This window comes from Ciconia boyciana, chromosome 3 (genome assembly GCF_034638445.1).
Source record: "Ciconia boyciana chromosome 3, ASM3463844v1, whole genome shotgun sequence".
NCBI classification, from domain to species: Eukaryota; Metazoa; Chordata; class Aves; order Ciconiiformes; family Ciconiidae; genus Ciconia; species Ciconia boyciana.
The window spans coordinates 114,560,033-114,685,485 of NC_132936.1; the positions used below are offsets into that span (position 1 = coordinate 114,560,033).

General features: G+C 46.7%; 3 protein-coding genes across 6 annotated transcripts; 1 reads left to right on the top strand and 2 right to left on the bottom strand.

Moving 5' to 3' along the window:
- Positions 1–46,045: 46,045 nt before the first annotated feature.
- Positions 46,046–52,178, top strand: CST7 (cystatin F). 2 transcript variants are annotated; one of them, XM_072858493.1, is made up of 4 exons: positions 46,046–46,184; positions 50,487–50,659; positions 50,974–51,090; positions 51,575–52,178. In XM_072858493.1, exons 1-4 carry the CDS (start codon positions 46,109–46,111, stop codon positions 51,650–51,652), a joined length of 444 nt encoding a protein of 147 aa, XP_072714594.1. In that variant the 5' UTR covers positions 46,046–46,108; the 3' UTR covers positions 51,653–52,178. The 2 variants fall into 2 exon arrangements, with proteins under 2 accessions (XP_072714594.1, XP_072714595.1); XM_072858494.1 differs by having other exon boundaries at positions 46,046–46,181.
- A 7,619-nt stretch (positions 52,179–59,797) lies between these two features.
- Positions 59,798–75,722, bottom strand: APMAP (adipocyte plasma membrane associated protein). 3 transcript variants are annotated; one of them, XR_012041704.1, is made up of 10 exons: positions 75,578–75,722; positions 71,529–71,645; positions 68,376–68,491; positions 66,479–66,571; positions 64,347–64,463; positions 62,879–63,053; positions 62,288–62,422; positions 61,708–61,900; positions 61,276–61,455; positions 60,511–60,650 (listed from the first exon to the last, which is right to left on the bottom strand). XR_012041704.1 is itself a non-coding variant. In XM_072857149.1 (10 exons), the coding sequence occupies exons 1-9, from the start codon at positions 75,667–75,669 to the stop codon at positions 61,390–61,392; spliced, it is 1,104 nt and encodes a 367-aa protein (XP_072713250.1). In that variant the 5' UTR covers positions 75,670–75,722; the 3' UTR covers positions 60,511–60,650; positions 61,345–61,389. The 3 variants fall into 3 exon arrangements, 2 of the variants coding, with proteins under 2 accessions (XP_072713249.1, XP_072713250.1); XM_072857149.1 differs by having other exon boundaries at positions 61,345–61,455; XM_072857148.1 differs by lacking the exon at positions 61,276–61,455 and having other exon boundaries at positions 59,798–60,650.
- Positions 75,723–78,386: 2,664 nt separating this feature from the next.
- Positions 78,387–118,144, bottom strand: ACSS1 (acyl-CoA synthetase short chain family member 1). Its single transcript, XM_072857150.1, has 14 exons — positions 117,834–118,144; positions 114,186–114,282; positions 103,256–103,455; positions 101,589–101,764; positions 97,504–97,656; positions 95,647–95,794; positions 95,215–95,352; positions 94,583–94,675; positions 89,898–90,010; positions 88,828–88,954; positions 87,020–87,147; positions 85,415–85,478; positions 84,718–84,836; positions 78,387–82,822 (listed from the first exon to the last, which is right to left on the bottom strand). Exons 1-14 carry the CDS (start codon positions 118,126–118,128, stop codon positions 82,649–82,651), a joined length of 2,025 nt encoding a protein of 674 aa, XP_072713251.1. The 5' UTR covers positions 118,129–118,144; the 3' UTR covers positions 78,387–82,648.
- Between the last annotated feature and the right edge of the window lie 7,309 nt (positions 118,145–125,453).

The window sequence follows — 125,453 nt, forward strand, 5'->3', positions numbered from 1 at the left end:
TCCACTCACTGAGCTGTAGAGTCCCAGCTGTAATGCACTGGGTGGAGGAAGCACATAACCAAGCTGATAAGCTCTGCAGCTGCTGTGAAAGACCACTCTGACACACAACCAGTTGCACCCGGTTTGGCTTCTGCTCTTCATCACCACTGCTGGGACTGGTGATAGAAAGAAGTGTGGGGAGCGGGCAGGAGGCAACCACAGGGCACAGGAAAGAAAAACTAGATAGAAATACCAGTGTGGCAAGGAAGAAGAAAACAGTGGCAATGATGAGCAGGACAAAGAAGTTTCTCCTGGGGGCACAGCAATGCACTTCTTGAGTGGGCATCCATAAGGCACATTGACCAGCTCCCTCTCTACGGCCTCTCTCCGCTGAAGCAACAATGGGAGCCAGGCAGGAAATTATTTTCGTACTCTTCCCTCCACCAAAAAAAAAGGAAGTTTATAACAAACCAAAAGTATTCTTAGGTAAAGAGGCAGTCAACTGCCATGTGCCATTCCCACTCCTCCCCTTCCATCCTTTGCTTTCTGATTTGAGATTGTTTTGAAATCAAAATGGATTAAGTGTCTCTTTTAATTAAGGGGAAAAAAAAGATCAATGGCCAATTCCATAGCTAATTGATTTGGGGCAATTCAGACAACAGCTGCAAAAAATCCTCCACATTTCACATTTTCATCAGCATATAGATATTTCAGATATTTTCAGAAAACGCCTTCTCACCTTGTTTTATTTCCTACTTCTAAACAGAGCTTGGATTACTTAAAATCAATAGCACAGAACAAATATTAAATGCTATCACCTTTCGTCAGCTGGACTGAGCAACCCCTTGCCCTATTTCAAGGTGACGGGGAGTCCCCAAATAGCCCAGAGGGGGAGACAAGAGCACTTCACCTTCTGAAGTCCTCATGCATACACCTAACAGTGTGCATAATACACTGTTGGGTTTTATAAACATTTGCATGTTTATGCAAAAGCTGTGCTTTAACAGGAAAGGATGTTGAAGCATGCAATATTCTTTCAACTATCTTTTTATGTTCCCTGCTGCACAAAGCACAGAGTAGAGGCATGGCACCCATGCAGGGCTCATTATCTTCACTCAGAGCAGCTCTGGTATCGGTCCATTGGTGTCTCTTGCAGTGTCAATTTATGGTGTAATGACACAGTCTCTATGCAGTATCCTGCCTTACGGCCTAGGAAATTTAACCTGTCCCTCAACACTCCTGCATTTTCACTCCTCTCTGGCCCTCAAAAATGTGCACCTTCATATCTGTTTGCCTATACAAGCTGCCACCTCTCTCCTCCCTCATCTGCTTGAGAAATCATTAGCACAGTTCTTCCTTATTTCTGTTTTGGGGTTAGGGAGGGTTATTTTTGCCCTCCCCCCCCTCCCTTTTTTTCCTGTGTTTTGGTATTTGTTTGTTTGTTGCAATGTGTTTTGCACGTTGCTTGAGTGAGCCCAGATAAGCATTGTGACAAGCCATGGCAGAGCTGGAAAAGAATTGCCCATTGCACAGGTACGCTCTCATGAGCATGTATTTTACAGTGACTGCTATTTTTAATGAGCACAATTATGTCCTGGGAAAGCATAAGGCTTCCCTGGCTTCATTAGAAATTTGGAGGTGCTGAGTTTACTAACACAGGTTAATAGGAAGCTGGATTTTGATGAGACTACATCCTTCCCTGAAACAAAAACAGGGAATGATACAATACAACCCTGTTTACAGAAACCAGACAAAACCCAAGTCAAGTCATAAGCCAAGAAACAGGGTGACGTTGCTGACAAGAGTAATACCCAGTACTGCTGTTCTCAATGTGCAGCAACTTGATGCTTTTGGAGCCCAGAAAGGCAAAGGGCCTGAGACATAGCCATTTCCCAGCGCTCCCATTAAATCAGGCTGTTCTTCAGAACCTGTCAGCTACAGGAGCAAGCACAAATGAGCAAGGCAGGCGCAGTACTGTGTGGGGTTGCACAGTGCCTTCACCTTTGCAACACTCAGGGCCTTCCATTTGCAATCCTGCAGCCTGCCTTTCTCTCCCAGATCCTCACCCTCACCAAAACCCCCACAGCAGGGTTGTCCAGAGCCTCTGGGGCAGTATTTTCCACCTGATTTTTCTATGCAGTTCTTCCCATGGCTTTGCATGCTCCAATATTATGGAAGGTTCCTCCCTGGAAGCAATTGCCACTGGTGTGAGAATTATCCACTCTGCCCTCCTTTTATTTACTCCTTATTTTGTGGCTTTTAGTTTACATTAACACAAAAATCAGTCTTGGCGGATAACAGTCATTTAAATACAAAATATTTATGCTGCCAGCATTTCCTGCAGGCTTGCCCCAGTCTCCTGCTGCACATGCTACAGCTAATGGGGAGTCAATACCCAGAGGCAAGGGAGGGACACCCAGACAGCTTTGGCCCCAGGGCTGAGGGACAGGGATGGAGCAGGATGAGATCTGGGGGGGCTGCAGTGCATGGATTGGCTGTCATTGCTAAAACACTCAGTTTAGCACTTGGCCAGCAGGAAAGTGTCAGTGTCCATTTACTTTCACAGGCTAATTCCCTGCCACCAGCCAACAAGAGAATTAAAATTCAACAGCAGATCTCAGCTTTGGCTTTCTTTTTTCACTGTATGAACAGCTTCAACAGCCTGTGAAAGGAGAGACTGAGAAAGCCTCACTGCAGTCTGAGGGGCAGCATGGAGGCAGCAAAAGGAAATCAGAGAAAACAAACAAACAAAAAAAGCCAGTAATGACCAAGGAGCGCAGGGGCTGGAAAGGAACTGCTTGTGGTCCTGGGCATCGTTTTGCCTGACATCCAGGCCACGCTGTGTCAAGCCCAGAGGGGTGAGACTCAATGAGCAAAGGGAGGCTGAAGCCCAGATTAAGAGACAGATGCAGAACATTGATCTCCAGTTCACCCCAGGTCTAAGAAAGCACTCTACTTTGCTGAGACCATGGATGCCCAGAGCCCCTCCCTGAGGAAGTGAGCCCTCATCTCAAAATGCCTTAGAGACAGCAGGAAACAATACTAATAGGGAGGAGGATGGTCCAAATCCTCCTCGACCAGCAACGGATCCAAAGCACTGCGGGATGACTGGTGAAACGCAGCAGACAGGAAAGGGCAGGAGAGCCCGCCAGGCAAAAGGGAAACACTGCTGGGTTGTGCAGAGGGCTGGAAGTGTATCCTCCCTCATCTGCTGGGACCCACTGCTTGAAGAGGGTGAAGGGCTTCCATCTTGTGCTCCTTCTCCTCCCTTCCCTACCTGCAAAATCTTGCCCCGGGTAATGGCTGATTAAACACTGCATACTGCATTATTTAAGACACTGTTGCTGTGATACAAAGCTAATTTCTTTCAGAGGCAATACCTGGCAAAAACAAGCATACAGAGATACTTAGAGATCCTGGAGGAGGAATTTAAATTGGTCAGAGAGAGTCTCTGAAAAATAAAAATCAATGACAAAGTCCATTTTGAAAAGCAACCCCACAGAGAACCATGCTTTTCCTCACATGATCCTCTCCATTGGCCTAAAATACACTCAAATATATTTTTTGTTATTGATAAGAAAAGCTAACTCAACAAAGCCCCTTTGCTTATGATCTTCTGGGTTTTCTGTAACTACCTAGAAATGAGGGAGGATACCCAAAAAAGGGACATATACCACTTTTTGTTTGCTATGACGTCCACTTCATAATGCCAGTACTTTGGAAAAAAATAACATAATAATGTTTTATGAACCAAATAAATAAGCTGCAAGGATTGCACAGGATTTATGATGCAAAATCCTTGGGGTAGTTGCCAGGTGTGAAGGATGAATTCTTCCCTGATGTTAGGACAGGTCTATCTGCTTCTGGGTGACCCACCATCAAAAGGCAAAGGAAGGCTTAGAAGGGACAGGCTCTGCTCAGGACAGGATGAAGACAGGAATTCCATATGGTGAAAACGAGGGTAAGAGGGAAGATGGTCTCCCATTTTTGTTGTGGGTATATTCTGAAAATCAAGATGTCTAAAGGCTTACTACCCACCATAGACAGCATGAGAAGCTCCAGCAAATTTCAGTTCTGCTTTCTTGCAATTTCCCATCGCTAGCGGGCTAGCAGTCCTGCTGGAGGAGTAATCGCAGGAGACCAGCTCCTCAGGACCAGAGAATCCCAGCTGCACTTTTCCTTGCCACAAATTAAGAAAATACATTAGACTATTTCAATCATAAGCTTTCTTTGGGTAATGACTGTCCCATCCTGAGTATGCACAGCATTTATCACCCAGCTGCTAATTGCTAGTTTTGATTTGGGTCCAATAGAGACAGTTTGGGAAAAAAAAAAGTATTGAGGAGACAGGCACATTAAATTAGTTAGGTCAGCCTCCAAGAAGGGGCTGTAGCTCTCTCTGCATGCGTAATCTTTCCTCCCTGAGCCCTCCCCCCTCTCTCTTCTCCCTTTAACAGTTTTATTTTGTGGAGCTACAAGACTTTTTTTTCTCCTGCTGAGTGCTGGGTTAACAAATGCAGGAGGCATATATTAATGGTGTTCTTTGGAGACCACCTACAGCAGTGGGGGATGAACAATGGGCCTCGAACCATTACTAATTTATAGCCCAGAAATATGGTGTATGAATATTTTTTAAATGTAAAACCATTAGTCACACTTAATAGTTTATTTGAACTAAAACCGTATTATTATCCCCTCATTATTTTACCTGCTATATTTTAGACCACTTATCTCAGGGGTTGCCATAGCTACCTGCTGAGTGCCTTTGACTGGAGTGTTTGCAGTAATCAAAGTTAAAGACTTCTTACAAAAAGAAGTGTGCTCTGACTAAAGAGGAACCTGGGCAAAATTGCCCATAATTGTATTCTTTCACTCAGCGCTGCAGCTATTGGGTGAACGGTAGCTTGGTCCCCTCATTGGTCTCTGAGGAGATACCCTTAAGGTACAGTCCTTAGGCTACGCCGTAAAATTACATGAAAATGAAGGTTTGGAAGGGCCTCTGGAGGTCTCTAGTCCAACCTCCAGCTCAAAGTGGGTCCAGCCAGGATCATAGCCTTGTCCAGACAGGTGTTGGAGATCTCCAAGGACAGAGAGGATGTAAAGAAGCTGGAGCCAGGCACTTCTCAGTGGTGCCCAATGACAGGACAAGACACAATGGGCACAAACTGAAACACAGCAGGTTACGTTTGAACATCAGGAAACACTTCTTCACTGTGAGGGTGACCAAGCCCTGGCACAGGTTACCCTGACAGGTTGTGGAGTCTCCATCCTTGGGGATATTCAAAAGTCACCTGGACATGGTCATATGCAACCAGCTCTAGGTGACCCTACTTGAGCAAGGGGGTTGGATGGCTCCAGAGGTCCCTTCCAACCTCAGCCATTCTGAAATTCTGTGAGACTTCTCAGAAGCCAACAAGCCTATGTGAAGCTCCGCTCTGCTTTCTGAACTGAGACAAAAAAACATAGACATCTGATTTCTAGATGTCTGTCATTTCCAGATGTCAATTTCCAGAAACACTTGCAGAGCAGCCTACACTCTCCAAACCACATTCAGCCTCTCCCCACACCACCACATATGCAAGGACACAGTGCCGGGCAATTCCCAGCAAGACCCTTTCCAAACATCATGTTCCTGTCCCGCAGTGCTAGATCTGAGTGTCTGGGAACCTTTGTCTTCCTCCAGGGAGACTTTGACTGTGAAAGGACCTCCACCATCATCAGGTTAGCACTTCTCTATGCTGCACTGCCTGCTCAGCCCAATCCCTCTGAGCACCAGGACTGCCCACCCAGGATGCTCAGCTGTGGCTGACCCTGTGATGCGAAGGCACAGGCTGTTTCGTGTGATGAGGTAAGGTGCACAGATCAAAGCACTGGGAACCAGGACTCCTGGGTTCGCTCTTTGCTGCTGGATGATTTGTCCTGGTGGCTAAAGCAGGAGTGAGGAAGGCTGGGTCTCTCCCAAACCCTCCCATGTCAGGGAGCAGCAAGGGTGGCTGCTCCACAAGGAAGCGGGAGCAGGAGCTGAGCAAGATAACTACTGAGTTATCTCCGAGCAGAGGTGATGGCCTCACCAACAAGGATGCAGTCCCAAATATCCTAGTACGGCAGGTAGAACAGACCCAGTGAGACTTTCAGCTTAAAAGCCAAATGCAATCAAAGGCAGGGGGAGTCCCCACTGAGCTTCTTAGCAGCACTTCCTCCAACAGCTCTCTTCAAAGCTGAATGCCTGCACCATACCTAAGTTGACCCTGAACCAGGCAGCCAAACCCTCAGGAAGAGGGGGATGCACTCAAGCTCTGCCACTGCACCTCTGGGTGACACAAGGTAGGTCCCTTCTCTGTTCCTCCATTTCCCCATCTGGGTAGCGGAGTGGACAGGTCCCTGAGCTCTGATCAGACAGCAAGCACTTGTGGGCACAGCAAGCAATTGCTCTTTGAGGCAAGGACTCCTGCTGGTGTCCTGGCAGCTGCCAGCTGGAACCAGCACCCGTCTTCAGGTTTGGAGCAGAGGGTCAGAAGTTCCCAGCAACCCCCATCGCTTGCTGTATTCCCCTGCCTCTTGGAGTGCTGGTTCTGGGAGAGCCCAGCCCAGGGGATGTGCACCACTCACTTTGCTAAAGTGCCATCCCCTCTTCTTGCTCCCTTTGCTTTAGCTACTCCTGCCCTGAGCATTCCCTATGCAATATGAGCAGAGCCCCTTCTTCTCTTTATGCAGCACATTACCCATGCTGGGAAGTGCTGGAGCCCAATACCACAAGTCAGGGACCTGCAGATAGCACCAATTGACCCAAAGACCCCCAAGGCAGTAAGAAGTGAGGTACTTCAGCTCTTCAGTCCATCCATCCCATAGCAATGTTTCAGGAAACCTCAGCATGCATCTAAATATTTATTTATGCAAAGAAGTGAGAGGAAGAAACTTAATACTTTTGGAAAGAAACCAGTTTTAATCAGAGCTAGCAGGCACTACTGGAATCATCCAAATGAACTGCAAGCAATTAGACAATTAAAGTGAAGGTCAGTAGAAGTACACACTAAGCAGCCATCCTGACAGAGCGTTTAAGTACAGAAGAGCTGGATACTGCAATTAAAACAGTTTGCACAAACACAGCTTTGTTGGATTAGGGACTGACTTCTCTAAACTCTACAGGAACAAATCAACAAGGCAACAGGATTCACACTGGTCATACTCAGAAGACAGACTCCTTCCCCACTATGGCTAACAGCAGGTCTAGGACTTAGTGGATTTGAGTGCCATCAGCTTCGCCCCCCTCTACACCACACCCACACCCACACCCCCAATTCCTGCACAGCTGGAACATCATTTCCTATCTGAGAAACCTGCCAGAGCAAAAGAGATGTGTCCCTTCACAGTTAACCAGTCCTATTCTACCACATGGAAAAGCAGGGTTGCCTTTCAAAAAAGGGAAGATTGCGAGGTGGGATGCAGGTGTTAAAGAGACGTTTTATCTCAAGTTTCACAGCAGACACCACTCCCCTGTTTGACCACAGCACTTTTTCCCTTTTGGCATCAGGAGTGGGCAAGTCCCCAGGATAACATGTAGAAAGACATGCAGAATGAAAACTCTGTAAAATGACAGTCACTGTGTTCTGGAACTGCCCTAATGTGGGATTGCTGACACCCAGATCCAGGCATCCAAGCAGTAAAAGAGACCACCATCCTCTACAAATTCTCTTCATCCTGCCCTGCAAAGACCTGATTAAACACCCTCCTTCACCCAATCACTGTGACAAAGGGCAGTCAAAGGACACCTCAGCCACCCTGCTTGGAGCTGTGATATACTCCACGGAGACACCATAGCTCCCGAGGACAGGCAGGCCGGCCAAAGACCAAATAATGTCAACACTTTTATCATTTGCTTTTGCAAAATGGTTGCTTTACACTATAAAGGTCCAGTTTTCACCATCATACGTTCTCAGAGGAAGCATTAGTCAGGAACCAGGATGCTGTTGTGCTAAACACCACATGCAGGCACCCCAAAAGAAGACACACGACTTGCTATGATCCCCCTTGGACAAATACAACTGATATCCTCAGGAAGACTTCCACAGACAGTGCCTGGATCCATTCACCCAGCAAGATGTGGGGCTGGATTCTGCCCTTTCCCATCCAAACCAGCTTGCACTTGTCAAAACAGACGTGCTCCAAAAGCATCTCTGAAATTCTCCTGCAGAAGCTGCAGAGCACTGCTGGCTTCCACCATCTAAACCATACCACCCCCTTCTCAACTTGAAATCTCTCTGCACATCTGTCCTGGTTTTGGCTGGGCTAGAGTTAATTTTCTTCCTGGTAGCTGCTATAGTGCTGTGTTTTGGATTTAGTATGAGAATAGTGTTGATAACACCCTGATGTTTTAGTTGTTGCTAAGTAGTGCTTATACTAGTCAAGGACTTCTCAGCTTCCCATGCTCTGCCAGGTGCACAAGAAGCTGGGAGGGGGCACAGCCAGGACAGCTGACCCAAAATGGCCAAAGGGCTGTTCCATACCATATGAATGGTCATGCTCAGTATATAAACTGGGGGGAGCTGGCCGGGGGGGCAGGAATCGCTGCTCGGGGACTGTCTGGGCATTGGTCAGCGGGTGGTGAGCAGCTGCATTGTGCATCACTTGTTTTGTATATTCTTTTTTTATTATTATTATTTTCTCTTCCTTTGCTGTCCTATTAAACTGTCTTTCTCTCAACCCATGGGGTTTACTTTTTTCCTTCTGATTCTATCCTGCATCCCACCGGGGGTGGGGGGGGAGGGTGAGCAAGCAGCTGTGTGGTACTTAGTTGCCGACTGGGGCTAAACCATGACACTAACTTCCTTCACTAGCATCAAGGGAGCCAGGAGCACCTCCCCAGCTGGCAAATTCTCACTGCAAGAAAAAAAAATCTTCATTGCTGGCTGTCTCCTTTCCATTCCCTGGTAAGAGGATTTAGAGCAGTCAATGACACAGGGTTCACATTGGGTATGTAGGTGAGGCCGTGCCTGCTAGGTGTGGCTGTAGCACAGTCTGGGCAGCTGGCGTCCAGGCACAGGGAGGGGAAGGCAATCTGCATGTCCCCCCAGGAGCTGCAAGACGCATTTTGAATGGGGACCGAGCAAGAACCCAGAGGTCCCAGCTGGCCCCTCTAGAGGAAGCCTGTCTGCCAGCAGTCAGGAGATCCAATCCCAGTTAATTTTGTACGTCTAGAAACTCTGTTAATCTCAGAGGCTGAATTGTTCAGGCAAAGGTCTGCTCATCAGTGTGACCCACTCAGGGAACCTCTCCTTGTTGCTGGAAGTCCTGCTTGTTCATACATGCTAGGTGACCTATTGATTTTAGCACATCTGAATGTAACACAGAGCCCACACTCCTGGAGAAGTGCGAGAACCCTTTTGTATGCCCCCTACGTACCAGGCAGCACAGCGAAGGGAAGCCTGCATGGAGAGCTAACGTTGACAAGCGTTCCTGCATGGGGTTCACCTGAGGGAGTCCTGGTCGCTAGAGGAGAAAGCAGTCTCCAGAAACATACCCTTATCCAGAGCAGGAGACATTAAAAGTTTCCTTTATTTTACCAGATAAAAAGCTTCATGCAAACCATGACAAAGCAGCCAGCTGGCAATGTGGGCAAGCAGGAAACAGTGACTCCCTTAGGGGAGAGCAGTCCCAGCTTGAAATACTCGACAGGTCCCTTGGCAGAGAACTGGACCCAGGACTACACACCGCTGCCTCCCTCTGCCTCTTTCTGGAAGGTGTATAGAAAGGATCCATTTGTTCTTTACCTCCATTCAGCCTTTTGGAAAGTAAAAAAAAAAAAACAAATGAACACCTCTGCAGATTGTGTGGTTATGGGGCCTGACACATTAATAAGGCAGAAAAACATTTTCTGCTCTAAAAATCTGGAGCACATTTGTCTCCCACCCACGTAACTTAGCCAATGTACCAGAAGCAAACCAGCTCCTGAAAGTCATCCCCTCTGTGCAGAGTTTAGCACCCCCAGCCACCTCTCCAGAACTGCAATCCCCTGCTGTCCTGGTCTCTAGACTGCCTGAAATTCCACTTTCCTCAGGCTTCTTAGATTACTTGCTTTAAAATTAATCTGAAGAGCACTACAGTGAATTGCTCCTTGAAATGAGCTTTTTTGGAAAGTTAAATGTCAGCCTTTCCCAGTGCCCACTTCAGCACAGACTTTAGAAAGAGTTATCACCTCCCCATACCAATGTAAAAAGCTAATAAACCTCATTAGGTTAACCCCTGCCATGTTGCCAGAGAGCCTGTTTGAGGGATTGTCCCAGTGAGGAAATGCTGGCACATTGCCCAGGTCTTATAGAGATCTATGTCCAAGGTACATTTTGGTCCTAACAGCTAGACGCAGGCCGTCACCCCAGCTGCCATACAAGTGCAAGCCAAGCATGCAGCCCAAGACAGGAGCTCCAGTGCCCTCCCAAGCCTCCTTGATCTGGGTGACCAAGGCACAAGCAGCCAAAGTCCCAACCCTGCACACTTACAGATTTAGTAAAAGGACCCATTGACCTGTTTCTTTATTTTGCAGCCTTTTTGCAAAAAGCTTGAGTACCCCTTGCACAGAGGATATGAGGAATCATTTGTGCGTCTTTCTGCTTCCTATTTGTCCAAAGAGCCCAGGGCCAGACCCTCATGAATTTGTCCTCTGCAGAGACATGTCTAGACTTGCAAACCAGCTGTGCTTCACCTGTGACACACCAAGTTCAACAGTGCCCAAGCTTGCTGGAAAGCTCAACTCATGCCCTTTGAGACAAAGGAACTTGCACTTCTACCCTCCGACAGATCCCAATGAATAGATGACAGATAGAAACTCCTGCTGAGCCTCCCAACATGCAGTGCTGCACGATCAGAAACCACCCTACTCTGTACCATAATAGTAACCGTGCTTAGCAAAGAAAACTGGGGTGTAGCCTGCTACAAGACATTTCAACAACAAAAGCAAGGCACAGGAACCACAGCCAGCTGCTCCTTGTCTGGGATCCCTGAGCATCCCAGGCTCATTTCTGCATGCTTGTGCCAAACCACGCACTGCTGCACAACACAAAGAGCCAGAAAACCTTCAGCACAGAGCTGCCTGCTCTTTTCAAACAGTATCAACACACACAGCCAGTAAGCCTTCAAACGCTGCCTGCAAATCCAGCCCAGGACATAGCAATGCTAGTGATGTCTTCTCATCTCACTTCTTCATGAAAGCAAGGCACTGTCCCAAGCACAAGACTACCCCGGAAAGCTATCTCTTCTCATCTTGGTCCAAAGTGTGTTGCTTTACTTACTCACTGGGAAGAGCACAGCCCCCTTGCCTCACATAATGGGATTATGTGGAAAGACTGACATGTTGCAGGAGATGGACTTTCGGCATGTGCTCAGAGACACAATTTGTCATAATCAGAAGCTGCACTACCACATCTCTCACCCCCACCACTGAAATACTGTTGTGCACCGTGCAAAATCCAATTAGCCATGGCAGAAAGTTAACTGCAACAGACACTGAAAGGGCGTCATCCTTACAAGGGGAATGCGCAAAGCAGACTTGAGAACTCATTTGACAGCAGAAAGGTGCCTAATCAGTGTGCAGTACCAATGCAGGGAAGGGAGGTTGGACTGCATTTTCTAGCCTTGTGTATCAGGACTGCATGATAACCCTGATGGCTCATTCAGCTGCTGGCCAAAACCCACTCCATGCAGGAGCTGGTGGGTCAGTACTTCTGGTCTCCACTCTCAATGGCTGTGGGGCATAGGATATTACTTGAGAGGTAGAAAACATCCCATTGCTATCCCATGCCTTTACCTCCCTAGACTACTGGAGCCACCGCTGAAGGAGCAGGAAAGCAACATCTCAAGGACACTGCTGTCACTGTAGGATGGTAGGAAGAGTGCATTTCCACAGCTCCCACCAACTTCTGGGCCCTGCGCTGTCCACCTGAGCTACTAGAAACAAGCAATTCACTCATTTTCTCCAGCATGGAGAAATGCACTTCCAGCTTCCAGTCCCACTGGTGCCAGCCAGACCCTGAGGTACTGCAGGGGATTTCTGACTGTAAGGGCACAAGCTTGGGGCTGCTTGCAGGAGGTCCAACTTTTGTCGATTTTGTCCCAGGCCTGGGTTTCACCAGCAGAAACTAGCATCTTCTAAATCACTCTCCTACACTGGTGTTGGGAGCTTTGGGTGTCCAAAAGGAAAAGCAAGGACACTGAAAGAAAGGACATCAGGAAGACCTGGGAAGTTCTCCTTCCAGCATGACCTCCGTGTCTGAATCAGAGAGCCAGTGAGGAAGCCTCCAGGAGCCCTGGCCTGAACTTTTCAGCCTCTACATCCTGGAGAAATTGTTAATGAGCACAGGGCAGACTCAGAGGACAATCCCAGGCCACTGAAGTGGCTACAGAACTGATTGCTATCACCGAGAGTGCAAGGTTGGGTCAAAAGTAAGGCCAACAACTTCAAGACTTAAGTCTTTAGTAGCTTAAGTATTGATGCTCTTGCTTTCTCTCAAGCTCTCTTCCCCCTTCCATCCAAGCAAGCGGGACTTGAAGATTGCATTTTGTTAGGGCAGAAGGCCTGAGAGGTTGATCTATTCTGATCAAGCCTGGGACACCTAGGGAGTGTGTTTGCTCCTGCTGCTGAGAAGATGAATGCAGATGCTCATGGGTGCTCAGAGGCTAGCCCTTGCTAACAGAGGGCTCTCCAAAAGAAAGAAACAAGGCTAGTCCCTTTTGGCTTGCCCCAGGAGAGATGTGGATGGAAGTCTCTAAAGAAGGTTCCAACCCCTACAACACATGAGAGAAACAGCAACAGCAGAACCCAGTCTGACTTTTCACCTGAATATAAGGGAAAGGAGATAACGCTCAGGCCCTAAAGCAATAGAGGTGACTACAGCAAAGAGTCCTGGGAGAGAAAAGAGAGCAATGCTGGATGATTGCTGGAGGAGCAGAATCGGCAAAGCATTGAAGAAACAGCTCTCAAAGCAAGAGGTTTGAAAGGAAGAGCAGTTTAGCACCACCTAAGAGCAGTTTAGCACCACCTAAGAGCAGTTTAGCACCACCAAGCCACACTTGGCAGCAACAGGCTGGTGGAGAGTCATTTCGGGAGGTTGTGTCCATGGCTTTTCTGGAACCAGTCTACCTCATGCCCACATCTTTGCTGTAAGGTCTGCAGTTCTGCCCTTTTACACTCTCGTGTATACCCCACACCCAGATAAGGTGCAGGCAGACTCTAGCAGATGGGCTACTTGGCTTTGCTTGTGGTATCTCATATCTCACAGCCTCTGTTCTTTCCAGCACCTCTTCCTACACCAAATCTTCCCCTTCTGCTCCAGACCCAGAAAGGTGTCTCAATTGACAAATTCAGCACTGGCAGCCTGTTCTCCAGCACCCCTGTGCTGCCCTTCACCACTCTTTAAAAGGCCCATTTTACTGTACAGCTGAAGTATGAAAAAAGGAGCTCTCCAGACAGTGCAACCAGAATCTTTTCATCCAAGATTTCTTGGTGAAACACCAAGCATAGCTCATGCTACTGTGCCTGGGTACGACAACAGAACTGGGTTAGGTTTTAAGCCTTTTCACCAAAGCAGTTTTTCCAGCATACACTGTATCATGAACATTAGTATAAAAGCGGGTCTGTTAAAAAGTTGTCTTCAAAATCTATGTGTCAAAAAAAAAAATCTGTAATTTTTCCTCCTTCCCCACCCCATGTTGCATTTCAGGCACCTTCCAAATTTGCTTTTTGTTGTGTAGTCTTCTTTGCAGACTTGTGGTAACTGGAAGAGAGAGCAGTGTAAGGGGATTTCTAGATAATTACAGCTTTCATAACACAATATGTAACCAAATACTGAGCTGCAGAACAGAATAACATTAAAAATTAATGCATTCATTGAACTTCAGGTAAAATTCAGTTCTTCAGTGGTCCGTGCACAAGAAAAGAGTACTTCATAAAAATAAATGAAACAAGAGTCAGTGGGAAAAACTATAGATTTGTTCCTCTCACAAAAATATATACCTTGAATTCCCAAAGAAAAGTCCTCTTCACAGTTCAGAAATCACCCAGGCTAGCCTCAGGCGCTGAGAGCATAAATCAAGTTTTCTCCACTTCCAGGGCTTAGACTCTTGAAACGGTTGGATCTAATGGCTAATCCTAAAAGCAACCTTATAAATTTCTCTTAGGACACATCATCACAAGTACTGAAAAAATTACTTTGGAGTGAAACAGAGAGCAACTAAAATAAGCAAAAACTGACTTTGGTAAACTGCCAAGTGACATTACCATTACACTGATCTAGAGGACATTAGTTTCCAGCAGTACCATCACTGTAACCTCATCTTCATCTGTTTGTTTTGTTCCACCTCTTGGCTTTCAAGGACAGCCACACATCAAAGTAACTCACAGAAATGGTGGTGGAGGAAGAAATATTGAGCTACAAATAGGTGGTAGACAAGCACGTTTTTCTGGGATGCTTTCCTGGGAGCTAAGGCTGTTAGCTCAATGGGTTTGGGATCTGACCGCAGTAAGCCCACGATCTGCAGTCCACATACCATGCAGAGGAGTTTCACAGACTTGCTCATTCATTCCCACACTTCCAAAACTGCCCCTTGTGCTACACTGGCTCCCAGTCTCTCCTTAGCCCTTTTACCTTACACACACACAACTGTGTGTCAGGCACCATGGAAATGGGCCCTTCTTACCCCCAACACAGCAAGGCAGCCACCCCTGGGCTCCTAGGAGGACCATGGCTTCAAACACATGTGTATCCTGAGCCCCAGCTTTGAAACTCCCGCAAAAGTCTTTTACCCTTGACTTCTAGAGAACACTGGGCATGAATTGTCCCTGCAGGAATCACCAAGGAGCAGATGGCGATGGAGAAGGATGAGTCCAGGCTTTGGCATACATTTGCACCTTTGCTGTCACTCTTAGGTGTCACAAGGTAGAGTTAATGAAGCTGGTATCCCACTCTGGAGAAGATCAGAGGAGAGGAAGAGTGTGATCATATGCTCACAGAAGCATTGGTGGGAAGGACCTCTGCAGGTCTCTAGTCCATAATCTCTCTCAAAGCAGCACTAGCACCAAAACTAGATCGGATCAGTTGCAGCATTGTCTAGCAGAGTCTTGAAAACCTCCATGGAAGGAGATCCCACCCTCCTGCCCCCAGTGACCTGCCCCAGGGCTGCTCCTGAAACCAACTCAACCTCCCACACCTCAGCTTGTGGACATTGCATATTTTTATGTTGTCTGGCACTGCCTGAACAATTTAGCCCCATCATCCATGCAACTGCCCTTCAAGTAGCTGGTGGGGGAAATAAGACAGCAATCAGAAACTGATGTATATTAAGAATCCTTATTATTATGAATAAACTATTCTTCACCTGTCACACGTGAAAGTAGGACAGGTTCAGGAAAAAAATTAGTCTTTAGTGAGCAACAATTTAAAGTAGCTAAACATTGTGACTGGCTATCTGCATACACACTAAGTATTTTATATGTATTCAAGCATCAGCTGTTGGAAAACAGCGAAGTTTTATTTTCTGCACAGAAGGAAGAAACGATAAACCTGTGCAGTCTGTTAAGCACCGCCATTATAGCATGAAAACAGCACAGCAAGACAGATTGTTTATTTAAAACAGCTTAACTGTAACATAACACCCAAATCCTTTTAGCTGATAATGGAAATGGTTTGGGCATGAATATCCATTTTAAACATGTTTATGTCACACTTCACAGAAAGGTCAAAATTAATGTTATACCAAAATAATTTTTCAAAGTACAATTATCTTGACTCTTGGAGCAAAGAGCATTCCTATTAGGTTTACCACCTGAGGTTTAAATTTCACATTTTTTATGTATTTTTTTTAAAAAAACTAAGTACCTCACAGATTATATTGGGAGCAGATTATATTATATAAGAGATCTCATAGCTACTAGCTATAATGCCCACTAGCTGCTTTTCCTCCACTAACCCACCAACCGTAATTCTCTGGGGTTCATAAGTGATGTCTCCAAAGACCATGTGGAAGTTATTTTTTTGTCTGATTAGCCTGCTAGTCTCATTGCCACATTTGTCCCAGTTAAACTCAAGGACTCATGTCTCTCCTCTTGCAGACACTTCCTCAGAGACAGTGGGAAGGGAGCAGATTAAAAAAACATACTAACCAATCTCAGGAACGCAACAGTCACACAGAAAAACCATACTTTTCCTACACCCTGAAGCCTGCTATTTCCCTCCTAATTTTCACAAGCTTCTCAAGCCTATTTGTTGGCATTCTTACAGTGATCCAACGCTCTCTGTGAGCAGATGGCATCAAGCTCAGAAATCTTACACATGCCATGTTACATCAAGGCCTGGCTGACTCGAAGCTATTCCCAGTGTGGTATTATTGACTTTCTTGGAGTAAGCAGTAAACCCATCTTCAGAGTTTTCAGGCTGTTGTATTAGCAAGAGCAAGCAAACGCATAAGCCAGATTTTCTTGGACGCTGATCTGTTTACATAGAGTGTATCTCAACATCTTATTTCTTCAAAGTGTGGTTCAGAGATAAAACAGTTTATCTGCTAATTCCAAGCCTACTTTTCCATTCAGTCCTCTGCCCGAAGAGTACAGTTGGCTTTCTCCTCTCATTATTGCCAGAAGGACTCTTCCTTCCCTGTCCTCCACCTCCCTCCCCAGTCAAGTTCTCTCTTCTCTCCCTCCTCACCCCAACAGACATACAGATCATCGTGACCTGCTCAGTCCTCAGCTCCCACACTTTCATCCAGCCTAGCCTTTGGGTAGTAGCCTTCACTCTTTCAGCCGTCACTGTGCAGAAAAGAATTTCATTGCTCCTTCAGTTGCTATCTGTGAAAGATATCCACAGGACACATCAATATCAGCAAGGTCTATGTTTGCACATGGAAGAAAGCTGTTCTAGCTGGGACCCACCACAACAGAGATACCTCTAAAACAGGCTCAACAAGTAGTTGAGTTACTTCAGCACACCCCAGCCAGGAATGAGCCCGTACATAGCAGGGAAGCCCTTCCTTCTTTATCACGGCTCTGGATGCGACTGCTGCTTTCCCCATCAAATCCCAGCTCAGATTTTGCACTTGCCTGCATTTTTGCACAGGAGCCATCAAATGTAATGCTCTTAAGAGCCAGGCATGTTGGAAGAAGAAAACTCCAGTCCTCTGCTCTGCTGCAGTTAGTGCCTTACCAGTGAAGCAGTTATAACCATGCTGTGTTTGACCTGATGAGCCCCAGCCAAGGTTTTGTATGCCAGATAAGCATCTAGGTCGGGCTTTTATCAGCTGCACTGAAATGAAAGTGATGAAAAGGTGGTGAGGCTCCATATAGAGGGATCTACACAGCCAGGAGGAGGTTGGAGGAGAATGAACCTGTGCTTTTCAGGTGTGCCCTTTGACTCTTCCTCCTGCTCCTTGATTTCCATGCTCCTAAACTTGGGAATAAGAAAGGCTGTTCATCTCCACCACTTGGAGTTTGCACTGTGTCACATAGCACCAAAAATCAGTCTGTGCTGCTGTAACAGAAGGTGCAAAGAGATGCACCAGTTTGCACAGAAGAGCACACAGAAGGGAGCCAGAAATTCTGCTGAGGACAGTGTATGTGTGCTCAGCATTGGTGGTGATGCACCACAGGGCACAGTCCAACATCAAGAGCAGCAACTACTCCTGGCACACCAGCGGCCTCAGCACAGGCTGAGCTCCCAAGGAAGGATGTAGCGCTGCAGGCCTGGAGCTGCAGGACATACCTGGAGTCCCTCAATGACGCTGGGGCAGGGGAAATGGTCTTCTTGCCTGAAGAAGGTGAGCCCTTGTTGAGGAGCTGCAGGAGGAGGTGGGAAGCCTGCACAGCATCAGAGATTATGAAAAAGAGTCTGTGCCAACAGGTTGGTAACCTGGTGAGGAGAGCTTTAAACTAGGAAGGATCAGGGGAGGGGGGAATGACAACCCCCAGCTACGTAAGGAAGTGGTGTAGTGCATTGACAGCAAAGTCTGCAGGGTGATATGGAGAAGACAGACCTCATAATCAACAGTGCAGGGCTGAAGAGGACTCAGCCCCAGAGTATGGACACAGTTAAGGAAGTTCCTACAAGACAGCATCATGGAGAAAGCTCTCACACATTATTCCTTGAAATCAGCATGACTGGGTGCTTCTCTGAAGTGCTTGAACACTAATCCATGCAGCATGGGGAACAAACAGGAGGAATTAGAATTCTGTGTGCAATTACAGGGCTATGATCTCATTTAGATCATGGAGACGTGGTGCTTCACGTGGTGCCTCCAGGCTCATGTGCCTGGAGGGCTGTGATGGACGCACACAGCTCTTTAGGCAGCACTGGCCAGAACAGCAAGGATGGGGAGCTCTCTCAAGAAGAGAGAAGCAGGAAGATAGGAAGCTTTGCTTTGGATGGATGATCAGTCAGCTGAGACCTAATGGGTCAGGCCCTGAGCAACCTGCTCTAGTTGACGCTGTTTTGGGAGTTGGACTAGATAGTCTTCAGAGATGCCTTCTGTAACTCTCTGATCCATCAGCACAAATTCCTGCATATTTGTCTAGCAGAAAGGCCATACACAGACAACAAGACTTAGTTCCCCCCAAATACAGCATGTGTCAACCTTAACCTCCTTTTTTCCCCTTATTCATAGGCTTTTTCTTCTCTTTGACTCCTTTCTGCTCAGAAAGGGAGAAAATTAAAGAACATGCCATACCTGCTGAAAGTGAGGACTCCAGGGGACTCATTAACCATCCAAATTAGGTATATCATATGGAGTTCTGCCAATAAAGAAGGACAGTACATGTTCAATTAATTTGATCAGAGTCTCAGAGGGTGTTCCTACACAATACAAAGGTGAGGTCAAACACATCGTTCTTAATGACCGTGCCATGTGCAAACAATACTATCTATTAGTTACACAAATTACACACATGCCTACAACTTTACAGAGAGTTTTCAGAAGTCTTTTTTTGTGGAGTTTTCTGAGACATCTCTGTAAGTGTATCCTTTACCCACCAGATGTAATTGTCTGGCTAATGGACCATAAGAGTTATTTAAAGGTTGTTCTTTGTTACTTTGGCCTTGGCTTTTACGTGTACAGTATGTACCTATTTCCCATTGTGCACGAAGCATGTTACAGTAAAGCTAACTCTCCTTGTCAATAATGAAGCAGAGGAGTCAGCTAACAAATCCTGTTCTCCAGAGGCATTCAAGTAAATTTCTTCCACCTAATGGATTTTGGACAAAATAGACCAAAAAGAACAAAATCACCAACCCCCATTCAGATCCAGGAGCTTAGCACAGGTGGATCTTTTAAGGAGAGCTTTTAAGATTTGGGGTTCAGTGAAAAACAATGATGTGATATCTGCTGTTTAGACTGTTTAAACCGCTAGCCCAACACACACAAAATGGTAGTAATTTCACCTCACGTACATTGGCAGGGAATCTGCCCCTGAAAAAATGAACAAGATGGACAAATGACCTTTGAATTCATGAGACAGGCAGAGAAGGGGGTTTACTCAGAGTTATTTGGCACACAAAGGTCTAGAGTACTCACTAGGCTGAGAGAAGATAGGCTCGTGAATGCCTGCCTGGTACAGCTGTACCTTCAGGCTGAACAGGTCCTACCCTAACTGCCAGAAGCTGGGAAGGACCTTCAAAGAGAAACAACTGGTTTTGCACCTCATTTCTTCTGCCACTGTCAGAAAGACAAGACCTGGGCCACAAGAGCTCCCTTTTCTCAATATCCTTTTTTAACAACAAGGACAGTCCCACAGTACCTGAATGAGGAGAGCAGAGCACACCCAGTGAGAGCAACCACAGACACCAGTAATCACCAGACATGTCTGTAGGGATGAGAGAGGTTCAAGGTCAAGCAGGGAAGTGAAGTCAACACAGTGAGGTCAGGATCAGCAAGGTACAGGACCAGGCATAGGCATACCTACAGCACAGCTCAAGGAAAGGCCAAGGCTAAGAGCCTGAGCTTAAATATAATTGCTAGACCAAGGTTGTTTTCCCAACAGCATGATCCCAGGCTGCAGCTGCACCATATTGGAGCTGCTCTTGAGAACAGGCAGTCACACTTCCAGGAGGGGGTGCAGAGTTTGCAGAGCCCATTTCTGTTTGCTCAGGTCCTGACAGCACTGAAAGCAGGAGAAAGTAACTACATAGACGACATTATGCGGTGACCAGGTAGGAGTCATTCTGCAGAGGTGAAAGTGAACCCAGATCTCCTGAATCCTGATTCTGTGCCTTACCCAGGGCCTCTGCGACAGTACTATCTTAGCCAACTTGTACAGCCTAGAGAGAAAAAAAATAGTGGTTCTTAAGAGAAGGAAGTCCAGGAAAAAAATTCGCCTCGCTTGTCTTGTCCCACCTCTTCCCAGAGGGGTGAAGTTATCCTGCTTTGAATAGGGAGAATGATATTTTGAGAGTGCTTTGAGGTTCCTTTTATTATTAATGTATCAAAAAAGAAGTGTGAGAACTTCAAAGAGAGAAGACTGTGGGGCTGAAGGGACTAATTGAAGACAGATGGTCAGACATAGGCTCTTAAAAGCATGAAGATCAGCTAAGAACATCAGTCATTTATCTGAAAATAGCTTGAAATACTGAAAGAGGGAAATCACATCTTTCACTGTCAGTTCCTTGAATCCAGCTGCAGTCTCCAGTTGTAAAACCCAACACAGCCCAGTAAATACGAATTTGGTCATAACTAGCACAGGACCACAGGCTTTACACTGACCTGCCAGTACAGAGTCTCAGCAAGAAACCTGTGCAAGATTCAGCTGCTGTTGTTATTCCCTACTTCACACCACCATTGCCATTTTTGCCTGTATGCTTATAACACCCGCCTAAGACTTCTTTCACTTTTCTTTCACAGTTAGCTTTTTGTCCAGATCTGTTCAAAACTACTTTAAAATGAACAAAAGCTGTCGCCTCTTGCCTCCTCTGAGCCTAGTCACAGGGTGAGGGAAGCAGGGGACGGGGGGAGTCACCTGAAAAAGCAGCCAGCCGTGAAGTAAGCCCCAGATGCATGGCAGCAAGGTTGCCTCCAGCATGACTCACAATAGCCTTTGCACCAAATTTGGGTCTTCTCCAACTTGAAGTTAACTTAAGGGCACTGCTTCAGGCCTCACATTTTTCATTTGCTGTCACATGAGCTCGCTCTCTCCCAGGGATCCAAAAAAAATTTGCCATTTAAATAAAAGCAGGCACAGCCTAAGGACATTGGCTTTCTGGGTCTTGGAAACCAATTAGACACAACTCCGCACACTGGCTTTTCACTTAGCTATAAATTCTCCATGCAATTCTGTTCTCCTGCACCTAACCTTTCTTATTCTGGGACTCATTTAGTAGAAATACTTCAAGAGCATTTGGCATGAGCCCAGAAGCCTCATGTGAGATGTCCATGTGAAGTATTCAGCCACTGGAAATGCAGTGCTGAACCTTTCAATCCCTGATGCTCTGTGCTTTCCCAAAGAGACCAACCCTGCAGCAGGTCAGTTTTCTCTCTCTGTCTGTACCTCCTCCTCAGCAAAGCTGCACCCTGCTACCCACCACCACCACCCCCCCAAAGGCCTAATTCGAAGGGTCTGCCCAACCTTTACACATCTGCTCGTTGGAGAAGGGGTGACACCAGGCCAGTGTTGACTCACCATCCACCAGCCAAGGGAAGCACTTCCCAAGTGGATTAAGACCCAGCCTCATGGGCAATACAGTGTGTGTGGAGGTTGTGACAGCCCCCTTCAGTGACCCCATAACCTCCCTGTCCCTGTTACCCTTCTGGTCCCAACCATGAGCAGAAGGCTAGTGCTTGCATGGAGGCAACGGCGCAGTTTGGGAGAGATAATATGGACTCACTCCTCCAGAGGAAGATCTGGTCTGCCCTCTCCACTTCCAGCCCTGCTGCTGCTCCACGCAGACAACACCTGTACGGATTGCACAGGTGCCCGCACGGGATCCCAAGATGAACGATCCTCACTTGCACTCAGTCACTGAGCCAGTGGAGGAGAGGGCTGCACGTGTCCCAGCAGGCAGCATGGGAGGCGTGTGGCTGCCCATGTCCCCAACATGATGCCCAGCTACAGGAGGGCAGGCTCTGCACCAGCACTGCCACGCAGGCAACTGCCTGACACCCCCACATCAGCAGTAACCCCAGAGAGGGTAGACCTTCACTGCTGCAAATGGCACTGATCTTTCATGCTGTGAATGGGGCAATCAATCTTGGGCTAATGCATCTTGTTAAAGCAGCAGCCATCACTCTGATGAAGCAGCACAGCTTGCATCCTGAAAGACTCATGCTGATAATGTAGTTTCCTAGCTGCCGCATTTAGGGGGATGAGCCAGAGGTCCCAGATAACTAGGCTGTTATAGAAATCTTAAAAGACAGTGGACAAGCCTTACCCCAGTATCCCTGCCCACTCCCAAGGCTGTTTTTTCCTCCGCCTTATATTTCCTTGGCATGTTCTGTACACATGCTATACTCCCTCCTTCCTTCTCCTGTGTTTAGTACAAGAGGCTTGTACTCCATCCCAGAATTTCAGAAGCAGCATCTGTTAAGTTCGTAAGTCAAATCCATCCTGGTGGAAATCTAGCTCTTTGTGGTACATAAGACACACTGGAAAATCCTGTGCATTACATTACCCCAGTTACCCCATACCACACTGAACATAGGGAAGTGATGCCGATCCTTCGGAGCCAGGAGGGTGAAGACCCAAATATGAGAAAGACTACCTTCAGGGAAATACTACCACAGCACAGGCAGGGGATGAAGTCAGAGCAAAGGATATTTGGACATATAGATAGATCTGCTCTTTCTTGGCAGGGACACTGTGCCTGCCTGTTTGATGCTAATGCCTCTGCCATCCAAGATTTCTCTCCCCCCTCTCTCCTTCAATGTTTTCCTTTTGCTTGAGACTCCCTGCCATCAGACTCCCAATAGTGTGAATTTCTTCCCAAACACTGCTTGTCATGCTTCTTTTTGAAGCTCCTGTTAAGGATGTGACACAGCTCTGAACTTTTTTTCTTTTGGGGGTGGGGTTAATCATCAGATTTCAGATCTTTTCTATTAAAATCCATCAGACAACAAATGAATCTAGGTAATGAGACAAGACTGTCACTTTGCAGGAAATCAATGTCATGGTGTTTTAGAAGCAAAATCCATTTACAATTACATTATAAGAAAGAACATATCTGGGCCACTTATTTCAGTGTTGGCAATGCAAAACATTGCCTTCCTGAGACATGCGCCATCAAACACCAGGTATACAGCACACGCAGAAGATGAATATGAGCACACATTTTAGGTTTGGAAGATATGGTCCTAGACTGCACTTCCCAAGATTTTTGGTTGAAGACTTCATATTTTTTGTAGCTTACCAGCCACATTCAAAGTTTTAACTGGAAATGGTCCATGTTTAATCCAGTTCCACAGATCAGCTGGACTTGTTATCTTGTCCCGTAACTACAGCAAGTTGCTGACTCCAACTTGGAAATGCCTGTTCTGCAGAAATCTGCAGTTCTTGCAACAAATCCTCCATGAAAGCCATTATGGTACCAGGCTGAAATACATTCCCCTAGTGAGGAACAGCATTTTCCAAAGCGGATTCTAAAAAGCATCACGTTAGGAGAAGCTGAATACAGTGGGCTTGAAGACCCAAGGAGTTTCTCCTCACCAGTCTGCCACTTTTCCAATTTGTGGGTATCTCCACACAGCAAAGCGTATGTCCCAAAGATGCAGATGCACACAAAACACAAGCAACTGGCCACACAGACCAACACAGACAAAGAACAGTGCCTTTACTGGCCCCCACAAAACCATCAGCAGTACTCACAGGAACATGAACAACATGAGCAGCCGCACTTGCTCCCCACTTCCCCTCCAGCTGGTCAGGACTGAAGGTCACCAGTGGACATACACAGTTCCTCACTCTCCTCATGCACAGGCACATGTGCATCAGCAGAAATGTCCAACCCCAGACACTTACTCCATCCAGACGCCATACCAAGATCATGAGTCTCACTTACCCTGTGTCCAGCCTTGGGCTTTCACATTCTGGTCTTCTACTCACTGACTAGTCGAGCTTGAAGTTTGCCAGTGAAACATACACTTATTTACACGTACTGAGACAGAAAGAGAAATCAAAAAACTATGAATCGGGTTTAATATGAGGATAGGCCAGGCTGAAGTGCAGACACGGGGCTCAGCCAGAAAAGCACACCGATCAGCAGCCTGCTTACACACAGTTGGACCTTTTTATCCCCTCTCCTACCCATTCTCCCATGCTTGTTCCTCCCCAATTTGCTTTGATCCCTCCTTTCTCCTGCCACTGGCCCTTCCCTTAAACATCCCATAATGTCTTGTACATTCCTACAATCCCCTTTAAACATCCAGTAATAAGCTTTACACAACCCCACAAGCCTCCTGAAATGTCCCATCACAGGTTTGCTCTTTCCATGAGATCCATGGTAATCTTTTTCCCCCTTTTCTCAGTTACCAGGCTCGTGACTGAGAATTAAGCACTAGGTTGGCCTTGGTCAAAAACCATATTGGGAATGTTAAAAATGTAATATCAACAGTGATGGGAGAGTGCTTGGAAGCATTGCCTTGCACTGTTTCATTTATTACTCTGCCTACACGGTCTCTGTGCCTACAGCAGCTTGGGAGTTTCACCTCTCAGTCAAGCTGGGAGACAGCGGGTGTGGATGGCCACCAGAGAACTTCCCGGCACCACCAAGGCCAGCAGGCATGTTCCCGTGTCACTGTAAATCAGTGTAGCCCCACTGAAATCATGGAGCAAGCTCCAGAGAAAACTGGCGTCTTCAATAACCTCAACAGCATTTGGGCACCAAGCCCTCAGCGGCTCTGCAGCCCAGCTTGCCTTCCTGCCAAAGCTGCAGGGCAGAGGTACCCCAGGCGGTGATGGACACCCACAGCCACCCACCTCGCCTGTCCCTGCAGAAGGCCAAAGCATGTTTTCCTGCGTCATCAGCCACAAGGAACAGAGCTCACAATGCCACAGTCAGTGAAAGGGCATGGTACACCTCGTTATTCCTAGGACACTCCACTCTTTCCCTGCAGCACAACCTTTCTGACTAGTACCGTGATTTTGGCTGGAGTCCCCCATCCCAGGGGCTGGTGCAAGATGTTGTGCAATCTGGGATTCAAGAAGTGGTTGCAGACAGGCTGAGAAAAGGCAGAAGTGGTGGCTCTTGACCTGCTGGGCACCAGCTGCCTCTGTCACCCAAACAGACACAGTGTGCCAAGCGGAAAAAGCATTTCTCTCCTTTCTGCCCTCACTCCCAAAAGTGACAACCATCTCAGGACATCCCCAGCTTCACGGCCCCTGGGTATCCACAGGACAGCAAGCACAGTCCTCCAGCAAACCTGCCTTGACCTCAGTACAGACCACGGAGAACATGAACCCCAGAGACATGCTTGGGGCAGGCAAAAGTCCCAAATGCTGATGCTAAGTCTCTGTCCTGACAATAAACCGCAGTTCACCCACCACTCCAGCAGCCTGTCTCTTCCAACCTCACAGTACAGCCTGCTGTTTCCCACATCCATCAAATTTAACTGCTTGAAATTCAGCCACAGCTGACAGAAGGAGATGCTGTGCACATGGATCCCAGGCTTCCAGTTAATGGCATAAATCATTGCCACCTCTCCCTCTTGCTGAGCAATCACAGTCAGAAAGCTATGAAAGGGATATAACTCTCAGCAGGCATACCCTTTGCAGAGCCTGGCATTTGGGTTGTCCTGGTCTCCTAGCAATGGCAAAATAGTAGTAGATGGCTTAGTTCAATGCCATATGAGTTCCCCACTGTTTGCTTAGCTCCCTGCCACCCATTTGCAGTCTACCTTGGTAGCATGGAGTTCATTCCTGTTTTGCTACAGAAGCAACCACAAAGAACCTTTGGAAGTCCAGAACAGGGGTCAGGGTCTTTTCTTCTTTTGGATTTATTGTTGTTGCTGTTGTTGATTTGCTTGTTTTGTTTTTCCGAGCCAAATATTCACTAAGAGATGTTCTCAGTATCCTTTGTGGCAGCATGTGATTTTTGCAACTCACCTTTAAAGTTAAGTCTTTAGAGCTGGATGTCTACTCTCCACCTGCCTGCAAACCTACAGTCAGGCTCACCAGATGGCCTGTGAAACAGGCTGCAAAAAAATGCAAAAGCATGGGAGTCTAATAGCCTGGGTCAGGAACCATTTGCCACTTCAGAGAGCAAACACGAGATTATCGCAACGGGCAGTAACTGCAGCAGCACCAAGCATGAGGCTGCCCGTTCCCTGCACAACTGCCAGCAATGAGGGAAGCTGCAACTTGAGGAACTGATGCAGACAAAATCCCAGCAAATGGCAGGGTGCAGGGAAGCATCTTGTCTTTTCCCCAGCCTGATCTAGCATATGCTGCTGGGCTGAAGCCAGTAGGAGAGGATTGCCATTTCACAGAAGGGAAACTGAGGAAAGAAGAGGTGGGTCGGCCTCTCCCCCTCGAGGTATGCACACGACTCTATCTTAGGGCATATTCACCAAGCACCCAGCGTGCTCTGCCCAGCCGAGGTGACAGTGCATGGTGGGTGCAGAGCAGCTGGGGCCATCTGGGGTCTCTCCTGGGTGACAGTAGCCCTGCATGTTTGATGTTTAAAGTCATCTTCTTCCTAACAGTCCCAGTCACATGGACTAGGCTTTGCTTTTAGCAGCTTTTGGAAAAGACCTTGTTGATTTGTTGTCTGTGAGCTATAGCCATCAGCCCGAAGACCATACAACATTCAGAAGGGCTATAAGACAGTTCTTTCTTGTGCCACATAAACTGATTGATCTAGTGTAAGGACTAAGGAATATAGCTGCTCCTCTGCAGTGACATTTTGGACCCATGCTTTGGCTTAATCTCTTCGGAGAATGCACAGAATCATTAAAAAAACAGACACAAACCCCATGGCCAGTGCAAAGAGTTCAGTATCTTTGATGTAGGACAGGGTCAGGAAAAATCCTTCCCTGATAGACCTTCCAAGTGTCCTCTGCCCAGGCACAGACAATATGTAAAGGCACGTCATCAAAGTAGGTAAGTACGTTAGGATTAAACTCAGGATAGAGTCCCGATCCTGTAAGTTGCCTCATACAGGCAGGCTGCTGTCCCTGTCCAGAGCCCATTGCAGGATCGGGACCTCCTTGCTCAGCAAGATGAACCAGTTCAGGGAGAAGACCCAGATCAGTTGTCACCGTTCATGTCACTGTTTGAGGACCCAGAGGCAGTACGTCCTCCCTGTTCCAGCAAATTGCTCTCAACCCCAACAGCCCACGTCCAGCACACCCCATGCACCTTCTTAACTCTGAATTACGCTGTTTATTTTTCTAGCAAACATTCACAGCCCTCACACTTCCTTCGCCCAGGGCTTTGCACCACAGCTGAATTTAGATCAGCTGCCTGCCACGATCAATGAGTCAAACTAACCACTGCTGTCCCCCTGGATTTCCCTGCTATCAGCCTGCTAGCTGTAAGGGAGTCTCTTTGGGCCAGATGCTGATGTTTTTATTTACGGCCATTTCCTCTCCCAACAGCTTGCTGCAGGCACAGTGTAACACCCACTTCTGCTTCTGCACCCCCAATAGCACCTGACTTGCTTACAGCCCAGATGAAAGCGTGGGGTCTGCTCATGCAGGAAAGTCCCCCAGAAAGATGACTAAAGCCCCACACATGCTCATGCAAGCAAACCACCTTTCTCCTGGAAGGTAACTTGTAAAGATAACAGGATTTGCCCCTCTCTGTGAAACAACCTGTGTCCCCAGTGCTGAATCTGCCCGTATTTAACTTCCCAAAACTCTGTCAGCATGCCCTCCATCGTCAGAAGCAGCGTATTTGTCATCTGCAGACACAGAACCATTTAGTTGCTAATGGAAGCAATTTCTGCTTCCCTGATACTGATGTTCATTGAGCCACATGCAGCCCGAGGCTCTGACAAAGCAATGCTCCTTCATGACTGTCCCAACAGAGCAGCACCCACGTGCACTGAAACACCCCCAGGAGTTTCCCACCTAAATTTAATTAGTGCAGAGCAATGACCCAGAATTTCTTGCTTAGCTCAAGGTCTGAAGGGTCAGAGACCCATCCCTGTCTACACAGACTACTGTGTTTGCAGCAGTGTCTCCATGCTCAGCCCCAGTCTGAACATCTCCTGTCCATCCTCTTTCACACCCCTCTGGGGTGTTGTCTGCATGCATCCTAGCACTTGGTTTACCCCAGGAATGTCTAAATGCATAGCTCTGTGTCACCCTCACCAGCATGACTCCCAAATGCAACATGAAAGCTGGAGATGCTCAAGATGTGAGTCAGGAGGCTGGTTTCCTTTTCCATGCCCTCTCCAGGCAGATTTCTCTCCCAGGCAGGCACCTTCCAAGAACAAGGCACAGGAAAGGCATGAGTCTGGAGGCACCCCCCTCTCTCCACTAGTGATAGCAGGATGCTTGGAGCAAGGCTTTACAAATAAGTACTGGAACAGGTCTGGGTTTAGCATTTTAGCATCAGTCACATCACTGGGGTTGTGGTCCGCTTCTGTTTCAGGAATTAAGTGCTTTTTTAGACCCACCATCCTAATGAGATGGAGTTGTCTAAGAACAATCATTATAGCCAGTTTCTCAGCCAGTTTAAACAGCAGCAATTCTCTGTGTGCCCCGCTTTAGCCTTGCTAAAGGGCTCATTTATGGCCCAAATGAGTTGGAAGAGACTTCATATTCTCCTCCCCTTTATTAAGTACTCCTCTTGAAAAGCAGGGTTAAGTGTTTATGAGCAGCATAGGACTTAAACTATTTCGCACATTCTACTACACTTTATGGCTTCCTGGACACAGCCAAAGGCAGCAATAAAAGCAAGGACCCTACAGGAAGCATTCCTGCCAGCAGCAGAGACCATACATAGAATATTGTGCACAGACAGACACACACACACTCACACAGAGTCCCACTGGTAAATTGCTAGTGCTGTCCCCATGCTTTGGTGTGGCACAAGTGACAGTCCCAGACAACCCAACACATGGGGCTCGCAGGATCCTGGGTGTCCCTCTGCAAAAACCACTGCCAGGGAACAGAGAGACAGGGGGTGGGGGGACATGATTTGCAAATAAACACCTCTCCGAATTTCAGTGACCCCAATATGTACATAACCACTGACATTTTAAGAGGCACTATATAACTAGTGAGTAAAAATAACTTTTTTTAGGTCTATTACCATGAAAAACGTGAAGGGACTTTATTGACTGGTAATTAAAATCTTATCCCTTTTGCTAGCATATGGCAACCAAGGAACAGGCATTTTTGTTAAGGGTATAGAAGCCAAACTGCACTACCAATAACTGTGCTTTATCTTCCTGGGAATGCACGATAAAAGATTCAGATCTTATAGCTGAACTTTGTAAAAGGCACCAGTAATCAAAATTCAGCATGGAATCTTATCAAACATTAATTTTAAAGCTGCTAATATTTAAAGACCTGCTTTTGTGTCTGTCCTTTTTATTCTGAGATGTTTTACTTATCTCGTTTTAATGATCTGATGGTGAAATGGAGATGAAAATTACCCAGAGTTTCTCTTGAAGTTTGCTCAATCTGACTATCAAAAAGATGCTCTGTGCTGCATGTGCATGTGGGTCAGAGTGCGTTTTGGGGGTTTATTGTTCTCAATGTGGATAGAGCAAAAGATGAGAAAGAAAACTGCAGAAGGGATGGAAAAAATACAATAATAACTAGCGTTCCCAGTGCCATGCTCAGTTTGAATCAGGAAACCGTAAATCAGTAAGAGCCCACCCCAAAGGCCATCAGCAGCTATGCAAAGGCTCCCCCAGCATTGGAAGAGAAGGGGAAGGTCACAAATTGGGTTGGAGACACTGCTTGTTGGCATGGCTGAAATAGCCACTATGCTTAGCCTTTCGGGATCTGAGTCTGATTCCAGCTGTGCTTTTCAAGGAGTCATTCAGCTGATGAGATGTCCTAAACCTTCACAAACAGAAGGGTTTCATCCTGCTTTCCATCCCCTACATCCCCTCATGGCCTTGTTGGGGAATAAATTCTGCCATGTTCAGCAAAAAAGAGAGTTCTCTGCAGTCATCTAATTTAAACCTTCCCAAATGCATTTTTACTTTTATTAAGCAAGTCTTCCCTAAGACACTGCCAGAAAAAGTCCAGATCTTGCATTCATAAAGCTAAGATATTGCTACCAATAAAAATAAATAGATGGCAATTACTAAGGAATTACGTTTAGACCAAAACCAACTGAATTTATTATCCCCTAAATGTGTGCAGCATAAAATGCAGCAATACAGAAGTTTAAGGAGAAGAGGTGGGCAAAGAAACTTCTCTTTCTTTTTAATGATGTAGCCAGGAACAAGCCGAGCTCAAATAATAACTGAAATCTGAAGCCGTAAGTGAAGAGTGCCTCTAAGTACAGAGCTCATGTACAGATAACAGAGCAGTTCAGCAAGTGGTACAATGGAAATAAATCAAAGACAACTACACATTAAATGGGGACACCAGGCTGGGAAGGATCCTGTTGGAGAGCTGCCTTCTGTTAAACTTTATGTTCTACAGCCAACAGGCTTTATCCAAAATCTACCAATGCTCTTTCCACTGACGTCCCCAGGCTTTGGCTACGAAGCCTTGCCGCAGGTCAAAGCTCTTTGCTTTGCCTGTTGAGTGTAATTCATGTGGGACACCCTTGAAGGGTGGACGAGGTTATCAAGCCCAAAAGTACTTCCAGGGGTATACGGGTCCCTCCATTTCAGGAGGCAAAATCAACTGTCCTGGTGTAAAAGCACTCTTACACCTTTATCACTGCATTTCTGGCTGTAGGCACTGTACTGTAACCTGTAATGTGAACCCAGCAGTGATATGCTCCCATGCAGTACAGCCCAGACCATTTCCAGATTAATAACACCAGCTTCCGACACTGCATGGGTTCTTTTAATACAACAAAATAAAAATAATACTGTAAATACAGCTAAAATACTGTAGAAATTTAAAAAAAAAAAAAAGAGCATCTAAAAGCTGGGAAATTTTAAATTGACAGTTCCCACAAGTTATCTCTGAATTTGTACTCTCTGAAAACCTCATCTGACTACCGTGGAAATATGAGGTAAATATTTCTTTAAAATGACAATGGTTTCCTGGTTAGCAGTGGCAGTGCAATAGCTTACAAAAGACACTCTGAAAGAGCTTCCAATATGAAGATGTCCTTGAAAAATGAAGAACTGTCCAAAAACAAAGGTTGCACAGATTATCTTACATCTGCCCCTTTGACCGGCCTTGTATCCACCTACTCTATTCAATGGCCACATTAAGCCATTTGCTGGATAATGCTGACTTTCAATGAATCTAGCAAACTCTGGCTCAGGCCCCCAGCTGGGAGTGAGAGACGCCTTTATCTTCACTGCTCAGCATGTTCAAGAAATGTTTTCATTTTGTCCAGAACAAAAATTATTTTCCTGAAGTATGGAGTTCAGGTGAGGAACTGGACAACCCATTAGTCAGACTGCTCTGCTAACTCTGCTGACAGCCTCCTCTTCCCTTGCTCCCACCCAGCTCATCCAGGGATGTGGCCCTGGGGGAGCCTGGTATGCAGGTCTTCAGTTGATTAGTTAAATGCCCGCTGCTCAGCTTCCTCACCTTCTTGGTCCTGTTGGTCCTTTCTCTTCCAGATATATCCAACCCAAGATGGGCTCTGTCCTAGGAGCACCACTGAAGAGATGCAGCACTCCCCACACATACACACAGAGTGACTGCTTGGTCCCCTTGTATCTAATGCCTTTGCGTGAAGTCCCAAAATTCTCCTGCCATGGTGCCTGCAGGTTGTTAAAGACATGCCCTCTTAATTTAAAGACTCAGAGTGATGAAGAACCCAGTCCCTTGGCAATCAATCTCAATGGCTGATTACTCTCACTCTTAAAAATCTACATGGTATTTCCAGGTCGATTTTTGCTGACTTCAATTTCCAGACACTGGGTATTACATCTTTTCCTATTAAGAATCCCTCTAAAACCTCCTCTCCCTCAGCAGTCATTTCATCAGACTTCTTTCTGACATAGTAAATAGGCTTGCAGTCTTATTTAGGTACCACAACACAGCGGGGTCCCAGTCCTGGCCCTGCTCCTCCTGCTCCTGTAGCTCTCTTTTATCTCTGGGAAAATATCTAGCTCCCATTTGGCAAGGACTAGGGCAAAAAAAGGCCACATGGAATACAAATTAACCACAAAAATGTGCTTTGTAATCAGCCTGTTATTCCTCTAAAAGCGCCTGTTCTTTACTGAGTTGTATAGGAATCATCTGTAAGGGAACATCTCCCACTGTTGCAATGGGAACACAGTGGGATGGCCTGAAAGTCCCCTACTGGCCTTCTCAGGGAGATCCTGGGGTTTTGTGGGGTTTTTTGGTTTGGTTTGGTTTTTTTAAGAGGCAGAGAGACTTAGAAGCGTTGTGAACACGGGTCTGTTTAGCTGATAGAGAAGGCAGGCAAGAACTGTGGTTTCCCTGAAGGCAGCCTGTATTGCCATGTGGATGCAGCTGAAGGTGACGCAACAGTGCTTGGGTAGGCCAGTACTTTCCCTCCAATCCCCAGGGCAGAGCTGTACCTCTTGCCCTCCCACAAGCAGGACATGAAGTGTGCATCTGGGGGGAGCGTTCATGCTCCTCCGACCACACTGCCACTAAGGTCCTGTGCTGGGGGCCTTTGTTCTGATGTCTTGTACACAGCCAGAGCCTTGAAGAAAGGCTTTCTTCTAGGACTGTGGAGCTCTGGAACTGGAAAGGTATGACAACTTCTTCATGTACCTAATCAAAAGTCTATATTTGGCTTAGACTACCTACACACCAGCTTAACCTGTTCTCCCCGAAAGTGCCTCAAGCCACCTTCTTACCTTGACATCTCTATAAACCCAAATATCTCTGGCTCTTCCTGCACTGGACAGCTTGAGACCCTGTTCTCAGTACTCCCCATCATACTGTGTTGAAGTGGGGTTTGAGGCCAGTGTCTGCAGCAGCATGATCAGGATGTTCTTACAGACAAGGACCAACACACACAGCAAGTGAAAAATGCTTGCTAGGAACACCATGCCCCATTGATTCAACCTGCAATGGTACTGTAGGCTCCAGATTTCCTTCCCTATGGGCTTATCTGCACCAAGTCTATCGACATTCAGCCTCTCTGACTTTCCAAAGACTGTCAGAAAGACCTGGTGACCACATCCTGCAGGGTCAGGAGGATGGAAAGCATTATTAGAGACTTGCTTGCATGGGCTTTCATGGTGTCCTCACAGCCTGTGTCAGGGAGCAGCAAGAGTGGGGCTGTTACCTGAGGGAAGAGGAGCTGGGACCCCAGGGTGATAGCAAGACAGGGCAGTGTCCTCACCAACCAGGGTGCAGTTCCACAGTGCTTGAACAGAGTAGAGCAGGTCCAGTGACATTACCCAAGGTAATGCCACAGTCTAGTGATCCCCAGACAGGTCCGTGATGAAGAGGCAGACTGGCAGTCAAGCTGGAAAGCCCCATCAGCAAAGCAACACAAAGATCAGCAAGGTACAGGGCCAGGCACAGCTCAGGCAAGGGCCAGAGTCAAGGACCTGATTTATGCAGGTCCACAGCCAAGGAGAGGAGATGCCAATGAGGCTTCTCACCATTCTTTCTCACATGGCTCTTTCTCACATCTTACTTGCTTTCCCAGTTTGACCCCAGGTTACAGTGGCATCAGATCACGTCTGACCTTAAGCACGGCAGCCAGACCCCTCAGAGGGGTAGGGGATGAGGCTGCAGATACCCCAAGCCACAGTGAGGCCAAATGGCCAAATCCTGCTGAGACAGGCACCACAGAGCTCCACTGCTCCCCCTTCCATAGACGAGCTTGTGCACCAAACCTTTCAAGGCCCTTATTGTACGAGTGCCAGACATACACACCAGACACAGCATTTCTCTACCCCTTCCATCACTGCTCTCCAGCAATCCAGCAAGGCATTTTTAGGAGAGCTGGCCTCCTCCCAAGAACACCAAGCTCAGAAAGTGCCCAGATATGCTCCAGTTCTTCCTCCAGCAGTGACATCCTCACTTCCCTGTGGATCCAACCTCCAATTTCTTCTCTAAATCAGCATGCTCCCTCATTCCTACTCACAGCTTCATGCAGATTTTCTCGAGGTTATTTTGCAGCTGGGCTTTGTGCAATCTGACCCTCTGTATGCAAAACTCCCTGTATGCAAAACCATCCCTGCTTCCCCTGGTCTGCTGCAGCGGGACAGCTCACACCCCTGCTCCCTGAAGGATCAGAGCACTTGGAAAGAGATGGAGGGAAAGAGGGGGAGCTGGGGGGAGCCCCTCAGAGAAGGAGCAGGCAGGAGACACAGGCATGGAAAACATTCATCCTGTTTACTCAGAGCACTAGTGCAGGCATTGCTTTCAGACACAGCTGGTCCTGGCTTGGTTTCCCAGCTGAGTGTGGAGAATTGCCTTTCCTCCCATTTTTTTTCAGTAGTCAGACCACATGGGCAGCACCTGCTGCTTGTCAGGGCATGGCTCACCTGATTCCAGGGTCAGGCTGGACCCGGTGCCCACCCAGTTCCCGCTTTCTAGGGAAAGCCCACACCCACGAGGTTTATAATTCCTCTTCGCTGGAGCTAGTGTTTGCCCAGTCTCTGTATTTCTCTAGGTCCCTTTTCTTCTTGCTTGGCCCTTGCTGGTGACAGTAACCTGCTGCTCTCCCATTCCTCACTGCAGAGGGCAGGCTCATTGTCGGTCTTCCCAACCCACATGGTGATGGCTTGGCTTCACCCCTTCTAGATGAGCTGAGTCAGGGATAGGGTTTACTGCCATCCCCCAGCACACATTTACTCCAGCCCAAGAGATATCCCTGACACGCTGTCACATAGGCATTTATATACTGCCTGGATATTGCTTGGGAGAAGGTTTTCAAGCCTAATCTGGTGTCAGGGCAATCAGCAGTTGTTGTTGATGTGGTCACACTGTCTGCAACTGCTAATAACAGAGCTCAGGCCTCTGGACGGGGTTTTGTGTACAATAGGACTGACACACAAGGTATCCCAGCAGTTTGACAGCTGGCTGCTCAGTTCCCAAAAGCTCCTCATTAATAGCTGCACTTTCTGCATAACAAAATGAAACAAATCCAAAACAAAGCAAGAAGATTTCCTGTTCACATACTCATGCAAGAGCCCTTCATACACTCGCTTTCAGTACTCAGTTGCTTCTCCCATTTAAACTGATCTACAGAAGACATACAATAAAATAGAATTAAATAGGTGCTGACTTACAGGTCACAAGCCCTGTAAATCAAGAGAAAGCTCTCCTAGTTACTGACTCCGGCTTTCTTGCAGGTCTGCAGAATTTAGCAGTGTGGTCCCAGAGCTGAGGTTGGGCAGACGCACCAAGCTATTGGAGATGATTTACCATTTGACACTAATTAGATCTAAAGGAACCTCTAGGATGGAAACCACATTTGCGTCAACAGGAGGTTCACATTCGGCTTGGCACTGAGTGCTGTTGTAAACAAATGCAGTTTCCATTCCATGCCTGGGAGTCCAGAGGGAGAGAAATGAACTCCTTTGCTTCTGGCTGAATCCCAAAAGGATCTAGCCTTCTGTGCCAAGCTCTGCCTGCTCCAAGGTCAACACATGTCATCTTTTATCAACCCCAAGAGGGACCCCTGTCCACAGTGCAGCACGGGGCACACAGGGTCCTGGACCCTCAGCCCCATTCAGAGCAGGAGTGCAGCTTACAGACTCTGAGTTCAGCTCTACTCCACCTTCTACTTCTTACCTTGCTGTTTTACAAAGAAAAATATGTTCACACAAGGGAGAAAAGATAAATGTTCCCAGCTCTTCAGTGACACAACTGCTTCCCTGAGTTTTCATGCAAATTTCTTGGTTCCTTGGCTTTCTGAATGATGTCTTCCTACAAGTAAGCAGCCCTTGACAAGAGAGCATGCGTTCAAGTTAATTGACAAGGCCTCTTATTAGGCAAAGCCATACACATCCGGCAGGATGACGGTACCTATGCAAAAGACATTTATATTTCCACAGGCCAAAGCTACTCTTGCCTAAGCCTCCTTAATGCTTGTAAACCTACCCTGCAAATCTCCAAGTTTGTTTTTTTTTTCTCCAGGGTATTGCTGGACAAATTGGTAGCTGCACCTTGCTGCCCTGACAGTGGCAGATCCCTTATCATCTCTGCTGTCCCTCACCTTCACAGGGTATTAAGGATGGACAACTCCTTTGCTCTCTCAGGATCTTCATCTCAGGGGCCTTTTACCTAAATGTGTTCTCATTGCATCATGAGACAACACTCGTTCAGTGCCTCAAACCTGGCTGACGCTCCCCTCACCACTCATCTTCAGTGCCAGCAGCCACAGCCATGATGTTACCCTGACTCTGAGTTCCCTCTGGGCAGTGTAAGTCCCACTTGCTGCCTACCCATCCCCTCTGTCAGCTGAGCACTGCTGGCACAAGCATGGTGAGAAAGAGATGGGGACCAAACCACCAGCATAACGCCAAGAAACTGCTGACTGGCGGAAGCATCCCATGGCTGTTGTCCCCACCTCCTCTGGCTCTTTAGCATGCTGGGGTGGAGATGCTGGGCTGCCCAGCACCAGGGAGGAGAAGAGCAACCTCCCCAAGCATCCAGGGGATTTTTCTCACATCTGTGTTCACTTGAAATTCTCCAGCTCTTTCTGTCTCGCACAGAAACTCTGCAGGGTCTCAATCTCATTTTGCCTCATTGCATTACTCATCCTGGCGATGGTTCTTCTCAGGCAGCTTGTGACAAAGTAATTATGTTCTGCGGGGAAAAGCTGTTTTTGACAGAGAAAGCTGCTCACTGATCTCTGCTGAAACTCTCTAAGCCTGACAACCCACTGTCTCAGAAAGGTCAGCAGTCTGAAGAGAGACAAAGATATGGGAAGACCTGATCACCACAGCTGCTTAGGAGGTTGGAGAGGGTGAGCTTCAAGGAGGTCTGTTCCCCTCCTGCAGCTTTGCTCCCGTTGCCAGAGATGGCTCCTCACTTTTTAGTGTCTTTCACTCAGACACAGCCCAGCAAAGCCAATCTGAAAGACCACAGGGCAACACCCCCACCGCCGACACACAGGTCCCCACTACATTGGTCTTGTACAGAAGAGACATCCTTGAGCCAGAGAAGGGGCTCTGGTCGTGGGCCTGGGAGGAAGCAATGGAGCTTGGCTGCACCCAGGGCACATACTGCAAAATGAGGTACCACTAGGTGTGCTGGGAAACTGAGACAGCCCCAGAGGGAGATCAAAGTTCATACACAGCTTTACCCCTTCCCACATGGGCTGCTCTTTCTCCGCTAGCCTGCACACAGCATGTCTTATCACAGCTCCCTTGACGCACTGCGGCAGTCCCATTTAATGGAGCACAATCTAAAGCACTCTGGTTTTCTCTGATTTTATATTTCTGGTGGAAAACAGAAAAAAAAAAAAAAATTCAAGGTACCTGAAAGAGCTCATTTCACAGGAATATATTTTGGCATTGCAAAAAACATTTTCCACAGAAAATTCCCAACCAGTGTCTCCAGCATGGCTAAATTAATTCTGCCAGTCTACAACAGTGAGCAGCAGTTGCTCCTTCCAAGAAAAGTGCAGAAATCCCATAGGACCCAGAGATGGGGTAATCAAGCATCATGTTGTTCCCTGACCACCACTGCTCAGCTCACGCAGTGCCCTGAAGTACAGAGGCTAGTGTCATTTCTGGATTCTTTTATAAAACTTAAGCACAGCTATTCCATCCCTGTTAACTACCTGGTTTGCTTCATAGGCACTAATGAAGCAGGTGCTGTTCATAACTGTCATCCCAGGTGGAGCTGTTTTTGAGAACTCCCTTTTGCCTGCAGACAAGGGCATTGAAGCTTTAGGTTAGTGCCAATGATCAAAAACTTCCTCAAACTCTTCTCCATCTCCCTCTCCTATAGGCAATGGATGGCAGAGTCTATATCAGCAGCCCCACAGTGCTCTTTCCCAGGGAAAGATGTTAACCTTGATTCACACACACCCCCCAGTCTCTCCAAACACCACAAGTGCAGAACCAACAGTTTTGCTGTATAAGTGAGCCACACTTTTTTTTCTTTTTTTTTTTTCCTCAAGGCATATTTCTCTCCATTACAGCTCTGTTGCGTTGTAAGGACAATCATTTCTCTATTAATCTGATTATCTGCTGTTAAAGGGAAATAAGCTGAATGCAGGAAATGCATGTGCTGCCTTTCAGGGGGAGTGGAAGGGCAGGGATGTGAATTGCTGTGAAACAGCTCTTGCTGCATTCAGGAAAGATAATTAAGCCCTGACTGATTCTTCACTTTTGTTGCTATAGAATTGGCTTAACCACATTTTTCAGTGATGGATTTCAGTAGATAACACTTGCTTTATGGGCCTTGGGTGGCAGCGTGGCTTTTCTGCCTCTGCCCGAAGATGCAGAGCGGCTGGGAAGGGAGAAGGACTTCATTTGCTGCCTTGAGCCTGGGCACCCACATGTACCTCTCAGGGGAGAGGGGCAGTGCAAAGCTATCCCTCTGCCTGGGGTATTGAGGTAATGGACACTGCTCTGCTTGGTTTAAATTAGATTCAGGACACAACAATTTTCTGTTGGGAGAACACCTCCGACACCATCCTCCTAGCTCAGGGAGCATTTTGCACATGTTGCCACCTGCAAATGAAATCATAGCTCATCCCCTCCTCGAATCAGCTTATGGTTGCTCCTCATGGATCTGAAGCACCAAGTAAGAGCTGACAGTGGTGGTAAAAGGGAACATAGCACAGCAGAGGCAGACTGCGGCTGTCAGATCCAAGTCTCAGTAGTGCTGAGTACCTGGGTACCTGCCAGACGGAGAAGCTCCATTCAGTTGTGGATGGGATTTTTAAACACAGCTAGAGAGCACAGATTTGTCTTCCTTTATACTGGGAGACCTGCAGCACACGCTGCATTGCAGACACAGACTTACACTGCAGCACCAATGGCTCACTCTGTCTTGCACTTGCTTTTTCATGGCTTGTGCCAAGACTGAGCCTGCATGTAGAAAACACAGTGTTCACCTGAAAAGCAATCCTTGACAGCTGCCAGCCTGAGACAGCCTCTCACTGTGACCCCTACTTTGGCTACCTGAATGGCTTTTTAGCAGCTCTGACCCTCTGCAGCTTCCCATCCTCCTTTCCCACAGGGGACCATGGCAAATACTTTCAATGCACCCAGAACCATGAAGTCCGTCAATTTTCCCCACAAAAGAGAAGTGATGATCTTATTTTAAAAGGGGCAGAGTGAGTACAGCACATCCTGTCTTTGGTGAACCCCTCTGCCCTAAGCATGTTTTTGAATGGGGCATATGGCAGAGCACAGGTACCCTGCATTTCAACATCACTTCCCAACACCCTGTTCTTATACCAGAGCATAACGCTTGCTGTTCTCTTGACAATAGCATCTGCCCTGTCTGGAGAGAATTATTAAATATGAGGTGAGCAGTAAGGATGCTAGCAGACGGAAAGTGAATGCAAACAGAGCCGGGAACCCAGAAAAGGCCTGGACAAAGGACCAGCCGGTCCTGAGACCCCAAAACATGCTGCATCGTTTCCACAGGTCCAGTGCAGGCTGGGTGAATATGCGATGGATTCATTTGCAAGATATCTGGGAAGCGAAATACCAAATCATCTGAAGCCACCCTTGCACTATACCCTTAAGGGACAAGAAGGGGCTTTCAGAGCCTCTCTCAACCACTGCCTTAACACAGCTTTAGGGGCAAGCCACAATGAATCCACATTTGTGCTTGTGTGCGGTCCCACGCAGATGCAGGTGAATGCAAAATCCAAGCAGACTGCGTTTCCCCTTTTTACCAGCATTACCCACCCCTGTTGAGCTCATCTGTCACCACACAACCTCCCCCCTCTGCTGCTGAGACAGAGGAACAGTGGCCCGCTTCCTCCAGGGTGACGCGAGGGGAGGAAAAGCAGCTGTCACCAGCAGCTGCGAGCGTTCACACCAGCGAACTAGAGACTTGCTAACTACTTCTAATTGCCCGCTGTGGTAGCTGGTGTCTAACAGGAAGAGTTCACAGGTTCATTTGGTGGGTGTTTTCCATGGACCTCTTGCACAATAGACCCTAGTCCATGGCAGGGACCCGACCTCCAGCACTACTGAAACACAAGCAATTAGCAACATTAAGTGTCTGCCTAAGCCTATGGCTCTGCTTGGGCACTTTCCAACATGGTAAGAAAACGATCTATGTAACTAGGTGGGTCTGTCTGGCTGAGCCAGCGCTTCTCCCAGTCACCTCTCAAGCCTCAATTGATTTGCTAAGAGGTTTGCAGGGGCTTGCACAGTCATCTGGCTACACTCAGCACCACGTCGTGGGTAACAGAGTGGAGTGAGAAGCCACTGCACGTGGACAGTCATTTGAGAAAGCAAGGTGCCACAGGGGCAAGACCCAAACGGGTAGTGCTTCATCATTACTCGTCTTATGTTATGATCTTGCCAAGAGGCTCTATCACAAAGTGGGATCCACCCTGTACCAGGGGCTGTACACAGTCCTAACCAGAGATGGCCATTAGCAAAACAAGCAAAATATAGAAAAGGTCAGTGGGGAAACTGAGGCAGGGAACATCTGCACAGTCACCGACATCTCCTGATCACTAGTTCCCAGCCAAAATGTGGTCCCCAAATGGGATTCAGAACAACCTGATTAACTGTATTTGAAATACTTTCATGGTAGCTTAAGAGAACAATATCCTCCCCTCCAGGCTGTGCTCCAGGAGAAGGTTCAGGGCTAAAGGGACCTTTGCCCTGGGCATCTGTATATCATGTTCCTGTTAGAAACTGAGTTCCTGTTAGAAACTTGTTCTTACTGAGGTAATCAGGCTCACCTGATTTTAAATTCAAGTAGCAAACCTTGGATGCTGCAGTGGGAACAGTACCAGGATCTTAGTGAAATGTGCATCTCCTTTCTCATTGCAGTGGTTGTAGAGAGGAGCAGGCTTGCCCTGGAAGGGAACTACTTCAAATCTTCAGATGGAGAGGGAGGGGACAGGAGTTTTGTCCATCTCAAAATGAACAGCACAACCCCAAGGTAAAATATGGAGGGGTCTTTACATACACCCATCCCTCATAAATCCCCACAGTGCAACCTGTAGGCAATCTCTGCACACCAGCTGACGGTGCTGCTGGCAGATAGACTAGGTAATGCCACACTTGTGCTCCCCCTCCCCTCAGCCCAGCCATTCATTTGGGTTTCCTCTTCTCTTTTCTAGAAATGTATGGTAAACAGATTATCCTCAAGTCTTCCAGCCCGCTTTCATATTTGACTGAAATTCATCCGTTCAAAAGTTATTGCCAGTAGAAAAAAAGATGCAAAAGATGATCCCTTTGAAAAAAACAGAGCAACTTCAGTGGAGGCACAGGAGGGGTGTTGGTGAGCTATAGAGCACCTGGCAGAAGAGACAAGGGAGCATAAGGAGACAAATTCCCCGGGTGAGGCCAACCCACCAGTGTCAAACCGCAATTTCTCCTCTACGTCCTATTGCTGCCAAGTGCACAGACCCATAACCCTGACTTTGGCCACCACTGCTGGCTTAATCCTATGTAGGGACATGTGCTCTGAACCATTTTCCTCCTGCCCTTGTGCCTGACCAAACTTTTTCAGCCACATGCCCTATTATCAGTATCCTGTGGCTTGCCCAGGTGACGCTGTACTTAAAAGCTGCTGCTATATGAGCTGCATGGTTTTCCACTTACAAAAGGCAGACTGGTGAGGTGTTCCTGGTATAGGAAGGCAGAGGAGCAGCTGGGTCCTCACCTGAATTCTTTATCCTCATCCTTCTTCCTTGGACTGTCCTTTCTCTGCACGTTGACATATTTCAGCATCTGCAAAGTCCAGGTCTCCAGTGTGGAAGAAGAAATCATGCCCACCTCTTTCACCTTTAAGGCTTAAAGTCTGCTGTTGCCACTCTGCCAAAGTAACACACATTTTCCCACGTACTAGTCTACCAAAAGCTGAAATGTGGTGATTTCTCTCTTCCAGCTGAAAGCCAAAAAAGCATCCTCCTGCTCAGATCCTTCATTAAAGCAAAGCCAATTAAATTAGCTGCCCTGGGGATCAGATGAAGGCCTGGAAAATGTAAAAAAGATTAAAGGGAAAAAAACCCAACTATTGACACTGGTAAATGTGTCTTAATTAAGACTTTTGAAAGCACAATTCAAACACACTCCAGTCATCCTCCAAGCCCCTGCAAAAGTTAATGAGATGAATTTTTCTTACAGTCCCCCATTGATCCATGAAGTACAAAGAGGGAGCCAGAACTGCAAATGAAAAATTGTGGATGCAGGGCTAGATGCTGATCGCATTTACAGGAGTGTAATTCCAACATGACCCCTTGCAGACCCCACTGGCATTATTCCAGGAAGCCATGATGGCAGCTACTGGGTTGTGTGTGCTGTGTGGCCAAAGGTGTGCCTTGAATGACAGAAGCAAAAGTGATGCTGAAAAAGTCCACCTCACGCACCAAATGTCATGAAAATCAAACTCCAGGTACTGTGTTTTTGCTTCTTCAATGGAAAAGGAGGAGATAATTACATCTTTGATTTATGGATAGTAAAAGTTGGGGGTTTTTTTTATTTTAATCAAAAAAATCCCCCCACAGTTGCACACTGTTTCCAAGCCCCTAATAGCCCAGCCCAACAGTGGGAGAATGAACAGACTCTGCAAACTTCCTTGCAGAAAAGAGTGTGGACTTGGTCTCCCACAATTTGCAGTAAACATCCCCTACTCACACAAAAGCAAACACAAGAGTTCTTCAGGCATGCAAGTCTATAAAGATCTATTTAACCCAGCTTAATGCAGAAGGATCACAAGCTTGATTTAGAATAGGTCAGGGCTAGCTGTTTGCTTAAAACAAATGCTCTGTTTACCCTGGGATAATCAGCGAGCCTTTCCTTGCCCACTTACTCTCATCCTCTCCCTGTTCAGGATTTCTGCTCACACAGGAACAGCCACATAGTGGGAAATTTAGAGAGTGGAAACCACGTCGCAGAGTGCCCCACATGCCCTGTGCTGGTCTGGAGGAGGTGGTCTACACATGCATTCCAGGGAAAGTGGGTGAAATTCCCATCAGTGACCCTGAGGCAGCTTCAACGAGAAGAGTATCTGCCTCATTTTCCTGGGTTGGATGTCAGAGGATGTCAGATGAGACATCACACTGCTCCACTCCTCCTGCAGACAGATTTGGGGCACAGAGCCATGTCCCAGAAGATGGCACCTGGTTGGAAAAAGACATGGCAAAGGGACAACAGTCCCACTCTCCTGTCACAGGTTCCTCCACAGCACAAAAATTCCTAAAGAAAAATAACAAGTATTTGCATATTGTCAGCTTGTAGGAGTTTGCTTTTGTTTGTCAATTACTGGGGGGGGGGGGAAGTTTTTTGGTGGTTTGGAGGGGGTGGTTCTTTTTTTTTTTTTTTTTTTTTTTTTACATAATAATACCTAGCACTATTAATACTACTGCTTATTAGTGAGCACTCTGTTACTTCCTAGGAGGAAAGAACTGGAGAAACTTCCTCAGCAGAGCCATTAAAGGGTCATTAGGAAAAGCTGATTTGGAAGAGCTGTAAATGAGCAATTTTATGGAAAGAAGGGGAGAGGGAAGAAGGCAGGAAAAATGTGCCCTCTGCAGACACATGCTGCTTTCAAGGCACTGTTTGGCATTATAAATCCTGTTAACAGTGAAACAGTGCTCTTCAGAAAAGAGCAGGTCCTAGAGCAGGTCCCGAGCTCCCCAGGACAAAGTCTGTGGCAGCACGGATGCCACCACAGCAGGACAGCAGAAGGCAGAACAAGCCAGGTTTGCATCAGAGCATAGGCGTGCGTGCCCTGACAGCCAGAGCACACTCCCCTCTGCCCTGGGGCACCACCAACCATCAGACACTCAAGAGCTCATCTGTCAAAGCCGCAGACAACCTCCTAGGCAAGAAGAGAGCCCAGGGCATTGCTAGTTTTGGATGAGGCTGAAACAGGCCCAATGCCCCTGAGCTCTGTCCCCACTCCACTGGGGACAACTCTGCTGTGCGTGAAGTTTGCACTTCCCTTTGGCTTCTCTGCAGAGGAAGGGGCTCCACACAAGGGCACCCCAATCCCCCCAGCACTCGGGTCGGAGGGAATGCAGCAGTGGGTGCCCGGACCAGGCAAGCTTGGGCTCCGGCACAGTGACTTACCTTCTGGTGCCATCTAGTGCCAACAGCTAAGTAAGGTGGCCTTGCAACTCCGGCACCCACAGCCCTCCTCCCACCCGGCTCTGTGCATCTCACCACCCTCTCTGCCTTCGTTTAGTCATCGTCCCCACTCACACCAAACCCTGCCAAAGGGCTGCTAGTGGTGTCCCAAGGCGCTTGTTTTAAGCAAGGAAAGAATCTACGCTCTAGAAAGATCCCCCCAAATCCCTCCACTGGGCCCCTTTCGACTCAAATCAAAAGGCTGTGAGCTCACCAGGAGCAAAGAGAGGGGAGACGGAGGTCCTGCAGGAAGCCTGAACCCCTTTCTGGTGCATCATGTGACAGGGTGACAGACAGGCTCTCGCAACACACAGGAGATGTGTTGGGACCTGGTGACGAGGATCCCAACCGCCCCTGTCTTGTACGTTGGAGGACTTGACTATAGGCTTACAAAGACACTCCCCCAGAGTCTCTCAGTGAGGTAGGAACTGTAGAGCACAGTTCTTGAGGAGAAAGGGAGGGCTGAATATCCCTGATTCAGTCCCTACCTGTGCCACAGTTGAGGGACAGGCCGCTGCGTGAGCTCAAAAAAAAAGGGGGGGAGGGGGCAAAAAAACCCCAATATAGTCCCTCTCATTCTCTCTCAATGTTTTCCACAGGCTTTGGAGTCTGATTCAGAAGCTCTATGCAAGTAGGACTGATGATAAACGTGACTCACCATGCTTGCCCCATTCCTTCTTGGTGTGACATTTCAGCAGAGGGTTTACCTAATCCCTTCCTACAAGGAAACACTAAGATTATTTTCCTCCAGCTTCTTATGCACCACCCACACTGCCCTGCATTAGGACTTTCCTTCAGGCAATAAGATGTCTTTGCTCAGAAAGGAGCACAGTTCATTGCTCGGGCAAGTGAAAGGCAACCATCATGTTCCTGCTCACGTGAAACAAATGCACATACACAGACTGAGGTCCACCACTCTTAGCCCTTCAAGTGAGACATCAGTTCATCTCCGTCTCCTGAATCTGGCAGCTGGTTATTTCAGGTGCCACAAGGTCTGGCAACCAAGCCCTTTCCCCAGACTTGCACGCTCCTCAGCATGGACTAACACTGCCTCTCTGGAAACCAAGTACTGACAATGGGGAATCCAATCCCAGAGCTGAAAAGCTCTGCAAGCCACAGAGAGCCAAACTACCCCTCTCGCTGTGTTTCTCTTGCTCTCTGGAGACCACCTAGAGAAAACCTCACCTCCTCTGAGCCTAATGCAGCCCTTTCCTGTTGTCAAAACACCTTTTGTAAATGTGGGGCACAGTGTTCTCCTCTGCCGCTGAAACCAAAATCCTCTTCCTGCAGGCTCTGCTCCACACAGCCCCCTCGGGTAGGTACCCCTAAAACTTCTTTGTCTCCCTCACCCAAACCCCACATCTCCACATCAGGGAAGCAAGACACTGGGCCCATCTTCTCCACCTGGCTTCTCCCCACACAGCCAGCCATATACAAGTCAAGAACTACATCCCTAGGGCTCACTGCCCATTTCTTAGGCATTCGATTTCCCCATGAATCTTAAAACACATGACTGTTACTCTCCTCACCCCTACACTACTTCCCAGTGTTACATCACACATATCTGCCCATGCTTCTGCAGAACCCCTGAGGATCACGAAGGAAAAGTCCCTGTCTGATGCAGGACTGGTGCTGCTATCACAGAGCCAGAGCTTTGTGGCTGGGCTTCGAGGTATGTGGTCATCAGCAGGAGACAAAGTCTGCGTCAGAGCTGCGATGATTATGGGGGTTTTAGGGTGATTTTCTTTCTTTCCTCCCAGCCAATAAGAGCACTCAACGAGGCACATCTTCCCCTGCAGGAAGCAGGGCGGTCACTCCTCTCGCTGGCGGGCTCCTCTTCTGAAGTGGTGGAGATGGCAGTGAACTTCGCCTGCAGCTTCGCTGCACTTTGCTGTTTAGCACTCTGGAGCTCCACCAGGACTTCAGGTGGTAAGAGAGGAAAATAATTTCTGTTTTCCTTGTGCTTTAGGTCCTGCAAATGCTGCTTTCTAATGTGCTAGCAAATAACAGCCCTTCTCCAACTGCTGCCCATGCTGGGCTCAGACTGCAGCTGAAAATCCAACTGCTTAAAAGACTTTCTCCCCTTGTAGTGAACCATGTTATCCAGGGACATAATCTAAAGATTTTAAAGTCAACTTATGGTTTTAACTTATTTGTCAGTGTTTAAACTCTGAATGACCTTGATTATTAAGTCTACAGACTGTGGGTAACAATTTGACTGCTAAGTACAGATGGGCACTTGAGTGCCGATTAGGTGACTTTAATGAAACATTACTCCATATCATTTCTTTCTTTGCTGAGCAAGGAAACTCTTGATTGCAGCTGGCCTTAAATCTTTAGAATGGGAACTGCAGACAGGAGTTTTTTCTCTCTGAAGCTCTTAGTTCTACTTCAGTTTTACTTTGGCTCCCATACACAGAAATTACTAATGCACTCAGGGATGGTGTTTGGTCAGCCAGTAGCTTTTTGTTTCGGTTGCGGTTTCCTTTGGGGGTTGCAGAGGCATGCAGGAACTCTGTTGCATCTTAAATGTAAAGATAAAGCCCAGCCTTGCTCCTAGTAATGGAGAGGAGGTTTTGAAAGCACCCTATGAAAAAAATAAAGCAACCTGTTGCAATCTGCCTAATTGCTTCACTGCAGGCTGGAAGAGAGCATCCACATGATTTCCCTGTCATACTGCAGGAACAGGGCCCCCAAATTATTCCTCAATGAGGAAAGCACAAGAGAGAGACCCTTAATACAACGTTCAACTCATCTCTGCAAGAACAGCTCTCTTGCTTAATAACAGGCAGTTGCCTGTCAACTCGGAGCAAGAAAAAAGTCTACCCTACTACCATCCAACAGAAGGAGGAGGAGGGTGGCCAGATTTTTCCCCTCTCTTCACATTTCCAAACCCAGAAACAAGGATGGGGTCTGAAACACAAATGCTCTGCCCCTAAGCATCTCCCTGTAGAGCAGTAAGAGCTGTTTTCCCAGGTCATGAGATCACATCCTCTGGGCCTCCGAGTATTGTAGGTGCCTGGCCAAGTCACACAGTGCCTCTGCTCCCACCCAGGCCTAGATGACAAGTGTTTCACCAATACTAGTATGCCTAGAGCCCTGGACTGTTACCTGACCCTCTGGACCATTCTGCTTTGCTCCTGGAGCAGAGCCATCATCTTACACACATTCAACTTTTTAAGGTAATGGCCCTCAAGGGCCAAGCTAGGGAAAAAGCTGTCAGGAAAGGTTGTGGTGAAGAAAATCAGAACTACAGGTGGCTCATACCAGAGAGTTTCTGGGTTTTGGAAATAGAGTGGTGCAAACTATTCCAAACAGCAAAAGTGACTTCAGACCAGCGTGTGTGCCATGCAGTGACCACCTTGAACAAGAATCAAAGCACGTAAAGAAAAACAAATCCTAGCCTTGAGGAATCTGGGTCACTAGAGGAAAACAGGGGAGTAAAGTTCTCCCACAAGGGCTCAGTAGATTTTATACCCACTTTGCTCTGGTATGAGTCATTCTCAACACCAAGCTGCAATGGGTGAAGGAGGTGAAATGCCCGGTACCCTTTGGTGAAAGCTGGGGCAAAAATATACTAGTCTGCCACCTGCCTACAACACATGGTGTATTACCAGCCTGCTACCTGTCTACAACACATGGTCCAGCTTGATAGACTGTGTGCCCACCTCTCCAGATGTTGCATTTCAGAGGCCTTGCCACGTGTGACACTGCTGGATCTACCATGCACTGGAGTCAGGAACAAGGGCATGTTGGACCCTTAACTCCATAGTTTTCTTCCCATACACAGTGTGACTTCAGCCAGCCTCACTCACCTTGTCACCCCGTGCCTAAAAAAGACGTGACCATGACTCAAGAGGTGTTGAGGGCTATTAAGCTGCAAAGGGACCTTGTGCTAAGATTGAAAAAGCCTGTGGTTATCTCCTCCTACTGCAAGGGACAGTATCTGCTGTCAACACCCCCACCACTGCCACATCTGACTTTCCAACAGGTGTAAGAGCATAGATTCAAGCAAGGTCCTGGAGAGCAGCCAGAAGAGCCCAAGCCAGTGACCTGCTCTCAGCCTGGCAGCCTGTCTCAGTTGCTAGGTGAGCTCAGGAAAAAGCTGGTTCCCATAAGCTATGGGGTTGGTACTGATGGCACAGGAAAAAGCATGGCATCCTGGAGGAACAGGACAGCTGGTGTTATGGGCAAGGCCCAACCAAGGCCCTGCTCTACCCCAAGCTTCCTTTCTGACTTCAGGCAGGCCCTGCATGGCCCTTTTGAATCACCAGTGGGTCCCACCAGCTTAACCCCCAGGCAGAGTCCCTGTTCAGGACAAGAGGGCAAACAGATGCTTTGGAAAGTCTTACCCATGAGCTGAGCACTGTATAAGATGTGATCCCTGAGAAATACCTTGAGTCCTAGGCTGCATGGTCATGAGTTTCTGTGACTTGTGAATGCTTGCTGCAGTGGGAAAATATCAACCCATAGACAATAGTCTCCAGGACCTGGAAGTGGGTTCTGGGCTGTTAGGTGAAAAAACACTGCCAGGTTTCCCAGCACTGGCTGCACACCCAGTCCCAACATAGATCAGAGATGTGGGACAGGAAAGCTTGCCACCTCCACACCAGATACAAAGCCACTTGCAGAACATCCGCCCCTCTCAGACACATGGCCTGGGTGTCTCAGCTCCCACCTGCAAGAAAACATGGGAGTCACAGCCAGGAAGGGATGTCAATTTGGACATCCTTGGGTTGAGGAGGGACATGGAACTGAGTCTCTCCTTTGCAGGTCAACACTTTAATCCCTGAGCAGTGTTACAACAGGGTGCAGCAATTACCACCTGCGGGGGATGATGTGATAGTGTAACTAGGACATCCATAAGCAACCTGAAAGCTGAATTTTTGCAGCCTCCTATGCTGATGATGGCATGTAATGCTGGGTTGTTGGTTTTTTTTTTTAAATAGACTCTGAATCATCAGGTTGCCCCTCTCTCTTCTACTCAGGTTTCTCAGTACAAACTGGCTTAACTACACATTCTATGCTCTGTGCTTGGCTGTTAGTGAGACATCTAGCTGTGGAAAAAAGCTGGAAGTGATAAAAAGCTTGACTTTCACAGCAACTTTAGTACAAGCTCTGTGTGCACATGTGTGTGCACATGCACATGCAGGCTCACTGCCTACACACACAGAGCATGAACTCCAAAGGCTACCTCGTGCACTGGCCGGTCTTGGCATCAGCAGCGGCTGCATGGCAACTTGTGCAGGTTGAGGATTTTTTCCTCTTCTTTGCATTTCAGAAGCAGAAAATGGAGGGGAAGGCAAATGTAAAAGGGAAGGAAATAATGACATCAACTGTAAGCTTTGAGCTTCTTTTAAATTATTGAAAAAACAAGCAAGGCATGGGGAAATTAGCTACACAACCAAGTAAGGATATACAGTAAAAAGGGCTGTGTGGAAAGAAGTGCTCAAACCTGAAAGCTCATGGGTTCCCCCACACACCCCCCAATCTCCATTTCCTACACACCTTGCTCCTCCACTTCATGGCTGTGATAATAAGATGGTCCTTGGCATTTGGGTCAGCGCAACAGCACTTCAGCACCCAAAGCAGCCCATTCTGCAGGATAGAGGGGAGCTAGTCCAAGTTTTGCCCAGGCCCTTCCACGCCCAGCTGGAGAACAGGGAGACCCTCTCCTTTGTCAGCATGTAGAGGGAGGGTATCTTCCCCTCACCTTTATCACCACCTAACTCCCCCTAAAATAAAAACCTCAAGGTGCCATCAAAGGATTAAGGGGGGGGGGGGAAGACTTCATCTGCAAGTCAAACTTGGCATGCCAACTAAGAGCAGTAGGGCTCTGCCAGCCAGTGTTCGATAAGTTATCAAAATTATACTGTACTCTGAGCAACATGATCTAGCTTTATAACTATATTCAAAGTTGGGCCTTCTATGAACCAGCAGTTGTACCAGAGATGTTCTAAATAATATTAATTATACCCTGGCCTCTTCTAAGTCAGTTTGAACTCTGCTACCACTTTTAGCAGCGTCTTTTTCTGTCACTTCATTCCACAGGATTGTTTCACCATTTCAAACATACAAAGGAAAATTACTTTGTAATGGATGTGAGCAGAGTCCTTCTGAAGCACAAGTGCATGGGACAAGTAAGAAGGTTTAGCATTGTTTCAGAGGGCTGAAGCTCCCACCATTTCAGGCACCTGATGTGTTTTGCACTCATGTTTTGTGTTGTTTCAGCTACAGATGTACCACCACCTCATTCAACCATGAAACCTGGCTTCCCTGTCCCGATGAACACTGACAATCCTGGTGTTCGCAAGGCAGCTCGCTTTGGGGTTTACAGATACAACAACAGTTCCAATGACCTCTTTCTGTTTAAGGAATCACAAATAAACAAAGCCATGGTACAGGTAAGAAGAGCCCAGCCTTCTGGTGGCCCTCCAAGCCATTTACCAATTGACCCTCCTACAGAGCACCCAAGACATGAGAGCCCTGATTGTCCTCAGGGCTGCTATGCATGCCTAAAGATAAACACCACAGGTCCCTCTGTCCCATTCAACTGCTCCAGAGGAGGGCTCCCCTCCCTCACCCTAGTAATTCAACGTAACACACTTCTATCCACACCACCACACACAATTCACAGATGTAGCATTTGATTCCTAGCCAAAATTTTGGCATCCCTTTCCCCTGCCCTTACTTCAAAGGAGGAAACTACTTTCTCTAGATTGTCAGAGGGCTGAAATACATGCTCCACGTGGAAATTGGACGCACTGTGTGTAAGAAGAGGGAGCACTCCAGCCTGGACAGCTGTCACTTCCAGAGCAAAAAAAAACTGCAACAGGTATGTGTCCAATTCCTTCAGGGTACCCAGTAACTGCAGGTGATTCTTGGCCATCTCTAGCTGCGTAGTCACCTTCAGACCAGTTCTGCCATGTCCCCGCAGATGTACAAGCCTCCTCTGTGCAGACCCAGCTGGGGTGAGGCAGGGTTATCAGTATAAGCAGCATAGTACCTCTCATGCATCCAGGGCCAGCTCCCGTCTGCAAGGAGTTGGACCAGACACAGCCGTCTAGCCCACATTCCTGGATAAATGAGTGAAATTGTGCAGAAATAGAGTATGTGCTAAATAGGGCGATTTCCTGGGCAGGGGAAATCCTTACAAGGGCTTTCCCACTAAGATATGATCACTTAGCAAACAGTACTTTTCCCAGGCTACCACAGGTAGACAAAAAGATGCTGTTCTCTCCTACCCCATCACAGCCCACAATGCTGAGAACAACCATCAGCCATCTGAACTTTGTCACTAATTCCCCTTTTATTTGCAGATGCTGAGATGCTATTTTGAGGTCTGGATGATGCCTTGGATACATGAAGTATATGTCCCTGTTGCTCTCTGTCACTGATTCACCTTTCTCCGTGAGCACCTGACTTACAAGGGATCTACCACCATGAGTTTTTCCTTGCCTGGACTGTTGAGGCCAAAACTGTGGGGAAGTGGGGAATGGATGTACAGAATCGGCACGGAGCTTTTCTCTCAAAGCACATGGTTGCTTTTCTCCCTTAGAAAGATGCTAAAAATCTGAGTGACAAAGACCTGCCTTGACTGAATTTATTGCTATCCAGTTGTGTATCTGTTTTTCCAAAACTAAACTGCAGATGATAGCATGTTGTCATTCATTCAGTAGAGAGCCATCCACCCTCTGGCTGAATTTCCAAGCAGTGTGAACACACCCAGGAAGCTCTGTTGGACTTGCTTTATTCTGTGATGAATCTTCACACAGCTATGATGTAAACAAGTCTAAACCTCACAGCACATGCTACTACAACACTGAGGAAAGCTTTACAACAATGGGATATTTTGCCTGGGAATACACACATACACACAAAAAGAAGTCTTAAGAGTCTCCAGTACTAGAGAAAAGGTTAGACATATCTGTCAGGAATGCGTGAGGTAAGAGTTGTTCTTTCTTCAAGACAAAGAGTATGGATAAGGCTGTCTTGAAACGCACCCACAGCCCAGAAATTACACAGTCTAACTAGTGCTTCTGCTTTAATCAAAAGCTAATCTATACTGTGAAAGGGCATGATTGCAAATGCCAAGATGAATAAACCTAATCATATTCCCAAAGTTTTTTGCTGAGGTTAAACAACATAGTTTCATTCAGGTTAATATAAGACATTCAATCTCTGGCTGACCACAGCTTATATTCAAGTTTAGTAGAATGATGGTCTTCTCTAGGTGGGCTTCTACCATTCCTTAAGCCTTCACTCTTCATGTATGGGCAGATTACTGCTTACACTGGACTAAGGTCCTTATTTGGAAGGATTTGGGTAACTGCTCCTTTAAAACAGCAATAAAGTCTGGGCCCACGTTCAGTTATACACAGATCAACACTTATAAATGGATAGGGCGCTGACTTAAGCTATGAAGAACACTTTCTTTCCACAAACACCCCTTTTCTTCTGATAGTTGTTGCCTTTCTGCAGCAATATTGCAACTTCTATTAGCAGAGACCCACACTTTTAACCTTTATAACAACCATTCAGTCAAGAAAGGCCAGTGAAGGGCTCCAGGCCAAGGTCCAGGGATCTTAAGGCAGATGGCTCTATTAACAGCATAGCTGAGGTCTCTGCTCCAAGTAATCCCAAAGCAAACCTTTGCAGCCTGGGCAAGTCTCAAGTTTTGCTTCAGAAACATCACTTGTGATGAGCAGGTGGCCCAGCAGCAGTTCAAATTCAGCATCCACTGCCAGAGAGACAGCTGTGCTACATCTTATCTTTGGGGGAAGCAGTCTCTTAGCTGGGGAAAAAAAAAAAAAAAAGATGTGCTCAAAAGAAACCTCCAGAAGGGCCATGGATGGATGTAGTGTGGTACTACATTCATCCATCACACAAGCCACCACTGACAGCCTGATGCCAAAGACAAGGAAAAAGAAAGCCAACTATGGTGGCTCGAGTTGTCCATAAAGCAGGAAAGCCAAGCCACAGCTAAGTTTGTAAGAGGGCAAGAGGAGCCAGGAGGAGCTGCTCTCCAAATCTCAAAGGTCTCAATCTCAAAGCAATGGTCTCAATCCCTCTTCCACTTCAGCTGGGTGCTTCACACAATAGCAAGAGCTTCAACCAGGCTGTCAGCTCCAGACAGCCTGGGCCTAGAACAGGCCAGGCAGATCCACGATTCTTCCTTCAGCCTGCAGGACAGCCTGGTGCTCAGTAACAGATGTCATCAGCCTTTCCACATGCCACAGCGGGGGCGAGAAGGCAGCACACAATCAGCTTAGGTCTGAGCAGAGATTCATGCAGGGAGTAAGCCCACCACAGAACAGTCTCCCATGTGTGACCCTTCAAGCCCCTGGCATAAAGGGCTTCGTCTCAGTCTAGTCACTGAGTCAATTCCCCTTTTGTCAAAAAAACAAAAGTTAAAGCCAAGTGAACCTGGCATCATGCAGGCTGACAAACCCAACGTGCTCTTGCTGCTCTCCCAAAGAAAATGCAGCAAGATCTTTCGGACCTCTCTATCCAAACAGGCTTGTTTGGAAGCATGTTTTACATAAAACTGTTGCCAGCATTTACTGCAACACAGATGAGCTCATTGCAACTAACACAGTGGGAAAGGAGACAAACACCTTCTGAGAAAGCCTTATGTTTACAGCTGCAGCAAAGTGTTTACTGTAACATTACAATAAGAAATGCATACTGGAACATCAGCATCCATCACCCCCCCGAGGTAACAGAGTTATCATGAGCACCAAAGAAAGAGGCAGAGCTAAAGTCAACTGAGCTCTTTGTATTACTCCAGATCACTTTGTTCAGGAAGGATTTGGACAATTAAAGAGTCTTGCATCAGGAGGACACTGCTAGCACTGACCTAAAGGACTGCAGCTATGTACCATTTAATCACAATGACATGCGGCAGTCAAAAAGCCAATGTCTCTGCTCTCTGCATCTTTGCTAGAATTTACAACAAGGTTAACTGTTCACCAATTCACTCCAGGGCATTCATACCCTTGCAGAGCTTGCTGAGGCTCTGACGTCTATTCCAGGCTACAAAGGGAATTAAATAAAAATAAATACTTCTAGCAAAGATTTCAGGCATCAGGAGAGAAGGGAAAGTTGTTCCTGCCAGCCCCAGATGCTGGAGAAATAGGAACAATCCCAGCAGTGACATTAAGAGCTTCTGGGACAACCAAAGCTGGTGCTTCAGAGGTATGGGTTCATGCAGGAGTGCTACAAACAAGCTGAAGGAGCAGCTTCGTTCAGCTTCAGATCTCTCTCCAGTATGCTGGAAGCACTGGGCTCGGTGCACAACATACTTTCTTGGCTCATCTGCTTATCAGGATACTTAGCCTCATCTAAGCCAGAGTTCCCTAACAGTCTGCCACATGGAGGGACTGGCTGCACACTGAGGAGACCTCCATGCACACAGTGCTACTCAAACCAAGCTAGCCTGCATTTCACCAGAGCTTCACAGCGCCCAGTGATCTTCAGAGATCTACATTTGCTCAAAAGTTTTGCTATGCAATTATTTCCTCTCACACTCCTACTTTTTAAATTGCATAGGAAACAAACTGCCTGCTACCAAAATACAAAGCATTGCTGACTGACAGACTTCCCACTTTGCATTCTCTTCACATCAGCAGCTCCACATTAAGGACCTGGAAGACCTTTCTGTACGAGTTGTACCCGATTTCACAACCTGACTGACTTCCAGGACCCACTGACAGCTGGGGGAGTCATGCATGCAGCTGCACAGAAGCAAGACAAGGTTTAACTGGCAGCAGCTAGATAAGGAGACTTCTGCTGGCTGGGAGAAAAAAACTTGTATATGACTAACTACAATCACTTACTGCTAAATTTTTCAGTCCCTACTTCAAACAGAGCAGCAAAATGACCTGCCCCATGTGCTTATTCTTTTGCAGCACTCTGTTTTCTAAGCAAGCTAGACAAGAAGGTCCAAGTGGCAGCACATCAGATCTCTGTTGTGATCACTGAGCAGACAGACCCAGGAGCTTAGGAGGTCATTATCTCATCTGCAAAGGTTACTGCCACAAAGCAGACTCAGATTTAAAGGAAATTGGATTTACGCCAAGGCTTTGCAATCACTTTCATCAGCTGTCTACACTGAGATACCAATCTTTGCATAAAAGTGACAGGGGAATACATGAGTTGTCTTCCAGCAGCTCTACTATAGGAGAAGTTTGCTCCAGAAAAGGGACAGGGAACTTAGCTGTGGAATAGCATTTTAAATAACTTCAGCAAAATCTTCTTGATACTTGTGCCCCGCAGAAACATCTGTTCCACCAACAAGGCAAAACAAAACATACCTTTAAAATGCACAGCTGTGGTGTACTCCAGCTCAGTTCCTTATCCTTAGGCTGTTCTACTGCAGGGCTTTATGCTTCAGCAGACCCAAGCCCTTCAGGAGAGGGGGCACTGTTCTCCAATTCCACATCCCATAGTCTGTCCCAAAAGAAGCTTGGGTAAGACACAGGAAGCACCCTCAGGCACTTCTGGGAGTTGTGCAGAGATGGTTTCCTCCCTTCTTAGGGAGCCACAGCCCATTTCTGCTGCCACCAAAAAACAATCTTGCCCTGACAAGACCTTTGGATACTGCTGTAAATGCTCCTGCTTCTTCCAGTGTGGGCGATGGGTCCACACTAGAGCAGAGCCAGCCTCAGAGCTGCAAAGGTGTAATGTTCCTGCACTGATACCATCAAGCGATAAGACAGAGCTGTTTTTTTCCAAGCCTGACTTGTTCCAGCTTTCCCCATTGCTCAAGGCAGATGTGTCACCATCCATCTGAAACTGTAACATGCCATTGACTCATGCTTCTGTGGAAGTGGAACAAGCCCATAAAAGCAGTCTTCAGAGGAGCACCAAGAGGAGTTTATGCCAGTTTGTTCATTCCACAGGCATTGTAATGCTGCTGCATTACTCTGGGAGGATTGCATTTGAGGAACCATCAGGTATTAAAAGCACCTGAGCTTCTATGAAAACACTGTTCTTAAGCACCCCTTATGCTTAGTAATGAAAGAGCTCTGTGTCAGTCAACCTGTTTCATCTGGGTTCTACAGCAGACCATCCCACTTCTGCATACAAAGGATGGACTATCAGGATCCAGCACAGCACCAGGAATGGGAGCCAACACCATCTGAGCTCAGAAAAGGCACTCCTCTCAACCTCTGCAGACTTTGGGTCTCCTTGGACTGGAGGAATACAGACCCTGCATTCAGATACATTTCATAAGATCCTTAAATTGCACAATGACACCTCTACCCGGTATTGCAGTTCCACCCTGGTCCCCCACCAATGTTGCAGCTATCATGACAGTAATTGGCCTCCTTTCAATTTTAGTGGCCACGGAGACATAGGCACAGTCTTGGGCCAGACACCTCTCTCCAGGAAGCGTCAAGCATACTGACTTTCTCCTAGACCTTGGTGCTTCACATGCCACCATCCCACTCTGCTTCAGGTTGAGCTCTAACTTGCAGGGCCAAGCACAGCACTGAAAAACCTTGCAGACAACTTTCAGGTCACTATCAAAACACAGGAGACAGCCAGATCATGTCCCTTTGAGGAAAAGACTGACCCATATTTATGTCCATAAAGCTCCAGCTAAAATGAAATGTTAAGGTTCCTATGACAAATGAAATACCAATGGCCTGGTTAAGCGGCCTGTCACCATGCAAAGTTTGTTGCTTAGAATGATATTAAGTTGTGCCACCTACCACAGTTTACATTTGGTGCTTTACAGACTTCAGCGGTCTTTTTTTTTTTTTTTTTTTTTTTTTTTTTTAAGGGAACTGCTGACTGACTGGACCTGTACCCGGTGAACTCTATTTGTAGAGGCTGGACAGACAGGCTTTATTCATTCTGAGAAATTAAACTGAGAAGAACTGCACACTCTGTCCAAAGGCTTAACCCTTTAGACAAACTAATTTAGACTGACAGCTATTCAGCTACTTTCCAATGAAGCACGGACAAGAACAATGAAAAATATCTATTGCCCAGGGTGGACACAGGACACAGGACGCAGGGCAAGACATCAGAAACTATAGACTTTTATGGGCACAAATTCCTGCTTGCCTCTGAACCCTACTCCCAGAATTCACTTCCTGCCCTCAGTGCAGAGCCTGCCTTTTGTCTGCCTGCAGTTATTTCTAATACAGTCATAGCTAGAGGTCCACTCTGCACAGCTGGAGACGTCCAGCCAGCAAAGAATGCGCACCACCAGCCAGCAAGGAGTAGTGACTGAACTCCCATGAGACGTCAGGGCCAACAAAGAACCCAAGTGCCCAAGGCATCAGCTCAGCTTCCTCCGTGCCACAGCACTAGCCTTCACCACTGACTTGCTGGATTTTATAGGCAAATTGCTCCCCATAGGAAGACTCTTGTGCAGACAGCTCCTGTATCTTCATGGTGTCCGGCCTCCTTTCCTGACTGTGGCACTTGGCAGAACAACCCTCCCCACAGGATTAAGAGAAGAGCTCAGAAGTCAACAGCCCCAATGAACAAGGGCATTAGCTATCTTCAGGTTAGGGGAAGCTGCTTCTCGGCTTCAGTTCTGCCATGATTAGCCATTTCTAGTCTTCTTGCACCTGCCCCTGAGATCCTTATGCCTGGCCACTGTCTGACAGTTTGGACTAGACCATTCAAAAGTCACACCAGACAAAGCCACACTCTATTAGATACCTCTCATATTTGGCATTCTCTTTTTCCCTTCCCCAAGAAAAGCAAGCTATTCACGCAACCTCTGGGTCTGCTGCACTTGCTACAGAGCTCAGAGAGAACTAAAAAAAGACTCAAGAACTTCCTGGTGGGACCACATGATCATCAGTGTAGTAAGTTAGTCTCCAACAGTGGCCAGGAAAGAGTGAGGGGGTAGAAGAGTAGAAAAAGGACCAGAACCGAAAAACTCTCAAGAGACAACTCTTCATACATCTTATCCCTCTTGAGCATCAGCAGCACTACAACTTATTTTCTTTCCTGCTTCATAACTTCAGGGACAGTGTCTTAAAAGGGAATTGGTCACACAAAAGCCATCACATTTGGCATGCCAAAACAGCCAAGGTCTACTTCACTACAAAAGACAGCACAAGTTATTCAGTTAGATACTTTGGCAAATGAATCACTAGGTGTGCAACAACAGGAAAAGCTGTGCTTGCCCCAAGGCTACCAAAGCACCAGCATGAAACAAGCCCCACAACAGACTTGCTTTTACAACCCCAATTTAAGATCCCATCAAGTCCAACTTTCATATCCTACCAGAAGGGGACAAACAGCTGCAAGGGCTGGCAGAGCAATGCTAACCAGCTGCTGTTTAAACAGCCTGCCCTGTGCTGGGTTTCCCCAGAAAGAGATGTTGCAAGTATGTCCCATTCTCAGCCCTTCTTCGGAGTTCCCACAGCAACAAGTCTGTCCCACCACAGGCAGGTCACACCTCCCCAGCCTTTCAGACTTATCACAGTATCACTCCATCTCTGTCCCCAAACTATTAAGGGCTCATTAAGGGCTATATAGGGCTCAGCTGGAGCAAAGGTCAAGGCCTGCAGCAACTCATCTACTAGGCTTCTTTTGCCTCTTACTGAGCTCTCTCCCAAATCCAGTAACCACCAGGTCAACCAAAGGGCTTGCAGCCCCTGGCCTCTACAGAACAAGTCAGCCTGATCCAGCAACCATCAGCTACTTGCAACAGGACTGCTGCAGCCTGGCAGTAACATAGAACAAGGTGACAGAAGCACTGACAGAAAAGCATCACTTTCCTTTGCATATTCCTCCATTAATAAAGACAAGCACAGAAGGCCAGTGAAAGCAGATGACATTTTTAACATCATCTTCCCCTTCTCTGGTGCTTTTCATTATATATCAAGCCAATCTTGATTATTTCTTTTTCAAAGGTGAGGAAATTGAGCAATAGTGTAAGTTTATGTTTGACTATCACCCAGTGGCAGAAAAAGAGAGAGCAGCAAAGTCTTCAATGCCAGAGCACGAATCAATCCACTAAATGACACAGCTGCTGAAGTAACCCCTTTAGTTCTTCAAGATGCAAAACCTCTTATTTAAAATGTAACAGCACAGCCTTTCCTTTATAGTAGTTGACAGAAAAACATTCTCTGGATCTACCAAGCAGAGTATTTGTTAACAGAGGAAGTAAACCATTTCCTCTGGAGATGCCAGAAAGCATCCACGAGCTACTACTGCATTCCATGCTTTTCCACGAAAGCCTTCCCCATCCACTATTATTAGATTTTACAGGGGCCCTTTCAGTCCACATCCATCTTCAGACACCAACCTTCCCCAAAACCTTTACCAGTTCTCCATAAAAGGCATGCTGTAGAGGATTCCTGCAGCTGGTCCTCTTCCCTCCCATGTCTCTCAGGAATGGCCACCTACATAATGAACAGGAGACTTACAGGACCTGGTAAACATGGAGGAAATACTACAAGTGACCTTTTTTAAAGCCACTGGAACTGGTCTTTAATAGCATAGAAAATGCAACTTTCATTCATCATCTGACTACAATGCTATAAAGAAACACAGGAGTCCACAGATAATGATCAAATTTGATTCTGCATGTTGATTAACAGTTAATTGTAGTGTCTGATGTTGATTACACAGGCTGGAATTGAAGAAACCCAAATGGTACAACTAGATTACTAGGCATGTTCTGGATGTTGCTGCCTCTACCACAGCACCATGATATGACATTAGAACATGCACTGTAATCACTCCTAAACAGGAAGTCCTAAAACAGAAATAAACACATGCAAGACATCCTTTTCAATCCAAATTGTACACAATTAAATTCTATACATCACAAATCTTTCCAGTGTAAGAAGACACACAGTTGCATTAAAGGTGACAGATGATGTCTGTTTAAGACGACTCCAAACAGGGCTGGGCGTGGAAAAGCAATGGATTTTCTTTAAGGAGCACATAACCATAAGAAGATGTCCCACCATACTCCTCAGATATTAATAATTATGCATGCCAACTCCAAAGCAAGAGCAGGCAAACCAAGAAGAGGACAGGTACAGCAAGCTGTACGTTTTCCTATGGCAACAGAACAGTGCTACTGCACGTTAACAGACTGTCTTTCACGTTTTGTCCTTGGTCACACACTGCCTCAAGCACATGCTTCCTTCATACCTCTGGAGTATTATAGAACAGTGGCACTTTATCATGGATGGACAGTTAAACATGCTGAAGATTAAGTCTGCAAATAAACGGAGACCGGAAGGAGCCGAGGTAAAGATATCCATTGTGCTCATGTGCCTCACTAACATAAGCTACCGTCACTCCATTGGGATCATGAAAGCTTCTTCTGTAGGATCCTGTCTCACTAAGTTCAACAACAAGGCTATATTTGGGCACAAACTTTGTCACGGTTTCCTGACTCAGCAACTAAAAGAAAAAGAAAAGAAAAAAAAGAAAATTAACAACAAAAGATTTTTGTTCTCCGCAATTAGATCTCAGACACTTATACAGTCAAACACCATTCCACACTCCCTAGAAGAAGCAGCTAAGAACATAAACACATATTTTAAGTAAACACTATTGCACAGGCTTAACACTAACATCTGAAAAGCCAACTTTAAAAAAAAAAAGACGACCAGCAGAAGCTACTCTGCTCCAGCACTAGGGTGAAACGATGTCCACGCAGGAGACATCAGCTTGTTCTGGTGCAGTTAATGTCAAGCAGCAGACATCACGCTCTGCTCCCCTTAGCATCAGTTTGATAAGGCACTTGACTGCACCAGGAGAGACAACAAGTTTTACAGGGACAGCACAGTTTGTTTAGCTGAAATGGCACTTCCATCCTAAGCACTGCTTGTGGATTTTTTTTTTGAGAACGGAAGTATTTTCAAGTCTTTTTATTGTTTAAAAAGCACCATGCTGTTTCTTTAGCATCAGATATCCCTTACAAAATACATTATTCTTGCTCATCCTCATCCTAAAGGGGGGTGTGACATAACAGCAGGCATATTGAGTCAGAACAAAGTGTCACCTAGCAGCATACATAACATACACACTGTCTCCTAGGATGCCTAGGGTAGTCATTAGAACAGGTCAGACTTCCCAAATGCTCTCCAGACACCTGGCAATAAGTAGTTTAGGCACTTCGGGTACAAAGGTGAAGTCTTCACATATCCAAATGTAGATCCTGTGTTGCTGCATGGCTAGGGCAGAGATAGTCTCTTTTTCTTTCCTGAGATCAAGATGGAAGGCAACTTAAGAGATGTGTACCTGCTACTCAGAGAAGCAAATGTTAGTTTTACTACCTATGAATATATAAGGACTGTTCTACCTGGGGACAACCACAACAGTTTTAACCACAGCACTAAAAAAAATTTCAAAAATCTTCCTGTGAAGGGGAAGAAACAGGACAAACAAATATTTATCACTTCCATTCCTATACTAAAGGCAGTTTTTTTAAGATTCTTTTTAATTTTTTTTTTACCTTAAATATCATCCTTTTAATCCATGGTTTTTCAGACAAGAAATCCAACAAAGAAAATCCAGGATTGGGCCGGACAGCTGACGTAGCTACCCAATATCCTCCTGAGCTGCTTAACCTGATATTATCTGGAAGACCAGGCATATTCTCAACAAACATATCTGCTCCACCTTTCATCAGCCCAGACACATAATACCTGAAAGTTATAGATAGCAGGATTAAGACATCTTAACTCAAGCAGTTGAGTCAAGCGGTTGACTTCTAATAAACAGAAGTCCCAAAAGGAATTCATTTAAAAAAATGTAATTTATTTTTTTCCTTATTTTGCTACAGGGAAATACAGCACAGCCACATTCCTGTCCCCAGAGAAAGTCAGCTTACTCCACTATGCTAAAGGAAGCCATGATGGAAAGATTATGCAGTCCAGATGTTTACAGTGAAAGAAAAAATTGAGGAAGACCACCTTCTTTGCCACTGATAACTAGGCATGAATAGACTGCAGGGTTTCTTTTGTCATTCAACTCATTTATTTAAACAATCTCTAAACAGAGAGTAGTAATAATTTCTGCAAAGTCATACTCACCTCCTGATTCTAGCCATGGTTGTCTCCTGCACCAAGACAAAGTCTTCCGCAGGAGAGAGCTGGACACCATTGGGAAACCTGAGCCCCACCATTAAGACTTTCACTTCTTTTGTTACTGTGTCATATTCAAGCAGGCTAAAAAGAAAGCATTATATATGGTTTTGAGTGAAGACAAATATTTATTCATCTTGGTTTCATTCTCCAGGCATTCTATCTTCTCTCACATGTACTTCACCTAAGTTAAAAAGGCAGAATAGCCAGGAAGCATTTGTTTATGAACACAAGAGAAATACTAAGCCACTTGAGATTGGCAGCATTCATGAAGGATTTATGCTGAATGTAATGCTAACACCTTCCCTTTTAAAATATATGTTCCACACAAGTCCTCTTGAAGGAAAAAGAGGAATCTCATTTATTTTGCTGCAGGTCTCATTAGCAACATCCACACATTCTCTCACCCTCTCCAGGGCAATGCAGTGTTTGCACAGGTGGTTTATAAAGAGAAAAAACTTGAAGACCAAGGAAATGGTGAAGTCCATTCCTACAGCTGAGCTTACAATAAGTTAAATGCCTTGGGGAAGTGATACTTGCCGCCCATCATCTGTGCCTTCCATAATCAAGAATAAGTAGTCTCGTCTTTGCCATTTGCTACTGGAGTCCGTGAAGTAGATTTTCCTCCCATCCCGCGTCACTGTAAGATCATTCACAAATGACAACTTCTGACCTTCAATTAGTGTTTTGGTTGACACAAGCATTTTCATTTCACCTGGTTACAAAAAGAAGGAAATTAAAAAAAAAAAAAAAAAGACACACAAGACAAGCTTCTGTATATCCTGCCTTGGAAATGACTTAAATACTAACATGATATTAGCAGGCACTTCACATTTTTTCCATTCATGCCTCTGTTAAGTAATAAGGTTTTGGGTTGTAATGAAACAACTCAACACTGAACGTGAATGACCAGGAGAAAATACTCTTCAGAAAAACTGAAACAGTAGATTATGTTCTCTATTGATAAGCACCAGACTTTTCACGTTTCTGAAGCTCATATGAAACCAAGTGCAAACTCAGGTCCCAACCTTGTAGCAGGATGCAGGCAAGCCAATCAATGCTACCCCTTTCCCCACAAACCTGTACGAACAAAGAGTAGTACTTTCTAAACATTAAAACACCAGCAGGTTCACTAAACTGCTCTGTCACAGTCAGCTCTGCCACATATTACCAGGCAAATTATTAAGGCCAAATCTCTAAAAATTAACCAAAATCTATTGACGTCATCTTTGGGCACTGGGTTTGGGTTTGTTTGCTTGGTTTTGTCATGACTGAGCTAATATGGCAGCTGTCTGCCATCAAAAGGAGATACTATCCTCCCAGAACCACACAGTCTGACCCCTTCGATTACATCTCACCTAGCATTTGGCTAGCCTCCCTCTCCCTACCTGAAGCCAATTTGGAGATGTAAACTGTCAGAAAATCAACCCTACACAAAAGCAACTATTGCTTTCTGACAGCACAGCTCCTAAAACTGAGATCTGGCTCAGGGACATACAACGAAGGGCATGATGCAACAGTGCCCTTCTCAGCAGGAACAAGCCACTTGATTTTCAGCTGCACCAAAATACATCTTTCTTCACTTTCTATAGATTGGGGTTACAGGTAAGGTACGAGCTACTCACTCCCACACAGTGAGATCAAGGAAGAAACAAAAGTACAGCAAACGTGACAAAAAGTTTACGTAACAGCAGGGTTTTTTTTTCGCTTTATGAAAACTGAAACAGCTACAAAGCTTTATTCATGGATCCTGAGGTACCAGTTTTGACAACCAAAAGCATATGTCACCAGAAGATAAGCCACTGGTAACTGATCCAGACAGACATAGAGAGGAAGTGATTGCTACAAGAAAATAAATACCAAGTTCTTGCATGGCATATTTCATCCAGACAGCTCCAAACCACTTTACAAAGAAGGCAGGCATTGTTTTGCCTGCAGTGTCTGGCAAAACTGCAAATGAAGCCCAGATTTGTCAGTGGAAGAGAACTTCTGAGCAGAAAAGTCATACCTGTACCAGGATTAACTTCATAGAGTCCATAATAAGCATCTGCCACAAAAAGGGTGTTATTTGGCCCCACTCTGATGCCAACTGGTCTTCCACATGTTGGTTCATCTTCACGGGTTCCTTAGGAAACAATTTTAAAATGGTTTTCCAAAAAGAAATAAATACAAGGCATTCAGGCTACCTACATAGGTCAAAGAGTAGCTTAACAGAACTCTACAGCCAGCACCACACACATTCATTAAATAAATTATTCTTACTTTCCTAGGTGTGAGTGAAACAGATATCCCCATGTTTTCACCAGTCTAGAGATAATCATATAATTTGCCAGGCTGGTAGCTAGCTAACATCTGCCCCGAGTAGGGCTGAATGTCAGAAAATTGGATTTAACTAAATGCTGCTTCTCAGAAAGAATCAGTTTTACTGTGGGTTTCTTTTTCTTTTATTTTTTAAATTAAAAACCACACACACACACATCTTGGAACTCTCTTTTTCTGGAAAGGTCCAACGCTGTCATGAAACAGCTAGTTTCTCAAGACACAGACACTGAAGACTTCTATATGAGGAGGAAGGGGAATACTGCAAATGTGAAAAATTTGTCTGCTTGAGTCCTGAAGAACTAAGAACTTCAGAACATCTATAGTTTGAAATATTAGCAAGAGAAACTTCTGGAGAAGGTAGTCAGCTACACCCTTTCCACTTCCCTTCCCAACTCAAGGAGGGCAAGATGGAAGTCTAGGCTTCCTACTACCTCTTTGGCCCCACAGAAATAGGACAACATAATCTTCCCACCTCTCCCAAGCTGTACAAGTCCAATGGAAATGAGCAGTGGAAATGTGGTTCTTCATATCCATCCCAACCCACATTCATGCCTAAGCAGCAGCTGGAACTCCAGCTTCCTATCAGCTGGCAGCAGACTTCATTGGCTGTCAGCACCAAGACTGTCCTACCTGTTAGGCAGCCAAGAAAGTGCTTCCAAATCAGTCCAGAGCCTAATCATGCGAACATCCATGTAAAATTACATAGCTAAAATGATGAATGTGTCAATGTAAGCTACATAAAGACAGCAACAGTTCCTGCCCATAATTTCTGTCTAACTGGCAACCAGCACAGGGCTGCAGAACCTCATGTAAGCTCCTACATCATTACCACAAACAAAACCACCCACAGTCCCAACATACACCAGCCAGGCTTCTCAGACTACCCAGACAGTAATGAGATAGCCAATGTTAAGCTTCCCTATAGAAATGGTTCTGTTAATAAACAAGCCATTACCAGTTTTTCTCACTCAGTTCCAGAAATATCATTAAATGAAACAAATAAGTGGTACAGAAAGAGGTTTGGAATTCAACAAGAAATAACTGCAATTTAGCAGTAAGAAAACAGAGCTACCATGACCAATGGCAGATCTCTGCTAAAGAGGTGCAGCCACCACAACCCCCCACTGTACTTATAAACAGAGGAAGGGAAATTAGTACAACAAAATGCAAGGCAAAATTCTGTAGATGGGGAAGGTGATATTTATTTTCAAAAATCTCCAAATAAGTTGATCTTTCCCACTCACACATTATCTCAGAGTTCATTCACTCACACTTGTTTAGGAGTCCTCAGTTTTTATGGGGTGGCCCTTCACCTCAGAATCTTGCTGACTTCAGCTTCCATAAATATTAGGCCAGGTTGCTGCCCATTTTTTTCTTGTTTAGGATACGTGCTTTTTCTAGATGGACTAACAGGAAAAGGAATGTTATTTGCGATGCACTTCAACCTCATTTTCCTCCTGGTCTTAAGATGCAGGATCTTCTACTGACAAGTAATCCATGTTGCAGCCTTGCGAGAATGCAGGCCTTGTAGTCATGACATAAAAAAACCCACATTCCTAAATTCTACTGCTGGGAACAGTGTCCTTTGTTATTCAAGTGTACCCATTCCCATTCTTTTGGCCCCTTGTTCCTTCCAGTGCTTATATACATATTTCCACTCATACTTCATTCATACAAATATATTAATATTTCTGATACAAATCTCTACAGAGGAAGATGTGCACTTGCATGGGCAATCCAGACAGAACACTGGTTTAATCAACACAAGCCCTGACCCAGACATTTTCAGATACACTATGTTCAGGAGCTGTCACTTACCACAAGGACCATGGCCAATTCTGGCTATTGTTTGTATTTCCCCATCTTCAATTTTGATAATCTTCCCATCAGCTGTCCCAGTAAATAGCACATCTGCAAAAACAACTGGTGTGATTAGCTTGATCACAAAACTGTAGTGGCAAACATCCTTCCACATGATCCTTCTACTAGCATGAAGTAGAATTCATGTTTAAGATATAGTGAAGTAACAGTCATCTTCAGTCATAGCAAAAGAATAAAGAGGGAAGGGGAAAGATGAAGGCAAATAAGAGTACTTGGTTAGATTTCTTCCAACTCAAAAAGAAGAGGAAGGATTTACACCTTAGGAGTTATGAGTATAGGATATGAAGCTTTCCACCCATAAGTGGTCCAAATCCTTGGTTAAAGGTGGTGTAACAACTTAATGGCTAGTCATTGGACTGATCTCTCTGGGCAAATTTCTACATCATCATAAAACGTGATCAGGCACTGCATCCGTCTTACCACTCTTCAGCAAGAAACTGACTAGATAAAACTTCTCACTCTGATACAGTCCACATAGGCTGCTGGACACCTACCAATGTTCCTATTGTATCAGTTCTGGAGAATTACAAAAACCATAGCAAATGAACAACCCCCCAAACCAAAAGCATTACCAAATTATTGTATTCATGTCAAGCCATGTGACAGCGTAAGACAGATTCACTGAATACAAACACACAAATTTTTCCATACAACCAAATTAAATGAAATACCGTTGGATTAGTAGAGCCCATTGCTTGGACTTTTCCATCTCCAATTTAACTGAAGTTTTAAGTTTGCTAATTACACTTTTAAAAGGGAATAAGAAGACTTCAACATTTATTCATATAAAACTTATTCCCAGCCAGGTTGATTATTTCACCCATAGGTCAGTTGTCCCTTACAGTAAGGTTTCCTTAAAGAGTTTCCAATGAGATTGACGAAACTAGGTAACAGAAAAGAATCAGTGGCTTCAGGTAATGAATTTAGCACATTGTTAACAGAGATAGGTAGAAAAAGCGTAATCTGAGGAAGGAATTTACAGTAGTTTCTTGCTGGGTAAAATAATTTTTAAAAATATTTTACTAATTTATTAGAAGATATAGCAGAAGGAAAATAAATGATATGGCTACTGAGCACCTCTTGTACTGAAGGATGTTTCAGCAAGGGCCTTGCTTGCAACACCCACACCCTCTCCTTTTCACATTAAAACAGTCCAGGACTCATGTCAAGAGTAGTTTCCAGCCTTACCCCCCCTTCAGGAGGCACAGGGAACAACCCCTGCACAAAGCTGGTTTCCTACTAAGTGGGTGTCATGCCATTACAAGTCTAGCCACCTCATTAAGAAACTGCTCAGAGGTGGCATGGGTTTGTGATTTGGGGAGAACACACATGCCATAAGAGACGTACAGGATGGCACCTGTAATGCACACAACAGCACTAAAATGTAAATACACTATTTATCAATTTAAGATTTTTTTCTGTCATATAAGCAAAAATTAACACCACAAAACTCCACTCCCTTAGAGGCAATGAGCATTAAAAGAGTAGGTAGCACCCTGTAAATATTAATTCCCAGTTAAGAGCTAGCCAAATGAAAAATGGGACCACTTCCTCCAAACATAAGTAGCCCCCGACTACATTGCTGATGCTTTCAATCCTGAAGATACGGATTTTTAATCTGGCAACAAGATTTATTTTATACTGGGGAAAAAGGAGAAAAGCAGTATATCACAGCCAGGTTTTGCTGCATAACACAGTTATTTTTTTAAAAACCTACATATTCAAAATAATTTCCAGAGTTTTTTTATCTAAGAGCTATATTGCTGAACAAACCCTTATCAATGGAGCAACATTTAAAGACCCTTCTTTAAAAGCTTGTATTGTCAGTGCTTACCCCCAATATTGACAATGGACTGTGGTCCGACCAGCTGATTTTCCCATAACCGCTCAGCTTTTCGTAACTTGATATTGGGCTCTAGCACACCCGTCAGGAGGGGAGGTTCCTTCAAACTGCAAAACAGAACACAGACCTCATGATCCTTTGCACAAATCTGCAAATGCTCTTGAGCAACATATTGGATCATTTTTCTCCTAGCTTGCCAGCTCCTGCAAACCTGAACTATACCTTACATACAGCATATTTCAAAAAACAAAACACAGCTGACAATCTGAAAAGTTGACTCTTGTTCATCAAGGATCATAATTTTCTGGTTCTGCTAATCAGAAAAGTTGCAGTTATGTGTTCCTAAGACGTATCTAGAAATCTATACAGCTTCAATTCCAACAACACGTTCCCAGTTCATCTATCTTACACAAAGGCAAAAGATTTCTGCATTGCCACAACACAAAAGAATAACTGCTTTCTTACTCAGCTGAATGAGTTGTTTGTACCAGAATATTTTTCCTAAGTAGATATATGCAAATTCCTAAGCAAAAAGGTTTTAAAATTTGAAAGCCTGGCATTTTACAATACACTGAAATCTGACACTGTATAGCATTTTCATCACGGAGAAAAAATAATTTTTAATTACTAATTAGCATACAACTAAGGAAAAAAAGTGTTCCAGTAGTTTGAGCACTAGGAAACATATATTCTCCTTCATGACTTGAATGTATTCCCACAGAGAAAGACCAACTCTACAGAATAAGTTGCACATAAACTTAAAGGGTATTGAACTGAAATCCCAAAATGACAAAATAAGGTCCAATCTTCCAAGCCCTTATTCACATAAATAGCCAAGTTCAAGCCAACTGGAGTTCTAACCAACTACAGAGATACGGAGAAGGAACGTAGTAAGATGCCTACACAGCTTCAACTTAACTACCAGGCTCCAAAGCACTGTGCTTCAAAACCAGCCTTAACTGTGCTGACAAACTCGAATATGTTTCAGTCTCTTAGGTTCTTAAAAACACACACATAAGCCACCTCAGACTCCATGAATTAAAGATTTTAAGTCATTACTAAAAGCTGCATACATGCCCAGGGTGGTAAGCTCATTAGGTGTTAATTCACAAGAGTATGCTAAAGCTCCCTAGGCCAAGTTTTGAAGTAATTTTTCATTTGTTTGTTGTTTTTTTTTTTAATAACTCCTTATATGACCATAAGCAAATGCCTTCCACCTGTAGAATCTTAAAAATATGAAGTTAGACTCCAAAACTTGCCCAGGTTCACAGGATCCAGGACCTATTTGTTACCAACCACATTGCAACTCTACTGCTCACATGGTGAAAATCATTACAATTTCTAGAGCTTCAGTGACTGGGGGGAAAACAAGTCAACTGAAATTGCAAACTACAAAAGCCATGACAATTCAGGAAAGCAGGATCAACACAAATAAGTCAGAAGAAGAGAAAAATACATATTTTATCTGTCTGGTTACAGACAGCAAACTTTCCTTTAAGTATGTATTACTGCACTGGCAAAGCCAACTGAATTACTAGCTCCTTTCCACAGAAGATTTACAGCAGAGTTGTCTTCACAATGCTAACACATATTTGTTTTCCACCCCTTCTTCCAAGCATTAGAGAGCTTCAGATGAGGACAACAGGCTTCAGATAAGGAACTCATTTGCTCGGAACTTTGGACAGTTGTGTTTGCAAGCAGAAAATCCTCCCTGGGATCAGTGTTATCCAAGAGAAAGAACTTGAAATAAACCAGAGTTGCAGGAATTTCACATATCACATCTGCTTTTTTCTCCCCCCTCTTATTCCTCATTATTTCTAGTGGCTTACAGGAATAACATCACTAGTGGCAAATTAGATTTTTATGGGTTCTTTCACTAAAGGGATTGATTCAGACAGCATCTACCTCCTTGAGCTTTTTCAAAACATTTCATAAACATCACACAGAATCATCCTATCTATTGTACAGACTGGAACCACTTCTGGCAGTGAAGCTAAGAAGCTAATTAAGAGTGTACAGCAATATAAGCCAGGGATTTGGGCAGGAAGAATAGTTCTCCTGGTCTTGTAAAAGGGACTTAAAGTAAGAAATGTAAGCATGCAGAATACTGTAACCCTGGACCAGAATTAGACCAGGACTGTATAATAGGAAAAGCAGCATAGACATATCCTATTGGCTTTCAGAATTACTGTTCAGTTGCAATGTATTTCAGGGAATTGGGTTTTGTTAAACCCAACCACAGCAGAAAGCATTTCATTATGATTTGCAATGAGGCAGCTTATGTCTAATAGCCTATTGGCAAGACTTGTAAGTACTACCCTACCACATTAACAGTTTATTTCAACTCTAGAGATATTTACAGTGGTGTTGTTCCTTTTCATTCAGGAATTATCAAGTTGATCATAAATATTTAGCAGACTGAGCATTTTCACTTACTTCAAAATGCCAGGAGCACTAAACAGCCTGAACTCCACCCTATGCTAGCAGTCAAAGCGTTTCACACACAACTTCTCCCAACACAGGTCACATCTTCTCACGTAGTTGATTCACGTTACACTACACTTTTGATACAGGCTTCGATTCAGATGTTTATGAATTCAGACAGGGCAGAAATCACCTAGCTGCATTGCTTTATGAGATCTGCATTTAAATACAACATCACCATATGGTTCCGCTGGTATAAAGCACCAAATCAACCCAGTCAGGTTATCCATTTCAATTTCCATCCTCAGATAAACAGTCTCTCTTTGACAGAGCTATAATAGCAGGGGTACAGCTTGGTCCTTAGAAAATGCAGTTCTCGTCTCACAGAAGGCAAGAGTGTACCTAAGTAATTACAAGCTCCACTGACAGCTTGGACAGCAGAAAATCATTTTATAGATTAATGATCAAAGAAAGTAATTCAGCTCCTTCAGTGATCAGTAGTGACACACAACTGCACAAGATAGCTCAGAAACAGACTGGGTATGCAAAGCAAGCCATAGCAATGGATAATACTACAATCACTCCCCAGTTTCTTAATCCAGTTAGAACCACTTTACATAGTTGACTCGTTTGCTGGGGGAAAAAAAAAAAAACACAACAGAATGCATACAAGTAGTTACGCTTCAATAACATTTATTTCAAAGCAAAGCAACAATTTACCTTATAGGCTGAGGGTCTATAGGACAATCCAGTAGAACAGTTACTCCAAGCAGGGGCACAGTTAGAGACGCAGCCAAAGTCAAGAAGGTAACTCGGAACACCTTGCTGCTGTAAGTACTGCCAAAACCAGACAAGAAATAGGATTAACATGCTAAGCTGTTTTAAGACACAAGTCTTTAAAAATTCTTTAACAGCCTATTTTCTTAACAAAAGGAACCGGAAATACTTTTGCCTAACCACCATCCTGAATGACCTTTAAGGTCCATTTTGAACTCGTTAGGATAAGAGAAAGGGATATTTATCCAGTCTCAGCATACTGGCAGATCATATGAGGCAGAGTGTTCTCTTGTACAGGTTTCATTGCATGCTACAAGTTACAGCTGACTTAAAAAAAAAAAAAAAAGAAAAAAAAAAGAAATGGGGGGGAGGTGATGTTGTTGGGTTGGGGTTTTTCCAACTTGATCTTCAGTTTTGGCAATGGTTTCCATCCCAACACAAATTTTGGATGAAAAGGTCAACTAAAACAACAAACATTAGAGGAAGTTAAATGAATGCTTGCTTAACTTAGTGAACATTTGAAACTCAAGCCCCAGCACACAAAAGAAATTATCTTCTATTTGCCCATCAAAACACACAACAAAAAAGTAAAAACTGTTCTTCCACAGGAGAAAAACAGGGTTTGTTCTCAACAAGTTTAGAGGCATCAATCAGACATTTACAGAGAAAAGCACAGAGCCACACTCAACAAATCCTAGCCTTGAACTGGAAAAGCAGCTCCCACAATTTTAGCTACTCTGAACCATTCACTGGCACAGCCAGCCAGTCTCCTTGCAGTATCAATTAAAGGCAAACAGTGCCTGATGGTTCTGCATTAATCCCTGGACCACTTCCACTGTTTTGTCCTTCATTAGCCAATCATCCAGACAGTAAGAAATACGAACTACTGCCCAGAGCACAAATATCACAACTGGGCAACTAATGACATGTACTTGCAGTACTGGTATCAGCATCAAGGTAACCTTTGGGATTATCAGCTGGAACAGCAAGGACAGAACTAGGCCTAGATTTGGTCACTGCTTGCATGCACAATGTACAGAAGTTGGAATATTCATAATCCATCACAGCTCTTTCCTGATGGCACAAGTGCTACCAGCCTCTCTCTTCTGGCAGCAGACATAGGCGGTTAGGATGGAGGTCTGCCCAGTTTCCCCAGCTCTGCACAGTACCCAACGGGCCATCACAAGCCACCATGCAAATCGCCAGGCTGTGCCAAGGTGACTGCTACAAGGATGCTGACAGCCTGCCATGACAAGAGCTGCCACTGCTGCTAGCCCAAAGTCACAGACGGTTCAGCCCACTCCAAGAAGTGGTGTTAGCACTGCTACTGCTGGTCACCAAACTTTGCCCAGCTCCCCCAAGGCACTCACCAGCTGAGCCTGCTTCCTTTCCACCAGCATGCCCAAGTATTCCTGCTCTCAGATATATTAAAAAATAAATTTTATTTCTTGCACTCAAGAGCACAGCATTCCCATCATGAACTTCAGCAGTGTTACAGCACTAAGCCTGTCTCCACCTGAGCTGGACCAGGCTGGGAAACTGCTTCAAACAAGCTTTCTCATCTGCACTGACCTTTTCGTACTTCCCAAGAGCCAGACTGCCCTTGCAATTAATTAGAAGAATTCAGCACTTCCTGCTTTAACAGTAGATGTCTCGAGGAAGCAACAACCTCCCAGTCTGTTTCCCCTTGGATTTGGAATCAAGGGTGGGTGGTAGAGATATGAGGCGATCCCCAAGTTCACACAAAAACAAAGACTTCAGCTGTCAGCTTTGTCCTTCTACTGTCCTTGAAAAGATGAAGGCTCAATACTATAAGATTAAAAGTACTGCCAGCAGACACCTGAGCATCTTTGTGACAGCTGAGAACAGCTCACACAAAAGGAAGCAGACAAAGATGAATGGGAACTCATCTGCCAAAGCCAACTTAATTAAAGCTCCTGAAAGCATAATTTAAGTAGAGGTCATATTTCTGATCCTCATTCAAACTTACAAGGAATAGACAATAAAGGAAAAAGGCAGGAAGAATGAGGTGACAAGCAAACTCACGCTTCAAGCCTGCAAACTGCAAGACCTATTTTAGATACTGCTGAAACCACAAGAATTTAAATAAAACCCAAAAACTTAAAAAAAAAAGTCAGCTGCTCAGAATCCTTAGAAAAGTAAACAAACAAAACATACCCAATAAAGAATACCGACAACTGTAAGTTACTGACTGGTCACTGGAAAGAATCACTGAAGTAATGGTTCACCAACACTCATAAGCAAAACAGAAATCTTTAGCTAATTGTGTCTCTGATAATTAATCCTACATGGACTCCAGACACAAATCTCAATAATGCAACTTACCAGGACTCCAGCTACAATAACAGCAATTTAGTTGTCGCTATGAACTGAAAAGAGAAGCCATTGCACCAGCTCTTGAAGACAGACAGTAGGCTGGCAAGACAATACTATGGGTCACCATAGCCAGGAGTCCAGGCTGCCTCATCCTTTTGGCAGAAGAGCTACTGGGGGGCCAGAGGGGAAAGCAACTGTCATCAAGAGTTTCTGCCATGGCTCCCAGCCAGAAAAAGGGCAGCCTCCAGAATTTGTTCCACTGGTTTCATGCAGGACAGTCTCATCAGAACAGGACCCGTGGATACTCTGAATCATTGCTGGAGCCCTAGAAATTCAACTGATTTGAGCAAAGTTACCAAGAGAGACTGAAGCCAGGAGGAGCAGTCTCTCAAGCTGAGTGATGCTGATGCTGTCCTTCAAAAACAGTGGCTACGCATGCAAGCCACCAAGTTTCATTCTGATGACCCTGAAGGGCAGAGATAAGAATCTGCAAGGTACTCAAATCGGAAGGGCCATAGTAGGTGGTGAACCAAAGTATTACAAGTCATGAACTACTTTATTCAGTGGAAGGCAATGCAAACACCACCACTTTCTTATTGCAGCTACTGCCTTTAGTTACAGTGAAGCTAATTCTTTATAAAATTCCTAAATAGAAAATTGTAAATGGAATCTTCTTTAACTTAGCCACAAACAAATGGACTGTTTATCAGGTTATTCCATCTCAGACATGTATAGACTAGTCTTTAAACTGCAGATTACTCTTTAAACTATTGCTAAATATAAACAGACTAACCAGAGCTATACAGGACTTAATCAAACCCACAATAAATCTGTGAAAGCCACAATGGGATAAGTGTTATTTGACTAGCAAAAGCTAAACAGTACTTAAACAGACCCACTGGAAAAAAAAAAGCCACAAATAAAACCTTTTTTTTTTTGGTTAAAAGCTCTTCTTACAGCTTGGCAGAAGCAGGTGTGCAGGCCCTGCCCAAAACCCTCCTCCCTCTGTCAGCCACCTCCAGCAGAAGCACAAGCACTAGGGAGAGAAGCACCTGCTGCAGAGCTGGGGTGCTGGGAGGCCAGGGGTACCCACAGGCTGACACCCACGGGCTGACCCAGCATCAACCTGTGCCTCCAACCAAGAGAGGGGAACTGAGGCCTCGCTCCCCATGCCCGTGGCAGCCTGCCAGCCCCTTCCACCCCCCTCTCGCCCAGGACAGCCTCTCCCAGGGCACTCTGGCCCAGACCAGGGCCTCCCTCACCCGGGTCAGGCCAGGTCGGTGGAGCCTCTCCCCTCCCAGCACGGATTTCACCCGGATTTCACTCTCCAGCCGGATTTCACCCAGGCCAGGCCCGATGACCGCCTTGCAGCCCCAGGTCAGGTCAGGCCAGGCCAGGCCAGGCCAGGCCCCCCAACCCACCCACCACGAACCCTCCTCCTCAGCTCCCCGGCCAGACCGGGCCCTTCCCCCGGGTCAAGCCGAATACCCCCTCGCACCGGCCAGGCCCGGCCCAGGCCCTCAGCACCCTCCGGCACACCGCCCACCGCCGCTCGGCCCGGCCCTTCTCTCCTCTCAGGCTAGGCCTGCCCCACCCCCGCGGCCACAGCAGGCCCCTCTTCCCTCCCCGTCGAGGGGGACCGCGCCGGGCCCCACCTGCCCGCCTTGGCGTCCTGCGCCGGGCTGTCCTCGGTGATGACCTGCGGGCGGAAGAGCCGGCGCTGCCGCAGGCCCTCCGCCTCATTCATGCTGCTGCTGCCGCCGCCGCCGCGCACCGGCGCTCCCACCGCCCAGAGACCCGCCCCGGCCCCGGCCCCGGCCCCGCCCTCTCCACACACCCCAAGGAGCCGGCCCCGCGGCCCCGCCCCCACGGGTCCCGGGCCACGCCCCCGCCCTCTCCTCAGGCGGGAGCCGCCCCCGCGCCGCGGTGGGCGTGAGGTGGCGAGTGCTCTGGTTTCTCGCCCACCGCTGGGTCCGTTCTCCGCCGGCGGGTAGGCCGTGCTAATAGCTACCCTGCCCCCAGGCGATCTCAGCGAGCTCCACCGCTGCCTCCTGAGCGGCCTGGGGCTCCCCTAGGCAGGGCCGGTGCTGCGGCCATCCCTCGCTCGGCAAGCCCGAGCCCGAGGGCCCGCAAGATGGCGCCAGGAAACCGCGAGGGAGGGAGGGAGGGAGGGAGGGGCTGACTTTCCCCGGAGAGGCGGGGGAAATGGTCTCCGGTGGGACGGGAAGGCAGAGGGCCGCCGGGGGCGCTCTGGGACGCGGAAGGCAAACTGGAGTTGCCTACGGGAGCGTGGGCTGGCGGAGCTGCTGGGCGCCTCTTTATGTCTGCCTGACCCCCTCAACAGCTTGTGCGCCCGTCGGATGTCTTAACCCAGATGCGAGGGGTGACACCCGCGCCCCCCGTCTTTGTCAGCCCGCGGGCTCCCAGAACATCAGCTTTGCTTCCTCTCGTGGTCTTTCGGGTAACGCAATGTGCTGAGATTTTTCTGGCTTCTTTGCCTTGCTCGGGAGCAGCGGCGTTACAGGAAGGACCCAGGGTGCCAGCGCCAAGATCGGACCCATGGCTTTGTTAACACTGCAAAAACCAGCGTTTAGCAAGTGCAGCTCAACAGACAAGGGCTGGAATAGGGGACCGCCCCGCCTGCGGTGGGAAAGGCTATTTGGCATCATGCCTAGTAACAAAACGTGTGGGTTTTCCACAGAGAGAAGATGCGGCCAGGAAAGGCGGGGGGGGGGGGGGGCTTTCCTCTCTGTGCGGGTTGAGTTCAGGCAACAGGCCCAGCAGCTGCAGGAGCTTAGCAGCACTGTTCCCTAACGGCACCTGCTTTCCTGAACAACCATCTCACCCCAGGACCTTGTGAGTAGTATTCCACAACCTCTCCTCCCAACTGCCGTGACACTACTGTTGTTCCTGGGGGCGCAAAGGGCTGAGGCACAGAGGAGTAAAATGGCATCCCCAAGGTCCAGTAGGTAGAAAAATAAATTTAATTGAGTCTTCTGCTTGCCAGGTGCAGGGTGAGCACTAAAAAGCACTGGGTTTCCACTGTCCCAGACTCCACAGACCAAAAAGCCAAAGTAAGCTTTGTCACTGCAGACACAGGGAGTCGAGGCAGATACGCACTAGCCACAGAGGAATAGAAGCAAGAGTGAAAAAGCTGCTGTGGGAGATCATTCATTACCAGTGTTTGTGGGCTGGTAATTTTGCATAGCTGTGACCATTTCCACCCCAAAAGGTGGTTACATCCCCAAATCCTTCTGTCCAGGACAAAGCAGGGCTAGGCTCACTGCCATGAAAAATACGCTGCGCCTCTAGACTCAGCCAGGAGACAATTCCCTGTCCCGAATTGTCTGTTTTCAAGCTGAAAAAGAATCATCTGTTCCTTCTTAGTTTAAAAACAGAAACTTGTTGCTGAAATTGGCTTCTGTGGCTTTAACTGGCCATAGAGACAGCCCCTGAATATAATTGTGTAAGGCTGGAAAACGGTCTCCATTTTCCAATAAATTCTCAGTAAATAAATCTGGGCAGCTGCAGTAGCAAAACACAAAGTGAGGAGATGGGCACCCTCCTTTCTATGTAGCCCTTTCCATGACTTGTCGGAGACACTTGCCAGAGGGTTGCAAGAGCTAAGAGTGGTGTTGGAAGCTTTCCAGAAGCAGCTGCTGGAGGTAACAGGAGAGGTGGCTAACGAGGATGTTCAGTGTCCGTCCCTGCATTACAACTATAGTGTTATCCATGTGGTACGCAGAGGGTGAAACACAATCTTCCTCACTTCTTAATGGACAAGGCGCCCTGCAGAGGATGTGTTCCTGGCACTTACAAATGACCCATGGCACCTAGAAACAAATTTCTTCTCATCTGCACGGCTCTGGGACAGCTACACACTCACTTTCTACACAATGCTGTCTCTCGTGTTCCCCACACATCCTGTTTTCACTCCTTTTCTACTTGTGCATGCTGCACACAAGACAGAGATGAACAGCTGAACCCTCCATATCAACTAGTAATAATTAATTGTTCCCACTAATTGTTCTCTGTTTGCATCACACAGGAAAATGAGTGTAGAGCAGTGGGACCTCAGGATTTACACATGCAGCTTACTGACTTGCACATGCTAGTTCTTCAACTTTTTGAGTTGTTTTGCAGTGCCAGTTTTCTGGCAGTAACTCATTTTCTGTGAGCTACTGTTTAGAGAAAAGCAGCAAAGCAAAACAACAATTAGGACCACAAGATGACTCATCCTGATCTCGAACTCCTTTGCTTCTCCTTGGTCTGTGCTGGCAGACTAAAATAATCGGGACAGGCAGAAGCAAGTCCAAAGAAATGAAAAAGTCCCAGACCCTGTAGGGGATGGAGGGTCGGACACCTATATGCAAAGCCAACCCATCACACAGAGAAAGATATTTCCTTTAATGAAAATATTAATACAGACATCGTTGACGAAACTGGTTTTGGTGAGGACAATAAATGTGTTTAAAGCATGATTACAGGAAAACAAAATTAAATTAAAGGCTTAACATTAGACTATATAACACACACCTCACCTCATCAAAAGGACTTTCCCTTTCTAAAATTAAGAAAAGCATGGTCTGTGTTTCCAGTGGGGGAAAAGCCACCATGACCGGGTCTCACTGGCAAAACCAAGTGGGGAAAAAAAGCAAACACATTTGCCCTTTGCAACAAACTGCAACAGGTAAAATTGACTCTGGATCTCTTTTAAGGAAGCTACAAAGGCAACCTGGCAAATAACCCACACATTACTCATGGATACACAAAGGTTTAGAAGAATTCAACAGTTCTGCTTTTCTAAACGAAGCCATTACCCCTAAGTTTGTCCCATGATCCCACTGTAAAGTATTCCATGTACCATTACCTCCTTCACTGATTAGTGAAGATCAGCTCTTAGGACTGCAGGCCCAGGGTCTTTCGCAAGCTACCTCGCAAGCATTTCAAGAACTGAGGACATCAGTGCCAGTTCTGCAGGCTGAACCCCTCCCTGAACAAGCCTGGTGGCGGGGGGGTCAGACTGCTGCATGCGAAGCAGCACTGTCGCCATGCAGCAGTCCCGATGTTCATGACAACCAGGGAATAATGAAAATGCAAAGCTCAACTCAGGCTCACGCTGAAGATGCAACCGCTGCAGTTAGCAGAGATCATGGGGAAAAAGAAGAAACGGGGACTTCTCTGGCTGGAAAATTTCATCTGTTTGGCAAAGCTTTCTATGAGTAGCCTACCCAGTGAAGCACCGTATTCTTTTTGTAAGAAGTACCAGTTCCAAGCCCTGCCTAGCTCTGTTTCTACCAGCCTCAGGGTGCTATTGAGATGAACTGAGCAGGGGTGTTAGCTCCAAGAGCTGATGCTGGTATACTTGCAGAAGTGCAGTTTTACCAGGAGAGGAGGGGGCTGAGGCTGCCCAGCGGGAGCTGTGTCCATGTGGGTGGCACAACAGCACCACATGCTGTTGAATACCCCAAGGGGGCCTCTAAGCAGAGGGACATCCCAAGGACCACGGCTCAGATGTGGAAATGCACAAGGAAGAAACAGTGGCCGTCGTGGTACTGGATGGCAGGCATGTGGCACTCTAACCTTGCACATGCTGGTGACGTGATTTTAGCAAAGATGCTTGTAAGGCTTCAGAAGTTCACAGTATGAGACTCGTTTGTAACTACCGTCTGTCCACACCATAGCTGCCATGACTGTGAATTTATTGGGGTGCTGCAGCTACCTGGTCAGTCTGTAACCTGCCTGGCAGCCGTGGTCCCTAAGCCCATGCAAGTTGAGACAACAGGCATGCAGGTGAGGGAGCGTGCCTATCCCCCATTTTCCCTGAGCAGAATTGTATGACAAACGTCTCAATGCACCAAAGCACATTGCTCCTCACATAGCTAGTCTTCGTGAGACAATTCAGATGAATTAGACCATGTGTCTGTGACCACTGGGTCACACCTTAGCATAGAAATTTCAGGTCAACAGGACAAGGAAATTGTATATCCCTAATATAGGAAATGCATTCGTGACTAAAAGGAAAGTGTGTAATCTTGTTCAGAAGTCATTTTTCTTCCTCCACGCTGTATTTCAGACTGCATGGAAACAACTTGTTTAAACAAGGGAGTCTACTTTTTCTGTCAAAAGCACTAACTCCTGGCTGCTTCCCACTTGAAAATCACTTAAGGAAGTGTGGGGTTTTTTTTCTTTTGCAATGGCAATAGAGGATATATGTAGTGGCTGTCTCCTAAAATACTAACATCCTGTCAACTCCATCAAACCTTCTGATCTTCTCACAAAGTCCACAGGGTGTCTACTTACCTTAAGCAAAAATGGATTGCAGTCAGAAGGATGGGAATTTTAACGAAGCATGATATTCCCTACTGTATTACCCAGTCCCTAGAGACGTTTAAAATAAATTTAAAAAAAAAAAACAAAAAACAGCAAATGCAGCTAGCGTACTCAGAGGAACTCTGGGATCTAAGACAACATGCCTGCCTTTGAGAACACATCGTACTACGAGCAGCCTGCTTCCCCATTTGGTACCAGAATCTCTGCCGGCCAAAAAACTGACCACTCCTCTCCCAGTCCTACAGGATCACCTTGCCATTTCTGTCCTGCCATTCCTGCCTGCAGTTAGGTGCACAGATTGTCTTTCCAGTACACAGTCCCACTGGAAAAGACAGTGCTGCTCCAGTTAAATTCAGCAATAAGTAACCCCTGTAAAACTATGGCAAAAATTGGCAATTCTGCCAATTACTCAGGGGTTTGGCAGGCCAAAACACACAGCTCTGTGAAACTAAGCAGACTGTCATCTGAGAAAGACAGAGGCAGGACTGCAAGGTTTAACAGAGTGACCCCAGCCACAGCGCTGGAATGGTGGTTAGCAGTCACTTGGCTTAGGCGGGTTAAGATGTAGAAGCTCTGCTTGAGCCCTCGTGGCACACACAGATCAGCACTGTGCACGCTACACTGGCATATACCTTGAGCTTTTGCACCTAGGGAGAGGGGAGGAGTCCTCTACCATGTCTTCCTGGCATGCTCTATGGCCCCTCCAACCACTCTGAACCCCTCACACAGCTTAAACCAAATTTAGCAGTGGCAGAAGTCTCAAAGGCATTCAGCACCGACAGGCTTTTCCATGACCCTCAGTGGCATAGTAAAGGACAGGAGACCTGCTAGCAAATTCTTCTGAACAGCCCAAATATAAGGAGTGCTTCAGTCAAAATGTGTTCACGATAAAACGAGTCCAGAAATAAAACACTGAATATATTAGTTGCAATTTTGAAAGCATATGAAAGACAAAGGCTATTGTTCCCTGCTATTCTGAGGTTGCTGGTCTGGAATGCTACCATCGATTTCCAGAAGGCATCTAAGAGGCACGTCCTTCTTTGTGGATTGTGCAATTTGCAGGTACCCACCTGGTATTTAACTCTTTGGAAGATCAGCACAGCAGCATGCGGAAGCGGCAGACATGGTAGGGCCCAACTTGAAACGATAAGCATTAAGTCATAACTTCTGACAGGAGAACCAACCTACCTCCAAACTGGGTGCCTGTGTTTGTTGGAGCAAACAAGATTACAGGCCATTCGGGAGTGGGCTAAAATAACCATTCCTTGGGCAGAAATCACACACCTTGGCACGTCACAATGAACCCTCCAGCACACCTCTCTCAGCTTCAAACCTCTCTTGAGCACTTCAGTATTTTGTTTCCCAGTATTTTGTTTCAGTATTCTTTGTTTCCCAATGCTCCTCTGACAGACAGCAAGCAAACATCATCCCTTTTCATAGCGACCTCAAGAAACAAAGGCACCTACACAAATCACCAACTGGCGACAAAGATCTACCAGTTGTGGACCACCACTCCTAATACACAGAAGTGAACCACAATGGACAACACTGATCAGCTGTCATCACCGATGAGGAAGAGGACAGTTACTTTAAAAACCCAGCTGGTAATCTCAGTTTCTCAAGGCAGAAGAAAAACACATGGGACCAGACCCCTCCTACGCAACTGGCAATGCGTTGAGGACATGTAGGGAGCCCAGCAGTAGGCTTTCTGGCTCAGTTTTGCAGTTGGAAGTGCTAGTGCTGGGTTGCCTAGGTGGGACATGAAGGGACACAGGCTCACCATCTCTGGCAAGTCCCAGGACATACAGTGGTAGGAACAAACGCTTATGAGGAAAGCCAAAGGGTAACAACTGGGTAAACACAATAAAGAATTATCAGACTAGCAATGTCCTTCTCATTTCCCTAATAACTCATGTGAAACATCTACTAGAATACCCAGCATTGCTGAAAAGGCACCACAGTTGCAGTGAAATACAGCTACTTGAACTTGGATTAGCCAAGCTGAAGAAAAAATTGAAGACGGGTATTCCAGGGCTTCTTTTAAAACAGCAAAAGTACTGTATAAAAACATTCCCCTGTACAGTAACATTAAATGAGAAACATTAACAGCTGCATCTTGCTTCAGCTAGTATTAAATGTCATCATAGCTAATGGAAACCACCAATGGCTGCTCTACATCAGCCCTAAAAGCAATGAAAAGGAGCTCACTGACTGTGCAAAACTGCAGATTGCTCCTAGCTCTGTGCATCTCAAAATACATTGTGGAGTGGAAAATCCTGTTCCCCTAGAAGGGAACAGAGTCTTTAAAAAAACACCGAGAGAGAACTGTGTCGTTTGTCTGGTTATATGAGACCTTCCACATTTCCAGAGGAGAGAGATTCCAGAGCTGACTGCTATGAGGAACTCTTCTCCTTGTATTTCTGGTAAGCATCCACTATCTCCTTGACAACACTTGGATCATCAAGTGTGGTGACATCTCCCATGTTGCTTGCTTGTTCAGTGACTACTTTCCTCAGCAGCCTTCTCATGATCTTCCCTGACCGGGTTTTAGGAAGACGTTTCACCACCTGCAGAGAAGGGAAAGATGCACCCATATTAGAACCTGGATCCTGATGGAAACCACGAGGAAATTTGGCTGAACTGTCTTAAGCCTGGCACACTATCTCATGGCCACGGCTCCTCTGAGGCTCCTGGGAAATACGAGACCATTGAGCACATTGGTTTATGTCCAAGGAAAGGAGTGTCACTAGTATCAATTCCTCATGCTATAAATTTTATTCTTATCTAAGTGGACTTTTTCCCCATTTACTCATTGCTGTGTATCTCCAGGCTGGGTGCTGCAGGACACACAGCTCTTTGGAGAATCAGGTCCTGAATAAGCTGTTAACTATTGAACTAGAAAGCTAGTTACACTTGAAAAATCAGGCACTGATGATGGCACAGATCTCAACGCATTACCAGAATGGGCATTCATATTCCCCTTTACAGGGCAGGAATAGAAAGCACACAACACTGCACGCCAGCTACAAGGTCTCCTACTCAAGGGATAACTCTTGTGTGCTGATGTTTCTCTCTGCCCAATTATATCTGCCAGCCTACATGCCTTCCTTCATAACCAGAAGACTGTTAAATGTCTTGGCTATGCTTCCTGCAAACAACCTAGCAGCAGATTCAAAGGCTTTAGCATAAACTTGAGCCTGGTAAAGAGTTCTCAGGCACTGAACAAAGTTGCTAGCAAGTCTCACATTTTGTAACATGATCAGGCCAGTAGGCTACAAAACTCCAATGCATTAACTAACATATAAGGAAAGAGTTGTAGGACTTCTCTGCAGGACTACCCCCAAACACAGGGAAACAGAGGTGTTTCCTTGCAAACCTGCAAGTTCTGGGAGCTGCTCCAATCCACTGCGGATGTCTTGGGCTGTTCCAAGTTGAATGAGCCACCCTTGCCTGCTCCTGTTCTATTCTGTAACCTGTGTCTTGGTGTCCACCTTCCCAGCATATGGCTAAAGCAGAGCCCCTCAAAGAAGTAGTCTGGTCACTGCTGCCAAGCAGAGAGCGGAACGGATGCAGACAGGCCTTGGGGGGCAGCTAAGGGGCAGCTTTGTGCACTCTCCCCAAACACACAAAGGGAGCTGCTGAAAGGTGAGCAGGCTTGAAACAGAGCCTGGAGTTCCATCAGTGCTCCCAGGGTCAGGCTGAACAGCTGTCCGAGTTATGCAATAGAAACAGCCAGTCCTTTGGGAGCTGGAGTTGATGCTAATTATCAATGCAAAATAGCTGGGCAGTGGAAAGCGTCACTCTGCCCCTCAGTGACACTGAAGGTTGTGGCGTTTCTCTATAGTTTAGTGGGGTTTTATCTGATCCATTGCACAGGGCCACAGAGAGCAGTGCTACATTTCTTCAGCAAGGGGTTAGCTGAGAGCAAGAGCTATGTGGAGCAGTAATGCTGTTGCATAGTGAACAGGGACATCAAGTGCATCTTGAGGCACAGGGTGCGCCTGGGGTTCCCCTTTGCCAGAGCTCTTGCAAGCATAGTGCTCTCAACGCTCTCTGTGCATCCCACTTAAAGCACTTGGCCCAAAGTGCTTCTGGTAACGCACTGAGATCTGTGCCACCATCAGTGCCTGAGTTTTCAAGTTTAGCACTTGGCCCAAATGGGGCAGCCTCAGGGTAGCTCTAAAACACACTCTGTAACAGCCCCACCAAGAAGCTGCTCTGCAGGCTGGAGCAGCTGTAATATCCCAGCCACCCTTTGGGTCACGGCTGATCCTCATGCATGGAGAAGGAGCACATGCAGACCACAGCACCTGCCCTCCCCTACCTAGGGTCCCTCCAGCTAGTTCTGTTTTTCTGCTTCGTCCTGCCAGAGAGGGACAACAGCAGCACTGCAGGCAGGAAGGTGAGGCTTGCTCAATGTGACCATTCCTGCTCCTGGTCCCAGTTACAGTCTCCCGCTTACCAGAATGTGGTCGGGCACAGCATATTTTGCTATCTTGGAAGCCACTATGGTTTTGAGCTCTTCTTTGACACGGTCTATATGAACTGTCTGCTCCTTTAGCACTATGAAAGCAAAGGCACCTGGAAGACAAATAAGCAGAAGCCACATACATCATATTAGATCCTGGCTGGCAAGACCAGGGATGCTGATTCGAATGCCAAGGCAGGTTTCAAATCATTCCTATGTGCAACCTAGGGAGTGCCAAGAAAACCATAGATCCTGTTTACAAAAGGGAGTCAGACTCCAGCCCTCAAATGATGACCCAGCCTTGTCTTGGCATCTATGGACCAGGCTGATCTCAGTGACAATGACAACGTGACATAAATTACCGAAGTGTCACTGGGATTAAAAGCTGGCCAACACAAATCAGCTGTTCCCGTTCTGTTCAAAGGACATCTCTGAGCACAATCCTTTTTAAGGATGCTCTGCCACATATGTAAACACTATGTGTGAAAACAGTTTAGGGGAGTAATACCTGCACCCAGCTTAGGAAAATGCAATTATTTTCATGGCTATCTTTGCCTCTTGGGGCTGCAACGCCAGTCAACCTAAGGATAACTGCCCTCCCATTCCCTAGGCACCTCCTAACATGGAACCCAGGTTAGAAATTAAGGAAAATGTATGTAGGTGTCATGTCAGGACACTGCTTTTCACATACCTTCTCCTTTGATCTTGTGTGGATACCCAATCACAGCTGTCTCAGGGACCTCAGGGTGATCAGCCTTCACAAAAAGTGAAACAAAAATACACAGAGCATAACAACTGCTTCAAGCCCTGCAGAGTTTGTGCCAGCTGCTCTAGGAACAAAACACCTTGCCATATCTCACCCTCCCCTTGGCAGATCCTGCTGAAAGCACAACAGGAAAGCTGGATGCCGCCTTCCTACTGCATGGTCAGCTGGTGGCCATGGCCATGGCTGTGTCTCTGGGAGGAGCATTTACTCACTGGATTGGCCCTGCTTTTAAACATACAAGTAAGTACTCTTACATACACTGCTAAGGCCACTTCACACCAAGCTGAATTTGCACCAGCTTGAAACCTGCTTTTCTTTCTTTCTTTGTGCTCTCACGTGTGCATGGCTGTGGTCCCAAGTGGTGACTGGCCATGGCCAAATCACAAGCAAAACCAGTCCTGCATTGCTCTGTGCCACAGGGCACTGTTGCCAGCAGAGCAAAAGTGAAGCTGCCAACATCACAGTCCACATTTGAATGGTGTTTATAAGTGCCCAAAGCAGAAAGAATCAGGCCTCTTCATCTTCCCAGAAGGGGGGAAGGGTTGTTTTGCCAAATGCATATTTTTATTATTATGCTACACAACAGCAATTTATTCTGTCACACCTCAGAGTTTAATTTAACATTCTTCTGCAGTACGAAGACAATTTGTGTACAGACTGGAAGAAATGGCATATCTGAATCCCACACCAAAAACTGGATTATGCTATCTTAAATTAGATTAAAATATGAAAGAAAACATCGCAGAGCAAGCTAAGCATATAAATATATTTGCATATACACATACAGAGAGTGGGAGAGGAACTGGATCCTGTATCTATGATCAGAAACCCACACAGACAAAAAAATTACTCACAGAGGAAACAGTAGGATCCTGTGTGCCATGCGAACACAGCTCAGGTTTATCAAATATTACATTTAAGTGCCATTTGCAGCCAAGGCACATAATATATAAATGAATATTCAGGTCAAGCTTTGAAGATAAATGCTCTGAGGACTTCTCGTTTTCAATCCCCTGAGCTAATATTATTTTCTCTCAAAATGACAGGCTAGCTTTGCAGCTGACATGAATCAAGGTTGCTTCATATTTAACACTGCTGAATTCTCAGGCATACTCAGCTAGTTCAGATGAGCAAGAACCACAGATTTGGGAAGGAGAGGTTAGGTGTTAGCAGAGGTGAAGGAACAAACAGGAGAGACAATCCCTTATGGACACTCCACCAGCATCCAAAATTACAACTGCAACAGTACAACGTCACTGAGAGGAAACAAAGCTCTGACAGTTTGACTGCAGGGACTGCCCACAGTGTGACTGCTCTCTCACTTGCCCATTCATCGTCTCCTTAATAAGGGTGCTGTTTCCTTTTGCACATTTGCTATTCATTATGCATCAAGCTGCTGTGTCTATGCAGGGGCAGGGGTTCGAAGGCAACAGACCCTGCGCTTGTTTAAATTCATAAAGTTTCTTTCAAGGGACCACCCTGCCCCACAGATATGCCCTGTCAAGGGACCTCTACCTGCTCAGAACTTACCATTGCATCTTCTATCTCTGCTGTCCCGAGCCTGTGTCCGCTGATGTTAATGACATCATCCATGCGCCCTGTTATCTGGTAATAGCCTTTCTTGGTCCTGTAAGCACCATCCCCTGTGAAGTAGTAACCTACAGCAAAGACACATGCGTGGTCAGCAGCAGGAAGTGTGCCAGCCTATTACTTTGGGCTCTGATGCAGAACAGACTATGCTCTGGGATGGTGAGTAGGGTAGCGTGGATCAGGCAGCCCGCAGGGACTCCTAAGCTTACAGCTGCATCACCTGCCACACACCATTTCCCACTTCCCTCTGCCATCCCCAGCCTTCGTCTGCTCTGCCTGGGCTGTACTGGCTCCTAGTAAGGACCTGAGCAGCACCAAGACAGTGGAGGTCAGATCTCTGCCAAGATGGGCAAAATCACTGTAGGCAAGCAGCAGCAAACAGTGGCTGATGTTCCCTGTAGTAAAACCAAGTCCAGCAACACAACACAGTGATGCTTTGTTGGATTTACAAAACCAAGGGGGGCTCTCTGATCTCCCTGAGCTTTACATGCCTACAGCTGCCCAGTAACCGTGTGCTCAGGCCTGGTGCATACAGCTCTAAGATAAAACCACTTCAAATGCCATCTGTCATCATGCTGTAAGGCTATTGGTCAAACTCAGGTCTGCTGCTAGCTACAGTGCTCATGGAAAACTAAAACTGTTCAGCTGAAAGGGAGCAGTTCTCCTACATTTTGTACATGGGAACACTGCCATTTTTTTTTAATCTCTTACACTGGGACTGATGAAAAGCCATTTTCCCTCCTGGGTAACAAAGATTCAGATCCCAGATAACAGTCCCTCTCCAGCATATCAGCATGGTAGAAAACACTGCTATCAGATTAGCTGAAAAAAACCCAAAGCATGATAAGCATGGTGTTTGGAGAGTCTAAAACTTTTGATGGAAACTGAAAAAGACCCAGTGGTTCCAGGAAACTCCAGTGTCACTGAGGACGCATATGGTGACACAGATTGTGTTGGCTCTTCATCAAAGCCATGTCCGCATCTGAATTGTTCCTGTGGCACTTCTGAGCAGCAGCAGGCAGCTACTGCTGCAAAATCTGAAGGTGGTTCTTGCCAGGACCCATTATTGCCCAAATCATGGACTTTCAGTCATGCCTCCTGCCCTTCCAAACCAATTAAACAACTATCAACTAAATACCAACAAGATTTCAGGTGCGAACACGTAGTGAGTAATAAGCAACTACGAGCTCATTCAATTTCTTCTACCAGTTCCCCATTCTTATTTTCCAATCCTTTTTGTACAATTTACAGGATTGTCTCTCTAATTCTTGTCTACCTTGTAGTTTTCAAATCCCTTTCAGTTGCTCCCCTAAGTGTCCAGTCTCCTACAAAAAATGTTTCCCTGCCACTTGTAATTACTTGCCAGATACAACTTGACCATATTTTAAAAAAGGAAGGATGTAACACAGCCTGTGACAGCAGCGGTGAGATTCAGTGATGTAGGAGGTACTTTCCCATTCAATTTCCAAGTGAGACACAAATGGCCCCAAATAAAAGGTATTTGGAAAAGGTATTTTAAAGGTATTTTAAAATTTGGGCAATGTCTAAAAAATGTCTAAAAAATACATTCCCTTTTGACAGCTAGAAAGGTCAACACTATCTAAGACCATTAGTGCATGCTTGCAACACGCGACACACAACCCCAAGAAACCAAGATCTGGCTGGTACAGAAATATCACAAAGTGCTGCTGAAAATATTCAGTGCTTATACTGCAGTGCAAACTGCCTTCCCTTGGCACTTTCCTTACCTGGGTAGGCTTTGAAATAGGCATCAACAAATCGCTGGTGATCTCCATAGATTGTTCTTGCCATGCCAGGCCACGGCTGGGAAATGCAGAGCGCACCAGACACATCATTGCCCTCTATAACCCTTCCCTGCAGGTTCAAGCACAGGAAGGATGATCAGGTGAACAAAATAGGAATAGCAGGTGCTTCTGTGTCATTGATCTGGCAAGAGCAACCCTGTTGCTCACTGCAGACTGCCAGTGGAGGGCCACAGGTGGACAAAATGAATCCGTTCATAGAGCTACTACACACTGTCTGTATCATGCCTTCCTCACCCCTTGAGGCCAGCAGCACAGCAGATAAGACAGGTGTAAGACTAAAAGAAAAGTTAGTCCTGTGATTCTCTGGAGGGCAATGCCAGCAAAGATGACAGCAAAGATGTGCTGAGCAGCCAGAGGATGCCTGGGATGAGGCTAACAGGGAAATGCCTGGACCCCTGCCTTCCACTTTCACTTTTATTAACTGCCACATTCCCTTACCAAACTGTATGTGGAGGAGATTACACGCTTTACTGTTTAACAGGGCACTGGAGCGCAGATGGGGATCACTCAGCACAGCTTCACAGACCAGCACCAGTTTTCTCACAGACATGCACAGTTGCAGGGCCTCATGCCTTTCATTTTCATGCCTTGGGAAACTCCACCAGTCCCGTTGGCTGCTCCAGTCTTGCCACGTCACTGGATGTTGCATGCACTGCTCCCTGGTTAGCTCCCTGGTTCCCAGGAGCTGTGTGACTTCCGACTGCTCTTATAAATGGAGGCAGCAGCTCTTAATCAGAAGCAGTGTAAGACCATGAAAGTAGTGCTGAAAATGCAAACACTCGTCTAGAGACTTGCAGACAGTTTGCAATGCCCAGCTGGCAATCTGTATGGACATTTGAGATATGCTCAATAATAAATTGCTCATCTATTCTACCCTTTTAATGGAGGAACAAAGATTCTTCCGGATCCTGTTCCTCTGTCTTCAGAAAGGTGATTAGGGGAGAAACACACAGCAGCTTCTCTTTCGGACACCCAGCACAGCCTCAACTCACATTCTCATCCATCAGCACGGGCACGATCCCAAAGAAAGGTCTCATAGCCATAGCCGGAACGATCTCAGCTTTCTCCTCTGAAGGCCGTGGGGCAATGCAGATGCCACCAGTTTCTGGAAGAATAATGAAAAACAAAATATTTGGGGTCCATCCAATGCTGGGAAAAAGTAAATGCCAGCTCGTCTTAGTTAAAGAAGAGAATAGCAAAGCCACCTTGCAATAAAAAGCCACTGGGAAGGAACTATGCAACACCAAGTAGCACAGCTATCTGAAAGCAGCACAGACCTGATAAACCAAGAGCTCTTTGTGAATACAATAAAGGCTTAAACATTGAAAAACATCTGGCAAGCCAGGATGACACCACCAAGGCGTGTTCTATCTACAGGGGACACTGCAGCAGGTAGAGAGCAGAGAGCTGCAGGCCGGTCACCCCCTTGGTGAGCTCGGATCAAGAGCTACTCCTACTCCCTGTTTGCATGATGCATCATTCATGCTGGCTGCAAAAATTGCTGCCCCCTGTGTACATCGGTGACAAACCACGGAGTGTGGCCAAGCAGCCGCCTCGGGGAAGAGCAGCTCCCCATGCCCCAGAGCATCAGGATCACTGACACCAGGCTTAGCTCTTCAAAGACTCAGAGGAGGGCAGTACACGGGCTACAGCAGCTGGCTTTGCACCAGACAGCCTGCGGACCCTGCAGCAGTAGCCACAACATGTGCATTCAAGAGCCTTCCCACAGCCCCATCCGTGGCAAATCAGTCAGGCACAGTGAAGACCCCAATGATTCAGCCCACGTGCTCTGTTCCCTACAGCTGGCTGTAAGTCGGCTCACAGATAAACCCATTCCTCCAACTATCAACCAGCAACGAATACAGGCAGCTCTAATGCACGCTTACACCCTTGCAGGACCTTCTCACACTAACAGGGCTGCCTGGTGGCAGGGGCAGTACTCGCCACCCCCATTTCCTACCCCAGTAGTGATTTACAAGGAAAGTATAAGCACATCAGGGGGTTTATCTCCCGGTGCTGTTTTTACAGCTGTCTAAGGTTAGCATGAAAAGCACTTCAGGAGTCTGAATTACTATTATTACAGAGTATGAGATTAACCCACCCCTTACAGGCAGGTTGAGCTTATCTTCTATTCAAAATTGAACCTTTTAATCATCCTTTTTCATTCCTGCTGGCATTAACATTAAATCAGATTCCAACCTTAATCAGATCTTTTCTATTCTAAAACTAATTCAGAAACACAAGAGAGAAAAAAAAACAAAGGAGTATTAGGCTTTTAAAAATACAGCTCTATAAATAAAGGTATGTTCTGCTACTTTAAGAGTGATTCCTCTACCGGCTTTGCTGAGGTCGTGAAAACTGAAACCAGGAGTTGGAAAGGCTGAATTTTACTCTGAATTTGCATCCGGCTGCCCTGATGGAGCTATGAGGAAGGGTGTCTTTGAGGAACCCTAAGCTTCAGACCTGCAGAAAATAGTTTCACATGTGGCTTACATGTAAAATTATTTCACATTTAATTGATGGGCACGCATCCACTTCATGTGTTTCTGTTTATTTTGAAAGGGTCATCTTGGATTTTGTCAGAAAAAGAAAAAAGCACCCCAGACACATACTGTTCTCTGTTTGCACAGACAAAAATCTGCATTAGAGCAGGAAACCTGATTAAACTGATGGTTGCTTTTCCCAAGCCAGTACTCATTCTGGATACAGCACTGCAAGCTATGTTTCAACATGGGTTTTGCCACATCCTAGACATCCTGCAGTCACTGCACATAAGGCAGTAAAGTCACATTCCAGAGGGAGCTGCATGGTGGCAAGGGTGCTTTAAAAATTATTTGCATGGTAAAGACCTATTTTAAACTGGTTTAGAAGTACCAATTTTAGCCGCTGACAGATGGCAGCTAGCAAGGCTTCTAGGCTCTACCCTGCCCTTACAAAATCTGTCTCTTTAGAGGCAGAGCTGGCAGAAGAAAAGCCGTGCTTCCACATTACCTGTGCCCATGCTGTCACCATAGTGCAAATCCACCCAGACTTTAAGCAAGGACAGCAGAGCCTGACCAGGGAGGGTGATGCATCAAAACAGGCTCCCCTCTGCCGTGGGTAAATCATCTCTGGCAGCAGGTGGAGCATGTATTCTCTGCCACCATTGTCTCCACCACCACAGATTGGACTGACCAGTTCAGGGGGAAACCACTGCAGAAGCACCAGGCAAGTCTAAATCACTGTAAGATGATGCCAACAACAAAAGCTTCCAAGGCCTATTCAGAGATGTCTTTCAAAACCAGTTTTTGTTCACAGCTGCATACAACAGCTGTACTTTTTTTATAAAACCAATGACAAAAGTAAAAATACCTAGTGTCTCTTCTGCACTGTGAAGAACTACACCTGAAACTTAAACACAGCTTTGATTCTATTACTGTCAATCACAGCAGAGCAGTACCTAATATTTTAACAGTAAGAGCCATAGGATTTTTCCATCTCTCTCATCTGCACATACCACACTACCTAAATTGCTTCTCCTAATTGCTATCTCACTCATTTGCTCATCCAAAGACTTTCAGCTGGATTCTTAAATCACCATTTGCTGATCTTTACACCTACCAGGCCTTATTAGCTGGCAATATGTTGCTGCTTTGGAGAGCAACATACTGTAGAGGACATTGCATACTACAGTACAATTAACAAGCTATACTGAAATTGTCTATGAGAGGTGACACTGCAGGACCACAACCAGCATCCATCAAACTGTTTCTATGGAAAGAGATCCTTCCACTCCCTTCACACTCAAATGGTGTATATAATGTTTTCAAGATTAATTTGGCTTCCTCTTTATTGGAAGCATCAGCTGTGGAGAAAGATTGATTCTACTTTCTAACAAAATAAATTTCATTAATATTTATCATTATATTATGCTTCCAGGAGCTGATAACTGTTTACCTACAAAACTCTGCCTGGTTCAAGGTAAGATCAAGCACTCTGCACTTACAGACTGTCCAGCAAATGTTCTTTAACCTCTCACCTGACAGTTGTTGCTCCAGAACACCAGGAGAAATACAGTTTAATACAAGATCTAATCCTATACTTCGGAGGAAATAGGAGACACTGCATGCACACTGCATGCACCAGCTAACAGAAGACAAACTAAAACAAAAAAATGTTAGGGCAAAAAAAGATTATTCTCAACTCCGTCACTGTACAGTAATCAACTGCTTCTCCACGGTGTTTTATTTCAGAGCAGTGAGGAGGAAAGCATATAGCACCTAGCCAGTCAGCTTTCCTTCTGCTCAGCATGTGAGAACCCAGATGGTTTAAGAGATCAGAATTGAAGTAAATAGTAGTTAACATTGCTGCCCTGAATTCTGAAGTTGTTTTATTTCAAATCTGAAAATAAAGAAGAGTCTGCAAGTCTGGTCTGGATTAAATGGAACTTGGTTGTGTGCCAAAAGCTAACTCATCACACTGAGATGGGCCACAGGGATCCTGAAGAGAGAGCCTCCTAGCAGGAATAAGGATGAAATCAGGAGCAGCTTGACTGGAAAGGGAATGAATATTCTGCCCAATGGCAGCTAGAAATTTAAGAGTAGGGACAGGTTTTTGTCAGCAGAGGCAGAATGATGCCAGCAGCTGTGCCGTGGCCTTTAAGTCCATGGCTCCATGTCAAACTGTGCGGTTCACAACTTGAGAAGGACATATTGCAAGATGCCTTTAGCAATTCTTGAATGTTGGTGCCCAGAAGAGAGGACCAGGTGCTGAGGTAGCTGGGAAAGAGCTGCAGGATTCCTTCAAGCGCAGGGCCCCACCAGGCAGCACAGCCTCAGCTGGGGTACAGTGCTGTGGCCTCCCTCCGCTGCTGGCCAGGGCGGGAAGGAGGCAGGGACCAGCTCTGCTCCAACTGGACAGGGATCTATGAGAGCCAGTCACTCTGTCCAGCAGGTTGTAAATGGAAGACAAGCCTTAACTGATGCACACAGCTGGGCCAAGCACGTTGCCGAAACAGAAGTGCATTCCTTTTTGAGGCATCAAAGGTCCAGGGCCAAAGCAACTACAGCATACTACTTCACTCCTGGGAGAAGCTGCTCCCAGGCAGCCCTGCTGGGTGACAGCCACTGTCCCCTACCCACCTAATGCACAGCCAGCAAGCCCCCACTCACTCCTTTCCAATCTGCCAGAGCAGTTGCACTAGGTCCTTTTGACTACACAGCTTAGTTTTCCACCCTCCTCTGACCGTTCCCAGGAAGGGCAACAAAGCACACCTAAGTACAGATTGTGGCTACATGGTGCTATAAACGCCTTTTTGTGATAAGACAAGGTCAGTACAGTTGGATAAATAATTGAAAATTAGGTTTCCAATTCAAGCTGCTACTCCCAGCTTTGCCCAGAAATTCAGTCTCTGTCTCCTGTTTCTAGAACCAACTGAGATTTTCCAGCATTCAAAATATCAAAGAACATTTAGAGGGGAAAAGAAAAAAAACAACAACATTGCTATTGCTTTTGTATGCTGTTACATTCCTATTATGTGCTGAAACTCCCCAGAGACTTTCAAAAGCTGAACAAAATGCCAGGAGGTTTTTTTTTGACAGACTCGTTGGATCGAATTGAAATGTATTAATTCTTGTCTACCCACCAGCAACTTGTCAACAGTCAGGGCCCTCCGCGGTCCCCAAAAGATGCCTTTTACCTGTCTGCCACCATGTGTCCACGAGGGTGCAGCGTCCTTCTCCCACCACGTGGTAGAGCCACAGCCAAGCTTCGTGGTTGATGGGCTCTCCCACTAGACCAAAATAAGAAAGGAAGCAGCCTGAGACTCAGGGGGTTGCAGGCAGTTCATTCTCCCTTTTGGTGCACAACACGCTGAATGCACGATCTTTGAGCAGAATGCTTACAGCATTTTTGCTGGGATGTGCAAAGGACTGCAAGGTACTCATGTAACTGAGGACTGACTTCTTTCAGAAAGACCAAAAGGCGAGCAATAAGTATCAATGAAAGTAACCAATCAATGCAGGTGATGTATAAGAACCTTTAGAATCCTAAATAATGCAGGAAAATGCTGCTTGGGTCTCCTAAGCCAGTAAAATTCAAAGAACGCGATCCTGCAAAATAAGCTAGGAAACAGGCAATCACACTAAGGTTTAATGGCCCCAACTTCAGTTTGTTTCTCCTTCTGCTGAGAAAATACCTGAAAAGCCAGACAGGGAGCCTGCTTTATCATCTATTTTTAACTACATCCCATCTGGTCAGCCGAGCTCCTCTGGTACCTTCATGTCACCAGCTAGAACCGTCTTTTTCAGAAGAAGATTTCATGCCTCTTACCTGATCCCAAGGTCTTCAAGGAAGATCTGTCATATTTCTTCACCCACTCTTCTCCATAATTCAGCAGCAAGCGTATAGCTGTAGGTGCTCCATAAAACTGATTAATTTTCAACCTTTGTACCACTTCCCAGTAACGACCTGCAAGATCACAAACAGGCTTTTTATCTGTCTAGCACTGACATACCACCACAAATGCTCAGCAGGAATGTTAACAGCCAAAGCTAAAGCTGTGACTACTGTGAGTACAGAGCAAACACAATGCCAACTTTTTTTTTCACCTTGGATGCACAGATGTTCCTGAATGTTGTAGGCACATGTTCCAAAGAAATGGAGCTTACCTCCCCTGAGCAGGCAGGTCACACCAGACAGGTTTCTAAATCTCCTTTGTCACACTGCCATGTCTAGCCAAACCTTTGCCCACCACTTCCTCACCTGGGTCAGGGTACACTGGAGTGCTTTCAAACAGGACAGAGGTGGCTCCATTGCAGAGTGGTCCATACACAACATAGCTATGTCCTGTGATCCAGCCAATGTCAGCCACACAGCCAAAAACATCGCCTTGCTGGTAGTCAAATACATACTGCAAAGATAAATGTAAGGCCAGCTGACTTTCTGTTGGCAGGAGCAAAGAGCTTAAAGGTAAGGTGCTGGACTGGACATCCAAGTGGGAGCAAGAGAGTGCACAGGGCAAGCGGAGCCAGGCACGTAGGACGCAGCAACACAAAGGCCAGCCCAAGGTGAGGAAGCAAGTCAGAGGGACCAGTAACAGGGCTTCCAGGCTCCTGACTGCTTTTGCAAACATACAGGGAGCATGGCTGTACCAACAGCTGCTCAGACTGGAGCAACAAAGCTTACAATCAAAGCCCAGAGCCCTGGATACCTAAGGTTGCCTACCCTAAGCAGTTCACGTGGGAGAGCTAACCCTGAACTTCAGGGCCTCGGAGGCTCAGACCCCTCACGAATACAAACAGGTTTCTATGAGAAAGCTGGAGAAACTGATATGTACCCATGAAACATTTTCTGAGAAATGTTCTCTATCAGTGTATCACTTTCCAGATGCTCCCCTCTCCCTGTTCATCAAATTCAAGATAGAAACTTGGAGAACTCATTATCTTGTCTTGGTTATGGAAAATGCTTCCCACTGTAAATCTAACTCCTCCACCGTATGGTGAAGAGGTCCTGACTCATAACGCACAGTCAGCTTTATGTTTTAAATGAAAGAAAGTGGATCAGGACTAAAAGAAAAGCCCGTGAGTGTATGACAAGAGTGTCACACATCAATGTGCAAAGACCACAGAGGCCACACAGGTGAGCTGATCCCTCTACCTAGGAGAGCCAATTCTCACTTTACTTTTGCAAGTCCCTTTCCCTCTCAGGCTCCGAAGTACCTCTAAAGGGACCGCAGCTGCATACAGTGCCTCCCTGCATGTCTGCACCAGGGTGCAGGATCTACCTTCTGGACTAAGAAAGAAAGAGATGCCTTGGAGATTACGCTGTCACTTAGAAAAGCTGACATAACAAATACTCTTCATGTAGAGAAGTCTCACACTTGCACATTCAAATCTTCTAAAAATTCAACTGCATCAGCCTAAAGAAAGAAAGCTTCTGCCTGAATTGTGTGTGATTACAAACAGGGTGATACCACTAAAGCCAGATGGAGATCTTTCACCGCAGTCCTCTTCACATTTCACTGTTACCTTTTCATATGCAGAGCTCAGACCAGAAGCTTCAAGAAGCAGTGCCTTGACTTTTTTTTTTCATGAGAAAGGGTGTTAAAACATTTAGCCTAGATCACACAGAAAAGCAGCGCAAAGGTGCAAACACAGAGCATAAATGTTCACTTTTGATCTTCAGACAAGTGCTACGCAAAGAGGTTATTTTGAGTCCAGATCCTCTCTGAAATAAAAAAGGCCAGCATCCCATTGCAAAATACTACAGTAATATCCACATTACCAATGCCAGTAACATACTTACCAGAATCTCCTCAGCTGCATCGCTTTAATGTCTGCAAATTCTGGCCTGCAACACTAGCACACTTTAAATGCAAAAGTAGCAGCACTGCAGTTTCCTTCCTTTCATAACTGTAGGGTCTGGTTTGCATAGTATTATATTCCCCAGGAACAAATCCTGAAGATTAATTACACATTCTCAGACATTTTAGTTTGTTTACATCCAATAAGCCAATTGGGCGGCGAACACAGAATACAGCACCCCTCACCAGTCCAAGTCCCTCTTGTTAGTACTGTTGGAAGGTAAGTGAACCTTTTCCAGAGGATGCAGCCAAGTTACCTTGTGTGTGACAGCAGCGTACAGCAGGTATCCAGCCTGGGTGTGAACAATTCCTTTGGGTTTCCCAGTGCTGCCCAAGGTATACAGCATGAAAAGCATGTCTTCGCTGTCCATGCTCTCTGGAGTGCATACAGAAGCTGCCTTGGCCATCTCCTAAGGAAAAAAAGGTGGTAATGACAGAAAGACTTTGGCTATATGGAGCCAACCAATACTCCATCTGTAAGCATGTCAGCAGTGTCCAGAGACAAGAACCACCGTTGCTGTTGCCCCCTCATGAATGTCCACGGATGTATCATAGGTTATATGTGCTCACCTAGTGGAAAGGTTCCTGTGGACACATAGCACCTCACCTTTCCACCAATACCTCTGCTAGGCGCAGAAGTCAAGGGGAATTGGCCAGATAAAATAACATTTCAGGAAACAAATGGTAGGTCACAGCTTACATTTCAAGCCTTTGCATGCTGCTGGTAGAAAACCAAAGCGTAACTGCAAATATGAACCACACTTGACAGCAGCAGCAAGGCTGACCGGATACTGTTTAGGACTTACCTTTTCCTTTTAAAACTGCAGTGCTACAGTTAAACTGTGTGTTCATCTCCCTTCCCTGGCCCCAGCAGTGGATGACTGTCCTGTCCACTTGATCCTCAAATTCTAATTGCTTCTACCCATGAGAAGGAGAGTGCTTTACTCTCCTGCCTCCGTCACTCTCCTCATACTCCACTGTTTGGCCAGGTAGGTGAGATCCTCTCCTCACCCCTGTGGTCAGAACCATGGGAGGGAAGGATGCAATGTCCTACTAGGTCAGAGCAAACTTTTCATCCAGCTTGTGTGCCCAGTCCAGCAGAGGAATGGGAAATAAAGTGCTTTGAAAGAGATGCTTGCGGTCACTGAACCTTGTAGCAGCAGAGGGCTTGTCTGCCCAGACTGCAGATTTTTCAGGACGAGGTTGAACATTTTTCTTATCCATGTACAAATTTGCAATAATTACTGTGTTCCAGATGCTCAACATATGGCTGTAAAAAAAGCACAGCTGGCTTGCTTCCCTCAAGCTCTGTACTGTCCTAGATGAATAATGATTCCTGCAAGGGTTATTAGGTGGCTCTTTGAAGGAATTTCTAGGTACTGCCTTTTTACAAGTATACACTGTAAACACACTGTATTTACAAGTGAACACTACCAACAGCAGGTCCAGTTGTTTAAAAGTGTCTGACAAACAAAGCTTAATAAAACATGAAGAGTTGATAGGGTCAGATGTAATGCTTAGCCTCTGAGTTACAGCACTCCTGCTCATCGCAGGTATTTATTGTGACATTTCAGCACTGCCAATTCAGGCTGACTTGCCAGTTTTTGAAACTAAGATGGAGTTCTCATATGCTCCATTACAACATGAGCTTACATTTTTCAGTAAGCCATTGCGCAGGAGCTGGAAAGCACAACTGCTGTAATCACAGAATCATAGAATCTTTTAGGTTGGAAAAGACCTTTAAGATCAAGTCCAACAGTAAACCTAACACGACCAAGTCCACCACTACACCATGTCCCTAAGCACCTCATCCAAATGTCTTTTAAATACCTCCAGGGATGGCGACTCAACCACTTCCCTGGGCAGCCTGTTCCAATGCTTGACAACCCTTTCAGTGAAGAAATTTTTCCTAATACCCAATCTAAGTCTCCCCTGGTGCAACTTGAGGCCATTTCCTCTTGTCTTATTGCTTGTTACTTGGGAGAAGAGACCGACCCCCACCTCTCTACAACCTCCTTTCAGGTAGTTGTAGAGAGCGACAAGGTCTTCCCTCAGCCTCCTTTTCTCCAAGCTAAACAACCCCAGTTCCCTCAGCCGCTCCTCATAAGACTTGTGCTCTAGACCCTTCACCAGCTTCGTTGCCCTTCTCTGGACACGCTCCAGCACCTCAATGTCTCTCTTGTAGTGAGGGGCTCAAAACTGAACACAGTATTCGAGGTGCGGCCTCACCAGTGCTGAGTACAGGGGCATGATCACTTCCCTAGTCCTGCTGGCCATGCTGTTTTTGATACAAGCAAGGATGCCATTGGCTTTCTTGGCCACCTGGGCACACTGCTGGCTCATATTCAGGCGGCTGTCAACCAACACCCCCAGGTCTTTTTCTGCCAGGCAGCTTTCCAGCCACTCTTCCCCAAGCCTGTAGCGTTGCATGGGGTTGTTGTGGCCCAAGTGCAGGACCTTGCACTTAGCCTTGTTGAACCTCATACAGTTGGCCTCAGCCCATCGATCCAGCCTGTCCAGGTCCCTCTGCAGAGCCTTCCTACCCTCAAGCAGATCAACACTCCCGCACAACTTGGTGTCATCTGCAAACTTACTGAGGGTGCACTCGATCCCCTCGTCCAGATCATTGATAAAGATATTAAACAGAACTTGTCCCAATACTGAGCCCTGGGGAACACCACTTATGACCGGCCACCAACTGGATTTAACTCCATTCACCACAACTCTTTGGGCTCAGCCATCCAGCCAGTTTTTTTACCCAGTGAAGAGTATGCCCATCCAAGCCATGAGCAGCCAGTTTCTCCAGGAGAACGCTGTGGGAAACCGTGTCAAAGGCTTTACTGAAGTCTAGATAGACAACATCCACAGCCTTTCCATCATCCACTAAGCAGGTCACCTTGTCACAGAAGGAGATCAGGTTACTCGATGACAGAGTTAACAGCATTAATGGTTTAATTCTTGTTATGTTTCAGACCCTACAACTGACAATGGGCTGAGCTCAGCTCTTGGATCACCAAAACGCCTCAGGAAAATCATCAGAATGTGCTTTGTGGAGTAAGAAGGAGTAAGACAATTTCTGAATAAAACCTGCCTTCTCTGTTTAATTTACCCTAGTAGTTGCTCCTATCTCATGTGACCAGCACAGGGACTCCTGAGTAATTATCTTGGCTGCAGATGGGTGACTTCCAGGCATTATTATGATGAGTAGTTTCTGTTTACTGCTGCCAGCAAACTGATAAAACTACTTCTGTATTAGGCTGCAGTCCCATGTATACCAGCTAAATGCATTAAAACGACTGCTGTTTTATTCCCCAGGAAGCACAGGTTCTAAATATTCCTAAGCCATCACTGTCCTCCCATCATGGGATAACCACAACACTGTCCGTAGGCTATATTAAGCCTCTCCAGGAACTTGATTATTTCTGCACTGCCTTTCAACAAGTGTCCAGTCTGAGAGTGCATATGACAAACCAGAACAGAGTGTCTGAACACAGTATAACAACAGCAATGGTATCAGTGCACTCTGGGTCTAAGGAAACACTAATTCCTTAAATATCAGCACTGTTTGCAAGACTACTAAAATGGAGCAGCATACGCCCTGCCCATGCTGAGATGAATCAGACGTAGATTGAGCTGCTTTGACTCACAACCCTAGCAGACTGTAAATACAGGCAATCCATTTGAGGATGAAGATCCAGATGCCATAAGGGGCATCTCCTTTTCATCTGCAGAACTTGGGTCCAAAAGGCACAGATGGAGAGAAGGATGATCTAGCCAACACTCAGACCTAAAAGGAGTTATCCAGAGTGCCAGTGGACATCTGCAGAGCTAGGTGACTGCAGGGACATACAGATGCTGTCACTACAACATAGCTGTATCCATTAGCCCACCGGGGTACTGTGGCAGCACGGGAAGAGCTGAAGGCAGCACACACTGAAAACACTGAAGGCAACATAAAGGCCAGTGATCACTGGCAGGTCTGGTGCGGCTACACTAGAGTACCAAGCTGCAGTGCAGCGGCTGCTTCATAGGCTTTTAGCTCAGCACACATATGCAAGGAAAGTATGGAGACTGCCTGATCTTCCTTGGCTGCCGATTTCCAGTGTAGCCTACAGCAGATCAAATACCAAAGCCAAATACTAGAGCGCGCATGATCTACACATTCAACAAGACCCTCACGCATGTGTTCTGAACAGCCCTGCATCGGGTCTCTCAAAGATGTCTGTGTTAGCTGGTCCCTACATTTATTAGTGCACCATATTTCTCTCCCCCAGCACAGTAAACATCACATACTTCAAGAAACATCAGGGGAAACAGGCAAGGTTTACCAATGCCCACATACCTCCTCAAGGGGAATATCATGGTCACCCATCTGGACTTTGTTATCTGTCCTCTGAGCCACAAAGACGTGTTTGATGCTTGGACAGTTCTTCACAGCTTTATCCACAGTCGTCTTCAGCTCTATGATTCGGCCTCCCCTGACTCCCTGGTTGTAGGTGATAACTGCTTTGCATCCAGCTAAAAAGAGAAAGAATTAGCAGACATACCAGCTTATCTTCCAGGCTAGTATGTGCACCCTGCTTTCATTACTTTTGGGGATGATGCATAGTACAACATATGTGACAAATACTCGGAAATTCTATCAATCAAAACCAGTCAGTATCACTGACAAAAACACTTTAAAACCTGAGACCCACAGAGATTAGGGGTAGCTGGAGCTTCCATAGGTTATCTCGTCCATCTCCCCCACCCCAAGGCAGGGTCCACTCCAGCTAAACCACTTCTGACAGCTGTCAGTCCAATCTTCCTAAAACACTCCAATGGTAGCTATTCTACCCTCTCCCCACCAGTCCACTCCAATGCCTATCATGAACATGAGAAAGTCTTTCCCAATGCCTAGCCTAAGTATCACTCACTGCAATTTAAATGCCTCCACTCCTGCCTAGCCAGGCCAACATGCAGAACAGTTTCTTCTCAGTTACCTGTGTTACAGCGAATACAGCTGCTTTAGCCTAACAGCTCACGCACTGAAACCAGCGCAAGACTTCCTATGACCTTAATGAACAAGCACCTTTGCCCCTCTCTCATCCTCTCTCTGAGGCTGCATATGTGTCCATTGCAAGCTGAAGTGAACAGCACCAAACTCAGCAGCCTCTTGGAGGAGTTACCCTGCTCTGAGATACCTGCAGCCTTCTGAAACTCACCCGTACCTTGAGGGGAAACCTCCTGGAAGCCACAGCACACAGCAGCACTCTGGCAGAGCACTTCAAATTGTACCACACTACATTATTACAGAGCTGTGGCTGCAGAGAAATGGCTCTTCAGCCCATCACCTCCACACAAGTGGCCAAAAGTGAGGGATAACTAAAACATGTACTTGCTCTCTATAGATGAACTCTACTAAAACAGAAAAAAAAGCATGAAAATTGCTGTAAGACTTATTCCCTCACACTAGCCATAAAGAAACTGATGTGACTGCTAGGACATTATCCACTTGCTATTTTGTTCTTCTGCTGGTATTTTTAGCATTACTTTTTACCTAATCACACTACAAGTACTTTGGGCTAAGAACAGCTCTGTCTGCTGGTACAACGGCTAACAGAGTGGGGGCAGGCTGCCAGCACTTCCAGTGCTATACATAAATCACAGTATCACAATCGAAACTGCAGAATTAGCACTGTGCAGGACTATCAAAGAAACACTGCGATTATACTGCGAAAGAACAAATCAGGCCCCATTCCTAAGATCCGGTTTTCCCTCCAGCTTCACTGCTGTCTGGCAGTAACCCAGCACAGACTGAATGTTAAGCAATTTATAAAGTATTTTAGGGCCAGAGGATACTGCATCTGCCACTAAGGAAAAGGCTCTTCACAGTACTTTGCAAAGGAGAGTGAACTGTCCCACCAACTGAGAACGAACCTTTTCTCTTTTTGCCAAGAAAACACAGAATTGGGATATGTCTTGGAGCGCTGTCCAGAGGGGTTTGTTCCCCAGTCTGCATCTACTTACAGTCCATGATCCTCCCAGCTAAGGACTCCGCGCTGAATCCAGCGAAGACCACAGTGTGAACAGCACCAATCCTGGCACAAGCCAGCATGGCTGCCACAGACAAGGGAGACACGGACATATAGATGGCCACCTTGTCCCCTTTCCGTATCCCATATTTCTTCAGGGTGTTGGCAAGACGGCAAGTCAGATCCAGAAGTTCCCTGCGGCACAGAAGCAACGTTGTCATGTGACCACACAACCTGTTTTACGCGGGGGAGCAAAAAAAGGATGAACCTGAACCGAGCAAGGCATCACGATCGCCTCTGGACCTTGTCATCTCAGCAGTATACGTCACACCAGCTTGTGCATCTTAAAGAAGGGTGGCCTGGGGTGTGGTGAGAGCCAGACTGCTCTTGCCATTGGGGAGAGAAGAAAAGGGGCGCAGAGAGCCAGGCTTGCTGCAGAAGGTCGAGCGAGAGCCGCAGGCACTGCCCAGAGCTGCCGGGCTCTGGCATGGGTAGAGCAGCCAGCAAGCCAGTGGTTGTCCTGCTGCCTCCAGAAGTCAGTGTCCATTTTAGCCATCCTTGATGCCTTTTTTACCGATGAGGCTCAGTCAGAAGCTACTGGAACACGTGTGGGATAAACACAAGATGAAATCGAAGCACTGTCCAAAGACTCCCAGCACTGTTTATGTTGGGGAACAGCACTGTTTATGTTGGGGAAGTGCTTCAAAACTAGTAGCTTCTCTTTAAATTGCAAGGGTAAACAATGCATTTGCATGCATAAGGAAGAAAAGGAGAAGTCCCAAGACACTTATATGACTGGCAGATTTACAAGACTCTTATCAAAGCCAGGTCACCCACAGCCCTAATTCCTCTGCTGTCACTTCACCCTACCATGTCACAGAGCACAATGGCCTCGCAGAACAGAGATACTGCTCCGAGTAAAACTGCAGCCACTCTTGCATAGAGAAACTCGGGAACACGGAGAACAGGAACAAAGGCTCTTTTCACAGGGCCTGCCACTACGACGTGCTGACTTAATAGCAGAAACGTTCCTCTAAGGAACGAAAAAGCAGTTCATGGGCAAGAACTTGCACATACACTTATTCTGATGCCTGCATGGGGGATAACATGATTGCAGGCATGCCTGGGACCAAGATGCTGTCATGAACTGAACAGCTCTGTATGCCTGCAGTGGAAGGGCTTTGAGAAGACAACAGATAACTGTGCCAGGTGAGGAGTGGTCTCACACCAAGGAAGGGGGTGACCCTCACGAGGGGCAGCAGAGCACCCCTTACTGGTGCCAATCATCAGCTCAGAGGAGAAGACTCGCAGAGTCCGTCAGGAATGAAAATTGTCCTCTGGGTTCAGGAACTCACTGAGTACTGAGGCCCAGAGGAGACAGATATCTTCTCCCTAGCACACTCATCTTCAACCTGTCACCTGTGAACCCTTAGGGGTCTGTAAGCTACGCCATCAGGGACACCAAAAACTGATAACAAACAAATGAATTTTGGGGGTCTGCATTCCACAATAAGCTGTAAAGCATGAATCTACCGATGTAACCTTATGTCCCAGAACTAGCCATAGGTGTGAAAAAACAAATGAACAAAACCAGCTTTCAGCTGGTGGCTAAGCTGCCAATAAAATGTTGTTTCTGGTCCATCAAAAATTGTTTTGTTTCTTTTTTTAAACCAATGCAAGTTGGAAATAGGCAAATCCCAAGTGCTTCACTTTGGAAATGTCATAACAAAACTATGGGCTGAGAATAACTTGGCATCTTACTTCTTTGGGATAAAACTCCATCTGCACTGTGAGGGCAGTGAAGCGACACAGCCATAGAGAAAGTATGAAGACAGATACAGTGGTGGCTGGAGGGATACCATTTCCCTGCCATCTTTCAGAAGATAAGGAAAGCGAGCCTCGAATCCCAGCCACAGCACTTTGTGTTATTTATTTTAAGACTACTCCTGTAGCATCAAGTAAATAGACCGCTCCTGAAGCACAGGAACTCAGAGAGGTGGCCAGACATGCTCAGTGCCTGCTCTCTGCAGTAGCTGGTAACAGCTGCCACCGCAGAGAGACCGCAACCCTGCAGAAAGCAGATATAGAGTGGCTTTACCCCAGACTGAATTTCCTCCTAATCCCTTACAGCTAGAGATCAGCCTAAACTCTAAAGCACAACATTCAATACCTCTTCCCAAGCACTTCATGACCATGCACGTTCCTGCTACCTACATAAGTGCACAGCCTGTTAGATGTATTATTTTGCTTACTTTTACTAAGTTCATGAACTGAGTGACTCCGTGCAATAATGAATTCCCACCCAATGTTTGTTTTTGTGCCTTGTCCTAAAAGGTCACATTCTCTGGTCCAGAATTCATCCGATGCTACATTAGAGAAAAATCTCAATGCGGATAAATATTAGAGAGCCAAAACAAAACTAAGCTGCTCAACTGCAGAGCACAGGAAGTGAAACAAGCCCCACACAGGCAGTTGTGAGAAAGCAAAGTAAAAACCACTTATCTGCGATGGAAAATACCGAAGTGCTTTCAGAGCTGCAGCCTCCTTCTCTTGAACAGAAATGCCAGAAGAGCTCTGGCTAGGGCATCCTTTCCGAGCAACTCCATGGTTAGTTTGCTTATTCAGGACTCAGTGACCATAATGGCAGAAGCTCTCATTGTTTTTTTATGATTAACCCCAGTTAAACGTTTCCTTAATGAGAGTGTGTGAGCAAGCTGATAGACAATAAGGACCAAGTCTTTACCCCCGGATCTGTTTGCTTTGCCTTCTCTGTTGTGCTCTGAAAGGCCGAGATAGGAAGGCCTTGGAGGTCCCTTGGCAGTGCAGCACATGGGGGAACGGACACAAAGGCAAAGAGAAGGTGAATCCAAGAACTCCAACAAAGAAATCCACAAGTCCCTGAGCATCAGGTGTGTCTTCTGGCTCCTGTAGCAACAACTCAGGCTTCCCTCCAGTTCAAGAAAGGGAGTTAGCAGAAATGCTGTGTTGGGAATCCTCCCCTTGACTCCTTCACTCCTTCTCACACGTTTTGCTATCTAACAGGCAGGCAATTAGTACATGGCAGCAGGTTATGCATTCCCAGTATTTAACCTAGACACATCTCAGGGTGGAACGAGCATCCTGCAGGGTCACTGCCCCACAGAACTGGGTGGGACAGACCTAACTGAACTGAGCAGGAGGAAACCATGGCCGTTACCCTCCCCACCTGCTACTGCTGCCAAGCTCGGCGTGGCAGTCCCTCCGTTGCACAAGGTTAGAAGAGCCAAGAGCAATACTGGCCTCAAGCCCAGCACTGCCCCACCCTTGGCACAGAGGCAATGCCATTGAACACCAGTGGGCTGTGCACAGGGATCTGCCGCCCATCTACACCCAGGAGGTGCATTGGTAGCAAGGCACATCTACTGAAAACGTACATCAGACGCTGAACAGAGCTAGATGCTGTCACCTGGAGCTGGTGAGACAGTGCAAAAGAAGGTATCTTCACTTAGCTTCTGCCTGCACTGAAACATGGAGTACAGAGGAAGGGTAGAGGAAGCAGAGGCTTAGAGTGAAAACATCTACCCTGAAAGGGCTCAGCTGTTGCCAGTGAAGGGCAGAGGGTGGCCAGAGGCTCGGAGCAGATGTGCACTGCTTCTGCAAACCACAAGAAGAAGGAGAAAGGCAAAATCCCGAGCAATGCTCACAGCATTGCCGCCTGCCTGCACTCCAAAGGATTTCAGTGCAGTCACCCAAGCAGACGGTGCGGAGCAGGGCACTATGCCTGGCAGAGGCAGGCAGGACAACCACCAGAGATGGACAAAGCCACGGGGCACACAGAGGGTCCCAGGGCACCTGGCTCCCTGTGCGCAAGCGACGCAGACAACCACAGGATATCAGCAGAGCCGCTGCAGGAGAAGGAAATGTGCTGCAATGAAAGGAAGCACCCAGCCCCTCTGGACAGAGACAGCCAAGAAACTGCAAAGTCAGTTCATGGTCTGCAGATCCTCTGCAAAAGCAGACTGTAAGAGCTGAGAGCAAATAAGAGAGCAAACCGGGCAGCAGAACGCCACTCCAGTGGGTAAAGTATCAGGGTGGAGCTGAGAAACGGGGAAGCAGCAACCAGTTGGGCCCAGGAGGCGAGGCCATTTGCACAGGACAAAGAACAATATATACAGTACGTGCTTTTAAAAGAAAGCAAGCCAAGGAGATGGTAGGCGCATTAATGAACATAGGCAGGGAAGGTGAAAAATTATGACTCATGGAGGAGATTCTGGACTTGCTTTTGGAAAATGTTATCTTTCAAATGAAAATGTGGACAAGTCCAACTCCTTCATTGTACTGCAGGTACGAGGGTAGATAGCTGCTGAACGTGGATTTCACGTGAATTTACCCATCCCAACCCTGCACCTCCAAAACCAGAGGGAAGCACCATCTTACCCCAGTGACATGCCTGCTCACGGTAAAGGTGACACACTGACAGGCTTTAAACACCATGCACAAGAGCTCTGCAGAGAGCCAGCTCTCTCCCTGTGCCACCAGGAAATGTAAGCAAAGAGAGGCTGGATTGCACATAAATCCCCCCCTCCACATTCGTAATGACCACCCCATCGCAGAGCTGCTTTTGGGTTTGCTCTCCTGACCTGCAGCCCACTGATCTCCTTTGGAGCTTTGGACCAAGCCCTTCATGTAGCTGTTTCATGTCATGACCTGCTGGAAAACCCTCTCCTTTCAGGGACAGAGCAGTTGTTTCCTGAAGCCCTGTAACACAGTACTGCCATGGCAAGCAACATGTCACAGGCTTTGTACCGAGTTTGCAAGGTCTTGGGAATGCAGCTTGCGATGCTCACTCTGTCTGAACTCTTCTTGACCTACCTGCAGCCTTGTTTCACCTCGTTTAGCTGTAACAGCAATTCTTCTAACTGACCAGGTAACCATGGCTAATTTTTTTTATGCTTCTTTATCTTTTTATGCTACCATCATGGTTTACAACCCTAACATAATGAAGTAGTATAAAGAAACACAGGCCTGGTATGATAAGAGGCCTTGAGAAGTGGAGGCACGGGACGTGGCATGAAGGAGAACAGGCGTGGGACGACTAGAGATGGAGCACAGGCTGGCACTGGCAACCCCATGCTGCGAACAACCAGTAAAAGAAATGTCGGCCTGACGCTGGACAAAAGTGGTGTCAGTGGTAACCAACAGGAGCTCTTTCTTTTTCTGTCATAATTAGATCTTGACTAATAAGATTAGAATGTTAAGGGTTCAGTTATACTAAGAATAAACTCTTGGCTCTCTCTATATAAGGTGTGCTTTCTTTTTGCCCATAAACAAGACTTCAAGCATTAACACTGTTCTCTTCTAGAGACTCATTTAGACCCTTTACGCAGGCGTTTCCTCGGCTATCACAGCGTCACTTCTAAGCACAAGACCCGCAAGGCTGGCCCTCCAGCAGAGCCAGCAGATCACTGTTCAGGCCAGTGCTTCTGTTTTTCTCTAACAGACGCAGCACTTCTCCCCCTGTCTTTACAACACCTCTGTTCAGAAACCACCAGACCATATTTCTCCCAGATCCCTCCCCAGATACAGTGGTGCCTGTGTTTCCAAAGCCCATCGCTCAACATCTGGAACAACAACTCCTGTAAAACCCATCACCAACACATGGCATTTCTCTGACGCATTTTAGGGAAGCCTGGCAGAAACATTTTTCCAAGAAGTCTGATGCTATCTTTCGCCACAGCAAGACAGCCTGCAGCTTTCTAAACAAAGGAAGCTAGTTCTTTTTACATCCAAAAAAATTGCATCGAGACTTTCTTTGGGAAGCAGCTTTTTGCAAAGCATTTCTAGACATTTTCCTAATATATTCAATGCTGTATATGGGCTTTGACAGTACCTGTTTAGGAGGCTCAGCACAAGCCATGTTCTCTGCTGTCTCAGCACTACAGCTGGGTTGAGTATTTCTTGTAGCAACCAGTTTATTTCCTGGGACCTCAGTTTGGATCAGGCTGAAACTATTTGAAAATTCAGGTCAAATGCTGCAAACAGGTCAGGGAAAAAAAAAAAAAAAACAGATCTGGGCATCTCTCCACCCAAAACCCTATCTCACCTCCTAGCTGCTGCTCTACATGAATTACTGTGGAGCAGCAGAGTTCAGAGCTTGCCTCTATACCTTGAGATCACAGCACCGCGGGCACTGTGGTTTAAGATGTAGGTTCAAGTCCCCTGGGACACAGTAGGTCTTCACACCCATCCTTTATTCCTGGGTCACTGTTCTGGCCACAAGGATAACGTTACAAACCTATTCACTCCTCACTGCAGCTTCTGTGAGGAAGTTAACCTCAGTTTAACCCTCCATTTCCCTCACTTTTTGCTAAATAGAGAAAACGTGTTTCCTTTTTTCACCAAAAGGAAAACTCAACATTTTTTGCATTTTAGTGAGAAAAATAAAAACTGAAAAATATAAAGCTCAGCATGAGGCTTTTTAGCTGTAGGTTCAATTGCTAAGCCGAGCACAATTGTCCAGCCTTCCTGCAGACATCCTGAACCCAAGGCAAGGAAAGGTGACCTTTTTCAGGTGAGAAAGTGAAAAGTCCCTGAACTGCCCTGCATGGGGAAAGCCAAAAGCCTGGGCAAGATTTTCTTGTAACTTCAACTTGGGAAGCCAACACTGGAAAGAAGGAAAAGAGTTTGCTGTCAATGAGAAACACCTTCCGCATTGCACAGCCTGCTAAGTACCCACATGGCTTCCAGCTGCAGTCTTCACTGTGACCTCTAATACAATTTCAACCAGTTCAGCTCGGGCTGAGGAACCACCAGCCATTGGCTGGTAAAAGGCATAGCTGTGATGTGGCTAACGGAGATGCCCAACCACTAGGACCTAGGACCCTACGAAAAGCTACCTAGGACCCTAATTTCTGGCCCCTCAGCTTCTGCTTTCCTCTCCCTACTTTGTACTTTGCGATTTGAACATTCCCTCTGCCCGCAACATTTTCTGCACTGGAGTGAGCTCCTTTGTAAATTAAAACCATTCCATTGAGACCCAGCCTGCAACCCTTTGCAAAAACAGGGTAGCTAACGCATACTGCTGCCTACTTCTTCGCACAGCTCCCTTTGGCAATATCCATAGGATTTTGCAGTGCTAGGAAATACTGTCTCACAGGTGGCTAAATTGTAGAGACCATGGTAAACAAGGGAACACCAGAGAGAACAAATAACCCCATGTCAGACAGGGGGAGGTCTGGCATAATTTTAGCTGCTGTCTTTAACATTCCCTGTTGCTGGGCTTACAGAAGCTGCAACCCAACAGCTCCAGCCACCAACTCCATCTGCTTATATAAGGCACTTGATAATATAGTGCCCTTTAAAACCCAGGCTCAGCAACGCGTTGGGGAATTCCTCTGCAAGGTTTCAAAGCTCTTGGGCCCTGACAACATCCACAGAGCAAGATGAAACACTCCCAGCCAGGCTGGACCCTTCTGCCAATAAATTCAGCTGGCTGCTCACAGCAGCACACTCCTGTGTGTTAACTGCTACTTGGCCAGTGCCCTATCAATAGTTTTATGGTGGTTTAGCCTCCAGAGAGACAGACCTCTTGATAACAGAGTGGCATGATCTGTCCCCACTTTGCTGACGGCAGCCACCAAATCCCAGGAGGGTTGCGTGCCCTGTTGTCACAAAGCAGTAAAAAAACAAGTCTCCTCCCTTCCCATTCAAAACTGGAGCTATTTTTAATTTCTAGCTGATAAAAATGAAACCCAGAGGGGCAAAAAAGCACAAGAGGGGCCAGGGAACTTTTTTTCCCAAAAGGCAGAGTTGCATCAGCTGGAGAGACAGGACAAAACTCAGCGGTGAAAAAGATCATCACAGCTGAGCTTGTAAGGGCAGCAACCATCATTCAAGCAAAACTAAAATGTTTCACCCATGTCTTTGTGTATCTTTGCCAATGAGGAGATGTTTGAATTCCTCTCCTAGCACAGAGCACTTGAACTCAGTTGCATAAACACAACCCACCTTGCTGACAAGCGTACATAGGGATGTAGACTGACTTACAGCACAGCCCCACCAGCTCTTTGCTCGCTGCAAGTCAGGCAGTTAGTGGGGCAGCAGAGGCAAATGGAGGCTCTTATTTCTCCCAAGGATGAGCAAGCCGAGACAGCACTTTCCAATTCAGCTGCATTTTCTTGTCAATGGTGACCGAGGCTTTCCCCTTCCTCAGGAGGGAGGAAGCCTGATCCAACCCTTTTCCTGCACAGCTGCCTGCTTCCTTTGCAGGCTGCGATGGGAACAGAGCCAGCGCTCAGCTGTTTTCTTGCCCCTGACAGCTCCCCAGAGAAGGGAGAGCACCCACGCCAGCAGCCACGTCTCCCCTTGTGCCACCCAGGGCTTATCTATAAGGAGAAGCAGCTCATAGCAGCAAGCTTCACAAAGTAGATAATGCAACAAACGGGTGCCTTGTACTTCTATGCATGTAAGCCCTGGACACCTCCCAGCTGAGATTCCAGGACCTCCCTCAAAGCCAGTCCATGAGGCAATGGCCAAATTAAAGTCTTTACCTTCCTAGCGCATGACTTTAAGGCTGCTGTCCCGTTAACAGCACATCCAGATCCTAAGGAAAGGGGCACATTTCCTCTGCCACACACACGAGTTTGGGTCCTCCTGATATCCAGCATCCCTCTCATTCCCTCTTCACGCTGGGGCTGTCCTGCATTGAGGCTGGCATGCAGAGATCACCCTGCTACAGAAGGCTCTCGGTGGATTCCTCAACCAGCATCACAGCTTCTGAGCCACTTCTTTTTCTGATATGCTTTCCCTCACAAAACTTCTAGCTAAACCAAGACGCTACTGCAAAAGGTTTTCAAGTAAGCTCAGCCTCAAAGGGAGGTCAGTACCAACACGCCTTGGAAACCCTTACTGCCCCATTTAAAACCTTTAAAAATGCAGCCCAAAGATCACAGAAAGGCAAAACTTTTGATTCTTTCCTTGCGTACACACCCATATAATATCACTGTTTTCAACAAAGCTATTCTTGACTTAATGAGATAAGGAGAGAACCAAGTGACCTGTTTTACCACGTCATAGGACCAAAGTCTCTTGAGAACTGTGTCACTCAAATGCAGTCACATCTCACCAAGAGTAACAGGCAGAAACAGGAACATGGCTCTCAAATACAAGCAGAAGTTCAAAAATAGAGGTTACCAACTTGTCTTTCACTTGGATGTTCTTCTTTCTGGCTGCTAGTTACTGTATCTTTGTAAGGCTGCACAAAGACTGATTCAGTTCTCAGATGTGGGTTACTTGTCTTCAAGCCACAGCAATCACAGATCCACAGGCTGAAAATATGCTTTCCTCCAAATACATTTTGGCATAGCCAAGAAAAAAAACAGTTCTGTTGCTGTTCTGTTGCTGAGGCCTTCTCACTTCTCCAGGGATGCCAAGAAGACGGTTTGAGGGTCTGGAGCAGCTCAGCACATTTCAAGTAGCACAGCCTACGGAGGAGGCTAGAGTTGCCTGGAATGAGGCTGTGCTATCTGATGGGCTGCTCTCCTTCTCAGGTTAATCAGAGCACAATTCCCACCTCTGACCTATCCCCATTTTCACACCTGGGCCATGAAGAGACTGGTAAAAGTACATACACCACCCCAAACTCTGGGAAAAACCTTTGATTCCATCTCCTTTTCTACCACCAGAATGGCAAAAGCAAAACTCAAAGCATTTAGCCAAGCTACCCAGTTGGTTACAACACATTTACATCATAACATGTCTACACAGCCCATCAAATAGCAATACCAAGGTTAAAACCAATCCACTTCTTCCACAGCTTTATATCAGACAGTATTTATTTCTGTTGCATGGAGCACTAACCTCTCAAAGCTATTTGTACACCCACTCCTCCCTCCTGACCAGCTTCTTGACTCCAATGAATAATGTTTTCAGGAGCTTTGATAAATGCTGGAGGTGAACCAGACCACCAGAACCTATTTAGACTCAAGAAGCTCCAGGAATCCCAACTATCAACAAGCTACAGAAAACATTTTGTAAAATGTTCTGATCCAGCAGATCAAACATCTGGCTCCCTAAAATACGCACTGAGGAACATACAAGTCTGGGAAACCTTTAACTCTTACTACAGAGACAGATGACATAAAAGGCATTTTTGCAGGCAGGCCTGTCTCCTAAATCAGGGCACACAGCAGGAGGAAGAGAAATATGCTTGAAAACAGCCATATTCTAACAAACCCTACAATCTATAGCAGCAATTACAAGTCAGCATCACTCAGAGCAGCCTCAAGGTTGCTCTAAACTGCACTGAGGATGGGAAAGAGGAACACAGGGAGCTTCAAATCCCCTCCACCCAGGACTCGGTATCATGCTATTGACCATCAACACAAGATGTTGTGGTCTCACACGAAGACATTTGCTGCTGTGCTGAAGCCAAAAGTTGCTCACAGAAATTTTCCCATGAACATTTCTAAGAGCAAAAAGAAAACTAGCAGATGAGAACATAAGCCAGGGAGAAAAAACAAGCCTTTCTCTTCTAAAAGCCCCTACTTAGAGAGACGGAATCTACAGGCAGGCCTGATTAACACCACAACCAGAGGATGATGCCAGAGCTGAATCTGAAATTTTCAGTAGCTGTCACCAACTTACATCCACTGTACCTCTCACCCTGTAATACGTTTATTATACAGGTGTCTAAGATCAGGGAGCCCTCTCCGTGAAGAAGCCAAGGGAAGAATATTATTTCTTGGTGGGAACATGCCTCCGTTTTTAAGGAGCCATCTCATCGTGACACCACAACCTAGCCACAGTGCTGCGGCTGCATGTCCTGCGTGCTCGAGTACCTTGGAAGAAAGCAGAGTTTCACAGAGGTCCGACTTCAGAGCAGCAGCTCTTCTCCCTGGCCCACCACATTGCCAGGCATTGTAAGGCATTGTGAGAAGGTGCCATACCTGTACGTGACATGCACTGCAGTACCAGGCTCATCTCTCTCCCAAATCAAAGCCACTCTGTTCGGAGACTTTTCGACGTGTTGATCCAAGCAATTTACTGTAAGAAAACAGAGGTTTAAACAAAGCCTGATCATATGCAAGATGCTCTGTAAACTTAGCTTGGTCAAGCATAACAGCAAGCTAGCATAAGATGAAACATAATTTATTAGCTAGCTAGCCACACACTTGTAACACTGGGACGTTGCTCTTTACAGTGATAGCACTGTAGCACTGGTAAAGCTACTCTTTGCCGTATCTGTAGTATGCAAATACTACAAATACTATACTTACTTGGTACAGCTGCCTTAGAGATGGCATCCCCACAAGAGGCCTCAGCTGATTCAGCTCAGCTTAACTCCACTGGCTAAGCTCAAACCAGCCCAAATCTCTCCCCTGCTCCCAGCAGCACAAAGACAAGACACTCTTTTGACATTTTTGCTCCCCAGAGCAGCATTTCACCACATAAATCTGATAGACTGTCTTCCTTAGCTTGCATTTTTAGCACTGCATTGTTTGAATTTTCTAATTAAAGCTTATGTGAAACATTTTTATTCCAGGGTATAATGGAAGAGCTGAATCTCATACTGAAAATATCTGAAACTTTAGGATCTAGGGTAAACTCATGGAGTACAGATATCTACACATTACCAGACATCTGGGAAAGATGAACATGTCTCGAGCTGTGTGCTACACCTCCTAAAGCCTGAAGGTATAAAATTAGCTTCTGAAGGTGCATCTCTCCCCCCAACTAGAGGTAGAGGAAACCTGAACAACTACATGAGATGCTCAAGTGGACTTAGGGAGAGCACCCCCCCTAAAGAAACTTACAGAGAATCCACCCAAGAAACCTGCCTGCATGTTCAGCAGCAACTTGCCTGGTGGTTAGAGATTAACCTTGCAAAGTATTAATTCCAAGCCTAAACTACACTTACTTATTTCATTATAATCTCCCACAGGCAGTTACTTTATTTCAATGGACAACTATTAAAAACCAGTCAGGCATACTGCTGTATAACTCAGAGAAAACCCTTAAAAAAAATGCTGAGTTTCAGATCATATTACCTGGAAACGTTAATACTGGTGGGGAAGGATTTCATTTTTCCAGATAAATTCAGTGCAATGAAAGCTGCCTATTGCTGTCACAATTTGTGAAGTTTAAGTAAACTGCAGCCCAGGAGCTGGCTTCTGCTGTTCTGTGATCACAGCTGATTTACACCACCACACAGAGGGTGGGAATGAGCCCCTAAAGTTGCACAGAGAGAAAAATCCCTCAGAATTCAGCATATTTCATTACAAGAACAACTGTCAATCTCAAAAATACGAAAAAGCACTCTTCAGCTGTTTAATGTCCTTTATTTTTAATGGAAATTCCTGCAGCAATACTATAAAGGAGATAAAGCCGTTTCTGAGGTCATCCTAATACAATACGGGAGGACAAAAGCTCTAATGGGGAATGCTTTAAGCAGTTATAAACTGGTTTCCTCGGTCTTCTGTCCACAGGTAATTGGATCTGCTGTGGCTTGGTCCGCGATGCTTAGCAACTCCCACCTCCAAGCTCATTGCAGCAACACCCTCACATATTGTGCCACACTACAGAAACTCACATTAATGGGGATTCATTGCCCAAGCAGTATTTCTTACTAGTGAGCAGCCATACTAGCCTTCAGAGGGAATTTCTGCTGCAGCACGCCCCAGCTGAGCCAAGTGAGAGCTTTAACTCTTTGCTCAGTAAAAACCAGCAGGTGAACCAGGGCCAAATGCTATTATTTCCTTCCTGATCTTAGGCTTACAAGAGCCTTTTGCTCATTTTACAAAATAGAATTTAGTGACCTTCCCCTTACTGCTATACCCTAACAGTTTCTCCATACGTTTTCTCGCCTCTTCAATAACGCTTGGAAATGATTCATTTCGGTAAGACGTGCTCCTGAGAACCCGATGCCTTGGAAGTGCAGTACTTTGTCAGGGTATTTTCCTGGCCAGCAGTTATAGTGCCATAAATCCAGAAGCTGAAGCTCACAGTTCCCCCAAATCCTACTGCAAGGTCTCCCCAAGCAAAAAGCAGCAGAACACTCAGTTGCCCGCGGTCCAGCTGTGTTGGGAGACAGGCACACAGGATGCTCTGGATCAGGGACCTGAACTGCTGCCGTATTTCTGCAACTAATTCAAATCAAGACATCAAGGGACAAAACCAGAGCCTCCTAGGAGAAAACTAGCTATTCGGCTATGGCCGAGTACCATCTTCACTGTGCTTTAAAAGCAGAAAACCAGCAACAGCAAAACTGTTTAATTCTGTGCATCTATGTTTCAGTGGTCTATGATTTTTTTTTTTACCTATGCAAAAAAAACTAAGTGGTATTTAGTGCCTGCAGAAGAACCAGACCCAAGACATGATCTAAAATCAGGCCCAGCAATATCTGGATTTCAGACACCTGATGCACATGGGATCCAGAAGAACGTGCTGATCCCACTCTACAGAGGAAAGAAACGGATCCCTGAAAGTCTCTGTGCTCAGCCAAGATCTTAATTTCAATAGGAATCAATGAAAACAGAAGTCTGGCTAAAATCCCCCTGATTGCTGGGTGCTGGAAGCAGGGCTGTACACACACCTCCATCAACCTGGAATCCACTCCTGGGAATCATCTCCTGGGAGGAGACACTCCCCTATGTTCTCTGGAAGAGCTGAGGAGGGTTTGCCCTTTTGCTGTGAAAAAAGGTGGCAAGAGATGTTAACAGTTCCTGCACTACTGAACCGCAGTCTAGTGATTCAAGCACTCTCTCAGGAATGGGAAATGAAGTTAAGAAACGTACAGCCCTGTTAAAAGACTTCACCACCGAGTTGCACCCTAGACGGGGCTGGGGCTTACTCCTACTGAATGAAGCAGGACCACGGCACGGAAGAGCCTTCAAGGCAGATATGGCCAGGAAGAAACTTGGAGGTAGTTAGGACTGTCACTGCAAATTTTTCTGTTCCTTCATGTAAGCGGTGAAGTTGGAGGAAAAGACCCAGCTCCTCGCTTAAGAGAGAAAAGAAGGCTGCAGCTTCCCCCGTAAAAGACTGGGATTCGCACCGTCCCCCCACCTTCGGTTCACCTTTGCGTCGGCGCTGCAGAGCCCGCCACGGCACCGAGCAGCACCCCGCAGCCAGCTGCCGGGGTCGAGGGCGGCACAGCCGAGGTCAAGGCATCCCTGCCGGCACGGCGCCGGGGCGGCCGCACGCCAGCCCTTCGGCAGGGGCAGGCCTTCGCCTGCCTTCGCCCCGCGTGGACCCGAGGAAGACGTCGGGCTGCGGCAGGGTTTCCGCAGAAGCGATGGGCGGCCGACGGGGAAGCAGCGCCAGGGCAAGGGGCTCAGTCAGGGTTACACCCGGCTTCGGATTTTCTCCCCGCTTCCCAGCATTTCGCAACGCCCGGCAAATTTTCTCCGAGCGCCGCCCGACCGAAACCCTCGTTTTGTCCCCCAAAGAGGGGCGCTGGCGAAAACTACCCCAGTGGGAAACCTCCCGGCCAGCCCGAAGGCAGAAGCGGGTAGCACCGGCGGGCCGGCCCCCAGGGCGGCGGGGCGCGGGGGATGCGCGGGCGCGGGGGATGCGCGGGCCCGGGGACGCCTTACCCGAGACGTTGAGGCGGCCGCCGAGGAACCAGAGGGCGGCGCCGGCGTCCGAGCCGGCCTGGCAGGCCGTGTGGAAGGGGCTGTCCCAGCGCAGAGCCCCCCGCGCCACCTCCGCCCAGAAACCGGCCGGGTCGCGGGCCGCCCGCTCCTGCCAGACCCCGTACCCGCCGGGCGGCAGCGCAGCGGGGCCCCCCGCGTCGCTGCAGCAGCGGCGGGCGGCGACCGGGACCCGTCCCGGCGGGAACGGGCGGCTGAGGGCGCGCAGCACCCGCGCTCGGGCCGCCGCCAGCGCCATGGGGCACAGCCCTGCACCGCCGTCGGGGCCCCGCCGCGCCCGGCACCGCCAGCCCCGGCGCCGCCCCCGGCCGCGGGACAGCCCCCAGCCGCCGGGAGAGACGGTCTGCGGGGAGCGGCTGCCCCCAGCGGGGCGGCCCCGGGAGCGCCCCGCGGCCAGCGGCACCCGCACCCCCCCGGGCCCGGGGGCGCCCCACACCCCGAGACACCCCTGCACCCGCACGGCCCCGGGAGCACCCCAGGAGACACCCCTGCACCCGAACGGCCCAGGATCGCCCCGCACCCACGAGCACCCCTGGGAGCATCCCACACCCAGAGACACCCCTCCACCCACGGGGCCGCGGGAGCGCCTCTCACCCAGAGAGGCACGGCTGCACCCTGTCCTGGTTTCGGCTGAGATAAGAGTTAATTTTCTTTATAGTAGCTAGTATGGGGCTATGTTTTGGATTTGTGCTGAAAACAGTGTGGATAGTACAGAGGTGTTTTAGTTGTCGCTAAGTAGTGCTTATACTAAATCAAGGACTTTTCCGCTTCCCATGCTCTGCCAGGTGCACAAGAAGTTGGGAGGGGACACAGCTGGGACAGCTGACCCCAACTGACCAAAGGACTATTCCATACCATATCACGTCATGCTCAGTATATAAAGCTGGGGAAGAAGAAGGACTGATGGCATTTGCCTTCCCAAGTAACCATTACACGTGATGGAGCCCTGCTTTCCTGGAGATGGCTGAACACCTGCCTGCCCATGGGAAGGAGTGAATGAATTCCTTGTTTTGCTTTGCTTGTGTGCACAGCTTTTGCTGTACCTGTTAAATCATCTTTATCTCAACCCACAAGTTTTCTCACTTTTACTCTTCTGATTCACTCCCCCATCCCACCGGGGGGGGAGTGAGCGAGCGGCTGCGTGATGCTTAGTCGCCGGCTGGGGTTAAACCACGACACACCCTCACAGCCTTGGGAACACTTGTGGCACACAGGTATGTTCCACACAGAGAGACACCTACCCAAATGCACCCATGTCCACACAGCCCTGGGAGCAACCCCCCTGCACCCCCAGAGACACCCCCAGAGATGCACCTTGCACTAACACTACCCTGGGAACATCACCTGCACAGACATGCAGGCAGAGGTGCACCCCTGCACACACCCTCATCACCACAGACACAGGCACCCAGGTACAGCCGTTGCACTTTAACACACACAGCAACACTCAGCACACACACACACACACACACACGCTGTCCTATCAACAACAGCTGTATGTCACCACACGCCTGGACACCAACCACAAAGTCAGCACAGCGGCGGCACAGACCTCAAACGGCGTGCCCAGCCCTTGTGCACAGACAGTGCTTGTGAATGCAGGTAAGTGGTGAACATGCTGTGCCCTCGTGCCCTGCCACGTGTCATACCCCTGTCCTCTTGTTGCTCAAAATGGGGTAAGTCTCTCTAAGTGGGTACCACTGTTTGCTTGGCAGCCCTGTGAGCATCGTCATCCACAACGTGGAGCTCCTGGCTTTGGTATCACGACTCTTCTTCCTCTGTCTTAATCTCAGCACCAGATTTAACCCTGACTTCATAGAGCAAAGCCTCAACAGCGAGCAGCGAGATTTTACAGCACGTAACACAGAGCTTCTTCCCTGTGCATAGCAGGGACATCTTTGCTGGCATGAAGAAACTAATTCTTTTAGGCAGTTTGGTCCAGCCTCCCAGCACAGAGTTTGAAAACTCGTATTAGAGCGGCAAGGTCTGGGCATCCTTAAGAATTGCCAAACTACCTGGGCGCCAACTCAACTCAATCCCAGAGTCTGGGCAGACAAAGCACATTTCATGTTCAGGATTAAAAACTTGAACCTACTCTTTATGCTAAGCTGCATCTTGTTCTGGCAGTGGTAGAAGTGAGTAGTGTTTTCTATAAATTTTTCCTATCCTAGAAATATGACCAGACAATTTATCTAGGAAAATAACACAGATTTTATCAGGATTTGGATTTCTGGCACTTCTGACGTTTGCAGCTGTGTTCTATAAGTAACGTACAAGAATAAATATAGTCTTACCTTCCTCGGCGTTACTGCACTGCTGATATAGTTCGGTATTCCTTCCTTGTGTTTTGAATGCCATTGCTCCGGTTTGCCCAAGTGCTAAGTTACAAACAGCAGCACGCGTGCCACCTGGTGCCAGACAGGACTACGGAGAGCTCTTCGGCTTTCACTTGGTTTGCTTAAGGACTGCTCAAAAGTTTTCCATCAAATATTACTTATATGCAAACCACATCCCCCCCCAGGATTTGAGAGGAATGCTTTTCACAAAACAAGCAAATGAGTTGTCAAAAAAACTTGAGCATGAATTTAAATTCTTTGGCCTGAAAACCTAGAGGTTGCATTTGCAGACCTTGAAATCTTCTGGGAATGGTGCCCTTCTCTGGTTTTCTTCCACACTGTCCTGGTTTTGTCTGAGATAAGAGTTAATTTTCTTTATAGTAGCTAGTATGGGGCTATGTTTTGGATTTGTGCTGAAAACAGTGTGGATAGTACAGAGGTGTTTCAGATGTTGCTAAGTAATGTTTACACTGGTCAAGGACTTTTCCGCTTCCCCTGCTCTGCCAGGTGCACAAGAAGCTGGGAGGGGGCACAGCCAGGACAGCTGACCCAAACTGGCCAAAGGGCTATTCCAGGCCATATGACGTCATGCTCAGTATATAAACTGGGGGAGTTGGCCGGGGGGCAGCGATCGCTGCTCGGGGACTGGCTGGGCGTCGGTCGGCAGGTGGTGAGTGGTTGCATCACTTGTTTTTTCCTGGGTTTTGTTCCTCTCTCACTCTGTTGTTGTTTTCCTTTTCATTACAATTTTTTTTTTCCAATTATTAAACAGTTCTTATCTCAACCCACCAGTTTTCTTACTTTTGCTCTTCCTATTCTCTCCCCCATCCCACCAGGGGGGAGTGAGCGAGCAGCTGTGTGCTGCTTAATTGCCGACTGGGGCTAAACCACAACACACATAAGGCTGACTTTCCTTTTCCACCACCAAGTTTTATTTTTCTCATGCTTCACCAGACCACTCCCCACCCTCAAGTTTTGACTGCCTTTTTCCTCAAAGAAAGCCATGACCATCATCAACACAACTTGGATGGGGGCCACCCAATCTCCCCATTCAGCTGGGCTCCTGGGTAGGACAAGCACAACCCCAAATCTCCTCTCTTGCTTCCAAGAGAGCTGAAGAGAGGGGAGATGAGTCCCTGAGATTTTGCAATGCCTACTTATCCCAGCTAAGACTTTCTGGCAGTGAAGTCTGGCATCAGGCTGTTGACTTTTGAAGGCCGATGAGGGTTACACCAGTTCTCATTATTAAGTACGGCACTTGAGTATGCCAGGAAAGGCTGGTGCTGGATAAAAGACAGGTTATGGAATTGCTTCCTGCACTTGTTGTGTCTCCATTCAAAAGACCCTCCTGGCATTATGGAGTCCAAACAGCGATGCTCAGCTCCGGGGAAGTCCAGTAACTGTGATCTGCAAATGCCACCTCTCTATGGCAGCTCCCAAAGTCTTGTGGCTGCCAGGGTAGAATAAGTCATTCCCTGCTGCAGCCAAGTTCCCTGGCATGGCCTCCCGGTCCAGCCAGGCAACCTCACTGCCCTGCAAGAGATTTTAGCAGCTAACAGGATCACCTGCTGAATAGCTGCAACCCTTGTCACATATTATGGGTCTTCTGTGCTGATATCACGGCAGGCACTGATGAATCAAGCCAGCAGTGGTTTGAGTAAGGGGTGAGTTTGGCTGTGGATATCTGTTGATAAGAGCTGTAGCAAAAAAAAATCAAAACCAAAACAAAACAAAACAAACCAATCCCCCAAATCTTTGTACACTTATTCCTACTGCTACCAACAATGTAACTTACTGGCCTCATCTTTAATTCCTGCCAAGATGTACAAGACTTTCTCAATGCAGTGTGCAAGCCCTAAAAGTGCCAGCATAAAGCTGAACGCAGGCAGAGGTGTTTGCAGGATTAGGACCTTTGACTGGAAGCACTCAGGCACAGGATTTTCATCCCTGCTGGGTTAAAGAGCACCTGGCATCCTAGCAAGCCTGGCTGGCTCTTCCACACCCATCCCTCAGCTGCTGGAGACAGTTTGAAACCTCAGCCTTCAGCAGAAGCCGTCCTGGTTAGAGCCGGGACTCCACCAGGCAGGCTAATCCCAGCCACAGCCTCCACGCCACAGTAACTCTCCATGGGCTCATTTTGCATTTACCCTACAGACCACCTCTTGCTCTCCCTGGTAAGCACCAGGCCTGCACTACTGTGGAGAGAGAGAATATCTGGGGATTTCTGCTCATGTCCCTCTCCCAGCCACAGCTACCCTGTGGGCACACCACACTGATGCCTTCTGACTGCTTTGCTTTGCCTTTCTACCTTTTCTATCAAAGCAGGTATTTGACATGGGTTATGTTTCCCAATTGCTCACCCCCTATTTTTTCCCTTAATGCCCTAAAAAGGAGAGTAAGAAGATGGTGAAATCCATGACTGCCACTTGGTTATCACTGTTTTACTCCTAACCGTACTTTCCAGTGGTCTTCCCACACGGTGTGCACACAGCTGGTATCTGGCCCCACAAAGAAAGGCAGGGTCAGGCAAAAACACCAGAGCCATGTACACACAGGTCTGTGTTAGAAATCTTACTAAGTCACAATTAACCCAGATTTTAATAAAATCTTTTGGTCATTTTCAGCTACATTTGGGCCTGCAGGTGAAATTGGAGATGTTCCCAGGTGGCTGTTCCAGTGGGTTTGCGGGCCCATTCAGCTCCATCTGCAGAGAAGCAGGCTCAGAGGGAGGTTTAGAGCAGGGATGAAATAAAGCTAAAATGCAGTTGTTCAGGTACCACTTTAACTCGGTGGCACAGATCAGGGCGGACCTTAGGTCCAAAGCAACAGGAACTACAGAGGGTTTGAAGGATCAGAGTATTTGAGCTAATCAATCAGGGACGTGAATCTTCGCCTGATCTGCTCACATCTAGCCACACCTGGAATAAAGGTCTAAACAGTGTGAAAAATAGATTCGCTGCTCTTCCATTTATGAATGTGTAATAAATGCCCAGTAAGTGACAGTGGAGAAAAACAATACTTAGAAATATCCAGATAACTAAAGTGCTTTTAGACAGATGTAAAGAGACTAAAAAACATCTCTAACGTGATATCACCATCTTGCAAACATTTAACTCATGAGATTGCACATACTTCCGTTAAATTGTCTCCAAGGTTTGCATTTGCTGTACATAGTACAAACAACATTTAGAAGTGTTCAAAAAAACATGAACAAAAATGCCTTTTCTCCCCCAAGAATGTTTCAAGAAGCATGATATAAATTCATGATAAGGCTGTTGGAGACCCAATGCCCAGCTGAACACAAAGGCAGACACAATGCGCGGTGCCCGCCCGGGTGCAGCGTACAGCACAGGACCAAGGAGCAGAGCCCAGCCCTGCACCAAGAAGCAGGAGAGTGCAGTCATCTGCCATGCAAGGTCTGGCTGCAGCGCACAGCGCAGCACAGGGCATGGCTGCCACACGCACAGTGGCAGTGCACAGTGCAGGAGCACCCCGCAGGGTGCGAGCATGGGGGTGTCTGGTGCTCCTCCAGGCTGTCTGCCCAGAGTGCACAGAGAGCATGCCGTGTTTGGCATCAGAGAGCCAATGCCTCAGTGGCACTGCCCAGAGCCCGGTACCTAGTGCAGAGTTGGCTTCCTTCTCCTCTGTAGACTTCTTGCCACCGCTGGTCGGGATCACACTGGGGTAATCAGTAGCAAAAGAGATCACTGCTTTTTCTGGGTATCCTTCCCTGCTAGTGCCCATATTCTCCATCTCACTTGTCATTAGCCTGCCCAGGCCATCAGTTGTCCCATCCGCAAGAGTTTCCTGCTCAAGGCTGGATTTCAAACCAAAGTGATTCCATGCTCTTGTTGATACTGATTAACATTGGACTTTCCTTGCCATTTGGCTCCTCTCCTGCACCAGGAGAAGTGCTTTGTTTGTGCTTTGTTCCAGAAAATCCTTATTGATGAACCTCCCCATCATGCTGGCTTCCTGTTGGGCTGCGCACCCTGAGGGGGAACCAAACTCTTCTGTCCCCTCCAGCTTGGTACTGATGCTCTAGGCTCAGTGTCCACATGTGGCAGAGGCCCACTCATGGGCAGACAGTTGCCTAGGGGAAACAACTGAGGAAGTTAGGAAGCCTCCAGCTCTCGTTTGACTTCTGCTTCAGCTCATCAAGTGGTATCGCTTCTCCTTTCAGTTAAGATCGAAGAGACACAAGTTGCAACATAACTGTGATTGCATGAAAAACTGCTTTCCCAGGAAAGGGGTTGAGGGACCCAGCGAGGCTGTGGATCTTCCAAACTGGACAGGACAAGTCCCTGTTCTAATTCTGAAGTTAGCCCTGCCAGCAAGGCAAGGCACTCCCCAGCCAGGACCCAGTATAGCAGTACCCAAGCAAGGTGGATGCAGCGGTGGTAGTCAGGTTCAAACAAGAGCCCAAGTCATCAAGTTTGTGGTGATGAGGCAGGTATGGGGTCAAGCCAGGTAGTCAATCTACAGACCAGGATCAGGTCCAGTGATGGTAGCTCAGACACTGTCCAGTGATTCCTGGGCAGGCCCATACTGACAAGACAGCTTCAAGCTCAAGCCAGGAAGTCCATCCACAGGTCAGGGTCCATGGACAGGTACAGCTGTGGCTGAGCTGGAGATCAGTACAGCATTGCTCAGGCAGGCACTGAAGACTAAGCTGAAATTGAGCTCATGGGCCCATGGGCAGGGTGCAGGTAGAGCCCCCCAGTGAGGCTGGTAAAGGCCATTAGGGCTTATTAGTGCACTCAGGACCATGAAAGTCTCTTCCAACCCAACTCTGCTGCTGGGTCTGTGCTTGGTGCTCCACTGGCCCTCTCCTGCTGGGCTGTGAGGACCCTGCCCTTGGCCACGTGCACTCCTTCCCCCCAGCAAGTGCCCCTGTGGATGTTGGCAGCAGGACATGGCATGAAGGAGCTAGCATCTCTGGCTGGGAGTCCCTCCCCTGGTTGCATCCCTCCATGGGGAAAGCTCTGCCAGGCCCTCGGGCGTATCTGGGAGGCAGCCTGGGAGAGCAGTGTGCCAGAGAAGATGTCCACGGCAGCAGGTAGAGTGCTGAAAAAGGGACCTGAAGGGCACCGAGAAACATGTGAGAGGGCCTTTGCAGGAGAAGACAGCTCCCCCACCTTCTCCCTTTGCTTTGCCTGCTTCCCTCGAGCCTTCCCAAACCCAACACCAGGGGCCAGCACTTAAGGACACAAGTGATGGGTCTTGT

Coding starts and splice junctions, on each gene's coding strand:
- CST7 (XM_072858493.1), top strand. CDS start 46,109: ATGGCAGTGAACTTCGCCTGCAGCTTCGCTGCACTTTGCTGTTTAGCA. Junction 46,185..50,486: donor CTCCACCAGGACTTCAGGTG/GTAAGAGAGGAA, acceptor GTGTTGTTTCAG/CTACAGATGTACCACCACCT. Junction 51,091..51,574: donor GCAAAAAAAAACTGCAACAG/GTATGTGTCCAA, acceptor TTTTATTTGCAG/ATGCTGAGATGCTATTTTGA.
- APMAP (XM_072857148.1), bottom strand. CDS start 75,669: ATGAATGAGGCGGAGGGCCTGCGGCAGCGCCGGCTCTTCCGCCCGCAG. Junction 66,572..68,375: donor GTCCATTGTCAATATTGGGG/GTAAGCACTGAC, acceptor TTGTTTTTGCAG/ATGTGCTATTTACTGGGACA. Junction 61,901..62,287: donor ACCATGGCTAGAATCAGGAG/GTGAGTATGACT, acceptor TATAACTTTCAG/GTATTATGTGTCTGGGCTGA.
- ACSS1 (XM_072857150.1), bottom strand. CDS start 118,128: ATGGCGCTGGCGGCGGCCCGAGCGCGGGTGCTGCGCGCCCTCAGCCGC. Junction 97,657..101,588: donor ATGATATTCCCCTTGAGGAG/GTATGTGGGCAT, acceptor TTTTTTCCTTAG/GAGATGGCCAAGGCAGCTTC. Junction 95,795..97,503: donor ACGCTGCTGTCACACACAAG/GTAACTTGGCTG, acceptor TTATCTTTGCAG/TATGTATTTGACTACCAGCA.